Here is a 127,437-nt window from a genome sequence, read left to right on the forward strand (position 1 = left end):
GCGGAGACGCGCTTCATTTAAATTAAACCCGCCCCCTAATCGCCGATTTGAATTCCGCCGCCAGAAATAAACTACGTCGCCGTAACTTACGGCGCAAAATCTTTAAGGAGTTGAAAGAACGCCAGGTAAGGTACGGCGGCGTAGCGTATCTCTGATACGCTGCGTGGATCCAATTCTATGTGGATCTACCCCAAAGTATATAAGATAGCTAGGTTTGTCTCTTGAACTCCTTGCCGAAAAATATTGTCCTTAACAAGGTCATATCTTGAATGACTAGAGTCAGTACAGTCTCTGACACATTGCCCCTGATTCAGAATCTATGTATTTACAGTTGAATAATCCTGTTAAATAATGAAATAAGCTTTTAGAGACACACAGGATCCAAAATTCATGATTGTTAGCATCAATGTTGTGGTAAAGGGAATCATTTAAAGTAAGCATGTCTCATGCTGAAAAGTTAAAGTGTTTCTAAAGCCTCAAAGTTTTTTGTACTAGGCATTGACTCCCACTGCTGTCAATCAAATCCAGTGACACGAGAGTGGGGGGCAGGCGAGTCCTGCTGTCTGTGTCAATGGACGCAGCAGCAGGACTCGGGTGCCCCCATGGAAAGCATCTCTCCGTGGGGGCACCTGATGAAGGGGAGGACCCAGGAGCACCAGCAGGGTGCCCCAGAAGAAGAGGATTGGGGCTGCTCTGTAAAAAACCCTTGCACAGAGCAGGAAAGTATGACATGTTTGTTATTTTTATTTAAAACAATGTGAACCTTTACAACCCCTTTAACATATGGGTAAGAGCAAACACTATTCCACGTGCAGAAATCTAATTAGGAAAGGAGGCCAAAGTTCACTTTCAGTAGGGATTTATGTGATTTCTGATTATTTTTAATGCATATATTGTTGATTATACAGAAACTTTACTGGTCACACTTTATAGAACTATAATAAAACACACAATGGAGTTGATTTACTACAGTCAAATGCACTTTACACCACAAGTGCACTGCAAGTGCACTTGGAAGTGCAGTCGCTTTAGATCCCCCTTGGATCTACAGCGACTGCACCTCCAAGTGCACTTACAGTGCACTTGTAGCGCAAAGTAGATTTGCCTTTAGTAAATAAATCCCAATATGTTCTTAATATAAAAGCAAACTTTAATAACACCAGTTGTACTGTATACAGGTTGATCACCAGGGTTGGACTGGGACAGAAATTTGGCCCTGGACTTCATCCAGACTGGCCCACTTTGACAGGTCTCTCCCATGGTGACCGGACACCCCCTCTCCCCCTTCACTAGCCGTTCTACTTTATTCGAGTAGAACGGCTGGTACTGGTACTCTTATAGGTAGTACCAGTGGGGAAGCTAGACATTATTTCACCCGGGGCAAAGAATCAGTTCGGTGCCCCCCTTATGGGACAAGATTAGGCAGAAGTGAGAAACTCCCAGGCCATAGCTGTTGAGTCAGCTGTCTGTCCCCTCCCCCCATGCTCCTCTGTCGTCGTCCCTGCTCCTCTGGTCCTCCACCTGCTTCTCTGTTCCCCACCAGGTGAGCGCTGCGGGGAGGGAGAGACAGAGGAGCAGAGTGGGGCGGCAGTCCGCTGTCACTGAAGCCGGCCCATTGAGCCATCGGCCCACCGGGAAACTCCCTGTAGTCCCAATGGCCAGTCCATCCCTGTTGTTTATTTCTTTAGTACCAACATAGTCTATTCTATTTATATGGATTTTTAGATCATTCTTTTCACAAAAAAATTACAACCTTTTGATTGCCATGTTTATTCAAACACATTCACCACTTGCCTACTGGACACTTTCACACCCTTTTTGCCCAGGCAAATTTTCAGTTTTTAGCGCTGTCACACTTTAAATGACAATTCCGCGGTCATGCAACACTGTACCCATATAACATTTAAATATTTTTTTTCACATACATAGAGCTTTCTTTTGGTGGTATTTAGTCACCACTGGGGTTAAATTTTTTTTGTTAAACAAACGGAAAAAAAAAAAAATCTGTTATAACATTTTGCAAATAAGTACATTTTCTCTTTCACGCTGATAAGCTGCACTGATGAGGTAGCTCTAATAAGAAGGCATTAATGAGGTTGCACTGATATGTGGCACTGATGGGCACTGATAGGTGGCATTGATAAGGGGCACTGATATGTGCCACTGTGATAGGCAGCACTGATGGCCACTGATGGGGCTGCACCGATAATCAGGGCACTGAAGATCAGTGCTCTGATTATCTGTGTACATGTCCCCTGTGACACTGGTTGGTTACCGACTGCTTTCCTCACGCTGTGACAGCTCGGGAGGAAAGTACTGATGATAACTGGCAAGTCTGTTTACATTGTGATTGGACACTGCTGATCACATATTAAAAGGCCGTTTTAACCTGATCTGTGGTCCTCTGTTTCAAAAGGACACAGCGATCACAGAGCATGCTGGATGTGTCCCCTAGGGGTGTTGTGGGGGGGGGATGTGGTTCCGGGGGGAACCCCCTTCACAAACAACAGTGCCCCGCTGTGGCCGCCTTTCAGCTATAGTGCATTAATGAAGTGGTTAAACAGACAGTTTATGGTTACTTAGTCTTTACTTAGCCTTGACCAGATTGTAAAGCAGAATCTAAGGACTAGAAGGTAGTAAAACTACAGGACATACACGGTAGTGCAAGAAACTGAAGCATGCAGAAGGGAGAGAAGGTATTTGACCTCAGGCAGACAATCTACAGTGGCTGGGGAGAAGCAAAGTGCTGGAGAAAACATGGGTGGCCTGAAAGATGGTGACAGGGTCACTGTAACATTCATCTGAGACCTTAAAAAAGAACTCCAGCTTTTTCTCCCCAAAACAACAGATGCATTGTGCATGTAAATGGATGACAAACCCTGCAGTTTGCAGTTTGTGTGTAACTTACCTCCTTTAGCTGTATACAACAGGTTTCTGTGTTTGTGATGTCACTCCTCCTGACTGCTGTTTCCTTCCTTTTTCAGTCCTGATACTACATGCTCCATGATCTTTTGAGCCTCTGTAATTTCAGGGCGGGCTATGGGAGTCACTTGTCCCAGTTCTGGGAGTTGATGTGGGTGGGTCCTAGGGTTGTTGTGGGTGTTTCTAGGTGTCACGTACCTGGTGGAGATCAAGCCGGAGAGGGGGCTTCTCTTGCACCTCCTGTCTGACACCCCTGGTAGTGATGACAGAATGTGATGGACACAGAGTGGCACGAGGGCCGATGTAATGGATGGCGCTGGCTGAGTCTTGGCAGGAACCAGGTGGCTGGAGTGCGCTGAGCAGACTCTGAGAACGGGAGCTCTGTAACGCTGGGTCAGCAGATGGAGGCGTAGCCGGGACGTAAGCCAGGAGGTCATCAACAGCCGGACAGAACAGGTACCGAGAGGCAGAGACGGGACACAGGCAGGGTTCGGTACACAGTCGGGGAGCAAGGTGCAGCAACATCAGGCAGAAGCGGAGTCAGACACAAGCCGGGATCAGGTAGGCAGGCGGAGATCAAAGAGTAGGTTCAGGTGAAGTCGGGTCAAGACACAGGAAACTTGGTTCAAAACGGGTAAACAGACACTAGCTAAAAGACCACTCAGCAATGTTCATATGTCAGTGTTCAGTTTAAATAAGTTTACTTGGCGCCCATACGTGCACGTGCAAGTCCTTCTTTGTGCACACACTGGTGTGTCCGTGCTTGTGCGCAGGTGTGTGTCTGTTGGCCGGACTTCTGTGTCATTCTTGTCTGCAGCATGCCAAAGGCTTACTGCAAGACTACAGAGGAAGGGTTATGGGAGGGTAATATGAAGGTGTTTCCTTTATACTGTATGTAAATTAATGACTTCACAGAGAGCAGGGCTCTGGGAGGGCTGGATCTGATGGGGGAGGGGGCTCTCCATGTTCACACTGGTCAGCATATTTAACGGGGCAGGATTAAATACTAATTGTGATCCATTAAAATGATGCCCAGCAGCAGCACAGCTGGCTTTCAGAACAGGCTGTGTATGAAGGTGCTTTCTTCTTGAAAAACGCTGTAATCTGTGAGGTGGGACTTGGGAGGTTTAGACTTTTCCTGTAGGTGTGACTGGGCAAGATTGAATGCTAATTAGGTTGTATTCAATCCCACCCGCCATCAGAACTGTGAAGGAAGTTACATCATTTGCAGATTACAAAGGGGAGTGTTACAGACTATAGCTGCTGCAGGAAGTGGCTGTGGACGGGACAGAGTCTATCAACAGGATATACAGTGTCACATGATACAAAGCCACAACTAAATCCATAATATCAGGGGATCTGCAGACAACAGAGCAACATGGTACAGTAAATGCTGGGAATGATCATTCCATGTATTTTTAAGAAAAAGAAAGTTGGAGTTCAGCTTTAAATGCCAAATAATGCAGGTATATATTCATTAGAATCATTAAATGTATTTCATAATGCAGCTGGAATGAATACATGGATTCAAATAGGTATGTCAGCCTATTGTAGGCCCAGCTATAATAAACTTGTAGGGGTCAACAATAGAAGCCAATTAGGTGTGCTGCAGTGCTATTGTGCTGAAGAGAAATTACCTGGCAGTAGAAATGAAAAAATGAAAAGAGGGATGAGCTCATCGCTTTGCTACTTCTCCTTCATTGTCCAGGTAGAGAGATGGCTTAGCTTTATAACCTAGCTGCAGTAGAGGAAAGCCTGTGCAAATGTTAGAAATACATGGAGAGAAATACAAATATTTGTATATTTTATAGTGTTTTAGCTGATGTTCTGGAGTTCTGCTCTAAAGAGAAGAGTGACACTTGAATACTTTTTTGCTTTGCGTTTTATTTTATTTATTAGCCTTACATGGTTCATAAGAATTCAACATTTCAAGTAGGGTCAAATGCTTCTGTCTGGTGGTTCCCCTCCACCACTGTGTCCTGGCTCCTGCTGATATTGCATGCCCTGAAGCTGATGGTGTGGGCCATATACAGATTGTTTGCTGGAATAAAAGTTATTTGTCTCAACTAGCACTTTATGTACTCACATACCGCCATAAATTCTGCTGTGTCCAGATAGTATAGGCACTCTGTGAATCGGCAGAATCCACAGATAGCTTAACTCTCCAATAAGACACAGAAGTTAAATCTAATGCCGCATACACACGATCATTTTTCGGCATAAAAAAAAGGCGTTTTTCGGCATGTAGAAAAAACGAAATTTTTCCAACTTCATCAGTAAAACGACGTTGCCCACACACCATCATTTTTAAAAAATGCTCTAGCAAAGCGTGGTGACGTACAACACGTACGACGACACTATAAAGGGGTAGTTCCATGTGGATGATGCCAACCTTTGGGCTGCTTTAGCTGATTCCGTGTTAGTAAAAGACAATTTGCGCTTTTCTGTCTGTTACAGCGTGATGAATGTGCTTACTCCACTATGAACGGTAGTTTTACCAGAACGAGCGCTCCCGTCTCATAACTTGCTTCTGAGCATGCACATGTTCGAAGGAATTTTTTTTTCAGAACCCGAAAAATGATGTGAAGCCCACACAAGATCATTTTAAATTAAATTTTTTAAAAACAAAGTTTTTTTCATGCCGAAAAATGATCGTGTGTACGCGGCATAATTTTACTTCACAAAGTAAATAAAGAGAATGTATTTCCAGTCTTTAAAGTGAATGAATACATTTACCTTCCTAAGCCCTGTGTCTGTGAGTTACAGTAGGTATACACCACTATATGAACAACACAATACAAACCTTGGTTTACAACTAGTTATGTGGGGAACAAAAGTCATGTCATCATGCTGCCCTCATACCTCTTGACAGACTTTGGAGCTGTTTAGGCTACATAATAAAAAAAAAATATGTATTGCAGAAAACTATGTGCAAGCAGCTCCTGCTGTCAGCATCAGCTCATGCTGACAGCAGGAGACAGTGGAAAACTTTGACAGGAGCTGCAATCACTACCACATGAGACAACTCTCGAGTCTAACTAAAGCTGTGTGCTCTTGCTTGTACTCCAGTTCTGCATTGGTCTGGAAGCTTCTACATATTTTTATTAATATTGTTAATAACTTCTTTGAACATGAATGCTTGTGTTTTCCAGTTAATCACACTTCTAGCAAAAATAGTTTTGAAAAAACATCTTTGATTTTGTGTTGAGAATGTCACAATCTGTGTGTAATATGTTTCTAAGAGTACTATTATGTTATTGTGTTTGATATGTACGGTTTGTCATTTTCACAGTGAAGTATTCAAGGAAAATAATGTCAGTGTTCATATGACATTTAACTTTCTGTCCCATTAAGCACTTGTATTAGATGTAAATGGTACATTTCTTCTGAAAGGTGTATTATGAATTTGAGGAGGTGTCACAAAAGTAACATGAATAGAGACATAAATGAGTGGCTGTAGGAGGTTAAGTATACTGCTACAAAGTCGCATTACATGGCGCCTTTTACATCAATTTGCTTCAAATTGTGTATTTTTCTAACTCTTAAAAATCAAATAAATGAATGTGCACACTTATTCAGATGTTTAAATCTCTTTAGTTGTTAATGCTACCAACAGAAATCATATGTTTTAATGGTCATTTCTTAACCCAATTGCATTTTACATTAAGGTGTTTGTAATTTGTACAATTAATTTATCTTCTTTTGCTGTATTTTAGTCTGTTAAATATATTATTAAAAGTGTTTTTTTATATCTATTAAAAAGGTGCAAAAAATTCTCATTAATCATGTCAAAAATTCTGCCCTATACTGTGCAGATTTACTTTGTTTTGGGGAACATGCCCAGGTAGTACCCTGGAAAATGTACTCTTGGTCTGGAATTCCTCTGAGAAATAGTAGTGCACTTCCTGGTGTGTGATGGTGCCTAGGCACTCAATGGCTACAGTATCATAGCTGTACATCTGTAGTGTGAGATCCAAAGGCTGCTGTCATTGACTACTAGTCTCAAACACAGGCAAATCCCCCACAAGGAGATCTAGGCACTTGCCCAGGGAATGGTGGATGGCTAAGGTGGATGGCTAAGGGCTTGGGTTTTAGATCCCAGTGACTAGCTAAGTGTTCACGTCACCATGAGTATACATTTCTGGGACAGGGAACAATAGTTGTTGGAGGAGGAGTAAGGACAGTCATGCCGCGTCCGACAACAAATGTTTGATGTGAGCTTTTGGCCGGTTATTTCGACCGTGTGTATGCTCCATCGGACATTTGCTGTCGGAATTTCCAACCACAAATGTTCGAGAGCTGGATCTCAATTTTTCTGACAACAAAAGTTCTTGAGAAAGGGAAGTAGCTGCTCCAGGCAGGCGCTACAAGCCACATTAAACTGGATAGCTGACGCGTTTCACACTATTCCTAGTGTTTAATCATAGCTTGCTGTGGCTTGTAGTGCCATTTTTGATTTTAGTTAATAAAGGCAATGATTACTTGAACAAAAGTTCTTTTGGAAATTTCGATTGTCTGTATGCAATTCCGAAACAATGAAAATCCAACGCATTCTCGGAATCATTGAACTTCATTTTCTCAGCTCGTCGTAGTGTTGTACGTCACTGTGTTCTTGACGTTCGGAATTTCAGACAACATTTATGTGACTGTATGTATGCAACACAAGTTTGAGCCAACATTCCGTCGGAAAAAAAATCACGGCTTGTTGTCGGAAATTCCGAACGTGTGTACACGCCATTAGGTTCAACTCTGAAGTTTGCTGGTACACAGTCAGAGAAGGGAAAGGAGTGGAAATTGGGAAGCAGTTTCCCTACACAGTTGTACTGTAGAAATGCAGATGTGGAACTCAGAAAAAAGAGGGACAGGAACAGTGCTGGGTATTTTTAGAGTGGATGTAAACCCGATTCATTAAATTTGAGCAGGGCACATATATCTGCAGTGTTTTATTTATCTATCTTTATAGCACTGTGTCCCGTAGCTTTGTCCTGTGTCGTTCTTCTTTTATCAGTCTGATACGTTTTGACAAGCTCTCCAAGACAGGAGATAGAAGTGTGTGTGTCGGGGCAGTTTGCTATAAATAGATTAGCAGACTGCTAAACTATACACAGGCAACTTATGCATGTGTGGGGAGGAGGTGTGTGCCTTTCTTCCAATTAGCTGTTTCACAGTGTCTATCAATAATCCCCCATACAGGGGAACCAGAAATTGAAAAGTCTAACAGACTGTGCACTTTCAACAGTATATAAAGCTGAAGACACCAGTTTCTATTTCAAAGCAAAATAGAAACTAGCAGAGATGATACAAAACAAACACCCCCTGCGCATGGGTGTGGTATGGTAATAAAGCTCCAGAACTTGTGACACTTAAATTCTTGACTTGGGGTATGAATGCACCACGCCTTGCTGCCCTCTCAGGACTGGGGATGTCCTAATGGTACACAAAAAAGAGAGGGCACACCAGCCTAGTGCATCTCTTGCCAACCGTCATTATACTGTGAGTCGGTTCTCCGGCGCAAACCGCCGGAGGTGTACATTGGTCTGTGTAAAGAGGCTAGTAGGCGTGCACCGCAGGAGCATGCCCACGGACTCGATATCTGCTGGCAACCCGCGATCGCGGTGTACAAAGGCAGAACGGGGAACTCTGTATGTAAGCAAGGAAATTCCCTGTTCTGCCTAGTGACATGTCAGAGAACTTCTGTTCCCAGTCATCGGGAGCAGCGATCTGTCATGTCCAAGGTATCCCATCCCCCCCCTATTATTATTTAGGTACTTATTTAGCTACCCTCAATGAGCTTACAATCTAAGGTCCCTAACTCACATTCATATACTAGGGCCAATTTTAGACAGAAGCCAATTAACCTATCATCATGTCTTTGGAGCGTGGAAGGAAACCGGAGTACTCTATAACTTTTACGCAATATATGCTTATTATGAAGAATACATATTTGCCTAAACTGATGAAGAAAAGTTATTTTTTTAATTTTTGCAGTTAATTCGCTGCAGTGCCGTATCGCAAAAAAGGAACTAGTCATTAAGGGGGCAAATTCTTCCAGGACTGAAGTGGTTAAAAAAGGAACTAAATGTATCTACTCACAAACAAAAACTGTCAAAGGCACCTCAAAATGTAGCAATGTTGCAGTCCACTCCACACGCTCTTAGCCTCTTGGAGAACCATCCATGGATCCAACTGGCTGACACATTTTGAGGGTAAACCCTCTTCTTCAGAGCCAAACAAGGTATTTACCCTTGAAACGCATCAGCCAGTTGCATCCAGGTGTGGTCCTACAAGGGACTAGGAGCACATGGAGTGGACGTCAACATTGCTACATTATAGTGTGTCTTTGACAGTTTTTGTTTGTGAGTAGATACATTCATTTCCTCTTTTAAAAAATGTCAATGGGGTAATGTGCTAGGCTGGTGCGCTCCTTCTCTTTCTTGTGTTTTGTAGAAAGTAGCGCAGGTCTGCTCCTATTTAATAGAGGGAAATCAACAGCTTTCCATATAGAAAACTGCCACAGATTCACACCAGGTGTGATCTTGTCCTACAGAATGAGAACTGTCAGCAGACAGCTCCCATCTCCCTCTTTTTTCATGCAGTGATCGCAGTACATGAGCAGAGCTTTCAGGATTAACAACCCTTCTTCTCCCTCCCACTCTGAGCAAAGTGGGTGAGCTGGGTTGGCAGAGAGCTCTTATGTCTCAGTTCTGCCTGTCAGACACAGGAGAACAGAAAACTCATCGCTCCTTTTGTTAATTATAACGTAGGAGCAGCATCTGGTCCAATTTTTTATGTTTAGAAGAGTTATGCAAGCTTATGCTTGCACAACTCTTTCTAAATTCTCCCATTTATTTGGCATGTTTTAATGCTTTTTTAAGAGTAGTGAGAGACTATCTTTCACCTTTTCTTACTTCCAGTGAAAAAGTCCTGTGATTGTGAAAAACTGTTGTTCTGTTTCATGCATTGATACACCTCCATTGATCTCAATCTGTCCAGATAGTATGGTCACTTGTTGATTATGCACAATCCACATACAGCTTAACTCTCCAGTAAGACACAGAATTTAAATCCAATGTAATTTTATTTTCTCAGAGCAGAGCACAGTCACAGTACAAAATAAGTTTTTTCAGACACTGATCTTCCCAGCCTACTTCCTATTTCAAGGACTTCACAATAACTGAAGGAACGTGGAAGGGGGTCTTCCCAAGAACAGTGAACAGGAAGGGACAACAAAGGGAGATACAAAGTGAACATAACAAGTGCTGTAGCACCACGCTGTCACTAGATGACAGTAGACCACACAACGTAATGACATTCAGTGCAATTCAGAAAATAACATTGTAGGTGGGACACAACAGTTGTCCCAGTATATATTTTTGGTTAAAGTACCTGTCTAGTTCCTTATACCATTACTTGTTTTAAAAAAACAATATTTATGAATGTTGTAACAGATGCCCAAAAGTACTGCCAACCAGGGTAAATTTAGTGCTAGCAGATCTCATCTAATCTCGGCAGGTAACAACATACGAAGGAGCCCCCTAATGCTGCCTTCCTTGGACTTCAAAAAGGCATTACATTTCCCCAACTAAAATTACCTGCAGTTTGCGCTAAGTTTGGCCTGGATCAGGGTTCTACATGGCTCCCGACAGGCCCACATTAGATATTTTGGTTTTCGATCTGACAAGTTGACAAGTTGCATTTTACATACTCAGTGAGCACTTAGATCTTTTTAATATATTTCATATGATATCGTGATGATGGCTGCCCTCTGAGGTATCTGGATCTGGCCACTTTCCATCTACAGCTCTGTCTCCCATTTTGAGTGGGTAAACTGCACTTTTGACCTGTCTGTGAGAACAGAGGTCTGAAGCACTATTTGTGTTGGTGGCGGGCTCATTGTCACAAGAAGATTGGTGTTCTGTCGTTTTTGTTTTGTTGTACACAGAAACTTCCAGGACTTTCCCTTTCATGTCATCTTCTGTTATGGACATTTTTACACTCTCCATCAAGCCAATGATCCCAAACTGTTCATCTATCTAAATTCTTTACTAACTTCCTGGGAAATACACAATATATCCTGATTAGGTAGGTTGACAGCAGTGAAGATAACATCGTTACTCAAATTTCTCTATCATGCCCAAATATTGCCTATACCCATTTAGCTCTACCAACTTTAACTAATGCAGAAGCAAAACCTACAATTTGTGTGGAAGGGTATCCTCCCTCAAATGGCTAAATCAAGCCACAAAGACCCAAACTCCAAGGAGGCTTTGACTTCCCCCTTCTTCATAGAGACGACAAAACAGCCCATAGCCCCCAAGTAGTGCAGTGACAGTCCCAGAAGCGCACCTCCTTGTGGGTCTCCTTAAAAGTGTGCCCCAGTCTCAACAGGCAACCTCCTTTGGTTGCCCTTAAAGGACCAGGGGTGATAACTTGTCCTATTGACAAACATTCCCTAAGGCTTTGGGACAGCTTAAAAGGGTTGTATGGCTTCAGGGTTTAAAAAAAAAATAACAAACATGTCATACTTACCTCCACTGTGAAGTTCGTTTTGCACAGAGTGGCCCCGATCCTGGTCTTCTGGGGTCCCTCAGCGGCTGTCTCGGCTCCTCCCCGCAAGTGCTAACCCCCTTCATGGGAAGCTCTCTTCCAAGGGGGTTAGCTTGCGGGCGCGCTCCCGTGATATAGCCGGCAGCTATAGCTGCCAATTGTATCACTCGGCCCTGGCACACCACGTCATTGGATGTGATTGACAGCAGCATGAGCCAATGGCTGCGCTGCTATCAATCTCCAATGACGAGCCGCCTCAAGCAGGGGGAAACCATCGCAGGAACGAGCCCAGAAGTTTCGTGGCTTAGGTAAGTAAAACAGGGGTTGGGGGACCCGAGATTGCAAGGTGTTTTTTCACCTTAATGCATAGGATGCATTAAGGTGAAAAAACACAAAGCTTTACAACCCCTTTAAACGTAGACATAAATTAATTTCACCATGCATCCCTTTAATGCGATATTAGGTAACCCAATGGCCCCCTCAAGCTATAGCAACTCACAATCATTCATTATCTAACTTTGTCAAAACCTTTATTTAACCACTGACTTCCTGAGGACTTGGGCATTATCCCATTTGAGACTCTCAAGGGAAAACATAAAATTAACTCTAGAAATTTTCATTTAGAAATATTGAACAACATTTCTTGCAATCATGAAAATGCAAGAAAACAGTCCTATCTTGCCATATACCATTTGAAGTAGCCTAATTAAACAAGTCAGGAGGCCATGGACTCAATAAATTGGTATATTTCAGTCTTCTTATGTTTTCAAATGGGAGAGAGGCTGAAATGGAAATGCAGTGGAAGTGGATTGGAACTGTAATTGTATGCATTGTATTTGTCTGTCTCTGTTTATTGTTTCTTTTTTACTTTGATTGGAAAATTAGATTTGTTATAATAAAGGAAAAAAGTGATTATAAAAAAAAGAACTGGATGTTCCTGGAAGTTTTGTCCAGGTAATAGTGGTGGAGACAAGTTAGTAGATACTATTCCCCTGGTACCTAGTCCCTTTGAGAATCTCCAATGCAATCCAAACTTATTTCCCCTTATGTTTCAGAGATTGCCAAACGGGGCACATTTGGTGGGACTGCCCGAAAGTAAAAAGGTTAGTATGTGGCTTGTGTATGGCTAGCTCAAGAAATCCACAACCCTTCCCACTCTGTGCCAGACACCCTCTGATACCTATACTTTTTTTTAGCATCATTTCCACAAAGTCACTGGAAATAATCAATTTTGCCTAGTATCGGTGCCAATTTCACACTCAAAATCAAGCCCTGTGCCTATGCATTGCTTAGGTATGTATAAGCACCAGCAGATGCCAAGTAAAGTGTGAAGGATGACTTGAGTTTTTTTCTCCTTATTTACAGGTTTGCTTTAAGAAAAACATTTTTAGATTTATAGTATCTTTATTACTACATGAGGCAAAACATTGACTCATCCTCCTAAGAAATTTCGTTTCCCTGAACGTTCTCTATAGACACTTCGGTGAACAGAAATTTTAATTATTATAATGTAAATGACCTCTTAAATCTTTTGACATCTTATATTTGCATACGCATGAAAACAAAAAGGCTTGGTCATAGCAGATTTGTTTATGTATGAAATAGTTTGAATCTTATAATGATCTAACAGAAAAAAAAATAATTACAAATGTACAGTATATATCAATGACATTATTCACAGCACCAGCTAATAAATCACAGAGATTCCAAAAAATGTTCAATATATTTCATTTACAATAATCATATAAAAATATTTTCAGTGTAAACTGAAAACTACTATCATATTATTCAAAGTTTTACATAAGCCTTTTTTTTTTGCCACACCACCTTAATCAATATAAAGCATGGAAAGGTGACTTGTAAAGTAAGATATAATATGAAATACATACAACTCCTTTTCACCAAAACAGTCATAAAATCTTACCTAAAAGAATTTTTTTTACAGTTTTTTTAATTACAGCAGCTCAGAATATCACTAGGTAGTCTGTGTCAAAGTATGAAGGTTAGCAATTCCAGAGTGCTAAATGCTTGACAGATAAGAAACCTCTAAGCTTGTTATGTTTTCGTATAGCATGTACTGTATAGAGAGAATACCTTGAGGGACATTTATCAAGAAACCTAACAACAAGATTCATTAGAAAATTAGATTCCAAAGAGAAAAAAGAAAATTAGATTCAGATCAACTTCAAAGTATAAGAGTTAGCAATTTCATAATGCTAAATGCTTCACAGTACAGAAAAAACACAAATAAAGCTTGTTATATGTTATGCATGTTGTATTTGTGGTAAATACCTCGAGGGGCATTTAACAAGAACATTAAACAATTAGATCCAGATCTTTTGCAAATCATGATACCTTCTTATTTGGCAACAATTTTGCAACTTCCCTGCATTAAAGCTGAACTCCAGTCAGCTTAGAAAAAAAGAGTTTGAGTGCCCCTCGTTTTGTAAAGGGTAATATGATTGTTTGGTCTTGGGGGACATAACAGAGAGGAACACTTGGTTTATCCCTTGCTTCTGGAGGGTTCCTCCTCCATCTTTTTGCATTCGGAACTGGTTTCACAAAACCACTCCTCTTCTCCTATCGTGGTGTCACACCTTGCCTGATGTTATCATGTAGGACCAATTAAATGGAAAAGAACATTGGTTGCTTGGGAGGGAATAAGGAAAGTCTTCATTATATCCACCTACCATACTGTATTATTTTTCACCCAATACAGTCTTGCAAACCAAAGTCTGAAGTCTCCAGATTGCCATTAATGAATTCTAGAGGTAAATTTGTCTAAAGCTAGCCAAAGCCTAGTAAACCTGTGGACTAATCACACTACCTGAGTTGACCCCAGGTCAAGAGCTGGTGTCTACTCCCATTTTGTGATTATCTTCATAGTTTCTGAGTATCCTAAAAAAACAAGCACTATATAATACAAATATTAACCACATTCAGCCAGATATCAACCGTGGAAATTGAGCCCAATATTGGCGTAATAGAGTGCCCAGGTTCTGGAAATAGGCTATACAGTAGAAAGACCTTTGGAGCATGCAAGCAAGCACATGAATGTGCAAAATCCTGGAACATGGGCCATCGAATAATGTAAAGTAACCCACAGGCTTACTTTAGGATATCATTAGCAGTGGGGCAATGGCTAGTGGATCTCTCAGCTGCAAGGTGAGCCAAGGTAGTGTGATTAGTGTGGACTAATCACACTACCTGAGTTGACCCCAGGTCAAGAGCTGGTGTCTACTCCCATTTTGTGATTATCTTCATAGTTTCTGAGTATCCTAAAAAAACAAGCACTATATAATACAAATATTAACCACATTCAGCCAGATATCAACCGTGGAAATTGAGCCCAATATTGGCGTAATAGAGTGCCCAGGTTCTGGAAATAGGCTATACAGTAGAAAGACCTTTGGAGCATGCAAGCAAGCACATGAATGTGCAAAATCCTGGAACATGGGCCATCGAATAATGTAAAGTAACCCACAGGCTTACTTTAGGATATCATTAGCAGTGGGGCAATGGCTAGTGGATCTCTCAGCTGCAAGGTGAGCCAACTAACCATGATAGGCACAAATGGCAGTCTGCTTAAACTGCTTCAACATTTTTTGAACCTTTATTGTATAAGGCTACTGTTTAACACGTTGTATATTTATGTCTTCTTGATTTAAATGGGATAATAAAGTGCAAACTTACAAAAGGTACAATAATATTTACAAAATGTATACATTTACACTTTTTAGCATTCAAATAATAATGCATTATTCAGCCAAGTCCACATTTTACCCCAGCATCCTCTGAATGATCACAGTTGTGGACATTCCATCGGATGTAAGAGCATTGAAGTAAGGAACTTTCATTGCCATGACATTTAACATTGTCAATGAAGATAATACCAGTTCCCTGTCCATACCATGCTTCTCCCCAGGCATTAAAAGGTGCTTCACAGCCCAAGGATCGACACACCACCTTTGCAGCCTTCATGTCCCATGCATCGTCACAAACAGTTCCCCACTGCAATAGGAAAAATATTTCCACACGACCTTCACACCGGTGGCTTCCATTCACTAAACGGATAGACCCTGGCAAAATAAAGCTTTTTATTCATAATTTTACTCTGGAATATCCATGTTTAAATTATATTAAGTTATTACTACTAAATTACCACGTATTGTTTTTCATAAACCGTTTCAGAAGTCATTGATGTCAAATCGCATTGCCAAATTGGACCAATGTGAACCTAGGCTTAATGTGGCATTCAGCAAACATTCACTGCAGGTGAAACACATGCACCAAAAATATTTACCTGCAGTGAATGGTGAATGTCACATTCACCGTTGTTTAAATTTACCCCCATTGACTAATTTACATACCTAATGTTTTAATTGTTTTTAAGGACATTTGTAACTTTATTTGGTGCACCATTTTAATAAAAAAAAAATCTGTTACTTTTAAATTACAAGCTGTTAAATGTGCAGAAAAGTGTATGTGTATGTATATGTATATATATATGTGTGTGTATATATGTATGTGTATATATATATATATATATATATATATATATATATATATATATATATATATTTTAATACTGGGTAATTACAGTATTTAACAGATGGCACTGCAGATACCATTGCAACATTAAGATGGCAGTGTTCTTCTGCAAGAAGAAGACTTTTATATTTTCAGTGAAGCTTCCAGCCTGCATGTGATCACTATTATCCACATGATCAAGAGTCAACGTGTTCCCCATTGTCAGTGGAGTTCAAAAACCAAATTGTTGGCTAGTGCCTTACAAAAATGGTGGGGTTTATAAATCCTCAGCATGGGATATCATGGTAGGGAGAGTTTATATACAGACCGCAGACAGGAAGAAGTTATGCAACTAGGCATTTAGATAGAAAGATTATATTTATTTTCTTTTGACTTGACAGGCTAGTGAGCCTAAACTTTAAAGAATGGAGCTTCAAACTTTTCTTAGTTTTGGACAATGTGGTGAAGGGTTAGGCCCCGTACACACGACCGAACATGTCTGCTGAAACTGGTCCGCGGACCAGTTTCAGCAGACATGTCGGTCGTGTGTACGGCCAACCGGACAGGTTTCCAGCAGACATTTGTCCAGCCGACCGGTTCCGGCGGACAAATGTTTCTTAGCATGCTAAGAAACATGTCCGCTGGAAGCCTGTCCGTCGGACATGTTCGGTCGTCTGTACAGACTCACCGTACATGTCCGATCGGCCGCCATCCCTCGCATGCGTCAAAGTGATTCGACGCATGAGCGGAAGCATTGAACTTCCAGGGCCGCGCACGTCGCCGCGGCCACGTCACCGCGTATCGTGTACGCGCGGATTTCTGTCTGATGGTGTGTACAACTATCAGACAGAAATCTCCGGGCGGACATGTCCGCTGAAAACGGTCCGGCGGACCGTTTTCAGCGGACAGTCCGTCCATCTGTACGAGGCCTTAGAACCACTGCCAGATTTTTGCAGAAAGTAGGAAAAGAGAATATCTCTCCCCAAAAGTGGAAATTCTACTTTTGACAACTCACCCTATTAAAAAAAGGAGAGTGAATCTCCCTGATAGAGACACAAATAGTAATAAAAACTCTGACAGAAATTCTAACCCTTTCCCAAAACTAAAGCAAAATTGTTTTGGCTGTAGTTTAATACATTATCTGATTTATACAAGGTGAGGCTAATAAGTTCTTACCCTCGCCATGATATAGATGTGCTAGGGATCTAAAATGTAGCAGGTTTATAGGTGGATATCTTAGTAATATATATGCCAATTTTTGTTTATGTGGGTCGTGGTGAATTAGTTATAATGAGTTAGAGCCAAGAGAAATGGATTAGGTGTCATGTCGCACAAAGTTGAATACTAAGCCATGATTTGGTTACTCCATCTTCAATGGAAATCTGCCCAAATAATCCATGAAGAGATGTCAGCTGTGCATGGAGAGGATTGTCCATCATATGAGACTGTCAAACGATGGAAGAGAGAATTCAAGTACGGTCACACAAATATACAGGATGAACCAATGGAAGGTCGCCCATCAACTGCCACAGAACCAAGTATGGTGGCGAAAGTTGAGCAGCTAGTGCTTGAAGATAGACGAGTGACTATTAATTTCTTAGCTAGGGAGGTGAACATTAGTAGGGGGTCAGTTTACAACATATTACATAACATCTTATATATGAGCAAAGTGGCGGCACATTGGGTTCTCAGGATACTGACACCTTTCCAAAAACAGCAACGAGTAGAATGTGCACAAAGCATATTGGACCTTTACCAACTGTCACTTTTGTTTGCAATTGTGGCTATAAATCTCTGCCCTATCCACCTTACTCACCTGTCCTGGCACCTTTGGACTTCATCCTGTTTCCAAATCTGAAGCGTCATTTAAAGGGGTTGTAAAGGTTTGTTTTCTATTTTCTAAATTGGTTCCTCTAAGCTAGTGCATTTTTGGTTCACTTAACTTTTACTTCGATTTCCCTTCTAAGGGGCAGATCCACAAAGCACTTACGCCGGCGTATCTCGAGATGCACGTCGTAAGTGTAAATATGCGCCGGCGTATCTATGCGCCATATCCACAAAACGAGATACGCCCGAAAACTATTTTTTTCCGACCGACTTAATTTAGAACATTTAGAAGGGAAATCGAAGGAAAAGGGTAAGTGAACCAACAATGCACTAGCTTAAAGGAACCTATTTAGAAAATAAAAAACAAACCTTTACAACCCCTTTAAGGGGAAGACGTTTCCACAATGATGAGGCAGTTATTACTGAAGTCGATAACGGTTTTTCCTTCAAATCAGATGTGAGGAATGTGTAACCATAGGAGGTGGATATGTAGAGAAGGAAGAGTCAGTGGACTAAATTTCAGATCCCTAGCACATCTGGATCTTGGTGAGGGTAAGAACTTATTGGCCTCCCCTCATATGATATGAATGTGCATGATCTTTTATTAATTCAGATTTAGAAGCATAAATAGAAAAACCTTAGCATACATGCAATTTGACAGAATTGAGGTAACCACTTCAGCTCTCTTACTTTGATGCACCTTATGAACAATTTTACATTTCCACTATGAGCTGTTTATTTGAGAATTGTTTTGTTCGGGCCCTTTTCACACATGCGAAATATGTTCGTATTTCATCCATCCGTTTTCGGATGAAATACGGACATATATGTATCCCTATGGTATAGCAGGTGTCAGCGGATAAACATCCGCTGACACCCAATCTCATCAGTCCCCGCTATGGTCCGTTTCTGCAGACGGAGGAAAATCCTATTTTTCCATCCGTCTGCAGATCGGGTGAACACGGACAGACGGTCCATGTTCATCCGATCCCCCCCCATAGAGGAGAGCGGAGATCTGACAGGGCGGTCCCTGCACAGTGTGTGGGGACCGCTTTGTCATCTGCCGGCTCAGCTGGGATAAACGGAGCAATCCCCGCTGAGCAAGCGGATGAGACATGTATGGGATCCGTGAGTGTGAAAGGACCCTAATTACTTAAGATAACAAAATAATACATACATTGTTTTAAGGGACAAACTAGGTTTTCTTTTTTCAATATTGCAAATATTATTTTATTTTCCTAATTTTAACCGGGGTTAGCTTTAAAGTAAGTAGTGTTACTGTAAATAAAAGTATATATTTTATACTATAACTTGTACCATTTAAAACTGACACCAAATTCATGTTTGTGGTACAAAACATGGCAAAGTTATTTACAAATGAAAAATGTGCTTTTTTCGATTTTGCACATTTTTGTTATGTGACACTTAAAAAACAACAACAAAAAAATAAAAATGATGAAAAATGTTAAAGTTTTTATAATAAGAATAAAGAAAAAAACTGTAGAAAAAAGTTAGCAAAGGGAAGAAATGGAGGAAGGAGGTAATCAGCTGATTAAGGCTAACATGAAATTTTGTTTTACCTATAAGGTTTCTTTAACAGATTTCTTTAACAGGTTTCTTTAACAGGTCACACCTTTGAACTACATATGAATAAAATAGTAAATACAATGTAACAATGCAATTGTTACACTGTAATACTCAATGACACTTGCAGACCAAAAAATTATACTCTGTTTTAGAGGTGGAGCCGTAAGGGCTGAATAACCCCTGCCCTCCTATGGGTCATACTGCAACAGCAAGATCTTCCTAAATTCCACCAGTCAGGACCACTCAAAGTTAGGCCCAGCAATCACATCCAAAGCCATACTCTTCACTCGCAATGGCAGGGCAGCCATCAGAAATTTTGGGACCCCTTACACTGCTTTAGGACTAGGTCCCCCGGGCCTGACTTCCAACATTCCCCAGGGTCCATGCATTGGCCAACCCATTGAATCCGCTGTGAATGGAGAAAAATACAATTTACAGCTTACACATACTAGATGTGGTGGCTGCATTACACACCTCTTGTATTAGAGTGCCCTCAATCTGGATGAAGGAGCAACAGAGACATCTTTGGACAGCAGTCTGAGGGGCAGGGAGGGGGGTGTTACTAGCCATCCCTGCATGTTACACCACTGGCTGGGAGTCAGGAGCCAGTGCAGGGGCGAACCCCAGCGGGAGTTGGGACTAGTGTAGGGGGCAGAAAAGAACAAAAGGTAGGTGCCAACTTGTAAGGGGCCAGGAGTCCTGAGGGACTTGATCCCTCTAGAAGCCTGGGCTCCTCAGGACTCCTGGGCCCCTTACATCTGTATGGGCTGTACCCCCCTGATGGCGGCCCTGCACATTGGTGTTCAGAAAGAATATGCCCATTGGTTGGAGGATTTTGGTGGGGTCCATGTTCTGTTTTGGTACAATAAAGTTGCATTGAGATGCTGGAGATCCTGGTGTATGTATTTTAAGTGAAAACAAAACAGAAATTGCCCTACCATAATGTCAGACTATGTTCCTGTCAGCCTGGAAATTTTGAGCTTTTTGGTCAACCTTTATGCGTGCCAGCTTTTCCTAGTCCATTTTCCATAATAAAAAATGAATAACATACATCAGAATGAGTAAGACTCAAAAATAACAGCCACAGTGGCTGTGCAGGCCCAGAAAATCTAGCAAAAAAGAACTCTTCAATACAGTCTCAAAGAGATGTAAGAAATTGTCATGTGATGTTAGCAGCAATGGAATCAGCAGATTTTATAATCACTTTAATAGTAGATCCCAGCACATTATGTAATAACGTTTTATACTAAGCACTGGTGTAAGTGTTTTTTAGAGAAGTGGATCAATAATTTCAGTATGACTATGCACTACTGGATGCAAGATCTGGAAACACATACCATCTTTAGGGGGTGTTACAGATTCAGTTGTCACTTCAAAGCTGCTCCCTTTTGAAAACAGTTCCGATTCCTTTAAACCTATGAAATAAATATGTATTTATACAACTAATATTATTGAAAATATCACAATGTCCATTTGGAATAGCTTTTTTTGTTTTCTGTCATTTTTTTGGAATATTTGAAAAATACTGTAAATAGTAGCAAATAAAACACACAACAAAAATATATTATTTTAGTTTCTGTATGCAAAGGGGGAAATTGAGGCATGTCAGTTTTGCTTTAAATAAAATCTTGCAACTAGGAATGCTAAAGTGAAAACAAATTGCCAGTTTTTATGAAAAGTAAATTTCCAGTGCCTTGTTTGCAGTGGTGTGCCCACCCTTGCATAAGTGTTTACATCGTTATAAACAAGACTGAAGCTCTGTTCAGATTGCATTGCATACATGTTAAATTCATCAGTTAATGTAAAAAAAAAAGTAAAAATTTGAACGTTTGTATGTCCTGTTTGTTTGTGAACCATGTACAGGTATATAGTATATATTGGAAAATGTGGTACATCAAACTAAATATAAAAGTGAAAGTTTTTGTCTAATGTGTTTTCCATTGGAATCAAGACGCACCTGACTGCTTGTCATAACGCATCAACACACATCAATGCATGTCAACTTGCTTTAATGCACACTGATGCAAATTGACTCGTCATGCATTATGATGTGAATTGACATCTAATGTAGAATGCACTACAATTTTCATTGAGGAAAAATACATTAGCAAACCTTGCATCAAAATGTAAAGGTCTCTAAAGGATTTCTTGAGTACCATGGTCAATGATGTTAACAGTAACTCTCAGGAATATTAAAGTTGACCATAGACTTAAATTTGGATTTATTAAGTCTGGAACAGACGGAATCTGGAGCAGCTGTGCGTGGCAACCAATCAGCTTCTAACTTTCATTTTCAAATCTTAACCACTTACGGGCCGCCCGTGGCAGGAATACGTTGCTACTTTGAAGAGGAATACCATTGTTATGGTTGTAGCTAGCTACCATAACCATGGTACCCTTTTCAAGAGCGGGTGGTCCACTAACAGATAAAAGTGGTCTCTGCAGCAGAAACGCCGACAAAATCACTTTTATCGGCGACGGGGCCCCCTCCCTCCCGCCACTCTCCGGAGCCGTCGGTAGCGGCAGAGGCGATCGGATGTTGTCCCTGCCTGGGTATGGAAACGAGTGAGAGGAAGATGGCCCTCACCCGTCTCCATATCATTGCAGGGCGGAAGCAACGTCAAAACGTGACTTCCGCCCATTTCTCCAGATTCTGTCTGCTCCAGACTTAGTAAATCCAAAATGTCACTTGCACCCATTGCTCCTAAAGGGACATTTTTTTTTTTTTTTTAAATGACATAAATCTTTTTTTTTTTATTGCATTTTAGTCTAAATATGAGATCTGAGGTATTTTTGACCCCAGATCTCATATTTAAAAGGATCTGTCATGCTTTTTTTTCTATTACAAGGGATGTTTACATCCCTTGTGATAGGAATAAAAGTGACCCAAAATATAAAAAAATACGCGTTTGGGTGCAGAAGCGAACGCATACGTGAGCAGCACCTGCAAATGAAAACGGTGTTTAAACCACACATGTGAGGTATCGCCGCGATCGTTAGAGCAAGAGCAATAATTCTAGCCCTAGTTTACTCTGTAACTCAAAACATGCAACCTGTAGAATTTTTTAAACTTTGCCTATGGAGATTTTTAAGGGTAAAAGTTTGTCGCCATTCCATAAGCGGGTGCAACTTTGAAGCGTGACATGTTGGGTATCAATTTACTTGGCGTAACATCATATTTCGCAATATAAAAAAAACTGGGCTAACTTTACTGTTGTCTTATTTTTTAATTAAAAAACTTGATTGTTAAAAAAAGAGTGTGCTTGTAAGACCTCTGCGCAAATACGGTGTGACAAAAAGTATTGCAACGACCGCCATTTTATTCTCTAGGGTGTTTGAAAAAATATATATATAATGTTTTCTAGCAAAAAAAGTTTTTAACTTGTAAACACCAAATCTCAGAAAGAGGCTCGGTCCTTAAGTGGTTAAGTAAACAAGCTGAAATTAAAAACAGATTGGTTACTATGCACAGCTGATCCAAATTCTGTCTGTTCCAGTTTTAGCAAATTCCCCTTAAAGTATATGTAAACCCAATCACTAAAATCTCATAAAATATTTAAAGCCCCACTCCAGGCTCTTGTTAAATTTATCTATGCAATCAAAGAAATAAGAAAAACCTTATTCCCCGCTCCCCGGGCAGACAGCACTCTAATATGCTGCCCATAGTGATGAGCTGAATATACCTGGATTTGGTTTGAGGTAGTTCGGGTGCCAAATCTGAATTTTGTTGAAGTTGATGGGAGCCAAATATTAAAAAAAAAAAAAAACATGTTATACTTACCGTCACTGTGCAGCACATTTTGCATTGAGTGTCCCCGAACCTGGTCTTCTGGGGTCCCTCTGCGGCTGTCTCGGCTCCTCCCCGCAAGAACTCAACACCTTCATGCGAGCGAGCACGCAAATCAGACCACTCTCGGACCTTTCTGGTTGGGTAACGTTTGTGTGTGTGAATGTGTTTGTGTTTCCCTTCACGGGTTGGACTGTGTGTAGATATGGAGAATTCTCTGGAGTTCTATGCGTTGACTCCTTGTGGGCGACCTGGGTCAGAGGCGCATGGTAGGGTCAGATAAAACCCAGAGAAGAGAAGAGACGAGGAGGGTCTCTTAATGAGTGTTTTGTCTATTGTCAAATCGCTTCTATCTACGTAGATAAGTGGAGACTATTCTTGTAAATCTGCAGATTTGTTGTACTATTTGTTTTAGAGGCAAGAGGGTATAGGCACAAGTAGAGAAGAATGGCCAGTCATTATGGGCATTAAATTAAATAAATGAATGAAGGGTGATATGCCTTCAGATAATGCCCAAAGTCTATACTGAGCCCCTAGATAAATGGGTAGAATGGACAAACGGAACAGCTAAACCTCTTAAAATATGAAAGGACTTTTGATTTACAAGTATGGCAAACTTTTCTGCACGATTATGGCCCACAATTGTGCAGTGAAGGAACATGGAGAACAGCTTGCACATGGGAGACAGTAGGAAATCAAACTGGCTTGACGGAGATGGTTAATAAAAGTACTGCCCAAATTTACTACGTTTGGCCAAAAGACTCTGTAGAGGAGGATCCCCCACCTTATGTGGCTGCCAGTTTGGCTTTAAGGGGTCCATCCACAAGAATTAGATAAAACACACAAAAGATGAGCTGGGCAATATATTAGAGAGCAGAGGTTTAACAGCCCCATATCAACCTACAAAGAGGGATTTGGCTCGTATCCTAGAAACAGATGATTGTCATAAATCAAAAGGCACATATGCAAAACTAGATCTCTCTAAACTTAAATCTTTGGTCACAGAAACAGAGATAGACTCTGAACTTCCGGAGAAAACCATAATTTCCAAATTGTGGCAGCATGATAAAGAGAGTAGGAAGGGAGATGCCACCTCTTCTGCCCCTGTCATAGAGCAATCTGTTGCAGTTTATCCTGTCAGAACCCAATTTTTTTTTAAGGTAATGCTGTTGACAGTAAGTCTCAAATTAAATGGCATGTACCTTTTAGTTCCCAAGAAATGAGAGCCATATTAGAGGGATTGGGAGACCCTAGAACAGTGGTTCTCAAGCTGGGGGTCGGGACCCCCCTCGGGGGTCGAATGATGATTTGCCAGGGGTCACCGAACCTGGGCTGTTCCTGAAGCCTGCACCACTCTCCCAGCCTTTTTGCAGGCTGCCCAACAGGGCTTTCCCTGGAGCATGTGGCTGCCCAGCCGGGCTATCCCTGGAGCCTGAGGCTGCCCCGCAGGGCTGTCTCTGGAGCCTGTGTCCGCCCAGCAGGGCTATCCCTGGAGCCTGTGGCCACCCAATCAACCTCTTCAGAGCGGCCCATTCAGTTCACGGCATGGCTGGGGGGCAGAGACTAGGGGTCAGCTGATTGGTTAAGAATGTAAAGTGGGAGGGGCTGGAGGAGACCCTATCTCCTGATTTCGGTATTGGTGTCACTGCTACGAGGCACCACAAAGTCGGAGACACAGTGGAGCCGAAGACACAGTGAGTAACACTACCTGTGATTACAGTGGCCCCACTACAGTTCTCAGATCAGCAGATGACCTTGATCAAGAGCACCCAAGCTGGCTAATCAGAACTTCCCCCCAGCACTGCCACTCATCCCATTCCCCCCACCAAGGAGTAAGAGAAGGAAACAAAGAATACATGTAAGGGAGAAGAAAAGAAGGGGAGGAACAAAGAAAAAGGGAGAGAAAACAAGAAAGATGGCTAGAGAGAGGGATGGGGTAAAAAAATAAAAAATTAGGATAGAGACAGATAAAAGGGAACGAAGGGAGAACAAAGAGAGTGGTACATCCTAAAGCGTACCATAAGGGGTTTTAATACGGTACAAGTGGAAGGGACTCAAGGAGCGCTAGATGTCCGTTGGTTAGGAGCGCAAATTACTTGACTTGCCTTGGGTGCTGACAACCCGTGCTACAAAAATGATTTTGCTTTTAGGGGTCCCCACAACTTGGGAAATTTTATCAAGGGGTCACATCACTAGAAAGGTTGAGAACCACTGCCCTAGAAATAATCCAATTGGGTCTGCAAACAAACTTAGTGCTGCACAGGAAGCATATGAGGCTTGTGCTACTGACATTCATCAGCTTCTTATTAAAGCAGTGGGAAGCAACATGTCTGGCTATATACTTAAAGAATGTGATGTAGATGTCAAAAATCTAAATAAGATGGCTAGTGGATGGCATGTTTGTGAAAAATGTAAGGAAAAATTGCCCCAAATATATGGACAAACCAGACATGCAGAATTTATGAATGCTAAGCAAGGGAAAGAGGAAGCAGCAGGTGCTTATTGGAGGCAGTTAAGCTATATGGCTGAGGAAACAGGCCTTAAAAAAGAGGAATTGAAGGCGGGAGAAACTGCAAACCCAAGATTATGTACATGGGGAAGCAGAGAGGAAGAGGCAAAGGCAATTTCAGAAATCATGGCAACCGGGGACCAATCATATGCTACAATTGTAATGGGGAAGGACACATAGCCAAATTCTGCCATCTTCCTGACCGTAGACTGGAAAGGAGCTTACAGGCACCTCATGCTGATCCCAGTTCTCTTCCAGGAGCAGTGGATCAGGCATAGGAAAATGGCATGCCATGCCAGGGGAGACAATGGTCCTGAGGCCAGAGTAAAAGTATTTTTACAAGAACTGCCCTAGCCTGGAGGAGAAACAGAATTAACCTGTTTAATAGATACTGGTGCAAGCCGGACTGTTTTTAATATAGAGGACTTACCTCCAGGATTATTATATACAAATGTTATCTCTGGTGTTGACCTAACCGGGACCTCTACTAATTTGGTTGAGTCCAAGCCACTTAAACTCATGCTAGGACAGCAAACAGAAATTGTCACTAAAGTGTTAGTTTTAGACACAGTTCCTACCAATCTTTTGGGAGCTGACATTTTGAATAAAATGTTAGCAAATATAGACTACACTCATGAATCGTAGCATCGATGCATTGAGATTCGACTACCCACGATGCGGCATCGATGCTACGACTTGCCTTAATCGATTTTATGATGACGTCACCTGCGCGCTGCTATATGCTCTTTGAGTCTGAAAGCAGCCGAAGGAAGTCGTGGGCGTTAGCCGAGCCTCTTTTCCCGCCCCCCGCTAATGCAGCTGAAGGAGCCGTGGGCTTTAGCCGCGCCTCTTTTACCGCCCCCCTGCTGATGCAGCCGAAGAAGCTGTGGGTGTTAGCCGCACCTCCTTTACCGCCCCCTGCTGACGGCATTCCCAGCCGCCCGTCACCATGTGAGAGACACGTGGAGCGAGTGTCCCCCAATTCCTGACAAGTGATGATCCGGTCCCGACTCCCCAGAGCCTTCCTCCTTGGCTCACCTCACACTGTGCACACTGCACAGGCTGCTGTGGGAGACCCGAGACGGCCGAGGACTGCAGGCAGCAGAACACTGACAGGAGTCAGAGACCAGCAGAGATTTCATCATCATCATCATCATCAGGTACTTGGGGGATGCACACTGGCAGCAATTGATGGGCACAGTAGCGGCAACTAATGGGCACACTGGCAGCAATTTATGGGCACACTGGCAGCAATTGATGGCACACTGACAGCAATTGATGGCACACTGACAGCAATTGGTGGCACACTGGCAGCAATTGGTGGCACACTGGCAGCAATTGATGGCACAGTGGCGGCAATTTATGGCATAGTGGCAGCAATTAATGGCACACTGATGGGCAATAATTTAGGCACACTGGCAGCAATTGATGGCACCGTGGTGGCAACTGGTGGCACAGTGGTGGCAATTGATGGCACACTGGCAGCAATTTAAGGCACAGTTGGTGGCAATTTATGGGCACAGTTGAGGCGTTTGATGGACACATTGTATATCATATATCTGATGCACCATTATGTGGATTGCAAATTTGCCAAATTATGAAAACATTAAAGTGACCAATGAGCATGACTATGCCATTTCAACATTAATTATGGTTTATGTATGCCTTATTGTCTTGGTGATTGATTAACATCACAACTTCATTGATTTGAAATCGTTTTTTGTATGATTTTTAGTTTTGCTCATCACTGCCACACACATGCAGCCATGCATTGCATGTGTGGGGCAGTAATGAGCAAAACTAAAAATCATACAAAAAAAAGGTATCAATGAAGTTGTAATGTGAATCAATCACTAAGACAATAAGACATACATAAACGATAATTTATGACATGGCATACATTGTCGTTTGGCAGGACTTTATGGGGACAATGTCCGCAGTCTCTGATCCTCTTTAGTATCATTGTCTGCAGTCTCTGATCCTCTCTAGTATCATTGTCTGCAGTCTCTGATCCTCTCTAGTATCATCGTCTGCAGTCTCTCATCCACTCTAGTATCATTGTCTGCAGTCTCTGTCCATCTCTTGTATCATGTCTGCAGTCTCTGTCCATCTCTTGTAGTATTTTGGGGTTAGTCTGGAGCTCCTCTTTAAGTTGTCTGCTGTGTTTACAGTTTGCTACATGCAAAGAGTTTTTTTTTAATAACAGATGAAAACCGTGCGCAGCAATCATGATGCATCGTGATGCATCGCGGAATAGAATCGAATCGAATCGTGGACATGGTAATCGTATCGATTCATGAGGCTAGTGAAGAGAAGCTGCATTAGCGGGGGGCGGGAAAAGAGGCGCGGCTAACGCCCACGGCTTTCTTCGGCTTCTTTCGACTGCTTTCAGACTCAAAGGGCATATATAGCGGCGCGCAGGTGACGTCATCATAAAACCGATTAATGCAAGTCGTAGCATCGATGTCGCATCGTGGGTGGTCAAATCTCGATGCTACGATTAATTTCAACACCCCTATTAGATTTACAGCGACTGTACTTCCAAGTGCACTGACAGTGCACTTGTACTGAAAAGTGGATTCGCCTTTCATAAATAACCCCCTATGTGTTCATAGACAAATAGGGGTTGAATTACCAAAGGCAAACAGGCTGTACACTTTGCAAAATGCAATTGCACTCTGTAAGTGCAGGTGCTCCAGAGCTTAGTAAATGAGCAGACGCTTTGCTGACTTCCATCATCCAATCATAATAATAACAAAAGTGTTCAGAACATGAGCATAAATGCATTCTGTACACACATCACTTTTTGATGCTCCACCGAGATGGAGAGAACAATTCGGATTCACACTTAGTCCCCATCTCACTGGTGCGATTTGTCTTGTGATTTGACAGTTTCAAAATTGCATGACAAGTTGCACCCTATTGTCGACAATGAAACCGTGCAAACATGCTGTGACCACTTATGTCAATAAAGCTATTGGGTGACTACTATCTGATGTGAAGTCTACCATATGGGATTCTCTCTGCCACTTTGGATTATTGTTGTGGCCATCCCATTGTTCTGTTGCCCACCCAGGGAGATCTTTTTGCAGACATTTTTACATGCCCGGACCAGTGAGACCTGTCTCTATACCCCACAATGTGTGTCCTGAAGAAGCGATCCAGTGAAACACGTAGACGCACATGGGCTCATGCATTCCTTTTATGTCATACTGTTGAACGTCATTTTTCATTCGGGCATATGTAAATTAAATACAAGGAAAATAAGGAAAATACCATTTGAAAAAGTTTTGAAAAATAAAAAATTGAAATTTTTAGAAAAAAGCTGCACACCTAAAAAACATGTGATACTCATGCAAACAAAAGGGGGTAGGTAGCACTAAGAACCACACTACTTGAAAAAAGTGTAGATGTGAATATAAGTTAGACACAAAATGAGTCTGTGCAAACTTGACGTAAATGAATATAGGGTTGATACCCCTCGCCGGGGATAGTTAGTGCGTGGCTCCGCCCTGACATGTTTCGTCATAAATGACGTTCTCAAAGTGCCCTTTGAGAACGTCATTTATGACTAAACATGTCAGGGCGGAGCCACGCACTAACGTCACCGCGTTAATGTGACCCCGGATGCACGGGTGTAAGTTTAATTTTATTTGTTTCTGTCGACAATTTTTATCAAGTTTTTTTATCTATGTACCGCGTTTTTACATACAATAAATTGCCAGTACGGTACTTCACTTTTGTGAGCCTCCCGTTCCCTTTTTTCGGTGGTCCCTTGTGACACCGAGCCTAGGAGCTGATCGTTTGGCGTAAGGTGAATCACCTGCCTAAAGGTTCCTGTCTGGATGAGACGGTCAGAACCTGGAGTCTGGAAAGGATTGGTCGGGAGAGGAGCTACGTACTTCTGCTGGGATTACTTATTACCTGTCAGGGTGGATATCGATGCCCGTATGACCTCATCTAACAGGGGGTCCAACACTTCTGGTAAGGGTGTTTACTTACCACTTTTGGTGTGATTGTGAGGAACAGTCACGTCCATTTAATTCACAAAAATCGGTGGTGGATTATTTTTTGAATATAATTTTTACTTCACAAATTGGACATCTACACACGATCACGTTTGGACATTAAAGTGGAGTTCCACCCATAAATATAACATTACATCAGTAGTTTTAAAAAAATGTCATTAGTCCTTTACGAAAAAAACGTTTTTTTTTAGATGCCTTCAAAGTTTTGTTGCTAGGCAGAATAGTTAATCTTCCCACTTCCTGCACCTAGGTGCTTAATGCTTCCTAACCTACACCGCAGTCTGTGCACTCCCCAGTCTCAAAGAATCATGTGACTTGGACAGCACAGGTGCTGAAACCTGATCTGACACTGCTTGTGCAGCACTGAGCATGTGCGAGATCTGCAAGGCTGAAATCCAGGAAGTCATACAGTCTGGCTTCATGATGCCCACACTTAAGATGGCCCCAGTCAATTTCTATTTTATAAAGTGTCTAAATGCTGTAACAACCTAACAAAACGGACCTTAGTTTACAGACTAACTTTACTAGAATACATTAAGCTTGTGTATTACAGGGGTATTTATATTTAAAAAGTGAAATTGTGTCCGGAACTCCGCTTTAATCATTCAATTTATATTTGAGTGGTATTGGTTGCTATCCACGGCGAGGGGTATCAACCCTATATTCATTTACGTCAAGTTTGCACGGACTCATTTTGTGTCTAACTTATATTCACATTAGGGATGAGCCGAACATACCCGGGTTCGGTTCGCATCAGAACGTTCGAACAGACCGCGGGTTCGCGCGAACATTTAGAACCCCATTGAAGTCTATGGGACTCGAACGTTCGAATTCAAAAACGATCATTTTAAAGACCAATATTCAATTTAATGTTGGTAAACGTCTTTCAGAACCCGGGTCTTGCCCCAGGGAACATGTATCAATCGAAAAAAATATTTTAAAAACGGACGTTTTTGCGGAGCAGCGATTTTAATGATGTTTAAAGTGAAAAAAAAAAATGAAAAATTCCTTCAAATATCACACCTGCTGTGTGTCTCTAGTAGTGGCACATGTTTAGAAATGTCCCTGCACAACATTAAATTATTATAAGAACAAAGTAATTTAATACTGGTTGCGCACGTGCTGTGTGGGAACAATATCTCGATTATTTTAGGGGTGGTGGGGGGGTGGCATTATCTTTTTGGGAAAGCAAAATTGTAGAAAAAAGGGCACCCCTCAAACATACTGTAATTGTAGCGCAACAAAGAGCCACGTGCAAAGTATTGCATCAAAAATTGTTATTAGGCGCCCTTGTTACACAGGGGCATAAAAATGTGTCCGTAGGCGCAACATAACACTGCAACCCCTCCCAATATCTGTAATTGGAGCGCAACAAGGAGCCACGTGCAAAGTATTGCATCAAAAATTGTTATTAGGCGCCCTTGTTACACAGGGGCATAAAAATGTGTCCGTAGGCGCAACATAACACTGCAACCCCTCCCAATATCTGTAATTGGAGCGCAACAAGGAGCCACGTGCAAAGTATTGCATCAAAAATTGTTATTAGGTGCCCCTGTTACACAGGGGCATAAAAATGTGTCCATAGGCGCAACATAACACTGCAACCCCTCCCAATATCTGTAATTGGAGCGCAACAAGGAGCCACGTGCAAAGTATTGCATCAAAAATTGTTATTAGGTGCCCCTGTTACACAGGGGCATAAAAATGTGTCCATAGGCGCAACATAACACTGCAACCCCTGCCAATATCTGTAATTGGAGCACAACAAGGAGCCACGTGCAAAGTATTGCATCAAAAATTGTTATTAGGTGCCCCTGTTACACAGGGGCATAAAAATGTGTCCGTAGGCGCAACATAACACTGCAACCCCTCCCAATATCTGTAATTGGAGCGCAACAAGGAGCCACGTGCAAAGTATTGCATCAAAAATTGTTATTAGGCACCCCTGTTACACAGGGGCACAAAAATTAGGCCTTAGGCCACGTGCAAAGTATTGCATCAAAAATTGTTATTAGACGCCCCTGTTACACAGGGGCACAAAAATTAGGCCTTAGGCCACGTGCAAAGTATTGCATCAAAAATTGTTATTAGACGCCCCTGTTACACAGGGGCACAAAAATTAGGCCTTAGGCCACGTGCAAAGTATTGCATCAAAAATTGTTATTAGACGCCCCTGTTACACAGGGGCACAAAAATTAGGCCTTAGGCCACGTGCAAAGTATTGCATCAAAAATTGTTATTAGACGCCCCTGTTACACAGGGGCACAAAAATTAGGCCTTAGGCCACGTGCAAAGTATTGCATCAAAAATTGTTATTAGACGCCCCTGTTACACAGGGGCACAAAAACTAGGCCTTAGGCCACGTGCAAAGTATTGCATCAAAAATTGTTATTAGACGCCCCTGTTACACAGTGGCACAAAAATTAGGCCTTAGGCCACGTGCAAAGTATTGCATCAAAAATTGTTATTAGACGCCCCTGTTACACAGGGGCACAAAAATTAGGCCTTAGGCCACGTGCAAAGTATTGCATCAAAAATTGTTATTAGACGCCCCTGTTACACAGGGGCACAAAAATTAGGCCTTAGGCCACGTGCAAAGTATTGCATCAAAAATTGTTATTAGACGCCCCTGTTACACAGGGGCACAAAAATTAGGCCTTAGGCCACGTGCAAAGTATTGCATCAAAAATTGTTATTAGACGCCCCTGTTACACAGGGGCACAAAAATTAGGCCTTAGGCCACGTGCAAAGTATTGCATCAAAAATTGTTATTAGACGCCCCTGTTACACAGGGGCACAAAAATTAGGCCTTAGGCACTGGTGGCGGAGCACAGAAAAACAAAATTTCTTACTAGCTAACAGCATGAAAAGTGAGGAGGAGAAGGATATTCCATCAGCAGCACAACAGGACAGTCACTCAGCATCAGCAGTCTCAAAGGGATCTGATATTTCAACACAAAATTCTTATTCAGTAACATCAGCATCAGGTGCTTGGTAGCCGGTGTTGATCCAAGCCTGATTCATTTTGATGAAGGTCAGTCGATCAACAGAGTCGGTGGAGAGGCGTACCCTGTGATCGGTCACAAAGCCTCCAGCAGCACTGAATGTACGTTCTGAAAGAACACTGGATGCAGGGCAAGCCAGTAGCTCAATTGCGTACTGTGCAAGCTCTGGCCAGTGATCCATCCTCAAGACCCAGTAAGCCAGAGGATTTTCCGTGGGGAAGGTGTCCAAGTCGGATCTTGCCGCTAGGTATTCCCGGACCATGTAAACCAGACGCTGGCGATGGTTGCTGGAACCGGTCAGACCTTGGGGCTGCGGACTAAAAAATTGTCTGAACGCATCGGTCAGACGGCCACCTTCTCCACCGCTCCTTCTCTGACTCACCGAAGCCTCAGCAAGACGTTGTCCAGGGCCAGGTTTTGGTAATCCCCCCGGTTCTGGGAACGCATTGCACAGACCCTTCTGCAAGGCCTCCCGCAGTAGTTTCATCTTCTGCTCCCTCTGCGATGGCAACATAAGATCCGTTACCTTACTCTTGTAACGTGGATCAAGGAGAGTTGCCAGCCAGTAATGATACCTCTCCTTGATAGCACGTACACGAGGATCCTTACGCAGGCTTTGCAGAATCAGGGAGGCCATGCAGCGTAGGTTTGCAGAGGCATCCGGGGCACAGTCCTCTGGGTCACTGAGGACGACAGGATCCTCAGCCACCTCATCCCAGCCACGTAAAAGTCCACGTGTTCCTTGGGACTGTAAATGATCCCTTGAAGACTGCTGCTGTTGATGCTGAGTGCTAGGCTCCACCTCCATGCTGCTGATACAATCCTCCTCCTCCTCCTCTTCCTCATCCTCCTCCTCCTCTTCCTGTGTTCCAGGTGGGCAAGCAGGAACAGTGTCTGGATAAAGGGGGCCTTGAGAGGTAAGGAAGTCCTCCTCTTCCTCCCTCTGTTCTGCCTCAAGGGCCCTGTCCATTATTCCACGTAGGGTGTGCTCCAACATGTGAATAAGCGGGACAGTCTCACTGATGCATGCACTGTCACTGCTCACCATCCTCGTGGCCTCCTCAAATGGTGACAGGACAGTGCATGCATCCCTGATCAAGGCCCACTGGCGTGGTGAAAAAAACCCAAGCTCCCCTGAGCCAGTTCTGCTGCCATATTGGCACAGGTACTCATTGATGGCCCTCTGCTGCGTGTGCAGCCGCTGCAGCATGGCCAACGTAGAGTTCCATCTGGTGGGCATGTCACAGATTAGGCGGTTCTTGGGCAGGTTGTATTCCCTCTGGAGGTCTGTCAGCCGAGCAGTGGCATTATATGACCTCCGGAAATGCACAGACTTTCCTGGCCTGCCTCAGGACATCCTGTAAGCCAGGGTACCTGCCCAAGAACCGCTGCACCACCAAATTGAGAACATGCGCAAAACAGGGCACATGGGTGAGTTTTCCACGTCGCAGGGCAGAAAGGAGGTTGGTGCCATTATCGCTGACCACCATTCCAGGCTTCAGCTGGCGTGGCGTCAACCACCTCTGAGCCTGCCCCTGCAGAGCTGAAAGAACCTCTTCCCCAGTGTGGCTCCTGTCTCCCAAGCACACCAGCTCTAGGACCGCATGGCATCTCTTGGCCTGCATTCCTGCGTAGCCCGTCGTACGCCTACGGAGCACGGCTGGTTCTGAGCCAACATCACCACAGGAAGAGGCCACAGAGGAAGAAGAAGAGGAGGGGGTGGAGGAGAGAGGTGTGTCACAAGCAGTTGTAGTGTTTTGGAGGCGTGGTGGTGGAACAACCTCCAAAACTACTGTGCCTTGACCTGCGTCCTTCCCAGCTGCCAGCAGAGTCACCCAATGGGCCGTAAAAGACAGGTAACGTCCCTGTCCATGCCTGCTGGACCATGAGTCAGCGGTAAGATGCACCTTACCACTGACCGCCCTGTCCAGCGAGGTATGGACATTGCCTTCCACATGCCGGTAGAGAGCCGGAATCGCCTTCCGTGAAAAAAAGTGGCGTTTGGGTACTTGCCACTGAGGTACTGCACATTCCACAAACTCACGGAAGGGGGCAGAATCTACCAACTGAAAAGGTAGCAGTTGAAGTGCTAGCAATTTTGCTAAGCTAGCATTCAACCGCTGGGCATGTGGATGGCTGGGAGCGTACTTCTTTCGGCGCTGCAGCAGCTGGGGCAGGGAAATTTGTCTGGTAATATCAGTAGATTGGCCGGATGTACTACCACTACTACGTTGTGACACACCTATTTCTACACCTTCGGTGCAGGCTGCAGAGAGGACTAGGGGTCTAGTGGGGTTTGAGGTCACAGAAGGGCAAGGGGAGGACCGCTTTGGTCTTTGGTGTGGGTCTTTCTGGTATGCCTGCCAACGAGCTGCATGGCAGGTCGACATATGTCTGGACAAGCATGTGGTGCCCAAGCGGGTGATGTTTTGGCCACGCGAGATACGCTTGAGACATATGTTGCAAACAGCAAAGGTAGCATCTGATGGACAGGTTTCAAAAAAGGCCCACACCAAAGAACTTTTGCTGTACCGCTGAGACACAGCAGCGCCACGTAATGCAGTTGGTGTACTGCCCTTAAGCTGACCCCTGGAGGGCTTCCTGCCTCTTTGAAGATGTGCCTGTGCCTCGTCCTCTTCCTCCTCCTCCTCTCTCCTACCAGGCACCCAGGTAGAGTCAATGACCTCATCATCCCCTCCCTCCTCATCATCACTGGCGACAACCTGGCAGTATGCTCCAGCTGGGGGAACATCACTCCCAGATTGTTGTCCCTCTCGGCCACCCCCTCTCCCTGGGCTCACATCAATGCCTTCCTCTATCAGTGTTCCGTCATCGGAGTCTTTAAAACGCTGTGCATCTTCAGCTAGCATGTACCCAACACTGTGTTGAAACAGTTCGGGGGACTCCTCAGGAGGACACGGTGGGACTAGGGAAGGATTGTGTGATCCCATTGTGCAGAGGGTAGAGGACGCCTTGGCAGCTGCTTTGCCAGACAAACTATAATCAGTCTGTGTGAGAGAGGATGAGGAGGATGAGGACGGCTTGGTCATCCACTCAACTAATTTCTCAGCATGTTGAGGCTCAACACGGCCAGCTCCCGAAAAGAAGGACGAGCGGCCACGGCCACGTGCTGAAGAGGATGCATCACATCCATCACCAGCGTTACCTCTAGATGCAGAGCCTGCTTGCCCTCGTGACTCTCTGCCTCTCTTTGTCCTTCCAGCCATAGTTATGCGTTCAGGTGTTATGTAACAAAATAGTCGCTGTCACACCAACTGCGTTCAGATGGTATTAAACAGCAACCACACAGTAAGAGCGACTTGGCTCAAGTGTAAAGTAACAAAATAGTCGCTGTCACACCGACTGCGTTCAGATGGTATTAAACAGCAATCACACAGTAAGAGCGACTTGGTTCAAGTGTAAAGTAACAAAATAGTCGCTGTCACACCAACTGCTTTCAGATGGTATTAAACAGCAACCACACAGTAAGAGCGACTTGGCTCAAGTGTAAAGTAACAAAATAGTCGCTGTCACACCAACTGCGTTCAGATGGTATTAAACAGCAACCACACAGTAAGAGCGACTTGGCTCAAGTGTGAAGTAACAAAATAGTCGCTGTCACACCAACTGCGTTCAGATGGTATTAAACAGCAACCACACAGTAAGAGCGACTTGGCTCAAGTGTAAAGTAACAAAATAGTCGCTGTCACACCGACTGCGTTCAGATGGTATTAAACAGCAACCACACAGTAAGAGCGACTTGGCTCAAGTGTAAAGTAACAAAATAGTCGCTGTCACACCAACTGCGTTCAGATGGTATTAAACAGCAACCACACAGTAAGAGCGACTTGGCTCAAGTGTAAAGTAACAAAATAGTCGCTGTCACACCGGCTGCGTTCAGATGGTATTAAACAGCAATCACACAGTAAGAGCGACTTGGTTCAAGTGTAAAGTAACAAAATAGTCGCTGTCACACCAACTACGTTCAGATGGTATTAAACAGCAACCACACAGTAAGAGCGACTTGGCTCAAGTGTAAAGTAACAAAATAGTCGCTGTCACACCGACTGCGTTCAGATGGTATTAAACAGCAACCACACAGTAAGAGCGACTTGGCTCAAGTGTGAAGTAACAAAATAGTCGCTGTCACACCAACTGCATTCAGATGGTATTAAACAGCAACCACACAGTAAGAGCGACTTGGCTCAAGTGTAAAGTAACAAAATAGTCGCTGTCACACCGACTGCGTTCAGATGGTATTAAACAGCAACCACACAGTAAGAGCGACTTGGCTCAAGTGTAAAGTAACAAAATAGTCGCTGTCACACCAACTGCGTTCAGATGGTATTAAACAGCAACCACACAGTAAGAGCGACTTGGCTCAAGTGTAAAGTAACAAAATAGTCGCTGTCACACCGACTGCGTTCAGATGGTATTAAACAGCAATCACACAGTAAGAGCGACTTGGTTCAAGTGTAAAGTAACAAAATAGTCGCTGTCACACCAACTGCTTTCAGATGGTATTAAACAGCAACCACACAGTAAGAGCGACTTGGCTCAAGTGTAAAGTAACAAAATAGCCGCAGTGACACCAACTGCCTTTAGTTGCTATTAAACAGCACGCACGCAGTAATAGCGACTGCGGTCAAATGCGATTTAACAGCACGCACGCAGTGACACCAACTGCCTTTAGTTGCTATTAAACAGCACGCACGCAGTAATAGCGACTGCGGTCAAATGCGATTTAACAGCACGCACGCAGTGACACCAACTGCCTTTAGTTGCTATTAAACAGCACGCACGCAGTAATAGCGACTGCGGTCAAATGCGATTTAACAGCACGCACGCAGTGACACCAACTGCCTTTAGTTGCTATTAAACAGAACGCACGCAGTAATAGCGACTGCGGTCAAATGCGATTTAACAGCACGCACGCAGTGACACCAACTGCCTTTAGTTGCTATTAAACAGCACGCACGCAGTAATAGCGACTGCGGTCAAATGCGATTTAACAGCACGCACGCAGTGACACCAACTGCCTTTAGTTGCTATTAAACAGCACGCACGCAGTAATAGCGACTGCGGTCAAATGCGATTTAACAGCACGCACGCAGTGACACCAACTGCCTTTAGTTGCTATTAAACAGCACGCACGCAGTAATAGCGACTGCGGTCAAATGCGATTTAACAGCACGCACGCAGTGACACCAACTGCCTTTAGTTGCTATTAAACAGAACGCACGCAGTAATAGCGACTGCGGTCAAATGCGATTTAACAGCATGCACGCAGTGACACCAACTGCCTTTAGTTGCTATTAAACAGCACGCACGCAGTAATAGCGACTGCGGTCAAATGCGATTTAACAGCACGCACGCAGTGACACCAACTGCCTTTAGTTGCTATTAAACAGCACGCACGCAGTAATAGCGACTGCGGTCAAATGCGATTTAACAGCACGCACGCAGTGACACCAACTGCCTTTAGTTGCTATTAAACAGCACGCACGCAGTAATAGCGACTGCGGTCAAATGCGATTTAACAGCACGCAGTGACACCAACTGCCTTTAGTTGCTATTAAACAGCACGCACGCAGTAATAGCGACTGCGTTTCTGTGCAATTCAATAGCCCAGTTGCATTAACAGCGACTGCGCTTCTGTGCAAATAAATTGCACACGTGCAGTAACAGGTAATGCGTCTGTGTGTGCAATTAACTAGCACACGTTAAATAACACAGAATAATTATATTTAAAGTAAATCCCTAATGCAGGCAATACAACACGTTAGAGCGCTGCATGTAGAACAATCTCCTGCCTGATAGATAAACTAGCTGAGCTGTACAGTTTATAAATATATTGACAACGCCTAAGGATGTGAATATATTCTCTACAAACTGTACTTTTAACTATACTGACTACACTTCCTACTCTATCTATCTATCTATCTATCTATCTATCTATCTATCTATCTATCTATCTATCTATCTAGTTAAGACACTGTGTCTCTATCTCTCTATCTCTCTCTGTCTGACTGACTGATCTTCTCTAGAACCGCCAACACACTACACTAGGCAGCCGTGCAGGCTGCCTTTTATAGTGGGGGGCGTGTACTAATCCCCCTGAGCCATAATTGGCCAAAGCCACCCTGGCTTTGGCCAATTATGGCTCTTCGTTTTTTGAGCGCTGTGATTGGCCAAGCATGCGGGACATACAGCATGCTTGGCCAATCATCAGCGCTCAACGCCCCAGTGAATTATGGGACGTTTTGCGTCACTCGAATTTGGCGCGAACGACCCGTTTTGTTCGAGTTTCGACGAACGATCGAACGACCGATGTTCGAGTCGAACATACGTTCGAATCGAACGCGGAGCTCATCCCTAATTCACATCTACACTTTATTCAAGTAGTGTGGTTCTTAGCGCTTCCCCCTTTGTTTTTGATTCGGGCATATGTGACTTCCTCTTTTAATGGCCATCCCCTGGCTGTTAGTGGACACATACCCTTTTTATATGTTATATTTTGTATGTTTATATGTCATTTTTATGTATGAATAAAATATTATTTTTAACCAATATTGTTGATCCAATCTGCCTTTAAAGTCTGACCTAGTGGGTTATATTCTTGTTTTTGTTACTGCACTACTTTTTGCCAATTTAACTGTGACTTGCAAAGACTTCTATTCAGTGGCAGCCCATCCATTAGGGGCGCCACCCCCTACCTCCATGCCACCCCTTAAATGCAATGGATAGATTCATGCATTGCACAACTCTACCCAGGGCCTCCACGGCCACACCCTATTCATGTGTCCAGCCCCTTTCAGGGCACCGGGTGCATGAATTACAGCGGCCGTTTTTTTAAGCACCTGATTAGAGCCAGAGGAGAATGGGAGGCCGAGCAGAGGAAGCCGCTGGTGATGGGGTAAGTGCCCCTGACCAACTAACTGATGAAGTTGCAATGAAATCAGCAGTGTATATTGCACTGATGTGCGGCTTTGAAAGTCTGCTGAAGTAGCATTATTTCAAAGCCGCTCCGGTGTGAACAGGGGGGCTTAAGAATACACCGTCACCATGCCAATGCAGAACAAAGTGTATTTTTTAAAGGGCTTCTCCCCCTGACTCAGATATAATTTGGCAGCACCCCTCTGCTGCTCCTTCCTCAGGTGGTGACAAAACCAAGTGCTTTCAGGTATGGATGATCTCTAGGCCTCCTTCCCTGTGCTAGTGCTTGGATCTAGCAGTCAACTACTGTGTCCAGGCATTGTCACATGACTGGGGGAGTAATATCATTGCTCTCCCTAGTGTCCAAACTAAGTTGACACTAGGGATTTCAGTATAAACTGAGTATAAGTAGGCGGGGGAGGGGAGAGGAAGAGGCTTTGCAAAGACCCCAGATCGGTAAAGTAATAGTGGGGTTGATTTACTAAAACTGGAGAGTGCAAAATCGGGTGCAGCTCTCCATATAAACCACTCAACTTCCAGTTTTCTTTTTTGTCCAAAGCTAATTGAACAAGCTAAGGTTAGAAGCTGATTGGCTACAATGCGCAGCTGCACCAGATTTTGCACTCTCCAGTTTTAATAAATTAACCAGTGTTGCTTTATAGCTTTGCTTAGGCTGCATTCACACCTAGGCGTAGGCGATTTGCGGCGTTTTTTACCGCGACAAATTGCAGAATATTTTACCGTGATTTGCCGCGACAAAACGCTGCATTTTTAACCGCGGTTTTGTATAGGTCATTGTCGGGTATGGAGAACGCCGAAGCCGCCCGATATGCCGCGACAAAAAAGGGTCCGGGACTTGTTTGAGCTTCAGGCGTTCGGCATGGAGATGTGAACCATCTCCATAGAGAATCATGTTATTTCTCCCCTCCAGCGTATTGTAGCGTCGCGCTTTAGGCGTTTTGTCGCCTAGGTGTGAATGCAGCCTTAATGCACCAGTTAGAAAAATAAATCACATTCTACATTATATCTCAAACCAATATCTAAATATCATGATGAAAACCATTATAAGGAGAAGAGGAAATACCAATAGGAACATTCGGGTCAGCTTTTGAATGGCTTAATCAAAAGGCGATAACAAATACAAAATATAAAGTGTTCATAAGGCCATATGTCATTTGTGTTTAAAATGAAATCACCTTTTTCCCTTTACCATTTAAGATATTCTTGTTTGTGTTTCACAAATATATTTACCTTGACATATAACGCCAGCATCTTCATGATGTCCACAATTATGCTGGCCCCAGCCTAAGTGAAAGCAGTCCACAATATCTTTCTCTGTTCCAACACAGTCTACGTTGTCTAGGAGTATAGGTCCACTGCCATAGCCAAAATAACTAAGGGTTGTAGCTACAATGGCTGGACCACAGCCCATCTGCTTACAAACCACCTGTGCATTATTGTAATCCCAGTCATCATCACACACAGTGCCCCAAGTGTTCCAGTACAGAACTTCCACTCTTCCTTGGCAACTGCTGTTTCCATTTACCAGTCTTATACTGCCACCTGGTGGAAAAATATTAACATAACTTGTGAAGTTGAATTACATATTGTGCATTGGCAGGTCCATACTTGCATAAAAAAATAAAATAAAAAATACTTCTATGTAAAATTAAATATATTGCCCTCTCCCTTTTACCCACACATGTGTTGTGCATGACTATTAACCCCCTATTTTCTGAAATTCCACTGTACTTTAAGAATTATTTTATATTATTATTTAGATTTTTTTTTATTATTATAACAGTTTCTGTATTAGCTATTAGACATTTTCATATCATTATAGAAGCAATATAGGGGGCATAAAGAAGTATACGTTTCCAAATGAAGACCGCTTACTTTTGTATCATACATGCTAGACAAAAAGGCTGGTGGCTTTGTTAAAAGAGATCAATAAGTCAAAGAACACAAGATTTCATGCAGTGGTCATGGCTACTCGGCCAGAAACCTGACATGAAAAAAGCATGTATGCTATCATTGTTTACCTCTTTCTGAAAATGCTATTTATCTTGCTCTCTCTGCTTTAGAGCCTACTGAAGTACCAGCGCCATGCAGCAGCATGTGAAGTCAAAATTCCTAATTTGCATACTTGGATCAGTAACTCAAAAAGTATTGAAGTCAGAATTTTTGAATAATAACATTTTCAAACCTGAAATCAGTGGCAGCCCCATTATTCTTTTTATCTTACAAATCTTACAATTACTATGTTATCTTTTCATTGTGCCTTTTACCAACTTGACTTCTTATTTGACTACTTGAGAAAGGACTACTTGCCCTCTAAGGCCAAAGGATTTAAAATTCAGGATCACCGGTCTTGTGGTTTACACACCTAGGTTACACTGCATACCTAGGCAGTTGGCACAATTATCTTCTGGTTCATTAACACAGCTTACTATGTTCCCTTTCTGTTTCTTGCTTGTCTGAAAAGAGCAGTGAGCATATTCGGTATGCAGTGATGTTAAACCAGGAATATCAGACCAAAATTTACAAATTGCAAATTGCACGATTTTTAGAGGGTATTCTTCATATATTTGTACGGGGGATCCACAAAGTTTGCAAAGACAATATAATGTTGATTTAGCTACTCCCTTAGTAGGTTTTCCATCAGAATATATGAAGAACGTACTGCATAGAAATCTAGGGAATAACATACCCTTAATGCCCTGTACACACGATTGGAATTTCAAATGGAAAAAGTCAGTCAGACTTTTTCCATCGGAAATTCTGACCGTGTGTATGCCCCATCTGAGTAATTCCATCAGAAATTCTGATGAATTCCATCGGAGTTTACATAGTGTGACAGGAAGTCAGGTAAATCTGTGGGTGTTGTCACAGACGGAACATACATTTCTGCCTTGTTTAGACAATACACCAATCGTTATCAGGCGTCGGCTGGAAAATGTAGCCAGGAAGGCTAAGGGCCGTTGGAAGACTCCAGCTGTTCAGAGTGAGGCAATTAAGGCCTATATAAGAAGTACAGAGGGTTAATTGCTGCATGCTGAGGCTTTCTGAGTGAGAGAGAGCCAGTAGCTGAATGTCTTCTGAGGAGGAAATTGATTTTTCTGTGTGATAAAAATCAAAAGACTATTATTTTTCTGCTGTATGACCAGCACTGTCTACCCAGCAGTATGCTGTGCTAGACTCCATAGATAGGTTCCTGTTTGGAAGGTAGACGCCCAGAGTGCCTAGGGTTTTTTTTATGTTTGATTTTGTTTATGCTGTTTGGATGCTTGCAATTGTTTTCCAGCAAGATGTAAAAATAAACCAAAAATGTTGTTTTCAACCGTCTTCGACTGCCAGTCTGTATAAATTCAGTGTGTGGTGAACCCATCCAAGGGGTCACACACCCCGCTACCGAGCTAACCCCTCACAATAGAGAACATGTTCTCTTTTCCTCCGATGGAATTCCGTCGGAATTCCGATGTAAATTTGGTCGAACAAAGGTCCAATCGTGTGTACAGGGCATTAGAGGTAAACAGACAGCAGATAAAACTCATTGGGGGGGGGGGGGTCAATCTTTGCCTTACTCCGCTCAGACAATAAAAAAAATACATTTATGAGCTTTACCAACGACTAATATACAATGCTTAACGCATTATTGGGGAAATCCTTCATATAAGGCTTTTCCACCTGCAAAAATCAATATGTTTGCTTCCCAAATGTTGGTCTTATAATGTCATAGGATCAGTGGTAGAGACAACATTGATTACAGTCCCGGTATTTGTAATCAGGTCGATATTTGTTAAGAGGAAAGGGAACAGATAGTAGATTTTACTCTTTACTTAAAGCAACTTACTCTTTCTTCCAGGATGGAAAAACGCAGTTGTAAATAAATCTGTCTCAGGAGAAGGTTGACCTTCACCCCATGTAGCTATAAATGAAAAAGAAAACGCAAATGATAAACTGAGTGCTGTTCATTAAAGTAATAGTGTAACAAGTAGAAAGCGGCTTGTGCTTTACCTGTCGCTGTGTCTGTAATTGACTCTGCAGTATCTTGAACTACAGGAGTGAAGTTTGGGGGTGTTGTTGAAACTCCATGCCCTGGATAAAAATAGAAATAGTACATGATGTGCTGATGTAGGTTGCAGTCTAGTAGCTAAAGGACTTCTCCATTTTAATGAAAGTGAACATGGAACAGCAGCTATGATTTAAAGCCATCAAATGGCAGCCTTTCCCCACTCACCATCTTTAAGGGCTAGTTTACACTTGCTTCAAAACAAGGCTTTGTTAAAGCTCTCTGAATGCCAGTCAAAGCTCCTGGCACTAAATAAAGTGGTCAGCAGTCCTGTTGACCCCTTGCTTTTGCTTTGCTTTGCTTCGGCTTTGCTTCACGAATTATACCCTATGTCGCTTTTGTGGGGCTTCAAAGCATCTTCAAAGCCTCTATAGAACTTTATGGCAAAGCTCACTTGAAGCTTACTTAAAGCACCTGCAGCCTTTGAGAGGCTTTAATTCTGCTTTAGCTTCCCTTTGTTTTGGAGAAATTGCAGGCATGAGATATTGACACACATACGTACAGGGCATCTGCCAAGCTTCAAGAGAGCATCACCGAAGCATCAGTAAAGCCTCACCGAAGCATAACCAAAGCTTCATCGAAGCATCACCGAAGCATCACAAAAGCATGTTGAAGCGGTAGGCTCTTTAATGTGTGTTGAATTCGAAGCAAGTGTAAATAAGTCCAAAGTCAAATGTAGATTCTCTATTGGCTATTGCATTATAGGATGCTGAAGGTGGAGTGTGTCAGAGCACCAAATCCTACATTTGATGTAATGCCAGTAAGCACAGTGTGCTTGCATTTGGAAGCTCCATAAGATAATTAAAATGTTTGATTTACCAAAAAAAAAATCTCTAGAAACCTCAAGCTTATTTGCGCTCTATCGATTCATGTAAATTGCAATGGGAGTTCCACTTAAAAAAAAAAAAAAAAAAAACTCCTTTAATTGAAGACACACTGACATGGACTGAGGCAACACAGCTCGAGATAACAAAGGTTTTGTGGTAAACATCTAAGTGTCTTTTAATGACACTCATGGATCAGTGTTGTTACTCATTGAAATAACTAAGCATAAGATCATAAACTATTAAAATGTGAATGCTTTGTACAAAGTCAACCTTCTATAAGCATTATGAGAATGGGGATATCCACTTCCGATAAAAGCTAATTATCTTAGTGGACTTGCGTATTACATCAGGCGAATAACTGGAGAGACTGCACTTCACTGTTAGAAGAAATGCCCTCTGGTGACGTGTGATGTGCCCATCTCTAGCTTACTCTTCGATGTGATTCTTCAGTACCAGTTAGATCATTGTATACATGATGGAGAGAGAATTTAATGAATTTGACATTGTGTACTAATTGCAGCACATCATGGTTGCTTCCAGAAATAGCATAACAGAAATCACTAGCATGTGATCAGTACTGTAGTTTACCAGCACAGATGATTCCAGCATCTTCATGATGGCCACAGTTGTGGATGCCCCAGCCGAGACTGTAGCAAGCTGATAGATAGGTCTCTGAGCCATCGCAGTTCACATTATCCAGTAATATTAAACCAGTTCCATATCCAAAATAAGCATTGCTTTTATAGTCCAGGGCTTGACCACAGTTAATCTGTCTACAGACAACTATTGCATCCTTCATTCCCCAGTCATCATCGCACACTGTTCCCCAATTTCCCTTATAAAAGACTTCTACTCTTCCTTGACAGGAGTCAGCGCCACTGACCAATCTGATACTGCCATCCCCTAAAATGAATACAAAAAGAGTTATAGTTAATAAAAGCATACATGGTTGCAAAAACTGACAGCTCTAAAACACTTTCCAACACGTTTTCAGTAGCGGGCACAGTTCACCTTAAAACTTAAAAGGGTTGTAAAGCTTTGTGTTTTTTCACCTTAATGCATCCTATGTATTAAGGTGAAAAAACATCCAATGCTTACAGCATTCTTGATTCTTTCATCCCTTTTTTAACCACTTCTCTACTTTGGGTGTTTTTCAGATTTGGTGTTTACAAGACTAAAACATTTTTTTTTGCTAAAAAATTACTTAAAACCCCCAAACATGATATATATTTTTTTCTAACACCCTAGAGAATAAAATGGCGATCATTGCAATACTTTTTGTCACACCATATTTGCGCAGCGGTCTTACAAGCGCACTTTTTTTGGAAAAAATTAACTTTTTTGAATTAAAAAATAAGACAGCAATAAATTTGGCCCAATTTTTTTATATATTGTGAAAGATAATGTTACGCCGAGTAAAATGATACCCAACATGTCACCCTTAGAAATTGTGCCCGCTCGTGGCATGGCGTCTAACTTTTACCCTTAAAAATCTCGATAGGCGACGTTTAAAAAATTCTATAGGTTGCATTTTTTGAGCTACAGAGGAGGTCTAGGGCTATAATTATTGCTCTCGCTCTAACGATCGCGGCGATACCTCACTTGTGTGGTTTGAACACCGTTTTCATATGCGGACGCTACTCACGTATGCATTCGCTTCTGCACGCGAGCTCGTCGGGACAGGGCGCTTTAAAACATTTTTTTTTTCTTATTTATTTTTATTTATTTTATTATTTTTTACACTGAAAAAAAAAATGGATCACTTTTATTCCTATTACAAGGAATGTAAACATCCCTTGTAATAGAAAAAAAGCATGACAGGTCCTCTTAAATATGAGATCTGGGGTCAAAAAGACCTCAGATCTAATATTTAGACTTGAATGCAAAAAAAAAAAATGTAAATTTTGGCATTTGAAAAAATGACAACAAAAAAATGTCTCTTTAAGACGCTGGGCGGGACTGACGTATGGACGTCACTTCCGCCCAGCAATGCTATGGGGACGGTAGGGGGCCATCTTGCCCTCACTAGTATCCCCACAGAGCAGGCTGAAGCACCCGATCGCCTCCGCTGCTACCGACGGCTCCGGTAAGCTGCGGAGGGCGCGGGAGAGCGGCGGGAGGGGGGCCCCCTCCCGCCGCCGATAACGGTGATCTCGCAGTGAATCCGCCGCGGAGACCACCGTTATCTTTTACAGGACCGCTCACACTAAAGATGGATACCTCGGTTGTGGCAGCAGCTGCTGCCGTTACCGAGATATTCATCTTTAAAGTGCCGCTGTATATAGTCGTAAGGCGGTCGGGAAGTGGTTAAATAATAGTAGCATCATTCTCTTAAAGCGGGGGTTCACCCAAAAAAATTTTTTAACATTAGATTCAGGCGAGTTGTTAGAAGCACAATCAGGTTTTTTTTTTTAAATCGTTGCCGTACATACCGTTTTATAGATATATGTTCTCCGCGGCTTCTGGGTATAATCTGCGGGACAGGGTGTTCCTAATTGATTGACAGGCTTCCGACCGTCGCATACAGCGCGTCACGAGTTGCCGAAAGAAGCCGAACGTCGGTGCGCAAGCGCCTTATAGAGCGAACTCGCAGTCCGGGTTCTTTCGGCAACTCGTGGCGCGCTGTATGCGACGGTCGGAAGCCTGTCAATCAATTAGGAACGCCCAGTCCCGCAGATTATACCCGGAAGCCGCGGAGAACATATATCTATAAAACGGTATGTACGGCAACGATTTAAAAAAAAACACCCGATTGTGCGTCTAACAACTCGCCTGAATCTAATGTTACAATTTTTTTTTTGGGTGAACCCCCGCTTTAATATAATAGTAATGCCCAATACATTTACAGAGTAACATGCATTTAATGCAGTGGTTCTCAACTCCTGTCCTTGGGACCCACTAACAGGTCACGTTTTCAAAATAACTGAAATAAATCACAGGTGATATCATTTGCTGCTCAGTGATTGCAGTATTTTTGTCTGCATCTCCAACCAAGGTAATATTTAAAATCTGGCCTGTAAGTGGGTCCTGAGGACCGGAGTTGAGAACCACTGATTTAATGTGTCGAGCCAAAACATTATTTTTTAGTTTCGGATGCGAAGAAGGATTAGAACCCTATCCATTTTATACTTCTATCCAGGGATTCATTACAGAGGTTTACCCTCCCTTACTTCCTTTCAGGATGACAATGTTCCACTAGATAGGAGGTGAGGAAAAATCTGTAACAGGTACAGAGCCAGCAATTAAAAGGTGAAAAGCTGACAGTAGACTTACTACTTTAATAAAAAAAAAAATGTTATTTCGATCAGAGTTACTCTGGAAGATTTTCCCTCATTTACTGTCTAGGGAAACTGTTGTTAACGGGACAGTAAGAAAGAAAAATCAATGTAACACATCCCTGTTTTTTTCCTCAATCTATAAAAAAATAAAAAGTTTTGTGTGCACATACCCCTTCCTACTTCCCTACTGTAAATTAACATAGCTCCCTGTGTCTGGAGGTCATTCATTAAAGTCCCTCCAGGGATCGTTTTTACTAGGGTTGTCCCGATACCACTTTTTTAGGACCGAGTACAAGTACCGATACTTTTTTTCAAGTAGTCGCCGATACCGAATACCGATACTTTTTTTAAATGTGTCCCCATATGCAGCCATGTCCCCCCCATATGCAGCCATGTCCCCCACATATGCAGCCATGTCCCTCTAGCCATGTCCCTCACATATGCAGCCATGTCCCTCTAGCCATGTCCCTCACATATGCAGCCATGTCCCTCACATATGCAGCCATGTCCCTCTAGCCATGTCCCTCACATATGCAGCCATGTCCCTCTAGCCATGTCCCTCACATATGCAGCCATGTCCCTCTAGCCATGTCCCTCACATATGCAGCCATGTCCCTCTAGCCATGTCCCTCACATATGCAGCCATGTCCCTCACATATGCAGCCATGTCCCTCACATATGCAGCAATGTCCCTCTAGCCATGTCCCTCACATATGCAGCAATGTCCCTCTAGCCATGTCCCTCGATGCGGCGGCAGCGGCGGGGGGGGGGGGAAAGGGGGGGGGAGTATTCTATTTAGGTATCGGGGGTATTTGCGCGAGTACGAGTACTCCCGCAAATACTCGGTATCGGTCCTGATACCGATACTGGTATCGGTATCTGGACAACCCTAGTTTTTACCTGCAGTAGTGAGCTGCAACTGCTATGGAGGGGCTGAAACATTCGATCAATAAAAAAATTATACAGAGAGATTTGACAAAGGAGCTCTGAAACCCGTTACGAAAATGGACAGCCAGACGAGTTTACCACATTAGTACTAAATCAGACCCATACTATATATGTAATACAAATGAGTGAGTAATACAACTTACTTAGACCATTCTGCAAAGATGTTGATGGCGTTTTTGCGGACTGTCCCTTGTTACTTGGCGTTGGCAATATTTCTATAAAAAAAGAAATAATAATAATTAAACAGTGCCATAATATCAGTTACTAAACTATGTATGCCAAATTCAAGCAAAGCAATATTTTATGTGTCTTAACGTAGAATCCCCAGCAGATATGAAAATCAGTTTTCTCAGACCATTTTCTAAAGTGCCCCAAACACACATACTGTATATCACACACACACACACACTATAGGGTTGATTTACTAAAACTGGAGAGTGCAAAATCTGGTGCAGTTGTGCTTTGTAGCTAATCAGCTTCTAATTTTAGCTTGTTCAAGTAAGCTATGCCAAAAATAAAACCTGGACGCTGATTGGTTTCTATGCAGAGCTGTACCAGATTTTGCACGCCTGCCTTGGGGCACTACTTTGGGCTGTGGCTACGACCAGGGCGGATCCGTGGACGAGTATGGGGCTGCTCGGTGGAGGGGCAAACGCTGCAGGATCACACAGAGCTGGGATCTCCCACTGTGACACAGCATGGATTGAAATTAATTACCTAACGGCAGCTGTCATACGAAGTCCCGCCTCCTGGACTGGCTCATATGACAGACAGCACACTGGTCTTTGTATGACAGAGGCAGCCAGGTAATTAATTCAAATCCATGCTGTGTCACAGCAGGAGATCCCCGCTCTGTGTGATCCAATGGCTCTCCTCTCTCTAATCCCCATGCACTGATCAGGTTGCATTGATGGACACTGGTGAGGCTGCGCTGATGGGCACTGGTGAGGCTACATTGATAGGCACTGGTGAGGCTGAGCTGATAGACACTGGTGAGGCTGAGCTAATGGGCACTGATGAGACTGCATTGATGGGTGTTGGTGAGGCTGCATTGACAGGCACTGATGAGGCTGCATTGACAGGCACTGTCCTAAACTGACAATGGCAAGATGTAGGTATCCACCTATTTCAAAATCAGTCCCAATATATGCTGTTCCCCTAACACAACTGATACACATTGGTATTATTCATGTCTTATCATATATAAATACCATAATAAAACATATATTATAACATTTTATCCAATCATTTCTATGACAGACTGGAACCAAACCTTTTTACCATTACAGGTGACAGCGACATCCTCGTAGTGATAACAGTTATGAACTCCCCATCCAAGGCTTCTGCACTGGCTTAGTGCTGTTTCTCTTCCTTTGCAGTCCACATTATCTAGGTAAATTGGGCCTGTGCCTTGACCAAAAAGGAGTCGGTTTGGTACAGATATAGCATGGCCACAACCCAGCTGTCGACAAACCACATTTGCATCTACAATGTCCCAATCGTCATCACACACTGTTCCCCAGGTTTCATTGTATAGAACTTCAACTCTTCCCTGGCAACGGCTCGCTCCATTCACCAAACGTATTTCTGCAGGAAAAATATTAAGGAAAATGCTTGAATTTGCATCACTACATACATTTTTTCAGAAACATTGCCCAGAGATGGGGCTCAGGTAAGTATTAGGGGGAGGGGGGGCTGCTACACACAGAAGGCTTTTTATCTTAATGCATAGAACGCATTAGGATAGAAAAACCTTCTGCTTTTACAACCCCTTTACTATTATCTCTCTTTGAGACAACACAGGAAGTCTGCAGAGGTCACTGCACAGCTCTGAATTTCTGACAAGATTAATAGTTTGTTTTGCAGATATCAAGACGTAAAAAAATGATATATAAAAAGAAGGGAGCAAATAGGAGAAGTTCATTGTTAGGGTTTACATACACTTTAAGGGCCAGATTCACGTAGCTCAGCGGATCTATAGATCCGTTCGATCTACGTGAATTAAGATCCGCTCCCGCAAGTTTAGGAGGCAAGTGGCTAATTCACAAACCACTTACCTCCAAACTTGCGACGGCGGATCCTAAATCCCCCAGCGGAATTCAAATTCCGCGGCTAGGGGAGTGTCAAATTTAAATCAGGCGCGTTCCGGCGCCGATTTAAATGCGCAGGCGCCGTCCGCGAAATTTCCCGGCGTGCATTGCTCCCACTGACGTCGCTAGGACGTCAGTGGTTGCGACGCGTACGTAAACTACGTAGTTCCGTATTCGAGAACGACTTACGGAAACTACGTAAAAAAATTCAAATTCGACGCGGGAACGACGGCCATACTTAACATTGGCTGCGCCTGCTTTTAGAAAGGGTAAGTATACGACGGGTACCGCGCTACGGAAACAACGTAAGAACACAGCGTCGGGTCCGTGTACGTTCGTGAATTTGCGTATCTCGCTGATTTACATATTATTCAGTGTAAATCAGCGGGAACGCCCCCGGCGCCATTTTTAATTAAAAAAAAAGATCCGACAGTGTAACACAGTTACACCTGTCAGATCTTCGCCCTATCTATGCGTATCTGATTCTATGAATCAGGCGCATAGATAGGACCTGTCTAAGTCAGAGATACGATGGTGTATCTGTAGATACACCGTCGTATCTCTTTGTGAATCTGGCCCTAAACATGCAAATCTCTCCATGGACATTTGACTGCAAGGGCATTCAGACCATATAAAAAATATGATTTTCCTTTAAATATAGCAGTTCATCACTTTTTAGAAATAACTTTGGAGCTATGTTATACAATCATTCAAAGCACGTTTAGATTTCCTTGACTGATGTAACGGAGCTGTGAAGTTGTGGAATTAGCTGTGGGCACTCTAAATGCTTCTGTTTCATTATAGAAACCAAGGTCAATAGTAAAGGTAATATACAGCTGCAGTGTACCAGACCACATCACGTATTTACTACACAACTTTATAAAAGTCTACAGGTGCAAAGTCGTGTCATACATAAGGATGTGGGCTGGTATAATGTGGCTATAGCCCTTGGGTCTATCCTTGTGAATCCCAACGAACCATAATGATTTGCAGCATTGAGCCTTGCAGATTTATTTAAATGTGTGCTGCTGAGCAGCAAAAAAATAGAATATTTTAGTTTTCAAACATTATAGGATGTACTAGCTCTTTTGGCCATTGCAGTGGTACAGATCTACAGATCTAGTGTAATTTTCAAAATGTCAAAGTCCTCTATTATCACCTAAACATGTACCCCTGTAAAATACAGAGCATGTGTTAATGTAGACATAAATCTAATAAAGTGTTACTAAACCCAGGACCCTGCATTAATATATCTGGTCTCCCACAGTACACAGAACATGGAAATGCAATCGTTTTAGTAAATATAAACTGCCAAATACCTTTTTTTCATCAGCAGTTAGAGCAGTCTTGTGACTTCTATCAGTGTCTAGTTAAAGCTTGTAGGAGGAGTTTTTATTCTCCCATGATCAGTGGCGAACCTACAGGGGGGAGCACTCCACCCTGGGTGCCACGCATTGTGGGGGTGTCAGGCCAGCTATCAGAGCCGGGACAAGGCAGTGGCGGGTGCAAGAGATTCTCTCTGCTCAGTCTGTGGCTGTGCTGGCTCTCTGTGTTCATGCGAGTCGGCTGCTCTGGCATTGAGCTCTATACTGCCACCTCTGGCTGCTTCATGTATGTGCATCCCTTGTGTTACTGCCTGTAATATTTTCATAGGGACTCAAGTGGAATCAAGACCTGGGACAAGGAAGACCAGGGGCCGTGAGTACAGGTGAAGGGAGGTGGCTGTGTACGGGGGGGGGGGGGGCAAAGCTGTGTGTGTGTGTTTACAGATGTGTGTGTGTGGGCAGCTGAGTGTGTACAGGTATGAAGGGGGCTGAGTGTGTACAGGTATGAGGGACCTGAGTGCGTACAGATATGAGGGGGTTGAGTGCGTACAGGTGTAAGGAGGCTAAGTGCGTACAGGTGTGAGGGGGCTGAGTGCGTACAGGTGTAAGGAGGCTAAGTGCGTAAAGGTGTAAGGAGGCTAAGTGCGTACAGGTGTGAGGGGGCTGAGTGCGTACAGGTGTAAGGAGGCTAAGTGCGTAAAGGTGTAAGGAGGCTAAGTGCGTACAGGTGTGAGGGGGCTGAGTGCGTACAGGTGTAAGGAGGCTGAGTGCGTACAGGTGTGAGGGGGCTGAGTGCGTACAGGTGTGAGGGGGCTGAGTGCGTACAGGTGTGAGGAGGCTAAGTGCGTACAGGTGTGAGGGGGCTGAGTGCGTACAGGTGTGAGGGGGCTAAGTGCGTACAGGTGTGAGGGGGCTGAGTGCGTACAGGTGTAAGGAGGCTAAGTGCGTAAAGGTGTAAGGAGGCTAAGTGCGTACAGGTGTGAGGGGGCTGAGTGCGTACAGGTGTAAGGAGGCTGAGTGCGTACAGGTGTGAGGGGGCTGAGTGCGTACAGGTGTGAGGGGGCTGAGTGCGTACAGGTGTGAGGAGGCTAAGTGCGTACAGGTGTGAGGGGGCTGAGTGCGTACAGGTGTAAGGAGGCTAAGTGCGTACAGGTGTGAGGGGGCTGAGTGCGTACAGGTGTAAGGAGGCTAAGTGCGTAAAGGTGTAAGGAGGCTAAGTGCGTACAGGTGTGAGGGGGCTGAGTGCGTACAGGTGTAAGGAGGCTGAGTGCGTACAGGTGTGAGGGGGCTGAGTGCGTACAGGTGTGAGGGGGCTGAGTGCGTACAGGTGTGAGGAGGCTAAGTGCGTACAGGTGTGAGGGGGCTGAGTGCGTACAGGTGTAAGGAGGCTAAGTGCGTACAGGTGTGAGGGGGCTGAGTGCGTACAGGTGTAAGGAGGCTGAGTGCGTACAGGTGTGAGGGGGCTGAGTGCGTACAGGTGTAAGGAGGCTAAGTGCGTACAGGTGTGAGGGGGCTGAGTGCGTACAGGTGTAAGGAGGCTAAGTGCGTACAGGTGTGAGGGGGCTGAGTGCGTACAGGTGTGAGGGGGCTGAGTGCGTACAGGTGTAAGGAGGCTAAAAGCGTACAGGTGTGAGGGGGCTGAGTGCGTACAGGTGTAAGGAGGCTAAGTGCGTACAGGTGTGAGGGGGCTGAGTGCGTACAGGTGTGAGGGGGCTGAGTGCGTACAGGTGTGAGGGGGCTGAGTGTGTACAGGTGTGAGGTGGCTGAGAGCGTACAGGTGTGAGGGGGCTGAGTGCGTACAGGTGTGAGGTGGCTGAGAGCGTACAGGTGTGAGGGGGGCTGAGTGCATACAGGTGTGAGGGGGGCTGAGTGCATACAGGTGTAAGGGGGGCTGAGTGCGTACAGGTGTGAGGGGGCTGAGAGTGTACAGGTGTGAGGGGGGCTGAGTGCATACAGGTGTAAGGGGGGCTGAGTGCGTACAGGTGTGAGGGGGCTGAGAGCGTACAGGTGTGAGGGGGGCTGAGTGCATACAGGTGTAAGGGGGCTGAGTGCGTACAGGTGTGAGGTGGCTGAGAGCATACAGGTGTGAGGGGGGCTGAGTGCATACAGGTGTGAGGGGGGCTGAGTGCATACAGGTGTGAGGGGGCTGAGTGCGTAAAGGTGTGAGAGGGCTGAGTGCGTAAAGGTGTGAGGGGGCTGAGTGCGTAAAGGTGTGAGGGGGCTGAGTGCGTACAGGTGTGAGGGGGCTGAGTGCGTACAGGTGTGAGGGGGCTGAGTGCGTAAAGGTGTGAGGGGGCTGAGTGCGTAAAGGTGTGAGGGGGCTGAGTGCGTACAGGTGTGAGGGGGCTGAGTGCGTACAGGTGTGAGGGGGCTGAGTGCGTACAGGTGTGAGGGGGCTGAGTGTGTACAGGTGTGAGGGGGGCTAAGTGCGTAGAGGTGTGAGGGGGGCTGAGTGCGTAGAGGTGTGAGGGGGGCTGAGTGCATACAGGTGTGAGGGGGGGCTAAATACAAACAGGTGTGAGGGGGGCTGAATGCATACAGGTGTGAGGGGGGCTGAGTGCGCACAGGTGTGTGGGGGTGGCTGAATGCGTACAGGCGTGAGGGGGCTGAGTGCGAACAGGTGTGAAGGGGGCTAAGTGCGTAGAGACATGATCAGTGAGGGGGGTGTCAGATGATATAGGATACCCTAGTGCTCTGTCTGGACAGTGCTAATTGGCCCTGTGCTGATCACATGCACTCTCCCAAAAAAAAAAGAAAAACTCTTTTGCAATACACACTGAGCATTTGCAGCTTGTCCCTAGCCTCTGTGCTATCAGGAGATATATTGGGGACAGTGGAAGAAGGGGAGGATCAGAGAAGACATGATCAACCAGCCTTTTTACACAATGCAGAGGATTAACCCCTTAGGTTCTACAGTGAGTATAACCAGCATGCTTTACTGCATATACACACTGATTTTACTGTTGTGGGTTTAGTAACACTTAAGTCCAGTCAGCACTTCTATTCATGTTTAATAGTAAAATATTATCCAGACAACTTTAGTAGTAATATAATCTCACCCGCCTCTTCTCTTCTCATCACAGATATCGTTTCTAAAAAAAAATAAGGGTGTGTTAGTAATAGTATAATTTCTTTCTGAAATAATTTCTAACCCTATATTTTAAATGGCACTCCTTTATTTGTCTTTACAGTATCTATAAAATCATACTACAGATAGAAAAAAAAATGTCTAAAAACGAAATATATTTAATGCAGTTTGAATAAATGAAACATCCACATAGGCTCTGTTTTCTTTTCTGCTTGGCTCCTAGTGCGTTGTGTGTTGATGCACGTCACTCCCTGCACACAGAAAGAGTAACTCTTATTTTTTTTTATTTTTTTTAGAGTGGAAAGTAGGAAAATGTTTTTTTTTTACAAGTCCTTTGCAGACTCCACCGGGGTCCTCTTGTCCTTAGGCTCCATAGCATCCACATAGGCTCACAGTTATAATTATAGCCTACAACACACACAACAACTTCAAGGAAAGCTGCAGGTGTTCTTGAAATCATGAGACAAGTGCCATAGGGTACTTGGCAAAATGCTTTTGTAAATGTAATAATAGTGCAATGCATTACATGATAGAAGTTCCACTGTTGAATATAAACAATACAGTTATGAAAAAAGGCCTCAAAAGAATGCAAGCTGCAAATAAATGGAAAGATGACTCCTTTATTGTTACTAGTATGATACAACTAGTCTAGTGTTGCCAAATTGTATTACTTAGGCCTCGTACACACGACAGAGTTTCTCGGCAGAATTCACCGAGAAACTCGGTCAAAACCCGGATTCTGCCGAGAATCTCTGTCGTCTGTACAGTTTTGGCTCGATGGAGCCGCCGAGGAACTCGACGAGAAAATAGAGAACATGTTCTCTATTTTCTCGTTGTCCTCGTTGTTCTATAGGAGAAGCCGGCCCGCCGAGCTCCTCGGCGGCTTCATCCCAAAACTCGACGAGGAACTCGACGTGCCAAGCACGTCGAGTTCCTCTGTCGTGTGTACGGGGCCTCACAGTTATCCATTACCTTTGGTCATCGATGAATAATTATGTAGCAAGGTCTCTAGGCCTGTCCAGTCTAATGAGGACCTTGTGACAGACTCATCTGGGGCATTCCTGGACTCTCTTATGTCTAAAATCATCCTATGTCCACTAGCGGCATAGGATGACTGAGAAATTATATCTTGGACTACCTGAGATGGGATTATTATGTAAGTATTATCCACAATATATTCCAGGATATCTGTAAAGAACTATTTACTGTTTGTTGATTCTGAACTCAACGGGTTAATTGTAAGAGTGACTCATTCACAATGTTGGGACACATACTGTTAGATGCTAATGCCATCACCTCCAGCTATCTGTCTGTTCTCTGTGCTAATTGACCCTGCTATTGTGTGAAGGTGTCCTGTGTTTACACTTATGATAATGTGTATTGTATAGCAGGTGAGTGAGGAGACCTATGAGTTGCCTAGTCTGGGTAAATGATTAGTTAATTAGCTCATGTTAATTTATGTTCTGGTTACCTCCTCTTTAAACTGTATATACGGTTGTATTCTTGGTTCTATTAAACACTCCATGTTCAGCAGACACACAAGTATCATCTCGCGTGTGCTTGAGAGCAGCTGAAATATCTGATATCTATATCCAGACTAATAGGAAGCGGTATATGACGGAAGCACTCAAGCGGAGTGTGGGATGTTCCGTTACAGACCTCCAAGGCAAAAGATAGCTGACATCCTTCAATATGTGATGGGTTGTGAGGCATAGTGGGTGCAAAGATGGTGACACTCATTGGGCGCCAGACACTTCTTGGATGTAAAAGAGGTTCTATTTATTTTGACAGTCCTTGTTGTATTTTTGGGGGAAAGAGGGTTAGGGCAAGGACACCCTTAAAGAAGAGGTCCGCCCACCGCTGAAAAACTAACATTACCTGTCATGGAGTCCAGCAATGACGGCAATCAGCTGTCGATTGCTGCCGCTGCCATTGTGGGTAAGGGAACCCGGCAGTGTAGCCTTACGGCTTTGCGCTGGGAACCCTACTGCACATGCGCGAGGCTCCACTCCTCTCTCCCACTGGCCTGGCGACAGGGGGAGCAAAGCCGCGACGTCAATATCTGCAGCTGTGGCTCCCGGAAGTGGGAACAGGAACTCCACTTTAGGTAGTTGTAGATTCAATTGGCAGACTCCGAAACTTCAATAGGAAGACAGCTGTGCAGGGAAAGGCCCCAGCAAGGCGCCATATCTGCACATGCAGGAATGCTGTCTCTTATGTTAACAATCTTTAACAGTTCCTAACTCAAATGTAACAGTTCCTTCAGCTTCGCTACAACTGCCTCTAGTAGATCTTCAACACTGAGCTCCCAGTCTCTCACTAGACCCTCTGATTCACTGACTCTGAATCCCTTAACCTCCTCAACGGTTTGCGGTGGTATCCCCTCAATAATCAACCACGCTTCCCTGCTGGGTCCCTAGCTTGGCACTCCAGATACTTCTTAAGCTTCACCCAAGCTAAACGACGAGGTCCCTGACTTGACTCACAAGGCTGCTCTGCAAGCGTCTCCTCCGCGGGTTGGGTCCCTGAATTCATCACCGCCTGAAGTTTCCTGTTTTCTCCACTGTGCCCATTCGGTGAGAATGTGGTTGTGGTACTTGCTTCAGTTACTCACTGTGGTCCCTTGTAAAGGGGGTTGGTCCCTTTGTGGCAATAGCTTCCCTTCTACCTCTAACCACTGACAGATTCTCTGGCTGGCAGAACCGTCACTTTTGGTTGGACTGCAAGCCGCAATCCCAACCCTGCGCTGCTCTCTTTACTTCTGGATAGGCTCTCACACAGCCTAGCAGCCAAGTGCCCCCCAGAATAGGCCCAATCTCTGGTCTATCAGCCCGGGGCGTACAAAACATACATCCACCCAGACAGCCGTCCAGGTGGCACAGAACAGGGAGCACCGTCAGGTTGACTACCTATTACACTTTTGTGAGGCACTGTAGTGGCACTGATGGGCACTGTAGTGGCATGGATTTGACACAGATGAACACTGATGTGGCATGGATGTGGCATGAATGTGGCACAGATGAGAACTGATGTGGCATGGATGAGCACTGATGTGGCATGGATGTGGCATGGATGAGAACTGATGTGACATGGATGAGCACTGATGTGGCATGGATGGGGCACGAATGAGCACTGATGTGGCATGGATGTGGCATGGATGAGAACTGATGTGACATGGATGAGCACTGATGTGGCATGGATGGGGTACGAATGAGCACTGATGTGGCATGGATGTGGCACGAATGAGTACTGATGTGGCATGGATGTGGCATTCATGAATACTGATGTAGCATGGATGTGGCATGGATATGGCACGGATGAGCACTAATGTGGCATGGACATGGCACGAATGATCACTGATGTGGCACAGATGAGCACTGATGTGGCACGGATGGGCACAGGTGATCACTGGTGTGGCACAGATGAGCACTGGTGTGGCATGTATGAGCACTGATGTGGCATGGATGAGCACTGGTGTGGCATGGATAAGCACTGGTGTGGCATGGATGTGGCACAGATGAGTATTGATGTTGCATGGATGTGGCACGGATGAGCACTGATGTGGCATGGATGTGGCAAAGATGAGCACTGGTGTGGCATGGATGAGCACTGGTGTGGCATGGATGTGGCACAGATGAGTATTGATGTTGCATGGATGTGGCACGGATGAGCACTGATGTGGCATGGATGTGGCAAAGATGATCACTGATTTGGCATGGATGAGCACTAATTTGGCACAAATGATCACTGATGTGGCACATATGAGCACTGATGTGGCATGGATGAGCACTGATTTGGCATGGATGTGGCACAGATGATCACTGATGTGGCACGGATGAGGCATGGGTGAGCATGAATGAGCCATTAGTGGGGATGGATGAGGCATGGATGGGGATGGATGAGCATGAATGAACCATGTATGGGGATGGATGAGGCATGGATGGGGATGGATGAGCCATGGATGGGAATGAATGAGCATGAATGAACCATGGATGGGGATAGATGAGCCATGGATGGGGATGAATTAGCCATGAATGGGGATGGATGAGCCATGCATGAGGATGGATGAGCCATGGATGAGGATGGATTAGCTATGAATGAGGATAAATGAGCTATAAATGGGCACAGACCAGTGCTGTAGGCACTTCAGATTCAGCCCACAAGCGCTGCTGCACTTGCTCCCTCCTCTTCTCACACACTATACTGATTGGTACGAGGAGAGGGGTGGAGCTGTACCGGACATGCTCTGGTTTGTTGACAACTGATTGCTCTGTCATTGTACGGAGCGATCACGTGGTAAAGGGCCGGTGTCATTGGCCCTTTACTGCGATCCAGGAATTGTCAAAAACTTTCTCTGTGTTTTTATTTCTTTTCGACACTTTGTTTGTGAATACTCATTTACATGCCCCCTGCCCGCAGACCCCCACAACCACCGGCCAGGTTAGTGGGGAAGAGTCCCCTTTTCCCCATCAACATGAGGACAAGGTGCTTTGAGGGGGCATAGCCCCCCTTCCCCGAAGAACACCTCCATTTTGAGGGCATGTGGCCTGGTATGGTTCAGGAGGGGGGCACTCGCTCTTCTGCATGCTCAGATAAGGTTCTGTTATGGATTTTGAGGAAACCCCCCACACAATTTTTGTTGTTAAATTTGACGTGCAGTTCCCTAACGGTACCTAAGGGTCTGGTATTGATTTGGGGAGCTCCATGCCACTTTTTTCCTTCATTTTGGCATGGCGTTCCCCTTAAAAAAATGAACTGCTGAACAGCTGCTTTGGAAATTCACAATGAAAACATATGGGGAATTCACACAGGACACATGTAAACCTGAAGACTTCTGGAGATCCATCCGCCAGCCAATAAGGAGTGACGTTGCATCCGCACACATCATCCCTCCTATCCACTGCATGAGGATCTCAATCTGGGAAGGCCTGTTACGTAGCTGATGGAGGAACGGACAGACGGATGATAGGTATAGTTCATAGGATTTAAGGCTCTTAATATATGCAATTTATATAGATAATTCTTATCGCTTGAATTATATTTTCCATTATAGGAAAGTGGGGCCTCATGTCTAAGTTTTGCCCAAGGCCTCACAAAGCATAGAGCCACTGCTGTACTGACTATTTAACAGCATCCCAGTCATCAACTGGGTACACCTCCCCGGGGACTGGCTAGGCCCTGCTCAATATTCAGACTGGTCATTTGAGTTCTTCCTAAACTCAAAAAACTTCTTTCTTGAGGCAGGGGGAAGCAAACAAACTCCCAGCCTGTGAAGCCCTGAACAGACCAAACCAAACAATTATTGCTCCTCTGGCTACAGCAGGAGCCAAAAACTAAATTTACCTAGCAGCCTAACTATAGGGCGCTACACATGCTACAAACATAAAGGAACAGAGCTGACCAGATTGGCTTCCAAGACACCAGATAAAAAATAAAAGTTCAGTCCTTGGAAAGTAAGTACTTTCTATATCATTACTGCTTAATTTAGTTAAAATATATATACTGTACTGTGTATATATGGTATAACAATATGACAATTTTTCCACTACATATTGCTTAAAAGCAAAATAATATAAGTAAGAATTCCCCTTTACAGAGAATAAATTGGAAGTAGACAGAGGTATACTGTATGCTTCCAAATAAACAAAGCATATGACATACATGAGTCTGATGGAAGGAATACAATCACAGGCAACTGATGCACACTAGGCACATATCTAAAAATACAGCAGAGGAGCAGGGACATAAGAAAGTGTCTAGCAAATTTCCTGGTGAATAAAACTAAATGAAAAAATGGAAAATGCTTTCTTTTCTGTCAGTGGGAAGAAAAGAATTCAAGAGGAGGTTGTATACTTCAACGTTTGACGTTTCATTAACCTTCTTTTCCAATGACAAATCATCCACCTCTCTGATCTTATCATAAATTGAAATCAGTTATCACATTGCTCTCAAGGGTGAGAAAGAAAATTACATTTTTTATCCACTTCCTTATCTCCTTATACTTGTTAAAAACTAGTCACATTTGGATAGGTGCACACAAGGTTTAGTTTGAACTATCGACATTGTTAATCATAATATATTCCATGGCCCAGATTCAGGTAGATTTGCCCATTACTTACACATGAGCTGCTCAGCTGAATTTCTCTGCGCTGGGGCAATTTTGCCAAATTGCCACCTGATTCAGGAATCGTTTGTTCATTTAATTTGCTCCTGTTTAAGGCAAAGCTGAGGGCGCAAGGCCGCGCAAGTCAAAGTGGGTGTGCCCCTATGTAAATGAGGATTTTTCGGCTCAGCAGAGGTTTGCGCCAGGCGCGCGCATGCGCAGTTAGAGCGCTGCCGTCTGCGCATGCGTCAAAATGCGCCTAGCATACTTTCAGGGCAAATCCTGCTCAGCTGCTTGCACTGAGCAAATAAATAGGAGCAGACTTGCGCAGGTTCTTTGCTGAATTTCATCCTGCTTTTTCCAACCCCCCCTGAGCAAGGAAATTCAGCCCATTTTGAAGAGATGGCACCTCCCAAAGGAACTAAAAAAAGGAAGGCAAACTTCGTGGCTGCGGAGATGGACATCTTAATTGCTGCACTCCAGCAACATAAAGAACTTCTATATGGTGCCCAGCGGGCAAACACCACCGTTGCCCAAAGGAGGGCTATCTTTGAAGCCATAGCCCTGGACATCAATGCCCTGGGTAATGAAGATCGTTCCTGGGATGACATTAAAAAAAAACTGAATGATATGAGGCGCAGGGTCCGGGATAAACTGGCTCTTATCCGAAAACATACCGGTGGCACGGGAGGTGGACCGCGATGTAAGATCCGCCTAAATCATGAGGAGGAGCTTATTGCCCAAACTTTTGTGCATGAGCAGGTGGAGGGACTTGCAGGGTACGACTCCACTGTTGGGAACTTGGGGACTGGTAAGTTATTTTTGTTTCATATCTGCTGTGCATCATGGGAGGGGGTAGAAGTGAACATATTTGTGGGTAGAAGTGAAGATGGAACTATTATTTTTGTTTCATATCTGCTGTGCATCATGGGAGGGGGTAGAAGTGAACATGTGAGCAGTGTGTTGCACCAGCAAAATATTTCGTTTTGGTGTCATCCACAGGTGGTGATGATGATGATGAAGCTGGGCCGTCTTCGGCTGCGGGTCGACCCACGCCATCCATACCAGAGCCAGGGGTCCAGTCAGGCCCCATGGACATTATGGCAATGCTGGTCCAGGAGGAGATCCTACCGGGGCCAAGTATGGTGGAGGAACTTGTTTTGGAGGAGGATTCCTTTTTCCTCATCCAGGAGGACTCTGGCTCCCTCCAGGAGGATACCACCATCCCTGAGCAACCCACCACCCCCCCGCCCAGCACGTCATCCCCCTCCAGGGCAAGCCCCTCCATTGTGGACCCCTCCCCTTCTCCCTCTGTCCGTGCCCGAGCCTCTCCTCCCAGGAAGGCTCTGTCCAAAACGAGGCATATATCCTCCAGCCTCCGTGACGGTCTGCTGGAGGAGCAGGCCCTGCAGACCCGCCATATAGGGGCCATGGTGGGAGATGTTCGACGTCTGGCGGACAGCATGGCATCCACCTCCACCTCTGTGCAGCATGCCCTCACCCTGCATGCAGACCGGGACAAACATGTCTCACAGAGCCTGGCGGAAATAAGTGGCAACTCCAAGGCCATAGTCACCTGCTTGGTGGCTCAGGAGAACGCCCCCGCTTTATTAAGCAGGATGGCAGCTGCGGTGGAGGCCAACACCGCTGCTGTGCAGGCCAACACCACTGCAGTGCGGGAGGAGGGGAGAGTTACCCGCCGTCATCAGCGGGATACCACCACCCGCCAAATGCGGATGTTGGCCCAGACCAACACCATCCTCGCCCGCCTGGCCAACGCCATGGAGGGCATGCAGCCACCACCTGCGAGGAGTCTGGAAGTAGGGGTTGATGCTCCTCCCCCCCCCCTCAATCCCCACCCCATGCCTCCTCCGCACCACGGAGATTGAGGAGCCAGAGCCGGGGCACCCTTGGCCCAAAGAAGAAATCCAAAAAATGATCTAATTTCTACAATTATTATATGCTCAGAATATGAGTTTATTTTATTTTTTATATATGCTCAGAATATGAGTTTTTATATTTATTTGTAGTCCCTACACACGGTGAGGAGTGTATACTACAGTGTGACTGGTGTGTGAATGGGGGGGGGGTGGCACTCCTGCTGGAAAAGGGGTGTCACCCTCTGCCATGTGAAAGGTGTATGAATGGACAGCAACATAATTGGAGCCTTGACGCGGCGTTGCTGCTCCCTAATACCATGGGGTATTGTTGGGTCTAATCCAATTTGGGGTGCATGTGTCGTGTGTGTGCTAGGGACTACAGTGGTGTGCATACATGCATTATACTTGTGACAAGATCAGGGTGTGTTTAATGTGCAAAGAGACGTTCCACAAGACCATTCCGGATTGCTCTTCCCTCAGAAGATCCGGTGGTGTTTCTTGGGGGGGGGGGGTTGCGTGGTTCGGGGGTAAGGTCATTGCGTAGCTCAATGTGCATGCCCCTTCTCTCAGCAAAATTGTGGAGAATACAACATGCCCTGACGATTTGGCACACAAAGTTGGGTGAATACAACAGGGTCCCCCCTGATTTATCCAGACATCTGAATCGAGATTTAAGGATGCCAAATGTGCGCTCCACCACCGCACGGGTACGTGCATGGGCTTCGTTAAATCTTTCCTCTCCTGGTGTTTGAGGGTTACGAAATGGGGTCATCATGTGAGGTCCCAGGGCATATGCAGAGTCACCTGGAAGGGAAAAGACAGGAGGATGTTAGTCGTGCATGTGCCCCTTGTGATGTCTGCATCATGGGGGGGGGGCAGTCATACCTGACACCCATGTCACTCACCAATCAGCCAGCTGTCTCCATACATGTTCTGGTCAAACTCGGTTGGGATGGGGCTGTGTCGGTAAATAAAACTGTCATGGCTTGACCCTGGGTGTTTGGCACGGACATGCCATATGAGGCCATGTGCATCCACAATCACCTGCACATTTATCGAATGCCAATGCTTCCTGTTGCAGTAGATATGCTCGAGGAGCCGGGGGGGGGCGTAGTGCCACATGGGTACAATCTATTGCACCCACAGTGCGTGGAAATCTGGCTATTTCATAAAAATCACTGATTGCCTTCTGCCGTAGGTCAGCCGTGGTTGGTTTGATAAATTGTGTGCCCATGCGTCTGAGTATTGCAGGGATCACTTGGTGCACACACCTGCTCATGCTGGATTGGGACATCCCCGCCACCACTCCACCTGTGCGCTGAAATGAGCCACTTGCCAAAAAATGAAGGGTTGCCACTACCTTCACCAGTGGCTGCACTGCCTGTCCCCGATGGGTCGGGCTGCTGATGTCATCCTGCAGGATTGTTACCAACTCAAGGATGACTTAAGGGCTGAAGCGAAACATGCGATACACCTCAGTATCACTCATCTCAAAAAGGTTGTAGCGCCCTCTGTAAATCCTCTCCCGTGCCCTCCTACGAGTCGGCTCAGTCAATAGAATATCAAGAACCATAGCTGCCCCTGGCATGTTGGTGCACAGATGTGAGGTCCCGAAAATGTGGGTGCTCTGCTTGTTCAGCTCGTCTGTCTAGGTGCTGCTGAAGTTGCGCGCTCCTTCAGATGACATTTGGCCATCTTTTGCTAACTTGCCCCTGCTTTTAGCAGGAGCAAGTTTGCCCGGGGAAAAAAGCTTGCGCGCTTCCAGCGCAAGATGCGCATCACACGCGCATGTTTCTGAATCATCGGCAGTACCTAATTTGCATATTCGCTGAGGGAATTCCATGAAGGCGCAACTTACACCCCGCGCAAAATTGCGCTATAATTGCGCCGGAGCAGCTAGGCTGCGTGCACGGGAAAATGGCCGCATTTCAAGCTTAACTGGTTTACAGAATCAGCCGCAAATTTGCCTGGGAGCAAATCAGTACTTGCGCGGCGCAAATCACACTTGCTCCCGCGCAAGTGCTTCTTGAATCTGGGCCCATGTCTTTTTTTTGTCTATATCCAATGAAAAATAAATATTTGTTTTACACCCTACTTATTTTTCCTACAGTTTTAAAGGGAATCTGTCATGAGGGAAACAGGGTCTGCTGATCTTCTTCTGAAAATGTTTGATGCTTCAATGTCATGTAGGTCCAATTAATTGTATGGTAATAATAAGTAAAGGATTAAGGAGACATGTGTCAGTCTTATATGGATTCAGCCTGAACACTTAAGCCTGGCACACACTAGTAGTTTTTTTTTTTGTTCAACCCAGCACGGCTAAATGAAAAAATAGGATTTTTAATAACAGCTTACCTGTAAAATCCCTTTCTTGGAGTACACCACGGAACACAGAGCCTCTATTCATTACATAGTGGGTTGTATGGTCACCAGAGGTGATTGGACACTGGCACAACCAATGAAGACAAGTTCCCCTCCATATAACCCCTCCCCTAAGGGAAGTACCTCAGTTTTGTAGCAAAGCAGTAAGGTTCCCATAAGAAGGGGGGGGACCTCTGTGTTCCATGGTGTACTCCAAGAAAAGGAGTGTACAGGTAAGCTGTTATTAAAAATCCTATTTTCTTTGTCGTACACCACGGGACACAGAGCCTCTGTTCATTACATAGTGGTCCCAGAGCAATGCTCAATGAAGGGTGGGAGACACAGATCCAAGCAGGCCGCTAACGGACAAGAAGCCCTATACTGCTGCCTGCAGCACACTACACCCGAAGGTAGAATCCTCATGTCCTCTTACATCTATTTGATAGAATTTGGTAAATGTATGGACTGAAGACCAAGAATCAGCTTTATGTATAAATGGAACATCTTAGGTATATGATCTTTTTTTTTTGGTTGCCAACACTCCTGGTGAACAAGGAAAAGCGAGGAGTTCCCCGGTGTGGGGCTTTAAAGGCAACAGTAATTAAAGTAAAAATAATGTATGCAAAATAATTTTATTTATCAAATAGAAAAAGGGGTTTACACAGCATAATGAATTTAAAAACAAATGACATAGGTAAAAAAGTTGAAACTGATCCACAGAGTAAGTACAGAACCCTACGCGTTTTGGGTATTCCCTTCTTCAGGGGCCGAAGTCTATGTGGAGCCGGAATATATCTAATAAATTTACAAAGAGAAACAAACATATTGTGGGTAATGACTTACAGTACAAAGATAAATGGCAGCGTGCATATAAAAGTGCAATTTGACAGCATCATACCGGTCACAGCGTTTTCAACTTTGCAAAACGGTAAAAGGACATCCACAACATGGCGCAGAAATTCCTCAAGAATCAGCTTTAGAGATCTGAGCCATCGAAGTCTGGTGATGCACTGCCCATGAAGCACTTATTGCCCTGGTCAAGTGGTAACAGAAAAGGGAGGAATCTTGTTCCTTAAACCATAATTACTTGTCGAATCCACCTGGAAATGGTGGATTTTGATGCCGCTTGGCCCTTCCTGGTACCATCTGGCACAATAAACAAAACATCTGTTTTGCGTATCTGGGCAGTTGCCTGCAGATAAACTTTTACTGCTCTCATTAGAGTGCAATAACTTTTCCCTCGCTGACCACGGCTCCAGGAAAAACTATGTCTTGATTTAAATGAAACACTGATACTACCTTTGGAAGAAAGGTAGGCTGGGGGCGTATGTAAAATGATGTCCTTTTGACAAACTTAATAAGACTCTTTATAAGAAAGAGCTGCTAACTCTGATACTAATTTCCTGTTTAAAAGAATCAAAGGAATATGGCGGATAGGTTCAAAAGGCTGCTTTTGCAAGACTGACAATACAAAGTTTAAATCCCAGGGACATAAGGGAGACTTGACTGGTGGATTTATCCGCAGTACTCCCTGAATGAATGCCTGGACTAGGGAATGAGATGCCAACGGTCTCTGAAAAAAGACTGATAGAGCCGATATTTGACCCTTGATGGTACTCAGGGCTAATTTCATATCAGCTCCTAATTGGCAAATGGCGAGAATCCTACTTATGGCATACTTTTGAGGATTCCACCCTCTTGATTCACACCAGGAAACATACGCCTTCCAGACTCTGTAGTAGATAAGCCTGGAGGCTGGCTTTTTAGCGTTAATGAGTGTAGCAAGAATTGGACCCGAGAGGCTTAGTTTCTTTAAAATGTAGGTCTCAGCAGCCAGACCGTCAAATTTAGCTTCTGTAAAGAAGGGTGGAACACTGGACCCTGTGATAGCAGGTTGTGACGTAGTGGAAGCACCCAAAGTCTTCCTTCCGCCATCTTTATGGTCTCGGTGTACCAGGGTCTCCTGGGCCAATTCGGGGCCACTAGGAGTACTGGTATTCCTTCCTTCTTGATCTTGCACAGCAATCTCTGTAAGAGAGGGATCGGGGGGAATGCATAGATATCAGTGAAAACTGATTCCAAGGAATTATCATAGCATCTGTTCCGTAGGCCAACAGATCTCTCGTCCTACTTCCTGTTGAGTCTGGAAGCTAACAGATCTACATCTGTGGTCCCCCATCTCTGGCATATTGCCTGAAAGACATTGGGGTGGAGAGACCACTCTCCTGGTGACAGTTGCTGGCGACTTAGATAGTCCGCTAGCCAGTTCTCTACCCCTGGAATGAAGATTGCAGAAAGACAAGGAACATGTTCTTCTGCCCATGTCAAAATCCGATTCACCTCCTTCTGGGCATCCCTACTCCAGGTACCTCCTTAGTGATTGATATAAGCTACTGCAGTAGCATTGTCGGATTTAATATGAACAGGGTGACCCTGTAACCTGTGTGTCCAGGTTCTGAGGGCCAAGTATACTGCCCAAATCTCCAGTTTGTTGATGGGCAGGCTCTCTTTGGTTTTGGCCCAGGTACCCTGGGCTAAAGCTTCTTTTAACACTGCTCCCCAGCCTAACAGTCTGGCACATGTAGACACCACCTTTCAGGTGACTGGGAGAAAGGATCTTCCTTTCCGCAGGTTCTCGGTCTTTAACCACCAACTGAAGCTCTGGCGCACCTGTGAAGATAGGCGCATGGGTAAATCCAGAGGTTGACTTTTCCTGTTCCATGCCGCTAAAATATTGCCTTGCATTAGTCTCAAATGAAACTGGGCATAGGAAACAGCCTTGAAGGAGGCCACCATCTTCCCTAGTAGCCTCATACAGAGGCGAATCGATGGTTCCCTGTCCGCCCTGACTTTGTGGATTAATTCTCTTAAAGACTTGATCTTTGGCTCTGGCAGGAATACCCTGCTTTGGGCTGTGTCTATGATCATGCCCAAATACTCCACCCTTCTTAGGGCTTGCAGGGAGGATTTCTGTAAGTTTTTATGATCCATCCTAAATGCTCCAAGTATTTTACTGTATAGAGCACTGCGTGATCTAATCCTGCCACTGACTGATCTATCACAAGTAGATCGTCTAAGTAGGCCATCAGCGCTATGCCCTGGGCCCTCAGCTTTGAAAAACAGAGGGGCCAGAACTTTTGTAAATACCCTGGGCACGGTTGCCGAACCAAAGGGCAGAGCCACAAACTGCAAGTGGCGATGTTCTACCCCAAACCTTAGGAACTTTTGATGAGCAGGATGAATAGGTACATGCCAATATGCTTCTTTTAAGAATTCTCCACCTTGTAGGGTAGTGACCACGGATCAAATTTTTTCCATTCGGAAATGGCGAATGTTCAGAAACTGATTCAGAGATCTTAGATCCAGGATGAATCTGACGTCTCCATTTGGTTTTGGAACCACAAAGAGGTTTGAGTAAAAACCTAAACCTTCAATGATTACCCCTTTGAAGAAGGATTTTCTTTTTAACGGACCTTTGGAGAGCCTTGAACTTTGGAACCGGTAAGGTGGGATCTCTCGAAATTCCAGCTTGTACCCTAGGGATACTGCGGAAATTACCCACTTGTCCTGAATCTCTGTCTGCCATGTTGCTGAAAACTGCCGAAGCCGTCCCCCCACTCGGCCGAGCCAGGGAGCCTCTTCATAAAGAGGCTTTGGAGTTTTGCTTGTTAGCTTTTGATCCGCACAGCTTCTTGATCTTCTGGACCTGGTTTTCTTTAGCCTTTGTGGCAGGCTGAAAATGCAGTCGCCACTGGCTGGAGGCAGATCTTCCAAGAGTCGGGGAGAGAGAACGTTTAAAACAAGGACGCTTGTTCTTCTTCTTGTCTGACAAAAGAGTTGTCTTACCGCTCGATATTTTTTGAATATACTTTTCCAAATCATCCCCAGCTTTTTGCATGTGGCTTCCGCTAACCAATGCTTTAGCCAAAGAATCCTGCGAATATGCACCAGCTGGAGCGTAAGGCGAGATGCCTGTTGAATAGAATATTGGCATCCACTGTGAAACATAAGGCCCTAGGCATATTCTCCCAAAATTTGACCTGCTCTGGAGGCAGATCTTTCAGCCCCTGTTTCAACTGATCCTTTAAAACCTGACACATACCAACTGATTGGGTTACTGCGCCCGCCAGGAAAAAGGAAGACCTTAATAAAGATTCCAACTTCTTCTCAGACGGATCTTTAAATACTTGGGCATTGTCCACTGGACAAGTTAAGCTTTTATTTACACAGAAGATAGCTGCACCCACAGCAGGCAGACTCCATTTCTTGGTAAACTTCTCCTCAATAGGATAAAGAACTTCAAACTTCCTAGGAGGAGAAAAATGCTTATCTGGCCAGTCCGCGTAAATCAGATTCTCCAATAAAGGACGGATCAGAAAGGCACAAGCAGCCTGTGGGGATTTTAATGAACCCAGAGAGGAGACAGGTAATTTGGTTCATTCAGAAGAGGGGAATCTGAATTTAGAGCGTTCAGCTTAACATTGCACCTGTAACTTCAGAACCTGGGAAGCAGAAAAAGGTTCCTCTGATATTATTGATCCCTCCGAGTCCTCATCCCCTGATTGGGCCTCATCCTCCTCAGATTTCTCTGAAAGGAGATGCAAAACAACAGAAGGAGATCTGCTTAGCTTTTTGTCCTTTTCTGAGGACTTTGTGATTGACGCAGCGAATCTCCCTTCTAAGTTGTTCAGGGCTGTCGCCAAAGTGTCCTCAGTGACATATGCAGGCACCACAGGAGACGCTGCTACTCCTTATAGAGGTAATGGCTCATCCTGTATTGGTGCATCAGGTGTTACAGGAGACAAAGGTATCGAGCAGGCGCGGCTAGAGCCTCCTGTCTTAGGTGGCCGTGCTTTTTTGTCTTTCTTATGCCGCGTACACACAATCATTTTTCGGTATGAAAAAACGTAGTTTTAAAAAAATGTCATTTTAACCAGTTCCCGACCCCCGCATGTACATGTACGTCCACAATATGGCACGTACAGGCACATGGGCGTACACGTACGTCCTCGCCTATTAGCGGGTGGGGGGTCCGATCGGGACCCCCCCCGCTACATGCGGAGGTCGGGTCCGCTCGGGGAGCGATCCGGGACCATGGCGCGGCTATTTGTTTATAGCCGCTCCGTCGCGATCGCTCCCCGGAGCTGAAGAACGGGGTGAGCCGTGTGTAAACACGGCTTCCCCGTCCTTCACTATGGCGGCGCATCGATCGCGTCATTCCCTTTATAGGGAAGACACGATCGATGACGTCATTCCTACAGCCACACCCCCAAACAGTTGTAAACACATACTAGGTGCACCCTAACTCCTACAGCGCCACCTGTGGTTAACTCCCAAACTGCAACTGTCATTTTCACAATAAAGAATGCAATTTAAATGCATTTTTTGCTGTGAAAATGACAATGGTCCCAAAAATGTGTCAAAATTGTCCGAAGTGTCCGCCATAATGTCGCAGTCACGAAAAAAATTGCTGATCGCCGCCATTAGTAGTAAAAAAAATAAAATAATAAAAATGCAATAAAACTATCCCCTATTTTGTAAACACTATAAATTTTGCGCAAACCAATCGATAAACGCTTATTGCGATTTTTTTTACTAAAAATAGGTAGAAGAATACGTATCGGCCTAAACTGAGGAAAAAAAATGTTTTTATATATGTTTTTGGGGGATATTTATTACAGCAAAAAGTAAAAAATATTGCTTTTTTTTCAAAATTGTCGCTCTATTTTTGTTTATAGCGCAAAAACTAAAAACCGCAGATGTGATCAAATACCACCAAAAGAAAGCTCTATTTGTGGGGAAAAAAGGACGCCAATTTTGTTTGGGAGCCACGTCGCACGACCGCGCAATTGTCTGTTAAAGCGACGCAGTCCCGAACTGTAAAAACACCTTGGGTCTTTAGGCTGCATATTGGTCCGGGGCTTAAGTGGTTAAATAATCGTGTGTGGGCTTCACATAATTTTTCAGGTTCTGAAAAACGACAACATTTTTTTTCGAACATGCTGCATTTTTTAACGACGTTTTTCGGGTTGTAAAAAATGATCGTGTGTGGTCTAAACCGATGTTAAAAACCTGCGCATGCTCAGAAGCAAGTTATGAGACGGGAGCGCTCGTTCTGGTAAAACTACCATTCATAATGGAGTAAGCACATTCAAAAAAGCGCAAATCGTCTTTTCCTAACACGGAATCAGCTAAAGCAGCTCAAAGGCGAATGGAACTTCCCCTTTATATTGCCCTCGTACGTGTTGTACGTCACCGCGCTTTGCTAGATAATTTTTTTTTTTTTAATGGTGTGTGGGCAACATCGTTTTAATGATGAAGTTGGAAAAACTTCGTTTTTTCAACATGCTGAAAAACTATGTTTTTTTTCATGCTGAAAAATGATCGTGTGTACGCGGCATTAGTCTCTGAATTTCTTCTCTGGGTAAACATTTTACTAAGCAAAGCCGAGGTACCACAAAAATGCATATACTACTGTGCTAGTTTAGCAATCTACATATAAGTATGCAACTAATAACACACAGCTTCATGCTAGTCTTATCTTTGGGAGTGCTCAGCCAACCACATGGAGATCTACGTGCCCTTACGCTGCTGTGTCCCTTCAAGGAAAGCTCCAGGCTTGTGAGGCTCCTTTTATCACTTCCTGCATGATCTGCCATAGGAAAAAGTGTGCCCGTGCACGCTCACGGGCCCGCCCCCCTCATAGCTCATTAGCATAAAGTGCGCCCCACCTAGGGGTGATGGCTGTGATCCAAACGTGAGGATGATCCCCCTGCCACCTGCCTAAGAGGAGGAAAAAGCAGCTGTCCATGGCAGAGCTTCAGCAGTGGAAGGAGTTTGCTTGTCTGGAAGAACTGACACTGTTCTGGAGCATGCTAAGTGGAACTCAGCTATTTACTCCCTCCAGTGGTGGCCAAAAAAAAGACACCTACTCCAAAATAGGAAAGGTCTTTAAGTTTAAAACTTAGGACTCTTTCCTAGCTTACCTTCTGCACGCCGCAGGTTTTCTGCAAGAATCTTCCCCCATCACGGCGGGGTAAGTGTGCCAACCTTCAGGGATATGGGTTCCTACTTAAAGGAGGCCTCTTCACTGGGCCTTGTAAAAGACTCTGCCAGGACTTTTAGCGTATAGAGGGAAAGTGCTGGACCCTGGAGCCCAGTACTCCGAAGAGAGACATTACAGGCGACACCTCGTCCATGAGGCTCGGATACCATCCAGTTTTGGCGTACCATTTTAGGCGATTTTGGATGGACCCGAAAGTGTAGCTCTTTTACCCCCCCAAGGGTTTCTTTGGCAGAGCTTCCTTCAGCACATCCTACTCGCGTCCAACACCTTAGGCACTGGCGAAAAAACTGAGGTACTTCCCTTAGGGGAGGGGTTATATGGAGGGGAACTTGTCTTCATTGGTTGTGCCAGTGTCCAATCACCTCTGGTGACCATACAACCCACTATGTAATGAATAGAGGCTCTGTGTCCCGTGGTGTACGATAAAGAAAAACCTGAAAGCTCAAGAGGAACCGATGTACTAACTATCTAACGTTAGTACAGTGATCTCCCCCTGCTGTTGTATTGTGTTCTGACAGGGGGATGGCTGATTTCTATTGAACCCGGATGATGCAACCCAACATTCTGCCGGTATGTACTAGGCTTTAAAGTCATGATGATGTTTACAATTTTTTTTGCACGTTGCTTTACCTTTGTCCCACTCATGCATCAGTGATAAATGGGCTACCTCCAAGAAAGCTGGACATTGCCCATTTATTCCTATGGTATATACTAGTACATGCATGGGCCAATAGGGAAGAGAAACACCATAAAGATGCATACATTACCAAGACTTTGAGCAGGCAATGGACATCAGCCAAGAGAATATGTGCATTTGGAATCAATAAGCTGAAGTAAATGTGTCATAAGGAGGGGGAGGCTAGTCTACTTTTTGGGAAAGTAAACCCAATTTTTAGGAAAAATATGCCCTTCATCTTTTTTTTTATCATGCAAGGAAGTCCACAACTGTTACTTTTTCTTTTGTTTGGACTTTGAGTATGCAATGTACATTGTAAAGAACCTTGCGTGTGAGTTGTATGTCCAGTTTATTTTTCCCCACACCATGTCTGTTATGTTGCTACAATAAGTGACACCCAGCTTTTTAAAATGACTCTGTGAGTATTAACAAAATTAATTGATTTTATATTAATTTGAACTATTCAATCACGTGCAGATGAAATAAGTAAAGACCAGTCAAATGACTGGATAAAGTAGATGTTCACACGTTTTATTGTGTGAACGTTATCAATTCATTTGGTAAATCAGCCCTGCAGTAGCTTACGAGTTAATTATCTCTGCAAACTTGGGGGGGGGGGGTTATTTACTAAAACTGAGGCACACAGAATCTGGTGCAGCTGGTAACCAATCAGCTTCTAACTTTAGCTTGTTCAATTAAGCTTTGACAATAAGCCCAGATTCACACTGCAGGAATGAAATTGTGCGAGTTCAGTTGAACTTGTACTATTTCATTCCCACATGTCAGTCCCGGTTTTCGGGGACGATTTCAGAGACATCTGTGCGGGTTTCTGCACAGATATATTACATAGTAACATAGTTACATAGTAGGTGAGGTTGAAAAAAGACACAAGTGCATCAAGTCCAACCTATGTGTATGATTATATGTCAGTATTACATTGTATATCACTGTATGTTGCAGTCAATCAGGTGCTTAGCTAATCGTTTTTTGGAACTGTCGATGAGACCACCCCTTTTGGAAGGGAATTCCACATCCTTGTTGCTCTTACAGTAAAGAAACCTCTATGCAATTTAAGGTTAAACCTCTTTTCTTAATTTTAGTGAGTGACCACGTGTCTTATTAAACTCCCTTCCGCAAAAAAGTTTTATCCCTATTGTGGGGTCACCGATTTGGCATTTGTAAATTTAAATCATATCCCCTCTCAAGCGTCTCTTCTCCAGAGAGAATAAGTTCAGAGCTCACAACGTTTATTCATAACTAATATCCTCCAGACTCCAGACCAGATGTCAATGGAAGTTGCACCCCAAAATCACCAAAAGTAGTACAGAAACTACTTTTGGAAATCAGTGCGGCGCCGCAGATGCGGTGTCGCACCGGTTAGGACGATGCCATTGCCGGCAATCGCCACCGATATGGCATGCAATTTAACATGTCAAATCGGATGCCAAATCGCACCAAAGGGAACCAGGCCTAAAACCTAGAAGCTGATTGGTTACTATGCACAGCTGCACCAGATTCTGTGTGCACCAGCTTTAGTAAATCTCCCCTGGTGTTTGCAGACATTAATAGCTACTTAGTTACAATATTAGTTTTTTTCAATTAATTTAAAAATATTTTTTTTTTGTACTGATAAAAGCAGTGTCCTATCATATGCACATGATGATAGTTAAAAGAAAAACTAACAAGAAAAAAAATGTGTTCCTATTTACCCCTTTTACCCTTTAGTTAACCCTTATAAACCCTAAATGACTCTTCCAATAAGTATTATTTAAGCTGATTTTTTTTATATTACTTTTTTAATCATTTAACCAAATTTTACATTTCTGTTTTTGTTTGTTACTAAAGATTACTTTAGCAGCAATTCCAGAAAATGATCAGACTACTGTTAATAAAAATCTGCTTACAAAATAAATCTATGACAGGTCTTTTAGCGCTTGCATTAGGCAGCTCTTGTTCCTGTGCTTCTTCTAAACCATTTATGACTTTAACATTTGTCTTTTCATCTTCTCCCTGTCATCATTTTCCATTTTTGGCAAAGTGTTCAGATCCTCTGTTACACTGCTGTAACTTACGCTGCTAATGGCTTGTTATTTGGCAGTATAGAAATTGCGTGCTATTTTATTAGCATATTTCTACATAACTATTATAATTATGCAGTCTCACTCTGATTTTTTGGCTTTGGTATTGCACTTAAAATGGGTACTGCACCAGTTTCCCTATTTCCCTATCCTCGCATTCTTTGTTAAATCTAAATTATTTACTTAGAAAACTCTGTCAACTGTGCTTAAATAACTTTTAGAATGTCATGGTTATAGTTCTTGAAATATTCCTAAGAACCACTGTGAGGAAATGTAAGCTTGGGTGGTACAAAGTATCAGAAAGTATAGAAGGAAAATGGATCTTTGCCAGCGCCTGTGAATGCCGAACAATTATGTTTGCTGTGTCATCACATGGAAATTGCACATCCATCCCTCTTCCTGAACTGATCCTAGACTGCAAGATATAATATCATGCTGCTTGCCAGTAATAAATAATATTGAACCTGTTTCTGACAGAGGCGGCTGATTTACTTGAATGTTAAATGTTTACTAAGCTTAGTAAATGATATAAAGCTGCATATACATATGCAACATATGCTTCTTAATTACTTAAAGCAGTTTTTTTTTTTTGTAGGGGGGCTGCTATGTATTGGTGCTTGCTTTTGGGAGATTTCTACGTATTTTATGTTCAAATGACACGTAAAAAAGGATAAGCCCTGTTATATTTGTCAGTGGGCTGTGTTTTCTCAGTGAGAGATTTCCTACTTTCTGCTCTGCTGAATATTGTAGTATTTTAAAAGTGGGAACACAGATAGCTATACCTAAAACTACAAAAAAATGTCCTGAGTTCCACTCGTATGATTAATTAATAACTATGAACTTTTACAGAATGTTTTACATTAATTCATGAGTGTATCTAAAAATATTAAAAAAAATATTTGAATATATACCTGTATTATATTACCAAAAGTATTGGGAGGCCTGCCTATACACGCACATAAACTTTACTGACATCCCAGTCTCTGTTCGTATGGTGCAATACTGATTTGGCCCACCCTTTGCAGCTATAACAGCTTCAACTTTTTTTGGGTTGACTGTCCACAAGGTTTAGGAGTGTGTCTATGGAAATGTTTGACCATTCTTCCAGAAGTGCATTTGTGAGGTCAGGCACTGATGTGGATGAGTAGGCCTGGTTCACAGTCTGCGCTCTAATTCATCCCAAAGGTGTTCTATTGGGTTGAGATCAGGACTCTGTGCAGGACAATCCAGTTCCTCTACCCCAAACTAGCTCATCCATGTCTTTATGGACCTTGCTCTGTGCATGGTCCAAATCATTTGGTGGAGGGGAGATTATGGTGTGGTGTTGTTTTTCAGGGGTTGGGCTTGGCCCCTTAGTTCCAATGAAGGGAACTCTTAAGGCATGGGTGCTCAACCTGTGGCCCTCCAGCTGTTGCAAAATTTCAAGTCCCATGAGACATTTCAAGCAGGACAAGCATGACTTCCAAAGGCAGAGGCATGATGGGACTTGCAGTTTTGCAACCGCTGGAGCGCCACAGGTTGAGCACCCATGTTTTAAGGTGTCAGCATACCAAGACGTTTTGGACAATTTCATTAACTAAACTTTGTGGGAACAGTTTGGGGATGACCCCTTCTGTTCTGCATGAAATTGTCCAAAATGTCTTGGTATGCTGACACCCTAAGACAGGTGTGTCCAACCTTTTGAAGCACGAGGGACACTTAAGGGACTTGGTAGCTGGGCACGGGCCACAATGAGCTGAGTAAAAGTATGGCAGATCCATGTCCACTCTGCAGACACAGCCAGATCGGATTGGAGTTGAGACACAAGTCTGCCACTCCTTAGAGGTGAATGGAGGGTCCAATTGGGTCGGACTGACCATGTAAAAGGGGCTCAAGGCTGCTTTCACACTGATGCGCTACGGTTTACCCTCACTGCAGGTTTACCCTCACTGCCTTGCACCATAGGTGCAAGGCAGTGTACCTTTTGGCTTTTCTGCACTTTGCAATAGACTTCTATTATATTCTGCAGGTTTCAGAAAGCTCACCAAACTTGCAGGTAATAACAGAAGTCTATGGCTCAGTGCAGGTAAACCGCAGGTGCGCTGCTCTGCATCTGCGGATTTGTTTGAAAGCAATCCAGTAACCCCTGCAGAACAGATATGCCCATATATACTCTGTGATTTTAGTTATAAACAGATCTTTGGTAACAGTATTCTATTCTATTCCATCCCAGAGCAGGAGGTTGCGGGCCACATCAGAGGTCTCTGTGGGCCACTGGTTGGGCACCCCTGCCTTAAGAGTTCCCTTCACTGGAACTAAGGCATTTAGCACAGAGAGGCACCCCCTCTCTGTACTTTGGATATCACAATGAGACTTGGTTCGGGCAGAGGAAGATAAAAATATGGCCAATCGAGGTTTGGCCATCTGTGCGATGTATAAAGTGTGCCGCACGTTCCCCTAGACGATGTCAACCTATGGCGAAACATGTAGGGTGGAGCGACGTGCTCACGTCACCAATCCTACACGTGTCCTAGAAGGATGGATTCTGTTTGTTTGTGTTCCGGCCAACACACTAAACCTAAGACGCATTTAATCAGCTGATGCTGTAAGGCCAATATTTTATATTCTAATACATTTTAAAAAGATTTTTCTCTATCTGAAGCATTTTATTTTTTTGGAGAAATCCTTACATGTAACACAGTGCCAAGGTGTGATCCTGTATAGGAGAGTAACCGGATCTGGAGAAAGGCCTTGGCTGGGCTAAAGCCACAAGTACAAACGACCCCTTGTAATGAGGGGTCCAGAGGAGATGGAAAGCGAATTTTCAGCTGTTGGTGGAGGCACTGATGTTTAGGATCACTATAAGGTGGTAAATGGCGGAGATCGACACTTGTGAACTGTTCATTATTTTTAATCAGAATTTATTACATTTGTTTGATTACAAAGGTTTGCTGCTAACACTTTTTTACTCATAGCTACTTACTCTTTTTTACTTATGAGGTTATTAATTAGCGCAGATTTTTTCACTTTTTTATTCCCATAGACACACTCCTAAACCTTGTAGACAGCCTTCCTAGAACAGTTGAAGCTGTTATAACTGCAAAGGGTGGGCCAACTCAATATTGAACCCTACGAACTAAGACTGGGATGCCATTAAAGTTCATGTGCGTGTAAAGGCAGGTGTCCCAATACTTTTGGTAATATACTGTATCTGCTACGTTTGATCTCAGTAGAATTTCAGAATAATCACAGACAGATTTATGACATAAAGAAAACTCTCACCTGATGGGTTGGCTAATAGTAGAACGGATGCAGATGGAACAAGATAGACTGTGAGCATCCAAAGTACTGGCCTCAGTAGTCGATTTTCCCACAAGTAAAAAGGACTCCCTTTCATTTCTGCTGTCAGACTATAACACCAGGAATCATACATCTCCCTTACTCTGGGAGATAACCCCAGACCTGAAGAGAACAGAAAATACATTTTCCTAAAAAAGTTTCTATTTTAGAATTAAAAGAAAAATTCACTCACGTTATGATTTATATTTGGGTAGAAAATAAATATACTTACCCATAATATCATTATTCCTCTCTGCTTATATTGCTTCTGACTAATACTGCATCAGACGTCAGAAGCCACCATAAGCACAAATGATGAGGACATTTGCAGTACAGCAGACCTTTAGATTAGACTGTAGAAAAAGATATATAATTGTATACGCATCTTAGAAATCAGTAATGGCCATTTTCTAGGCTAATTGGCAAGAAATAGTCAAACAGCTGGTATAGGGGGCTGGACACTACTCTGGGGCAATGTAACAAAGCAAAAAATTAAAAACCCATTGGGTAGGGTGCAGTGATTTAAAAAATGTGAAATGTGAAAAGCCTTTAACTGCTTCAATACCAGGCACTTTTACTCCCTTCCTGCCCAGGGCAATTTTCAGTTTTCAGCACAGTTACACTTTGAATTAAAAAAAACATGGTCATGCATGTACTGTTTTTATATTTATTTTGGTGTTTTTTATTTTTTTGCAAAATAAACGAAAAAAAACCTGAAAAGTTTGAAAAATTACACGTTTCCTTTGTTTCTGTTATAACATTTTGCAAATAAATAATCTTTCTTCATAAATTTAGATCAAAATGTATTCTGCTACATTTTCTAGGTGAAAATAACCCAAATCAATGTTTATTATGTAGTCTGTAGAAAAGTTATAGAGTCCAACAACTATAGTATATACAGGCAGTCCCAGAGTTACGAACACAATAAGGACTGTTCGTAAGTGGAATTTGTTTGTAAGTTGGAACACTGCTTGTAAGTGTAACTTCCAACTGTGCAGGGATGTGGGATGTTCCGGCGTCCGCCTGTGCAGGGATGTGGGATGTTCCGGCGTCCGCCTGTGCAGGGATGTGGGATGTTCCGTGGGCTTCTGGGGCTCTTCTGACCATGCAGTACATGTTGTACTGCAGTGTGGAATGTGGCAAGATAGCTGCTCGGAGGTAGCACAAGCAGCCGGCATTGAGGCCGTTCGTAAGTAGGAGTCGTTCGTAAGTCGGTCGCTCGTAAGTCGGGGACTGCCTGTACAGTATATCTGGAAATTGATCAATCAAATTTCTTGAGACCTGAAAACACCAGAACAGTACAAATACCCTAAAATAACAATTTTTTTAAAAAGTAGACAGTCCATTCTGTTACCAGTGCAGTACAGCATTATCATATAACTGGTGTGGTGGTGATCAGGGACACTGACTGGTAACAGTATTTAGAAAAAATAAATAAAACATGTAATAATTTTTTCTTTTTTATTACATTTTTTTTATTATTTTTTTTTTAACACACAGGGACCAGAGCAATACCATAGTACCACAGTAACACTGTACTACCCTGGGGAAGTGATCAGGACATTATGATTGTTTATACCAGTGAATTTTATTGGTATAAGCAACAATTTTTACTGAATGAAACTGATTCATTCAGTGTCTTTTGCTGGGATTGGCCAAAGCTAATCATATGGTACAGATGGGCTGTGATTGGTCCTGTCTGTGACATGTGATCAATGTGACCAATCACAGCTAGCAACAACTGTATACAATGGATAGCATGAAGGAAAGCCAACCATTGTATAAAATTGTCATCTGATCCGCTGTGGTTGGTCACAGCAAACACATGGTACTGGCAGTGGGTCAGAGTAGGGATCAGACATCATCCACCGGACACAGCTGGTGACAGATCGTGCTTATAAGTTTATATAACCTGGCAGAATTTATGATTTTTTGGCCATTTTTCAGAGAATGATAATACAAAAACTTTTCTTTCACTCATGGTTAGTTTTTGGCTGAAACCATTTATTATCAATCAACTGTGTTTACTCTTTTTAAATCATTATCACAACAGAAACTACCCAAATGACCCTGATCAAAAGTTTACACACCCTGGTGATTTTGGCCTGATAACATGCACACAAGTTGACACAAAGGAGTTTTAATGGCTATTAAAAGGTAACCATCCTCATCTGTAATCTGTTTGCTTGTAATTAGTGTGTGTGTATAAAAGGTACATTTTCAAAGTTTCTGGACTCCTGGCAGACCCCTGCGTCTTTCATCCAGGGCTGCACTGACCTTTCTGGATTCTGAGTCACGGGCAAAGCAAAATAATTTTCAAAGGATCTGTGGGAAAAGGTAGTTGGACTGTATAAAACAGGATAGGAATATAAAAAGATATCTAGGGAATTGAGAATGCCAATCAGCAGTGTTCAAACTCTAATCAAGAAGTGGAAAATGAGGGGTTCTGTTGAAACCAAACCACAGTCAGGTAGACCAACTAACATTTCAGCCACAAATTTCAGCCTCTGCCGCTTGCCATTGTCTAAAAGCTGGGAAGATAATCAAGAGACAAACACAACCAACAAGAATGAACTTTGGGAAATGTTTCTAAAGATGAAATATGGACCCTCTATAATCCAATGCAAGGAGGTAGATACGGGGGACACACGCCTCATTGAAGATCCGACACATGACATAAACATCATCCATCATCAGACATCTTGGGACACACATCTTCCATCTTAGCTAGATGCTATTTTGGTAAGACAGACTCCACATTTAGCTCAGTCTATCTCCACCCATTGGTTGGCAGCCATCTTTGATGATTTGGTCAGGAAGCATTTTAAGGCCTACCTGTTTTACTTAGCGATTCACTACATTAGCTTTTGAAGGGTAACTATAGTTTTAGTTTTTCCTGATGTTTTTATTTGTTATTTGTTTACAATAGTTTGGTGTTGGTCAATTCGCTATCCCCTTCCAATCTAGACATGTGCATTTGTTTTTCTCCGAATGCATTTTTGTCCAAATTCCTGGGAATGTTGTGTTCGTTTTAACTAATAATGTGCCTAACCTAACTCTATTAGTCCAAGAATATTCGACATAGAGAGAAAAGATTCTACATTATAGAGACATGAAGATTCGACGAAGCAGCTAAAAACATACGATCGCCGCAAGCGGACCCATAGGTTATAGGAGAATTCTAATGCTGGTTGACTAGTAATAATAATTAATAAATATAATTATTACTATTCATACAACATTAGAATTCTACTATAGCTTGTGGGCGGTACAGTTTAGCTGCTTTGTCTAATCTTCTTAGAACATCCGACAGACACTATAAGCCTTCAATTGACAGATTCAACCTTAATTTGGATTTTCGGACAAGTGCATTTTTTAATGAAACAAAATAAATAAAAACACATTTTGGGAGTAACTAAATAAATGTATTTTTCAGACTTAACCTGAAATTCCAAAACAAAAAATATTTCAGTGTGCACATGTCTACTCCTAACATCTTGTAATTAGATTATTATATTTAATTTGGCACAATTTACAGATGACCCTTTGATCTGGCTGAAATGGACCAAAGAATATAGTTGGTAAAACACAGATTATTGTTTGGCAATTTTTATAAAAAATATAAAAAATATATAAAAAATAGTTAGGATATCTAGGCGGGAAACAGTTGTTTGATATAATATAGAAATCTGCTATACCAGGGAGCTGATCAGTTTGGTTTTGGTACGGTACGCTATTTTGAATGTTTCCATTATGAAAGCGGCCCATACAACCGAAACATACCGCACCATTCTGGGACCTGCTTCAGATGTGGGGAAGGTACGGTTCGGTTAGGATGGAGCTACAATACATTCCACTGATTGGCGGACACGCTAGGCATTTTTTCTAAACACTGTATGACCCCTAAAGGTCCGATTTGCAGTGGAAACGCTCACCTGAATAGGCTGGGCCATTCTAACCCTTCCAAACTGTACTGACCCGAACCGTTCCTCTCAGTGGAAATAGCTGGCAAAACATTGGCTACAAGAAGTTTTATTAAAATTACCTAAATCTAGAATTTTTGTAATTAAATGATGCAAAACTTTAAAGAGGACCTCAAAAGGTTACAGGGAGTATACTCCCAAAGAATGTGTTGTATAGTTTTCTCTCTCTTTCCTTCCTGTATCTCCAGTCACATTTACTCTTCAGACAGGTCTAAAGCCACTTAGTAGCGATCTCTGTGATCTATCCAAGGCTGTATTTAGATGTCAAGATTTCCTAGTTACACTTCACAGATGCCCCTTTGTACAGGCACCACTGTCCTTGTTAAGAGTGGCATATAGTGGACAATATTTGAATTACAAGTCCAGAAGATATTACTGTATTTCCTTGTAGGCCAAAGGCATGACACCTACTCATTCAAAAAAAAAATTCACCTAAAAATAGACATCCAAGCACCCACTGCTTCCTAAACAATCATTGACAGCTGATTGCCCTAGAAACCCTAAAACATGGAAACAACTTTACATTTAAAATGCTAAAAATTAAGCAATAACAGTTATGATTTTCTGTTCCAAAACTCCAAATAACTATAACACTACATAATCCAAGAATCATTAAAAAAAGGTAACTATTGTTTGTTTGTTTTTCTAAATTGAGCATAAGAAAGATTTACCTTCATTAAAAAACACGTGTACTGAATCAATAGATCAAGAGATATAGATAGGTAAAATTATATGAAAATGTTCACTTTTTTTATTTCTGTAACAGTCAATCTTACCCCTCCCTCCCAGCCACCACAAGCATCTTAAAGTGGAGGTTCCATCAAAAAAACAATTTTGCTTTAAACTGTAGCTTACGACTAAAAAAAAAAAAAAAATAAGAAAATTTTTTTTTTACTCTTTTGGAAATGCCTGTTGCTATGCGGTCCCACGAAATCTGCCTTTGAAACCACCTAGGATTCTGACATCATCTCCCTCTAATGCTCCTGGGAAATGTGTGTCATCATTTCCCAGGATGCAGTGCGCTGTCCAATTATCACTCCCCATCCAAGACTTCCAGGAAGTAAATGCCTGTAGGCTTCACAATGCCCACAAGCAAAATGACAACGGTGTAGATATAGTTTTATAAACTATCTTTTTTGAATAACTATGCGGATCGGCGGCGGATTGTAAAATAGTAAGTGACCGGATTTATATTATAAAAACGCAGGATGAAAGGACATACATTTAAAAAATGCTAATTGTGGTTGGAACTCCGCTTTAATAAGGTCAATTATAATTTTTACTGATATCTCAACTTTCATCTATCTGCAGTGACTTTTTTCCAATCTGGAATACTGAAATGACATTTATGTCCATAGAAAATTATTTGAATATTCAAAGACTCCAGTCAGCTTCCAGATTTATTTTTGCCAAAGCTTAATTGAACAGACTGAAGTTAGAAGCTTCTTGGCTACTATTCACAGCTGTACCCGATTTTGCATTCTGCAGTTTTAGTAAATCAACCCCTTGGTGTTACTAAACTGAAAGTGAAAGCAATAAAATAAACAGTTGTGAACAGGCAGGTTCTTTGCAATGTCTTTTCTGCAAAAAAAATATAAATTACCTGCCTGTTTGTAATCCTTTGCAGAATGTACAGTGCTAGTGTGTTGGGATGAATGGCTGCGTACAAGAAGTAATAGGTTGATGTAATTACTGATCCTAATAAGACTTCTTTCAAGTTTCAACAGTGGCTCGCCATGTGACCTCATCTGCAGGTAGTAGCAGAGTGAAATTGATTGGCTGACTGTGGATGAATACTACTCCCAGTGGCCCTTTAGCTGAGATCATGTGACCAAATGCATGTGCAGTTACTCCAGAGCTTAATAAATAAGCAGAAGCTTTGCTGACTTTGTCCATCCAAACATGTGCAAGCAAAAATTCTTTTTTTGTTTTCACTTTTCCTTGCATGTGATTGGGTATTCTTTGCAAAGTGAACCTTTACCTCATTTACTGAGCTCTGGACCAAAGTGCACAGTCGATTTGCCTTTAGTAAATCAACCCCTCTGTGTTACTGTCATTTTGTGAAAAGTGATAATTTGTGGGCTGAGCTAGGGTTAGAAAAGGAGCTAGGACTGGAGCAAGGTGTAGTCACCCTGGTGGTATGATTATGTCTGATTTTTGCGAATACAAGTGGTACAATTGTTTTGCATAGAAATTTAGCGTATTATATTGCAGGCCTGTAATTACTAGTAATAACACACTTAAATATGTTCAAACACGAGTCTAGTAGATATCCCTGATATGATAAAGTTTGAAACACGAAATCATAAATTATATTATAATAAATAACTATAAATAATTATAAAAAATAATAATACAATAATAATAATAAAATTAATTTTCGCCACGATTTACTATTGCTCAATTCTGCAAGTGTTTTAATTTACTATTGCTATTTTCTAGCTGGTCTAAAACCACTTTTGACATAAAGGGACACTTTGTGGTTGCCATGGACAATCTCAAGTTTCCAGGCGGAAAGAACAGTGTATGCAATATAAAACTGCATGCAGGGCATTGGACAAAGCACTAGGGACAAAAGGGATGTGAAATTATTTCATACAGTATGAATTTTCTGCCAGGCTCCGCCCTCATGCATCGCTCGCAGAGAACGGAGCCTGGCATACAGAGGCATTGTGCGGAGGACACAGCCCGCGGACTAGACTTGTGCACAACGGAATTTTTTTTTAGTTTCGTTTCTTTTCGGTCCTGTTGATTCGTAATCATTCGTAACTTTGCTAAATGGGATTTTCGTGTTCGGAATAATTCGTATTTTCGTAAGTGACATTTTTCATTGAATCGGAATAATTCGTATTAATCAGGGGTCAAGTTCTGGGGAAAAAAGTGTGGGAACTCCCACCCAAGATCCACTCCCCAACCAAAAAAATAAAAATAAATGATACGCTCATATGCATAATTACTAAACCGCATGTTTGGTTTTTTTTCGATCCACTGTACCTTAGTAATCCTTGATGTTACTGGCCGCTTCCTGTATATGGATTCATCCGTCACTTCCTCGATGCCGCAATGTCTCCTGGGAGCTTTTGTCATTGTTCCCAGGAGACATTGCGGAGGTCTGCCGCGAGTTATCGTGGGACTTAAAGAGAACTTTAAGCAAGTTCTTTCTAAATCCCGCGATAACTCGCGGCATCGAGGAAGTGACGGAATAGCGGCTAGTAACATAAAGGATTACTAAGGTTCGCCTGCCCCTGACAGTGACTCGAGCTGGGCATCGCCGCTTAGTAAAGGATTGGCTCGGGCGGCTCGGCTGCTCTAGTCCTGCAAAGGGAATTGCGTTCCTGCTGTGAACAAAAGTGCAGGGACTCCATTCCCACACGTTCCCGCAGGACTTGAGCCCTGGTATTAATGTAAGCCTAATTTTTAGTTTATTTATAATTCGTACTTTCGGTAGAGTACATTGTGGTTGGTCGACTCGTAATTTTCCATGTCTCTGACTCTGTCACAATGGCGCTGCCTAACGTGCTTCAAATGGATTTGTACTTTTCTAAATACAGCACGGTTATTTGTAACGATTCAAAATATCGTGTTTTACTTTCGTTGTTGACATGCGGCTATAGCCTCCGCCCCTGTACACCATTTTGAGAGGAAGTTCAGCACAGTGAGGGAGGAGCAGAGAGCAGAGCAGAGCAGAGAGTGTTATTGTTGGATGTGTGGATGTGTGTAAGCTCACTAGGAAATAAAACAAATCAATTCGAATTAACGCAACAACTAATTATGCCGAATGCATTCGGGCATTCGCTATTTGCAATATCATTTATTTCGGATTCGGTTTTATTCATAATTGCTTTGTTCGGAAATTTGAATGCTTCCGAATGTCCGAAAGTTGCTAAATTCTTACGAATTTTGATTTGTTACAAAACAAATTGCACAAGCCTACCGCGGACACAGCGGGGGGACATCGCAGGATCCTGGGGACAAGGTAAGTAACCTGCACCAGGATCCTCCAATGCAATCCAGAGTGTGGCTTGGGGTTACCGCTAATGGTACTGAAATTTAACCCTGAACCACACTCAGGAAAACCACCAGGGAGGTTAAATAGTTAAAGTCAACCTCCAGCTACATTGTTTATTGTTTCAGGTTAGAGTGGGAGGGGATTTATCCTTACTTCCTTTCATCGTCACACCATGTCACTTCCTGACACACTAACATTGTTACATAAAGTGCATCTTCCCTTTTACTGACTGATGTATATAGATTTGTCTCTCAATTTCCGTTTCAACCCTCATGCATAAGACTTTTAGACTTTAACATGAAGTTGATGACTGACAGCTCTTATCCACTGATTAATGGATAGATAACAAATTATCTTTGCCTATTTTTTAAATACTACATTTTATGTTTTTATTTAGGCCATTATTATTGTCATGTATTTCACATTTCGTATGTTTTAGGTTACCTTACTTCAAAACGTGTTCTGTTCTTTCCAGTACATTGATTCTGCCTCTTTTCCACAACAGGCTCATCTATGATAGTATTAAATATTTTAAACTTGCCCCGAAAAAATCCTGTAAAATGAGCAAAGGTTTGAATGTTTGAGGAATGTATATGGCAGTATAAAGCCATAATATATCATGCACACATATACACATACACACAAATACTATAAATACAAAGGCTCAGGCTCGCAAGCACAAGTCCAAGAACAAACACATCTGTTTCTCACTGCAGAGCCAAAATCCAGTTATAATTCATAAATCCTGGTATGAATAAGCTACAATAATAACCACAATATAATCAAATGTATCAGAAAATCCTGGTCACATGGGTACTAGATACCCCGATATTATGAAAGTTAGAAAATGAATGGTGCACATTAATCCTTTCAAGGAAGTTACACATAAGCAATACATCATGATTAGTGTCTATCAACTTGTTCAGAAATATTGCTAAATTTATAAAAGCAACATTAAAGGAGTGGTTGATGAAGTATAATCAAACATTTCCTACTTTTTACCCCTTAGCTCTTTTAATTGGGTGGGGGAAGCCTGAGAGATGCCCTCTAGAAGAGCCCCAAAAAGTGGTGCACCTGCAGTCTAACAATTCTTTGTTTCCGTCATCACTATCCAGGCATGTTAAGAGTCATTCTGAAGGCCAATAATTATGTATTAACTTTTAATGTAAATATATTTTGCATGTGCCATTTGTTTTCCTTTTCTTTCATCAAACAATATTTTAAAGTTGTTAAGCTTTATCTCTAAAACTCTAAACCAGAACTTAAAGAACTCCTGTCTTTTTAAAGAGCGTTACTATATTTTAACCCCTATTATATTCCTGTCTGGTGTGACAGCGTGTATTACAGACATTTCTTAAAAGTCAGAAATGTTACAGCACAGATACTCTAAATGGCCTGTTTCCTTTAACCTGTTGCCAGCAACGCTATAGCTGAAAGATGGCTACAGTATGGGCTTTCTTTGCCAGGAGGGCATCCATAGGCACCCTCCTGTGATCTCGCTGCCACCGAACCTCCTGCAGCACACAGGCAGCCTGCTCTGTGATCTCTGCATCCTTAGGATGCAGCTGATCACAGATCGGGGTAAAGGATAATTCACAGCAGCCCTTTACCATGTGATCAGTTGTGTCCAATGACAGCTGATCACGATGTAAACACAAGCTGAATATTGTCATTCCTTTCCTTACACTGACAAGGTGAGGAGAGCCAATAACCAGCTTGTGTTAAAGGGACATATACGCTGAAATTAGGGCACTATTATCAGTGTCCTAATTATCAGTGTAGTCCCAACAGTGCCCACCAGTTCTGCCTAACAGTGCCCATAAGTGCCCACTGGTGCTGCCAATCAGTGCACAGCAGTGCTGCCAATTAGTGCTCATCAGTGCTGCCAATCAATGTTCACCAGTGTCACCTATTAGTGCTACCTATCAGTGCTGCCTATTAGTGCCCATCAGTGCCACCTACAGTATGCCGCCTCATCAGTGCCCATCAATGCAGCTTATCACTGTCTATCAGTGCTGCCTCATCAGTGCACATCAGGGAGGCAAAGAAAGAACTGTTCAAGTACCAGAAAAAGTGAAGGCAAAATGTAGATTCATGGATGAGAGAAAGAGAAAGGAAGCAAACCATGAGTAGATAAGAGACCCAGGGAATTGAAAGTGTGGAGTCACAGAGGAGATAATCATGGGATTGCAGGAAGAGAAATAACAGTGGGATTTAATTTTGGATAGGGGGAAGGGGAGCCTAACCTAATCATAGGCCATTAGTTGAATAGGTAGAGTGGGTGGGAGTGTCAATGCAAAGCAGAGGGAAAGAAAGGAAGATCATTGTGGCAGGAGGAAGATAAGCAGAGCTAAAGGTGTTTGTAGACAAGGAAAAAAAGGGGCAGAACAAGGATTTTGTCTTGCTATGGGGTGGAGAAAGGAGCTGATCAAGTGCCACTGAGAGAGAAAACAGCACAGGACCTGGTTATAACCTGGAGGGCAAGGAAAGAGGAGGGTAGAGAGAAGGAAATTGTCAAGAAATAGGGGAAGGTGTCATGAACTATAATTTATTTTTCCCGGGTAGGTAATACACTTTCTCTGATCTATGAAGTCATTGTGCAGCTGTTTGGACAAGCCATGACATAACTCTAACAAGGGGTAGGACTTAGTCAAAGGGTGGGTAGTACTGGAAAGGAGCAGGACTTGGCACATGCAAAAGTCTTGCATATTTTGACTCCGCTGTGATCGCCAGAAGAGAGTGAGGAAAATGTCTGAATACAACATACTACAACAAGGATAGCATTGTGGAGAACTGGGAGTACAGAATGCCAGAGACTATGGAACACAAAACCACTGCAAATCAGGACATGGTGCAGACAGCAAAGGGAAACCTGTAGTAAGATTTAATCTGTTGTTGAGGGGAGAGCTGCCAGAGAACATGAAGTACATGAAGAAGAGAACTGGCAGAGAATGTACTGTACACATTGGGGGTAGGGCTGGATAAACCATAAGGTAAAATAAGCATGGACTTAGGGGACCAAGGCAAGGGTTCATATCAGAGTTTTCCCCCCTAGCTATCATACCCTAAAAGATAACTGCTCTTTAAAACTAAGTGCACTCATCATTTTACCCCTTTTCCCTGAGCTAACTGATCCCACAGATGTATACTTATCAAAATCTGACTGGCGTGGCCTCCATTATTTATTTACACCCATCGTTGCAAGTACCATGACTCCTGGCTGCGCAGTACATTATAGCCCCATAGACGTATATGGGACTCATTTACCTTCATCTCTCTCCTAGTCAAAAGACACTTAAAGGGGTTGTAAAGGAAAAAAAATGTTTTCCCTAAATAGCTTCCTTTACCTTAGTGCAGTCCTCCTTCACTTACCTCATCCTTCGATTTTGCTTTTAAATGTCCTTATTTCTTATGAGAAGTCCTCACTTCCTGTTCTTCTGTCTGTAACTACACACCGTAAGGCAAGGCTTTCTTCCTGGTGTGGAGAAAGCCTCTTGAGGGGGGAGGGGGCGAGCAGGAGTGTCAGAACGCCCATTAACACACAGTTCCTTTCTCTATCTGCAAAGTAGAGAGTGTCCTGACTTGCCTGCTCGCTCCCTCCCCCCTAAAGATGCTTTATCCACACCAGTGAGAAAGCCTTGCATTACGGTGTGTAGTTACAGACAGAAGAACAGGAAGTGAGCATTTCTCAGAAGAAATAAGGACATTTAAAAGCAAAATCGAAGGATGAGGTAAGTAAAGGAGGACTGCACTAAGGTAAAAGAAAGCTATTTAGGGAAAAAAATATTTCATTTACAATCCCTTTAAAGGTAGTAAGACCCATGGATTTTTATGGAGCTGTAATGTGGACTTGCAGACAGGATGTAAATAAACAACAAAGGCTGAGGCAGTTGGAGTAAGTATGTATCTGAGGAGTGAGGGGGTTCAAGGGGAGCACCATTGTTGGGCTGTACTTAGGGCATCAGTTGCGCCTAATGTGGCCATACATAATGTGAACTCAACAGAGAGAAGGGTGGGAGTGTAAAAAATTATAATTTAAACTGCAAGGAGGGGAGAGGGGAAGTTGACAGAAAATGTGCAGCAAACACTGGCTATCAGCGAGAGTGTCAGAGAACATAGCGTGGGAGTACAAGAAAGCACACCATAGGTCCATTTTAAAGTCTATAATATTTATTAAAGCTATCACAACACATCAAGTGCAAGTGCACAGTGTGGTTGTAGGGCAATGTCAGAAAGTGTAATACAGAGATTGGAGGGGCGTTGCCTGGGTTAGGCCACTCTGATTGATCAAATGTGTGCTGGGATTGGTGGGAAAGGAGTCAGAGCTAAAAGTAAGAACATGGGTGTTCCTTTTAATACATTAATAACTGGTTTTAGAATCCTTTGGCAGTGAAAGCAAATGTTACATACGGTATACCAGACAAGAGGAAAGATTGAACAGCTGCTCAGTGCTTAGCAATAGGATTTGTGCTCTGCTCTATGACCTGAACAAGAAATGGTGGCAGAATCTATATAAAAAAACACCCCATTCGCTTGAATCCATTTTAATATGTTAAAATATAGGAAAGGGAGTAAATCTAAGATATATACAGCCTCTTCTAACAACAATAATCAGATATCTTCCTAATAAAGGATATATGTAAAAGGATAAAACATCAACAACAATATTGTAATACTCTGAGAACTATTATACAAATACATATGCTAAGGCCAATTTTAGTGGTTAGTCAGTTAACCTACAAATACGTTCTTAATAATTGCAACAAACTGCAACACATTTCAATGAAGAGACTGCAAGAGAACCCAAAAGAACCACTATCTGTATGTGAATTATATCAGTAAAGAAGCCCTGCAATCTCCATTCACATACTGGTACTGTGCAGCAAATCTGTCTGAATTAGAAATGGAAATGAAACCAATTTACAGCATAGTTGTGTGTGTTTTCAATGCTTCATTCATTTTCCATGTACAGTGATTCAAGTGGAATAATGTTGTCTTTTGTTTGGAGGGGATCTTCCCTCCCTCCTTATTTGTGAAACATTGAAATACGGCTGAATAATGGCAGTTAAAACTGTGCAAGGTAACAATCTGAAGACAAACTGGAGTGAAAAACATGAGTATTTCAATGAATAGAATGAAAATGTGCTCCATCTGCAAAATCAAACATTGAGGTTTTTCTCCATACTCATGTTGCGGACAGTTTCCTTTTGAGAGCTTTGTACTGTATATTTCAGAAGTTGGTTTATTATCTTTTGTAGACTATATCAAATGACAAGCATTTTTTGGCATTCGTAGGAACTTCCTTTCATAACTGAAGGTAGAATGATTTTACAGCATCATGGAGAGAAAGCTAGATATTAGATACATGGGGCTTGCTGATTAATAAGCTTGGGACTTGCTTAGCTCTGCTTGCAAAACGATGTGCCCTTGCACAAATTTGGTGCTTGCCTATTTTTACCTCACATTCTCACGGCCAGTCACCTTCAACTGCAGTGAGCCAACTCTTGAATGTTGCATATGTAGGCAGCCAGTTGTTGCAAACCACTGAGGTGGTTTCATAGTTTTAAACTAGGAAAGTCATGTGATTTCAGAATCTTTTTTGATATTTAGTTTACCCTACTAATATGTTTTAATCCAAAAAAAAATTACATTATTAGAAAAATGTCTAGCATAAACATTTTTTAAAAGCAGTCAGTTATGTCAGGATTTATTAGGCAAGAGCATGCAAGCTTGGAACTGGAAATATTTCCCTGTGAAGTAAGGTGCCAGACATTAGCTCATTCATGTATGTGCTGGCATGCATATTTGCAAGTTTTAGTTTTTTTTATTTCTTTCTAAATCTCTTGAAGGGCATTTTTGCACGTTCGAAAGTCGGATTAATAGAACTTTTAACTTTGGAAAATTAGTTCTTCGGACACTGTAGTAATACCATACCATGACCCCATTATGGTAATGGAGTAGCAGTTGTGTTTTGCCGAGAAACTACAAGCTGTAATTATGGCAACTCCATTCTGTATTTAACCGACATGCAAATGAGATAGCATTTGTGTTTAGAAGATAGACAAAGCAGTGATGGATTACAATAAGGAAAAACTGGATGGTAGCCCAGGCTCGCATATTTATTGGAGCATAACTTTCTCACTAAACCTTAATAAGAAAAAAACATTTAATGGTGCATCTCTTGTATATATCATAGAATAATATAATAATGTACAATATATACTGTTTTAGTGGCTTGAAAGATAGAATTAGAAAATACTTTCCGCTATTTAAACCATGATTATTGGCAGCCCTTTAATCATTTTCTGCTGCATTATGCATAGGGGAAGAAAGGCAGAAGGCAGCAATGTCCCAGATGCAACTGGAAGGCAGTGAGTTACCTATGCTTCTTGTGATCTGTAAGTGCTGAGGATTTATGCTGTGGGCTTAAAGCGGGGGTTCACTCCCAAAAAATGTTTTAATATGACATTCAGCCAAGTTGTCAGAATCGGCTGTTTTTTTTTATTTCATTGCCGTACATACCGTATTTTCAACCGCTGCTTCCGGGTATGTAATCTGCGGGACTGGGAGTTCCTAATTGATTGACATCTTTCCGACCGGCGCATACAGCGCGTCACGAGTTGCCGAAAGAAGCCGGACTGCGAGTCGGCTCTATACGGCGCCTTCGCACCGACGTTCGGCTTCTTTCGGCAACTCATGACGCGCTGTATGCGCCGGTCGGAAGGATGTCAATCAATTAGGAACGGCCAGTCCCACAGATTACATACCCGGAAGCGGCGGTGAAAATACGGTATGTACGGCAATGAAATAAAAAAAAACAGCTGATTGTCATTCTGACAACTCGGCTGAATGTCATGTTAAAAAAAAAAAAAATTTGGGTGAACCCCTGCTTTAAGTTAACAAAAACTTAAATTAAGGATGAACACCATTTGTTCTAAAAAAGTTAAAATATGTTAGGTTCTGAAGAAGACACTTGTCTGATTTTTTTCCTTAATTTTATTGACTGTAAAGCCCCATACACACGGTCAGACTTTTGACAGGCCAAAATCACATCGGAATTCCGACAGAATTCCATCGGAGTAAAAGAGAACATATTCTCTATCTAAACTCCGACGGAATTCCTCAGAATTTCCGATGGAAAAAATCCGATGGGGCATACACACGGACGGACTTTTTCCATCGGAAGTTACGATCGTGTGTACGGGGCTTAAGAATACACATTACACAGGGAACTGGCAAGTCATTCATCACAGTTGCAATCACTCGTCTGCAAGTCGTTCAAAATACGGCCGCTCGACTTGTGACTGGGAAAAAAACCATGGGAATCAATCTCACCTTCACTGAGATCCCTTCATTGGCTGTCAGTAAAAGACAGAATCACTTTCAAGGCACTCTGTCTAACGCATAAGTGTATTCTGGGAAATGCCCCCCAATATGTATGCGAAAAACTAAAAGCTCACCAACCGATCCACCAACCAAAATCTACTCAAGATACCCAAAGCCAGATACAAGTCCAAAGGAGAACGAAGATTTGCGGTCCAAGGACTCAGACTATGGAACGCGCTCCCAACCAGCATACGGTTGGAGGAGAACCACTTGGCCTTCGGGAGAAAGATCAAAACCCATCTCTTCTGAGGGCCCAGAGAATGAATACCAAGCGCCCAGAGGTGATTTAGTTTGCATGTGTTGTGCTATATAAGTTTCTCACTCACTCACTCACAGTTATGCATCACACTCAGTAGTGTATTTAGGTTTTGTGCTGCCCTAGGCCTGACTAAACTCATGAACCCCCTAAATTAAATATGACACACCCCTTTCTGTCAAGGCCCCACCCCTTGCTGTTTAAGGCCCGCTCTGAAATTTTTGGGTGGTGACACTAGTTCTGAGGGCCTGGGGGCAATGAATTCCCTTAATTTGCATAGATTTCCTCTCACTTCCTGTTTGGCTATGGGGCAGGAAGTGAAGGGAAATATCTGCAATGGGACAGGGATGGAAAAAAATTAACTGACAGGGGCTATAACACCCCCTTACTCTATCCAAAATGAAAAAAAAAGTGTTGCCTATATACACAGATTTCTGAGAATTTTACGAAGAGGACTAAGAAGATATAACCATGCCTATGGTGCAGAAGAAAACATATAGCACAGTGAGGAAGTTTTGTGGTCCAGGATGAGAGAACAGTCAAAATTAGAAGCAGAGCCCCCCGCACCCACAGTTGCAGAATGACGGCCACCCGCATACTAGAAGGAGTGCGGCTGCTTTATGGGGACACTAGACTAATTTGACTCTCAGCCCAGTTCGCCCCATAAGACTGGTGCTACACTAACAGTGTAGCGCATGACAGCGGGGACTCTTTCCATGCTACCCCCCTGCAAAGTGCCACCCTAGGCCTGGGCCTTGTTGGCCTAGGCCAGAATACAGCGTTGATCACACTATAAAATTTACAAAAAAGTATTTCTTCCTGCCCTTAGCATCTGTAAAATCTTTAAAGGGTAAGTTCACCTTTACAGGAAATTTTTTAAGGTGAACGTACACAGTATGCCCTCCTCAACCCCCCCTCAGTCCCACTGACCTTGAGCGCAGCAATATTCTGCTATGAGCCCTGGTATAGCCGCCTCACCGGTCTGGGGCTTAGAAATCCCTTGCAGCTTAAGCTCCAAAACATATCTCATCAGGAGGTACGTTTAGGAGCACTATAGAGAAGGGATACCCCCCAATGTGCAAAGAAAAAGTCCCTTGTGCACATTGGGGGAGGGGTATCCCTTCTCTATGGTTCTCAAAACTGGGATGTTGGCAACACCTGGGTCTCTCTGGGTGGGTTTTCATTAACTCTCTATGTTTAGGAGCATTCTCACATGGGCGGCACCGACCAATTAGAACCCGTGTAGCCCATTTTGTCAGCAGGGGAGAAGTGGAGAGGAAACCGAGGGGATTTCTAAGCACCAAACCGGTGACACAGCTATACTAGAGCTTATAGTGGGATATCGCCGTGCTCCAGGTCAGCGGAACTGGAGGGGGGGGGGAGAAGGGGGTCCTGTGTAAGTTCACCCTACAGATTATTCTGTAACGGTGAACTTACACTTTAATTAATCAAACAATATAATCTTAAAGTGATAATAAAGTCTTGTTATATTTGTTTAAAAATAACAAACATTTTATACTTACCTGCCCTATGTAGTGGTTTTGCACAGAGCAGCCCAGATCCTCCTCTTCTCCCAGGTCCCTCACCAGCGCTTCTGGCCCCTCCCTCCTGCCAAGTGCCCTCACAGCAAGCAGCTTCCTATTGGGGCACCCGAGCCGAGCAGCTGCTCTATGTGTCCATTTGGACATGGAGCTGTGGCTGAGCCCCACCCCTCTCTCTCCTTATTGGCTCACTGACTTTGACAGTAGCAGGAGCCAATGGTGCCAATCAGGAGGGAGAGTCCAGAACAGCAGAGGCTCTCATTCAACGTTGCTGGATCGAGATGGGCCTCAGGTAAGTATTAGGGGGGCTGCTGCACACTGAGGGTTTTTATTTTAATGCATTAGGATCAAAAACCTTCTGCCTTTAGAATCATTTCAAGGACATTGCTCTGGGCAGCCAGTAGGCACAGAGAACTTAGTCTTTCATGGGTGATCATGGTTCTCAGATAATTCTTTATCAGTGCCAAGTTGCCGAACAAGCTTTTTCCTGAACAACTAGTGATCATCATGCTCAAATATATTCTAAGAGCTACATTAACACCTGTAAAGGTATTCATTATGTAAAAATACTGCCTGTTGAGATGGAGTGAGACATAAACAGAGCTTGGGCTGCAAACTAGACATTTTCTTCAAAGAACACACAACTGTCTTGAGAAAAAATAAATTTCATTTTTATTATAAAGGAAGTCTTGGGCCCCCTCTGGCAGGGGAGCCCAGGAAAAATGCCCCTTTTGCCCCCTTATAAATACAGCACTGGTAATCCTAAATAATTCTTACATGCAGGGGTGTGTGTTTTCTTCAGTAGGTGAAAGGCTCCAATAGAGTATTTGGAATGCAGACTTCTGGCTTCAATAGTGATAAATACAATTTACCAGTGACTGTACATAATTACTCTGGTCCTGTTATATATTTTATTAATATGCAAATGTAAAGCAACTGCAATTTAGGACTCATTATACAAGCAGGAATTTGTTACAGCTGTATTCTGTATTTAACCCTATGCTTGTGAACACAATACACATAGGCCTCGTACACACAACCATTTTCCTCGACAAAATCCATCAAGAAAAATTCTGGCAGAGCTTTTTTGCCGAGGAAAACGGTCGTGTGTATGTTTTTCGTTGAGAAAACTGTTGTGGATCTCGACGGGTTGGTTTACAACGAGAAACACGTTTGTGTGTATGCTTAGAAACGCGCGCATGCTCAGAATAAAGTATGAGACAGGAGCGCACCTTTGGTAAAAGTAGTGTTTGTAATGGAGATAGCACATTCGTCACGCTGTAAAATCGCGTATCGTCTCTCACCAAACTTTTACTTAACACGCGGTAACATGAGATTAGTAAAAGCAGCCCCAAGGTTGCCGCCAGTGGAATCAAACTTCTCCTTTATAGTGCCGTCGTACGTGTTGTACGTCACCGCGTATGAGAACGACAAGATTTTGTCTTGAGTGTGTATGCAAAGAAAGCTTGACAAGATTCTCGACAAGCCTGACAAGGAACTCCTCAAGGAAAACAACGTTTCATTTACGACGAGATTCTCGGTCGTGTACGAGGATTTCTGTGTTAGTATTGAGAGCATGGGCAATAAATGTCAATGTTTTAAATACTACAGTATTTACTACTTTTTTTCCTCTGCATGCTTTGTATTTACCATGTGTCCCCAAAAATAAGACCGGGTCTTATATTAATTTTGGCTACAAAAATCACACTAGGGCTTGTAACGGCTACCCACTGGTGAGAGGGTCTCAGCCGTTGGAGACGTACTTTTCCCTGGCAAGCTGCGATATGCAAGTACCGCCGGTATATCCCATCGAACGCCCTTTCAAGAAACGAGACGGGCTACGTTTGCAGAGTCAAGCAGGACTGAACTTTAATGCCACATTTTTCCTCCTTATATCTGGTTACAAACTGTACAGGAGCAAATGACACTCCCCCCCCACCCAGGGGGGGCTTCAATACACATACTTTGAAATAATGACATTCCCTTGAGCCAATCAGCCGCTAGACGTTTTGGCTCCTAAACTTGGCTTGATCAGACAATAGAATTCAATTAACCTTTAAAACAATTATCACTCACACATAATCCCCATCAGCATACACCTCACAGGAGGCTGTTACCTACACGAAAGAGAGTTCATTAGCTATGCGAAGGGAACATTAGCATTCAGCAGTGAAAGAGACCATTGTCCAATTAACCCTTTGAGCTCAGAATACAATGTGCTACATCCAATTGTGACAAGCCATGCAGTTCCTTGTAGTCCTCCCTGCATGAAGATTATCGATGTCCCGGCAGCATGCATAGGTCCGTTACACTACTCCCCTTTTGTGGAACACTCCGGCAGACCCGGATTGATCCTTTTCGGATCAACTTGGGGATGTCCGGTCTGCTGTTAGGGTAAAAGTTCCGTTTGCCTGGACAGTCCCGTCGGCCTTCCCATTGGCTTACCAGGTCGGTAGCTGATGGTGACGGTGAATAATAGAATTCAATTCTGGAACAGTCACTTGCTTTGCTCTCCCAATGGCTCCCAAAACCTGTTGCTGATGCTCTTGGGACAGATACGGCACCACCTGGATGCAAATCCCATTTAATCTTTTGACAATTTCCGCCTGTTTGTGCATTTCAATGTTCAAGCCACGGGACATCTCATAATACATGACATAGTGTCGTTGCATCTCTGATTTCTCACTGGCCAACTTGTCACATTCCCATTTTAGACTGTGATATTGTGCCGGATCTACAGTACATGTCGGGGAAGGTAGTCTTACCTGGTTCTCAGCAGCAAGCGGGTTGATTCCAGCAACGCGGGTGGTCACGGGACAAGCAGCAGCAGGTGTAGGTAAATAAGCCAAAGTCAGAGGGCCAATGTCGTTGCCCAGCACCACCTCGGCAGGTAGGTTGTCCATGATACCAACTGTGGTCTTTCCTGACCCGGCTCCCCAGTCTAAGTGCACCCGGGCGGTGGGTACGCGAAATACAGCACCCCCTGCGACCCGGACGGCAACTGTGCGAGTGGACACGTTCTCTGGCTTTACCAGATGTTTTTGAATCAGAGTGATAGTAGTCCCGGAATCTCTTAGGCCTTGTGCTACTTGTCCATTCACTCGTACCTCCTGACGGTGATGCTGGCGGTTATCCGGAGAGGCCGCTTGTATTGGGTCTGCCTCATACCAAATTCCCAGACATTCCTCAGGGCCCCCCCCGGTCTCCAGGCAGTGGGCCGCAGAGGGACGTGATGGAGTGACCTCTGTGTTGGGTGTTGTGCGCCTCCAATTGTTATTTGTAGCTCTCAAAGGGCAATAACGAGCAATATGTCCCATGTCGCTGCAGTGATGGCACGTCACCCTAGGCGAATCCCGGGGGTAGTTGCTAGGCCCCTGAGGACGTGGTGGGACTGGAGCCTGAAACTCTGGGCGTGGGGTGACGGTTGGAGTACGCGGTTCTACCTTCTGAGCCAGCCGCATAGTACCCTGGCTTACTTTCCTTGTCTCCGCATACTCATCTGCTAGCCGAGCCGCCTTGTTTAAGTTAACGGGACGGCGATCTCGTACCCAGTCTTGTATGTCTGCGGCCAGGTCTTGGAAGAAATGTTCCATTAGGAACAGCTGCAATACTTCCTCCCCGGGGTTGGCCTTGCACCCTTGGACCCAAAGGGATGCCACCCTTTGTAACTGGTTGGCCCATTCCATGTGGGAGTCCACAGCCATCTTCTTGGACTCCCGGAAGCGCCGGCGGTAGGCTTCTGGAGTTACGGCGTATCGGGTTAGCAGCGCCTTTTTAACTTGCTGGTATTGTAAAATATCCTCTGGAGCGAGAGCCCGAAAGGCTTCATTGGCTTTGCCCGACAATTTCCCTGACAAAATAGTGACCCATTGGTCTGGTGGTACCTGGTGTAGTGAGCACTGCCTCTCAAAGTCCGCCAAATATCCATCTATTTCCTCCTCACTTTCTACAAAAGCTTTAAATGCAGTGAACGGTATTTTCTTTCCTGTAGCAGCAGGTGGGGGGGTAGGAACTGCAGGTGTAATGGGCTGTCTCGCTCTAACCAGTTCCAGTTCTTGTCCCCTCTTTGTTTGTATCTCCTCCCTTGCTTCCCGGAACAGCTGGTTTATTAGTTCCACGGACGTTTCTGGATACAAGGATAATCTCCGCTGTACAATCCCAGTAATTACATCTTCTTTGCTGACAGGTGCAAGGGGCTCAGTTCCTTCCATGGATCCATCCATTTCGTCCAGCCCCAGCAGTTCAGCTATCAGCTCCCTCCGTGGTCTGTTGCTGGCGCTCCTACCACGACTCTCCAATAGATCTTTTAGTGTGGATCTTTTCAGCCTGGCGTACTGCGACTCCATTCAGCACTTGCTCTTTGGATAAAAGGACCATCCCACCGCTGCCAACCAATGTAACGGCTACCCACTGGTGAGAGGGTCTCAGCCATTGGAGACGTCCTTTTCCCTGGCAAGCTGCGATATGCAAATACCGCTGGTATATCCCATCGAACGCCCTTTCAAGAAACGAGACGGGCTACGTTTGCAGAGTCAAGCAGGACTGAACTTTAATGCCACATTTTTCCTCCTTATATCTGGTTACAAACTGTACAGGAGCAAATGACACTCCCCCCCCCACCCAGGGGGGGCTTCAATACACATACTTTGAAATAATGACATTCCCTTGAGCCAATCAGCCGCTAGACGTTTTGGCTCCTAAACTTGGCTTGATCAGACAATAGAATTCAATTAACCTTTAAAACAATTATCACTCACACATAATCCCCATCGGCATACACCTCACAGGAGGCTGTTACCTACACAAAAGAGAGTTCATTAGCTATGCGAAGGGAACATTAGCATTCAGCAGTGAAAGAGACCATTGTCCAATTATCCCTTTGAGCTCAGAATACAATGTGGTACATCCAATTGTGACAAGCCATGCAGTTCCTTGTAGTCCTCCCTGCATGAACATTATCGATGTCCCGGCAGCATGCATAGGTCCGTTACAGGGCTTATTTTCAGGGGATGTCTTATTTATTTACGGTATGTACAATAATCTACATTTATTCAAATACAGTCAGGTCATCATTACAATCTTAGAGTGGTTGTAACCCCAAAAAGAAAAAAATATATCCTGATCCTTTAAAGCATGATAGCCAGCACAGTGACCCGCCGTAGCTCTTCTTCTCCACTCTGAGCACTGCAGAGGAAGGGACCGTTGACGTTGGGGAGGAGAAGATCTCCAGCCGGTCACGTGAGCGCCCAAAACAAAGTTACAAAAAGGAGACACACTGCACATTATATAATCTTTTTACAAAACGGATTACATGTTTTTACAACGACTTTAACTAGGGTTTATTTTCGGGGTAGGGCTTATATTGCAGCCATCCCCAAAAATAACGCTAGGTCTTATTTTTGGGGTAGGGCTTATTTTTGGGGAAACAGGGTATTTTAAATGTACAGTTACCAGTGCTAGATTAAACAGTGGATCATAAACCATTTCCCAAAAAAGCATGAGACATACTCATAGTTGATACAGAGCTAAAATGTATATCTGGGCTTACAGTAGCTGTTAATACTGACTAATAATAATCCAGATACAGATTGTGTAATTGAAGAACTGAGCATGCACATTTTCCATAGCTTTCATAAACCATGCCATAACAGATAACTTGATTTTAAACTATGTATCTAATTCATATGTCATTCCACAACATACCAGATCACACAACAACAATGGGCAGTACTTTGAATTTAATACAAAAAAGGGTAAAGGGACTTCACTAGACATTGATCGTAACTGAACCCACAGTCATTGACTCATGATAGGCATTATATAGCTACCCCCCCCATTCAGACCTGTGATTATAGCTTCTGGTAGGAGAAGGTCTTTTAGCATTGACTTCTATTATGACTTTTTGATACCACAAAATACCAAGAGTGGCAACAGGGAGTAAAAACAGCATAATGTAAAAAAGTGTGTAGCGCTCACCCATTAAAGAGAACGCTGAATGGCCCCAAGGTTCTAATGTATCTGCAACAAGGCACTCAGTCTCAGTCACTCTTCTGGCTCAGTAAATAGTCTAGGTGTGTCCTTTCTTTTTGATCCTTTATTAAAACGTGGACTTGGATGTAGGGTAACTGTAGGATACTTTCTTCTTTCTCAAAGCTTTCTTGCTTTCTTTCTTGCTTAGTCCTTGCAGCAGCAAATAATGAACTGAGCCACCCAAGGACACCATAAGAAATGTCCACCTTTAGTTGGAGCTGACACTGATGCAAGAGGGATGTTAACAGCACGCAGTCACTGGAATTGCACATGCTGGTCTGTACTCACAAATGTCCCTGGATATTTGGATGCCTCCTTCCAATACCAGCCAGACTTGTGTACTGTGGACTCTTTAGAACATATCCTCATTTAAATACCTTGATCAGCACCAGCAAAGTTCAGTAGAATAGGCCCCCCTAGCTAACACAGCTGGGATCTTGATGATCAGATGAAAAAAAGGAACAGCCAGACTGCCCAAAAGGAGGACAGCAACCCTTCAGGCTGGCAACTTCTACTCCTGGACGAGAACCCCTCTGCTCTAGGCCTCAAATTATTTATGCACTCTCCCAGCCACTTACTGGGCACCCTCCGGGATTGGCTGGGACCACATACATATTCAGGCTGTAAGATTTTACTCCCCCAGCCCACTACATTCCAGAACCATCCAGAAGGCAGGGGGAAGCAGTTAAACACCACAACCAGTAAAAATCTGAGCAGCCAAAAGCAATCACAAGCTGATTCACTGATTAACCTAACAAGCAGTTATCTAGGAGGGTGCTACAGGTATGTCACAATAAAGACAATAAACTAAACTTAAAATAAAACATATGTGGCTCATGGCCAAAGTTAAACATGCTATAAACAATAAGAAAAGAGCCTTTAAAAAATATAAAAATGGAGGAACACTAGTGTCGTTTTAATGTTACAAAAAATATAATAGGATATCTAAACAGGAAATCAAGGATGCAAAAACTCAAAATGAACGACAGATTGCAAAAGATAGTAGGACAAACCCCAAAAAATCTTCAAATATTTTAACAGTAAAAAGGCCAGGTCTGAGCATGTAGGCCCTTTACAAAATAATCTACAGTGGGTGACTGGCTAAAAGGAAAAGGCTAATTTATTAAATACCGTATTTTCCGGCGTATAAGACGACTTTCTGGATGCAAAAACATGCATCCAAAGTCGGGGGTCGTCTTATACGCCGGGTACAGTCTCAGTACTCACTTTTTTTCCCCAGCGCTGACAGTCTAACATGCTACGATCGCGAGCCTGAATGATTTCAAAGCCGCGCCTTCACTGCAGAGTGTTCTGTGATAGGAGGAACAAAAATCTTCCCAGCAGCGCCTCTGTTCTTTGTTCCTCCTATCACAGATGCCTTCTCATCCTCGGACGAGATGAGAAGACGTCCGTGATAGGCGGAAAACATAACAGAGGCGCTGCTGGGAAGATTTTTGTTCCTCCTATCACAGAACACTCTGCAGTGAAAGCGCGGCTTTGAAATCATTCACGCTCACGATCGCAGCATGTTAGACTGTCAGCGCTGGGGAAAAAATTTGAGTGTTATTGCACTGGGGGGGGGGCAACAAGTTCAGGCACAGTGGGGGCAAGTGATGGCAATGTGGGGGCATGTAATGGCACAATGGCAATGTGGGGGCATGTAATGGCACAGTGGCAATGTGGTGGCATGTAATGGCACAGTGGCAATGTGGGGGCATGTAATGGCACAATGGCAATGTGGGGGCATGTAATGGCGCAATGTGGGGGCATGTAATGGCACAGTGGCAATGTGGGGGCATGTAATGGCACAATGGCAATGTGGGGGCATGTAATGGCACAGTGGCACAGTCTGGGCATGTAATGTAATGGCACAGTGAGTAATGTAATGGCACAGTGAGTAATGTAATGGCACAGTGAGGAATGTAATGGCACAGTGAGGAATGTAATGTAATGGCACAGTGAGTAATGTAATGGCACAGTGAGATTTGAAAAAGCCTGTTTCTGTCAGCGGTTCTGGCTCCCCCTCAGCTTCCAGAAAGACAGTAAGAAGGGGGTAGTCTTATACAGCGAGTATATCCCAAAATCAAAATTTTTCCTGGAAAATTAGGGGGTCGTCTTATACGCCGGGTCGTCTTATACGCCGGTAAATACGGTACTTTCTTCAGCTCTGTGTATACAAAGGAGCATGGGGAAGCTTGTGTCCATAATGGGAGTGATATTGACACAGCCCAAAATGATCCACAATGGCTCAAAAGTGATCTGGTCCAGAAATATTTAGACAGAATAAAGGTGGATAAAGTACCTGGACCAGATGGCATCCACCCACAGATCCTAAAATAATTGAGCTCTGTAATTTCAAAGCCATTGTATCTAATTTTTAGGGACTCATTAATGACGGGAATAGTACCACTGTATTGGCGCAGGGCCAATGTGGTGCCTATATTTAAAAAGGGAACAAAGTCTTTACCAAGTAACTATAGACCTGTTAGTTTAACGTCTATAGTTGGGAAGATACTGGAGAGTTTAAAGCGGGGGTTCACCCTTAGAGGGCACTTTTCCCCCTTCGCTTCCTGCTCGTTATTACTAGGGGAATCGGCAATTTATTTAAAAATATGTGCAGTACTTACCCGTTTACGAGACGCATCCTCTCCGTCGCTTCCGGGTATGGGCTTCGGGAATGGGCGGTCCTTCTTGATTGACAGGTTTCCGAGAGGCTTCCGACGGTCGCATCCATCGCGTCACGATTTTCCGAAAGAAGCCGAACGTCGGTGCGCAGGCGCAGTATAGAGCCGCACCGACGTTCGGCTTCTTTCGGCTACGAGTGACGCGATGGATGCGACCGTCGGAAGCCTCTCGGAAGGCTGTCACTCAAGAAGGAACGCCGGCTCCCGAAGACCCATACCCGGAAGCGACGGAAGAAGATGCAGCTCGAAAACGGGTAAGTACTGCACCTATTTTAATATAAATAGCCGATTCCCCTAGACCGAACGAGCAGGAAGCTAAGGGGAGATTTTTTTTTTTTTTTTAAATGGGTGAACTCCCGCTTTAATAAGAGACCACATAGATGAGTTCTTGTTGGAAAAACATTTTTAAAGCAACACAGCATGGATTCATGAAAGACAGAAGTTGTCAGACAAACCTGATTTTTTTTTATGAAGAGGTAAGTGAAACCTTGGACAGAGGGGTGGCGGTGGACGTGCTATACTTGCATTTTGCAAAAGCGTTTGATACAAGTTCCCCACACACGGCTTATGTGTAAGGTAAAGTCTACAGGATTGGAAATATCAGTGTGTAAATGGATAGAAAACTGGCTAAAATACAGAATTTAGAGAGTAGTGGTTAATGATTCTTACTCTGAATGGTCTAAGGCACAGGTGTCAAACACAAGGCCCGCGGGCCAAATCTGGCCCTCCAGGCCATTTCATGTGGCCCTCGCACCTCTACTGCAGCTGAAGGAGAGCTCCAGCCCTCCTCTGGTCCTACTCCAGACCCTTACTTTCTGCTTTCAAGCAGTGCATCCATCTTCTTCCAAGCAGCAGTATAAGGAAAGGGGGTGCACTGTAAAGTAAGGGAGGGTGGGGGGCTCAACTTCTGATGGTGGGGTGGCTCTTGACATCTAATGTAAGGGGAGGGGATGTGCTAGACATCTAATCTTACAGATACAACTGGCCCTTTTGTGAAATCATAATGCTGATGCGGCCCACGATGAAATTTAGTTTGACACCCCTGGTCTAAGGTCATCAGTGGTGTACCCCAAGGTTCAGTGCTGGGACTCTTACTTTTTAATATCTTTATAAATGATATTGGATCTGGGATCAAAAGTAACATTTCAGTCTTTGCAGATGACATCAAACTATGCAGTGGAATAACGTCCTTACAGGATGTCTCCAATTTACAAGCCAACCTCAATGCACTAATTGGGCAACTATGTGGCAGATGAGGTTTAATGATGATAAATGTAAAGTTATGCACTTGGGGGCTAAGAATATGCATGCAACATACATACTAGGGGGGGTACAACTGGGGGGATCTGTAGTGTAGAAGGATCTAGGGGTTTTGGTAGATCATAAGCTCAATAATGACATGCAATGCCAAGCTGCGGTTTCCAAAGCGGCCAAAGTAATTTCTTGTATTAAGAGAGGTATGGACTCCAGAGAGATATATATAATTGTACCCCTGTACAAATCATTAGTAAGACCTCATCTGGAATATGCAGTTCAGTTTTGGGCACCAGTTCTCAAAAAGGATATCGGGGGAACTGGAGAAAGTGCAGAGAAGGGCAACCAAACTGATAAGAGGCATGGAGGAGCTCAGATATGAGGAAATATTAGAGGAACCAAATGTATTCACTCTTGAGAAGAGGAGATTAAGGGGGGATATGATTAAAATGTACAAATATATAAGGGGTCCATATAGTGAAGAGAGATTTCATCTCAAAATACGGAAAGGTTTCTTCACAGTAAGAGCTCTGAATGTGGAATAGACTCCCTGCAGAGGTGGTTCTGTCCAGCTCAGTAGATTGCTTTAGGAAAGGCCTGGGTTCTTTCCTAAATGTACATAATATAACTGACTACTAACATTTATAGGTTAAGTTGATCCAGGGAATATCTGATTGCCTCTCTGGGATCAGGAAGGAATTTTCTCCCCTACTGTAGCAAATTGGCGCATGCTCTGCTGTTTTTTTTTGCCTTCCTCTGGATCAACTGTGGGTATAGAATTGGGTACACGGGATTGTATGATATTTTTTATTTTTATGGTTGAACTAGATGGACTTGTGTCTTTTTTCAACCTGACTAACTATGTAACTATGTAATAAACCATGTCCATGATGAACACCCACGTTTTGCTATGCTCGTTTAGTGGCACACTTTTCTTAGCACCTTTTCTGTAGCCCACAAAAAACAATATCTATCTCTACCATGTAAGGACCACATCATTATCTTTTGTTCTTAGGCCAAAAGTTCCAAGCCCTCTCCTGACTCAAGGAAATATATTACATTTATTTTTACATACAACTAATATAAATCCAGAATTCTTTGAGCTTCCTGTAATACTAGAAAATATGCAGTCATCAACCATTTGGAGCTCTATGTTTCACATAGCACTGTCAGTCTTACACTGTGAACATGCTTACAGAATGAGAAAGCACGCATATAACATCATCAGTGTGTTGTTTCTATATTAATGTTCACTCAGAATACTTGGGACACATCTATACAACATTGTGCACATACTAGGCTGTTGTAAGCATTTATTGCTACCTTTCTCATGACAGCCCTCTAAATAGCAGCTGTGAAAACTCTGTGTGAACACTGATCTCACCTTCAGAAGGCGAATATAGTGCATGCCTGAGTAGTTTGTCTGTCTGGATACAATGATATACAGTATTTCCTTTCCCAATTGTCTTAATTCATCTATTTTCTTTGGTTTACAGTTCACTATCCTAGAACAGCACAATAGAATATCATTGTAGCAGGCACACTTCTAAAGGTAAAGTCTATTTTTACACAGAGTTTACTATCTAGGTGTTGCAAGAGAGCAGTGACATGCATGAGGGATCAGTAACAATGAGCTACAGCAGTCTCTTTGCATAGGTACTGTTAGATAGGATAGCAAAACATAGCAAGGATCATTTTAAAGCTGCAAATGAACATCAGCACAATACCTGCCTGGAGTTCTGTTTCTCCTGTAATGCCCTGTACACACGATCAGAGTTTCTGTCGGAATAAACTCTGCCGGGTTTTTCCGACGGAATTCGTTCAAGCTGTCTTGCATACACACGGACACACCAAATTCCGACCATCAAAGACAGGGTGACGTACAACACTACGACGAGCCCAGAAAAATGAAGTTCAATGCTTCCGAGCATGCGTCGAATTGTTTCCGAGCATGCATGGTTTTTTCTCCGTCGGAGTTCCATACAGACGAACGGAATTTCAAGTTCTCTTTCTAACTCCGTCTGAATTTCCAATGGAAAATGTCAGATGGGGCATACACCCGGTCGGAATATCAGATGAAAAAATTACGTCTGAAATTCCGATCGTGTGTACGAGGCATCAGTCCATCTAAATACCTCCTTCTCCTGCCCAAAAGCTTACAGAGCAGACAATCCCACTGCAAGCTTTTTTTCAACTTTATTTGTTACATGGTAAGTTCAGCTGGATATTAAAGCAGATTTCACATTATTATCTTAGGCAAACTAAATCATCATTTTATAATGTTTTACCTATTTTCATTTTTTATTCCGTTTTTCTTTAAAGGAGAAGTCCAGCCTGAGCTTTTTAGGCTGAGCGTCTCCTATGGGTCACAGGAATGCTATTCGCTTTGCACTTCTGTGACCCGTTTTCAGCGGAGATTGGTCTGAAGTCCACTCTCCGCTGATGCCACTGGAATCAGTCCAGGCAACGCTTCATCCCGACTTAGGAAGTCTGGGTCAACCAGTTGCCTGGACTGATGGCAGTCTAAGCCTCTCAGTGAGCCTCTGAGACTGCCGCTCCCCGCCCAGCTTAGCACTCCAATGAGCGTGGAGGAGTAGAGCAGGAGAGCTGCTGACTGACAGGCAGCAGCTCTCTGCTCAGGCAGGTGAGAGAACCAAGCCATCAGTGATGTTTGGTGGCTCGGTCCTCAGTGAAGAGGCGGCGGGGGACAGATGCAGCATGGGTGTGATGCTGCATCTACCTAGGTAAGTATGAATAGGCAAAAAAGACAAAAACAAAAACACACAACAAAGTGCATAGTGCATACACAGTGAACACAGAACAAAATAATGAGGACATCAATGTTATGGTTCATGAGCAGCACTGGTATAATGAGCAGGGCTCTAATATCAGTGCACTGCAAAGTAATAAATTGGCCTAATGGTCAAAATTATGAAGCCCTTTCTTTATTAACATTTCTGCACAAGTATTCATGACAATCCATATATTTTATGGTAATAGCATGCTGATCAATGTAATATTAAACTGATGAGTCAGAATCCCAATATGACAGTATTCATAATAAATAAATCCCTGAAATTTATAATAGTTCTACAGTTTTAAAGAGAAAGTTGCAGCTAAAATACAGGTATCCCTTTTGGTAAAAAGCAAGTAAAAAATCATCCCAAAGTGTGTGTGTGTCTATATAGAGTACATATACCTATAGATATAGGTATATGTACTCTATATATATACTGAATTAGCAAAAGTATTGCAAAGCTTGCCTTTACACGCACATGAACTTTAATGGCATCCCAGTCTTAGTCCGTAGGGTTCAATATTGAGTTGCCCCCCCCCTTTTGCAGCTATAACAGCTTAAATTTTTCTGGGAAGGCTGTCCACAAGGTTTAGAAAAAGTGTCTATGGGAATATTTGACCATTCCTCCATAAGCGCATTTGTGAGGTCAGGCACTGATGTGGACCAGAAGGCTTGGCTTGCAGTCTCAGCTCTAATTCATCCCAAAGGTGTTCTATTGGGGTTGAGGTTAGGACTCTGTGCAGGCCAGTCAAGTTCCTCCACCCCAAACTCACTCATCCATGTCTTTATGGATCTTGTTTTGTGCACTGGTCCAAATCATTTGGTGGAGGGGGGATTATGGTGTGGGGTTGTTTTTTAGGGGTTGGGCTTGGCCCCTTAGTTCCAGTGAAGGGAACTCTTAAGACATCAGCATACCAGACATTTTGGACAAGTTCATGCTCCCAACTTCCTGTTCCAACATAACTGTGCACCAAAACAACATCCATAAAGATGCGGATGAGCTAGTTTGGGGTTGAGTCCTGACGGAACACCTTTGGGATAAATTAGGTCGGAGACTGCGAGCCAGGCCATCTTGTCCACATCAGTGCCTGACTTCACAAATGCGCTTCTGGAAGATCGGTCAAACATTCCCATAGACACACTCCTAAACCTTGTGGACAGCCTTCCCAGAAGAGTTGAAGCTGTTATAAAGGGTGGACCAACTCAATATTGAACCCTACGGACTAAGACTGGGATGCCATTAAAGTTCATGTGCATGTAAAGGCAGGTGTCCCATTACATTTGGTAATATAGTGTATGTATATACATTATATATATATATATATATATATATATATATATATATATATATATATATATATGTACACACACACACACACAGTATATACCAACGCATAGAAGGACCTTGCAGTACTTGGTTCTAGGCTTCAGTAACCGTCAGCAGCCATGTCTACCTATATTTTTGTGCGTTTTCCTGTTTGAGTATTTTTCTTAGCCACTCTTACAACCCAACAATTTAGTTCTGAGTTAATTGTCTTTTGGCCAAACTGTCACTGGAGTGTTTGCTTTTGTACTTGTTGTGGGTGTATTACCTTGGAACTCCTCTGGAGTAGGGACTGAGAGCAAAAGCAAACTGCTAAAAAGGCAAACAAATAATTATATGCTGTAACTGCTACTATGCTGCTCTGTACTATCAGCCATGGTTGACCAAGGTAGGCATATCAGATGTTGCCTACATCAGCTATTCTGTTTGTTTGTGAGGAGCTGCTGTTAGCAGACCGCAAGGGATGACACAAGCCTTAATGTCTTGTAGCAGCAGTGCCAGTCAGCAAAACCAAGATTGCTGGGGAAGAGGCAAGTCATTGCATGGTTTCATGGGGCTTCAAAAGGAAGGGCCTAGGTTGGACATCAAGTGGAAGGCTTCCAGTACTGGATGTGTGTGAACACGTTGTGCGTTTTTTTTTAACCAGTTTCCATAGAAGCAGTCATAACCTCTTAAAAAACAAACTGTAATTTAGGAATATTTTCTCTTTGAAGGATAACCACAAAAGAAAAAAAAAACGTTAGTACCCCCTTTTCTTCCAAAAGGGACTGCTAATAAATTTCAATTTTCCAGGCTTCAGATTTTTTAAGTCAGCAGCTAAGTACCATGCAGTAAATGGTGACTTGGCTCAAACTAAAAGTTATGGTACCCTCTTTTGAAGAATTGCAAAATTACATTTATCAATTATATTCATTATGTGTTACATTTTGAATGGTAATCAAAGAAATTGAAAAACTGCTGATATCATTAGCCTATTGGCTACATTTTATTGCTACTAGTATAAGGACCCTAAAATAAGAGCTGATTTACCTATACCTTAGGCTTTTACTTTTTGTTCCTGAGACCAAATATTGGCAGCCATTCCTTATAGGCTAAACATATTTTCTCATCGAATCAATATACAATATAGGTTGAAATAAACAAAGGAAACTTTCCTTTGGTTTCGTTTTAAGTTAATGCACAATTGAAAGAAGCTAACACATCCCTTGAACTATGTAATTGTGTTTTCATTCAGCTTTTGACCCAAATTATATAATGATTTTTAACAGGACAAGCATTTTAAGTCATTATAATTAAACTAGTTATTTAATTAGTTAATAAGTAAGTTAATTAAATTAGTTATGTATGTGTGATGAATAGTATTAAAGGTAGAAATTAATAAAAAAAATTCAATTTACTAGTATACCGGTAATTGCATTATTTTATAATTGTCAAAGGTATAACAAAGTTATAATATAAATACCTCATTCTCTTCAGTGTTTGTCCAAACAGCAATTCAGCATCACTTTTTAAAACCAGCTTCGTTGCTCTTGGTAAAATCATGGAAGTGGCAAAAACAACCCAGTTAATCATTCGTCAAGCAGGCAGTAGGACTTTGTCATTGAGGATTGTCATGAATTATTCTTCACCTTACAGAATTAAGGGTTTTTTACCAAAGTCTTGCTGGTGGTGGGAAAATATAAAGAAACATACAGGAGACTGAGTCTTGGAAAAAGAGTTTGAGGTGGGCTGAGGGAAAGTGTGGCTCAGGTTTCAGGAAGGCAGCAGCAGATAGTGCCTAAAATTACGGATCTCTGGTTGATGATGGAAAGTGGAGACTGATGGGGCATTCAGGAGGAGTCTCAGAAATATACAGATGATAAATTAGCGCACAAAACATTACTGTAGATACAGAGAAACACTATACCAAATGTGAACTTATTACACCATAATCCTTTATAAAAAACAATCGAAAAAAAAAGGAAAAAAGTATAAGTCTATACCAAAAGTTGCTTAGGGAATGACAGTACATTGTATTTATGTATCTTTAAATATGTTTGATCCCCCCCTTTTGAAACTAGTCTCACTGTTTGACCTACGCTATATGTATACATATGATGTGTCTGGTCATAAATCAACCTCTTTTAATAAACTTTGATTGTGATAAAAAAAAAGAAGAATCAACCTCAGCGCTAAAGAATTTATTAATTTATTAAAAATGTTAATGTGCATATTGTACTGTTTTTCCTGTGCCCATATTACCATAGTGAAAGCTGCATCATTTATGACAGCTATTATATTATTTTTACAGGTACTCAATGGCAACATGTCTCAAAGGAGGACTGTGATATGGCCCTGCCTCTACACAATCTACCTCACCTATGGCCCTGCCTCTACACAATCTACCTCACCAATCTACCTAATGGGTAAGTCGTCTGTTTCAGTTGCCTGCTCATGGGTTATCACGTCTGGGGCAAAGCATGGGCCAAGATTGAGAAAACAAACAAATGGCCACTGCCTCCAGCTATAAGTGGCCTTTACAGTAATGTCAAACAACACAAAATACATTTTTAAGCTCAACTTACTGACTTAGTCTGCACACATTTGAAAATAAATGCGTAAGCTGCAGGCCACATCATTGCACCCCATTGTCTGTAGTCCTAGCTCTAAATTTTGAGAGTCTCCATTATGGAAGCACATGCATTATAATGAATAGGCAGAGCGCAGGTGAGCCTGAAGGGAGCCCATCCCTCTCTAATGGCACAGGGACACACTGAACAACCAGCACATAGCACTATGGCAGCAAAGGTGTCCAGTGTGTTGCCTCACCAAAATATTAACAATACAAACAAATGGCCACTGCCCACACCTATAGCTGGCCTCTACAGTAAAGAGCACTGGAAGGGTAAAGCATATCAAACAACACTAAATACATTTCCAAACTGAACTTACCTACCAGCCTGTGACCAACCAAATTGTCCTGTCTAACAATATGTGTTAAAACAGGGGTTTAGTCTGCATACATTTGAAAATACATGTGTAAGCTACAGGCCCCATCAAGGCGCCCCATTTTCTGTAGTTCTAACTCTAAATTTTGAGAGTCGCCACAATGGAAGCACATGCATTATAATAATTAGGCAGAGGGCAGGTGCCACTGCCCCACGTTTAACTGACCTTTACAGTAGGGAGCACTGGAAGAGCGACACATGTCAAACAACACAAAAGAAATTTCCAAGCTGAACTTACTAACCAGCCTGCGACCAACAGCAGCAGTGCATACCTGGGTAAAGAATAAGAAAGAAGAGATATGGCAACAATGCGTAAGCTACAGGCCCCGTCACCTGCCCTCTGCTTATTCATTATAATGCATGTGCTTCCATTGTGGAGACTTCTTTTGTGTTGTTTGACAAGATTGTGGAAGTACTGACTCTAAACTTAAACTTTTGTGGATGTCTTTGACAAAGACAAGGAAAGTACTGGATTCCATACCATGGAGGAAGCCAAATTTTCAACATTTAGTGCATCAATGACAAATGCTCCAAAAAATCCAGAGAATAAAGCCTTCGTACACACGCTTAGTTTGTCGGACGACTGAACGTAAATTTTTTGCGGCATGCTAGTCTCATGTCAAAAGTGAAGATGTTACTCACAATACGAAAATTTTCGTACGACAGAATATAACGTCAGAAGTGACGTAATGTGTTGAATAGTTTTGTATGCATTCCTTTGTTTCTGAGCATGCATAGAAATCGGACGTTGAGTTCATATCCGACAAAAACGTTATAGTCTGCATATCCAGCTTTTGTCTGACGAAAAAGCTAAATCGGCTGTCGAAAGCACCATACTAACGATTTGAAAACTGGCAGACAGCTCGTCATATGAATTTTTCCATTCGATTTTCGTATCGTGTGTACAGGCCTTTACAGTACAATACAAATTACTATGGCCAGTTTGCGCTTGGAACCATATAATGGATAATATTAGACTGGGGTCTTGGTCTTGGTTATTGTGTACTAAACTAATTAAGTATGTAAGCTAAAGACATGTTTCTAAAGGGATCGATGACAGAAGTGCTTCCATTATAGTTACTGGATCCTAGAAATCTTTGGCATACTGACTATAGTGAGATGGAGATACTGTTATTAATCATCAGAGGGATGACAAGAGCACAGTGAACACACAAATTCAGCAATGTAAATAGCAAAGCCTAAAGTTTACTCCCTCTATCAACCAATCAGAATCCACCTTCATGGCTTTGGTAAAGGTAATTTTAATTGGCCATTGTATTTAACTCAACTTTGCTCTCTGCGGTCCTTTTCCTGCATGTGAACATGGTGTGTATGCATGTATAGAAGTCATTTGTACAAACTGTAAACATCATAAATAAACTTAAGTGCACAAAAAATCAAATAAAAAAATATATAATAAAATGTGTAATGCAAGAAATTAAAACTGTGGACTACTGCTGTTTGGAATGAACATGGAAATAAAAAATAAGAGTAAATATAATGTTACATATTTAAAAAAAAAGGGGATAAGGATAAGTATTTGAAAATATTCTAACTATGTCTAGAATTAAACAAAAGGACTCTTTTTGCATACAGTACAACAGCTCGCTCAATGAGAACTGCAGTCTGAAGTGTCTTAAGTGAAGTTTTCCTTTTTCTGAACAACACACCCATTGTGTGTGTCTGCTAATCTGGTCAAGTCAGGAATGTGCTGTTGATGCTGCCCTGGTCAGCTAAAGGGAATAAGGTGAGAAAGAGCATTTCAAGGACACTTTGATGAAAAGGATGGCCTAATGGAACTTTTAAGGTGCGAAGTGATCTCTGCAATTCTGTTAACCATCCCAACTGCACAGCAGCAGTGCATACCTGGGTAAAGAATGAGAAAGAAGAGATATGGCAGCAATTCAAGGAACTGGATTAGGAGACATCTGGCTGTACATCAGAAAAGTACATTTGGTAATACTGATACACCAGTAATGTTAGGCAGAAATGGCATGTAATAGATGTTACCCTAAATGAACAACAGTGGTACTATTATGTTTGTAGCCCTCTTTGAAGGGGGGTATGAGAAATAAAAATCTGAGCATGTGCAGAGTGACTCCAAAAGCACTGTTTTATCAGGAGGTTGATTGGGGACAGTGGAAGTAAGGGAGGATCAGAGAAGCTAGGATCAAACAACCTTTTTACACAATGCAGAGGATTAACCTCTTAGGTTCCACAGTGAGTATAACAAGCATGCTTTGCTGCAAATACAGACTGATTTTACTTTTGTGGGTTTAGTAACACTTTAGCTTCCAGTGCCAGCTTTACTCAGCATGAGAGTGAAGATCAGCAGCAAGGAAGGCAGCACTGGTAAGTTTTATAGGCTTATTTTAATAGGCTACATTTAGTTAAATTTTTGTAGATTTTTTTTTTTTTTGAAAACTTACATTTTATTGATTTCAACATTTTCCAGGCAAAAAAAAAGAGAAAGGGGACAAAAGAACATAAAAGGACATAAAACATTGTAGAGAGTCAGCACTTGGCAGGACAAACAATATTGCCGGCTATAAAACTGAAGCAAAATATGCAGGACAAACCACTAAAGACAGTTCAAAGCAAGATCCAATCAGGTAAACATAGGGCCAAATGTCTATATCATCACATTGTCCTGCCTGCCAGAGTGTGCTTTAGCGAACAAAGGAGAATGGGGTATAGTGTAGAAGTTAGAAGAAGTCAGTAAAAGTGAAGGGGAGTAAAGAAAGAGAGGTAAAGAGTAGAGAGGAGGAAGAGAAAAGAGAGGACAACCACCCGCCCTAAAACGCCCCCCCCCCCCCGCAGCCCAGGGATCCCAACCATGCCGTGCCACCCCAAAACGGGGGTTAATCATGTGATCGGGGCCTCCAGAACATTCCATAGTTCCCATACCCGGTTGTGAGTATCGAGAGTGTTATTCAGGGAGGCTGTCATATACTACATCCTCTTGACGTCCCTGATTCTAGAGTGTAGTTCAAACAGGGAGGGAGGTTCCTTCTTTTTCCATTTCAAGGCTACCAAACACTGTGCGGCCGTAAGGACCTGTGCCAAGAGTTTTTTTTAGAAAATTTAGAAAACGAAGGAGGTGGGAGGTCCAGGAGGAAAAGTTTAGGGCAAAACGGCACCCAGGAACTGAAGATGGAGTGGAGTAGGGAGTGCACTGTCCGCCAATAGGGAACAATCAAAGAGCAGGTCCAATAGGTATGATATAGCGTTCCCACCCCGTCAGAACAGTGCCAGCAGCAGCGATCAGCTGAAGGGTAAGTGGAGTGGAGCAGGTCTGGAGTTTGGTACCATTGAAACAAAATTTTGTATTGATTCTTTTTATAGAGCATACAGATGGAGCTCTTAGAGGCCTGTGACCATATAAGCTTCCATGCCTGCAGAGGTATATCCTCACCCAAGGCCTGCTCCCACTTGCGCATGTAGACATGCCGGGGCCCAGTTAGCAAAATGCTCATAATCAGGAGCTGGTAGGTGCGCGAGATCATACCTTTAGAGGATGAGCCTTCTAAACAGATTTTCTCAAACTCGGTTAGAGGGGAGAATTGGAGGTTCGTTACTAGAGATTGTGCAAAATTACGGATTTGTAAGTAACTAAAAAAAGCCTGTCTGGGTAAATCAAAAGCGTATTTGTAGTTGTGGTTCTGGTATCCACCAATTGACCTTAGCGAAATAAGGCCCTATCCATCCAGAAGTGGGACATCTGCGAGGTCAAGCTGTCTGGGATATTAGGCGTAAACAAAAATGAGGTGACCAAAGAGGCAGTGGAGGTGAGGGGATATTGCATTTTAGCGCGCTGCCACAACGTTCGCAACAGCGTCATCTTGCAGTTGTGATGGACTGAGCGATATGTCAGAACTCCACAGCATGGAGTTAGGGTGGGTAGGGGCCAGCCACAATTTCTCAATTTGTGTCCATCGATTATAGGCATAGAGGGTACATCAATAGGCTACAGAGCACAGCTGGGCGGCTAAGTAATATTTGGCAACGTTGGGGAAAGTAAGGCCGCCCTGATCGCGAGGGGCGTATAGGACTGATCTAGCTTTCTGGAGCCTCTTATAGTTCCAGAATTTTTTTTATCAAATCGCACTGAATGGCTCTAAAGTGCGTGGCTGGGATAGGGATGGGGAGCGTTTCAAAAAGATAGAGAAGCTTAAGTAGGATCGCCATCTTGATGGTCGCTAAGCGACCATTGTAGATTTTTTAATCACAGTGTTGCTTTAAAGTATATGTAAACTCTAATGATGGTCACACACTCTTTGATTTTTTTTTTTTATCTCAGAATTTCCCTTCCAATCGTTTTACACTCAATTTAGATCAGATTATAAAACTGAGTTGATCAGCAAGGGCAGGAAATTGTCAATTGTTTTGCATCAATTTGCAGCACTGTGAAACTTTGTTCATGAATACAATTGTATTTTGATCATTCGTATTATGAGATTCCATGGATGGAAACAGAGATGTTAAGATCATATCTTAACAACTGATCAAAATTCACTTCTCCACAAGTGGCAAATTGACTGAAAGGGTCAACTCTAGGTTTATTATTTATTTTGGAAAATTTTGATCAGAAAATAAATTGACTGTTTATCAAAGTATTTATGGCCACAATAACAATAAATGTCTCTTATTTGCTCCCTTTTGATCTGTTAAATATACATACCGCCCAACTGTCCTGGATTCACCAGGACTGTCCCAGAATTTGATGTAAGTTCCGGCGAATCAAGGCTGAGTCCCGGAGTGGAGCCCAGTGCTGGCGGTGCTGGAATAAGTTCCAGCACTTGGTTCCAGAGACTTGTCCGGCAGGGGCGTGCTAGCTTGGGCACTGGTTGCCTCTGCCCAGCAGCTTGTGTATGGGGTACTACACACCACAACTCTGTCTCTGTTTTGCAGCCGACATTTCCCCACCGGCTGCCTGTCACAGTAACTGTAACAGGCAGCAGGTGGGGATATGTCAGCTGCAATACAGAGACAGCATCACAGTGTGTGCTATCATCAGGGGTGGGACTGGGCGGGGCGGGAGTGTCAGCACTCACTAGCGCCAAGCATTTGCCCATGTCTCCTGTGGGTTGTCCCTGGGTCTCCAGCATGGTAATCATCAACACTATAGCAGCCTATATCTCTCCCAGCCGTCTGCATGTTTACGGCAGCCATAGTGTCAGAACGCCAAGGCAAGTTTCCCATAGGTTCCTCCTCAACTCTGATGTGTGTTCTGACAGGGCAGGAGGAGGAACCTGGGAAGGAGATCCCCGGCGCTGAGGAATTGTGTGGTATGGAAGTCAGTGCTTGGGGCAGAAAAAAGAGGAATTGAGAGATTGAGGATTTTTGTGCTGCATAAGAAATACGAAGGTGAGTGCATTTGTATTGGGGGGGTTGTGCTTGAGGGTGATTTGGTGGGGAGGGGTTAAATAAGACATTTGTGCTCGGGGGGAGGGGGATAAGATAATTTGTGTAAGAGGAGAGGTTTATAGGGAATGTATACTGGAATGGGTTTATGGGGGTAAGGATTTGTGCTCAGAGGAGAGATTGGGGGGTAAGATCATTTGTGCAAGAAGGTTTGGGGAAGATATGGGGGAATGATTTTTATCGAGAGGGGGTATCTATGCTGGGAGCAGGGGGAAATATGGGAATGATTTGTGCCGAGAGGGGGGTATCTGTGCAGGGAGGGGGGGATGTGGGGGATGATTTGTGCTGAGAGGGGGTATCGGTACTGGGAGTGGGAGAGAGGATTTGTGCCAAGAGGGGGTATCTGTGCTGGAAGGAGGGGGAGGTGTGGGGGATGATATGTGCTGAGAGGGGGAGATGTAGGGGGTTATTTGTGCTGAGAGGGGGTACCTGTGCTGGTAGGGGGGGTTTGGTGGACTTGGTGGGATATCTGTGCTAGGAGAGGGGAGATGAGGTTGATGATTAGTGCCGAGAGGGGGTATTTGTGCTGAGAGGGAAGGGATATGGGGGCATTTTGTGCTGAGAGGGAAGGGATATGGGGGCATTTTGTGCTGAGAGGGAAGGGATATGGGGGCATTTTGTGCTGAGAGGGGGAATTTGTGCTATAAGGGGATGAAGATTTGTGCTGAGAGGGGGTAAGAGGATTTGTTCTATATGGAGATTTTTGAGGGGGAGGAGGATTTATACTGGAAGGAGGGAGAATTTAGGTGAGAAGGGGGATAAAAGAAATTGTGCTAGAAGGAGAGATTGAGGGAGGGGGAGATTATGGGATGGTAAAATCATTTATGCTGGGGGGATTGGGATGGAGAGGGTGGGAGAGGATTTTGCTAGGAGGGGGGATTTGTGAGGATGAGGAAGGATAAGTGAGCATATTAGTGCTAGATTTCACTGGGGGGCGGGGGGTGTACATATTTTTGCTGAAAGGGTAAACTGGGGGAGAGTATTGCTTTCATTAGCACAAGTCCTCTCCCCTCCCAAAAGCACCCCCCACCCAGTATATATCCGTCCTCAACTCTACATTCTGAGCTCTCCGCCGGCTTCTCCCTCCCTCAAGTGTCCCTCATTCACAAGTTTCAATGTTTTATGAGGTATGAATATACTACTGAAAGCATCTTAAATATTTATATTCAACAAGTGTAAAAAGAATAGCTGTTCATCCAGCCATAACACTTTTTAGCTGATAACTTCCCATGCTCTCTTCCTATGGACTTTTATCAGATAGCATTGCTTCCTGATATCTCAGTGGATTACAGAACACCTCCCCCGGTTGTGAAGAAGAGGGAAAGGTCTTGTGTAGTCCTAACACAGTGTTATGTGTGTGTTAGTCCTAAAACACTCCCTGCCCTAGGGTGACATTTCTGCTCAGTATAGTTGTCACCTTAGGACAGGATTACCAGTGGAAAATAGGGGGAAAAAGAAAAAAAAAGCATAAAAAAGAAAAAAAAAACGAATACAAGGATCACATTTAGGCTCCATGCACACACAGGCTAAAAAACACTGGAAATAACACTGGAAATTTGTGTTTTTTCAGTTCCTTAAAAAAAGGAGAAAGAAATAAAAAAGTTTTAAGAACGGTCGTTTTTTTCAGGACTCCTGAGACAGGAGCAGTGATTTTAACCCCTTCCCTACCGACGCATTGTCAAATGACGTCAGCAGGAACCCTCCCTCGATCCGGGTGGACGTCATATGACGTCCTGTATTCCCGGCGTTCGTGAAGCGGCGCGTGTGCCCGGCGGCCGCGATTGCCGGTGATTACGGCAGGAATGTGGATCTGGGTGTGAAACACCCAGATCCACCTCCTGTCAGAGGTGAGGAGACCAATGCTGTGTTCCCAGTACAGAGGAACACACATCGGTCTCCTCCCCTTGTGAGTCCCCTCCCCCCTACAGTTAGAACACACTATAGGGAACATTTTAAGCCCTTCAGCGCCCCCTAGTGGTTAACCCCCGTCCCTGCCAGTCACATTTACACAGTAATCAGTGCATATTTATAGCACTAATCATTGTATAAATGTGAATGTCCCAAAAACATGTCAAAAGTGTCCGATGTGTTCGCTGCAATGTCACGGTCATAATAAAAAATCGCAGATCGCCGCCATTACTAGTAAAAAAAAAAAAAAATTCATTAATCTATCACCTATTTTGTAGACGCTATAACTTTTGCGCAAACCAATCAATATATACGTTTATTGCGATTTTTTTTTTTACCAAAAATATGTAGAAGAATACGTATCGGCCTAAGCTGAGGAAAAAAATGTTTTTTTTTTTTAAATTGTGATATTTATTAAATAAAAAAATTGAGTTTTTTTTTTTAAAAATCGCTCTTCTTTTGTTTATAGCAGAGATGATCATATCCCACCAAACGAAAGTTCTATTTGTGGGGGAAAAAAAACCATAAAGATTTTGTTTGGGTACAGTGTTGCATGACCACGCAATTGTCATTCAAAGTGCAACAGCGCTGAAAACTAAAAATTGGTCTGGGCAGGAAGGGGGTGAAAATGCCCTGTATGGAAGGGGTTAATGATGCTTAACCACTTGGTAACCGCCCCATAGACAATATACGTCTACAGGGCGGGTGGTAAACTCTCGGAGGGCGTCAATGTACGTCCTCCCAGAGTCTCTCTCCCGCACGTCCCCTGGGGCGCGCACACGGGAACATCCGTGACCGCCGGGTCCAGAGGACCCGGCCGATCACGAATCGCGGTAAACGGCCGCTGATAGCGGCCGTTTACCACGTGATCGCTCCGTCCAATGACGGAGCGATCACATGTAAACAAACCGGCGTCTTTTGATGACGCCGGTTCCTCCCTCCTCTCTCTGTACCGAGCGGTACAGTGTGAGAGGGGGGAGCGCGGGTGTCAGCAGCGCTGTGGATGGATCTGTGACTATTGCAGTCACAGATCCATCCATCCCTGCTCAGCCATCCCTGAAACCCCCTGCAATACTGTGCATTACCCCCTACAATACTCTGCAATACCCCCCCTGCGCAATACTCTGCATACCCCCGGCAATACTCTGCATACCCCCTGCGCAATACTCTGCATACCCCCCTGCGCAATACTCTGCATACCCCCCTGCGCAATACTCTGCATATCCCCCTGCAAAATACTCTGCATACCCCCCCTGCGAAATACTCTGCATACCCCCCCCTGCGAAATACTCTGCATACCCCCCCCTGCGAAATACTCTGCATACCCCCCCTGCGCAATACTCTGCATACCCCCCTGCGCAATACTCTGCATACCCCCCTGCGCAATACTCTGCATACCCCCCTGCGAAATACTCTGCATACCTCCCCTGCGCAATACTCTGCATACCCCCCTTCGCAATACTCTGCATACCCCCCTGCGCAATACTCTGCATACCCCCCTGCGAAATACTCTGCATACCCCCCTGCGAAATACTCTGCATACCCCCTGCGAAATACTCTGCATACCCCCCCCCTGCGAAATACTCTGCATACCCCCCCTGCGAAATACTCTGCATACCCCCCCTGCGCAATACTCTGCATACCCCCCTGCGCAATACTCTGCATACCCCCCTGCGCAATACTCTGCATACCCCCCTGCGAAATACTCTGCATACCTCCCCTGTGCAATACTCTGCATACCCCCCTTCGCAATACTCTGCATACCCCCCTGCGAAATACTCTGCATACCCCCCTGCGAAATACTCTGCATACCCCCCTGCGCAATACTCTGCATACCCCCCTGCGCAATACTCTGCATACCACCCCCTGTGCAATACTCTGCATACCCCCCCTGCTCAATACTCTGCATACCCCCCTGCGCAATACTCTGCATTACTCCCCGGCAATACTCTGCATTACTCCCCGGCAATACTCTGCATTACTCCCCGGCAATGCTCTGCATTACTCCCCGGCAATACTCTGCAATACCCCTGCGCAATTACTCTGCAATACCCCCGCACCAATACTCTGCAATACCCCCGCACCAATACTCTGCAATACCCCCGCACCAATACTCTGCAATTCCCCAACACCAATACTCTGCAATACCCCAACACCAATACTCTGCAATACCCCGGCTAATACTCTGCAGTACCCAGAAAATACTCTGGGAAAAAAATGCGTTTTAACCACTTCCCGCCCACCGGCCGTCATGACGTCCTTGACTTTGTGCAGGGATATCTGAATGATGCCTGCAGCTACAGGACTGCGCAGGCGCAAGGCTTGCCTTTTAACATCCTCCAATCCATGGTGATGTTAAGGAATGAGCCTGGATGCCGGCCGAGGTTCGGAGATTTCCGTCGGCAAGGATTGCGTCTGCGCAGTCCTTACAGGAACCATCTCGATAGGGGAACCATACTGACAAGTCACCAGCAATGATTTACAAACTAAAAGGCATCAAAAACCCTTTGTTTGGATGCACCCCAACCAGAGTTCATTTTACCGCAATAGATCAGTAAAAGATGGACTTCACTTTCCTGCACCTTAAGCCCATGGAGCTCTCTCAGTTTTGCCAGCACTGGTGTTTGCACCTACAGACAGCTCAGAAACTTCAAATTACCGTACTTGCCGGCGTATAAGATGACTGGGCGTATAAGACGACCCCCTAATTTTCCAGGAAAAATGTTGGTTTTGGGATATACTCGCAATATAAGACTACCCCCTTCCTACTAGTCTTTCTGGAAGCTGCGGGGTAGCCAGAACCGCTGACAGAAACAGGCTTTTTTCAAATCTCACTGTGCCATTACATTACATGCCCCCACTGTGCCATCACTTGCCCCCACTGTGCCATCACTTGCCCCCACTGTGCCATCACTAGCACCCACTGTGCCATCACTTGCCCCCACTGTGCATTCACTTGCCCCCACTGTGCATTCACTTGCCCCCACTGTGCCATCACTTGCCTCCACTGTGCCATCACTTGCCTCCACTGTGCCATCACTTGCCCCCACTGTGCCATCACTTTCCCCCACTGTGCCAACAGTGCCACCACTCACGTTTTGCTGATTCTGACTTCCAGGCCGGTGACAGTCTCCGTTTGCTGCGAGCGTCCATGATTTGAAAGCCGCGCCTTCTTCTCAGACTGTCCTGTGATAGGCGGAACACAAATTTTCCCAGCAGCGCCTCTGTTCTGTGTTCCGCCTATCACGGAGGTCCTCTCGTCCGAGGATGAGAAGGCATCTGTGATAGGAGGAACACAGAACAGAGGCGCTGCTAGGAAGATTTGTGTTCCGCCTATCACAGGACACTCTGAGGAGAAGGAGCGGCTTTTAAATCATGGACGCTCGCAGCAGACGGAGACTGTCACCGGCGTATAAGATGACCCCCGACTTTGGATGCGTATTTCTTATACGCCGGAAAATACAGTATCTTTTTTACAGCATTCATTCTATAGAGCAGCAGTCTTTCAAACTGTGTGCCGTGTGAGATTTGCAGGTGTGCCGTGGGAATTTTTTTTTTTAATAACTAGCGTTTTGAAACCTTGAGCATATCAAAAAATTAAATGGTAAATCAATGTCACAAAAGTAAAAAAAAAGTTACATATATAAAAACGCAATCTCTGTCAGTCTGTCATTCATTGGTTCCTTTCGTAACACAAGACTTGTGCGAGATCTCAGGAGATCACTCTAGTTATATTACACTATAAAAAATAGACACAGTTCCATTCCAACTTTGATGCTTGTAAATAAAGTATGTTCATTGTTTAGCGATGGAGAAATACTTAATGCCGCGTACACACCATCACTTTATGTGATGAAAAAAAACGACACTTTCTGTGAAGTAAAAAATGACGTTTTTGAAACTTCAATTTTCAAAGACGAAGTTGCCTACACACCATCGTTTTTCTCACAATGTTCTAGCAAAGTGAGGTTACGTTCCACCACGTTTTACCATTGAAGCTTGCTTCATAAGTAGCTTCTGGGCATGCGTGGATGAAAAAAACGTCTTAGAAAACGACGTTTTTTGCTACACACGGTCAATTTCTGTGAAGTAAAAAGTGCACTTTTGAAAAACGACACATAAAATTGAAGCATGCTTCAATTTTTTTTGGTCGTTTTTTACAAGACATAAAACGACGTTTTCCCCCACACACAGTCAATTAAAGTGACGTTTTTAAAAACGTCATTTTTTTTCATCACATAAAGTGATGGTGTGTACGCGGCATTAGTCTGGAACTCTGAAAGACAAACTGTTAAAGGAAAAGCAAGGAAGCAAGTGAAAGTACAAAGAAGATTACAATCACTTCAATCTGATTTGCTCTCGAAAGCAGGCACATCCTTCACATAAAATTTAAAATGAAATATATATGTAAATAGATTCTTCACCACAAAAATTGCTAAATCTTTTCAGGTGTGCCGTGAAACTTTTGAGATCTTTTTGGTGCGCCACAAGACAAAACAGTTTGAGAAACACTGCTATAATGCCGCGTACACACGGTCAGAATTTCCGACAAGAAAAGTTCCATGTGAGCTTTTGGTTGGAAATTCCGACCGAGTGTAGGCCCCATCTGACTTTTTCTGTCAGAATATCTGACAGTAAAAATTTGAGAGCTGGTTCTCAAATTTTGTTAGGGGAAAAGTTCCTGTAGGAAATTCCAATCGTCTGTATGCAATTCGGACGTGCAAAAAAACATGCATGCTCGGAATCAATTTGACGCATGCTCGGAATCATTGAACTTAATTTTTCTCGGCTCATTGTAGTGTTGTACATCACCGCGTTCTTGACGGTCGGAATTTTGTGTGACCCAATTCCATCGGGAAAAAATCCACGGTTTTCTTGTCGGAATTTCTAATCGTGTGTACGTGGCATAAGGAGAGAACAATGCTGGAAAGAAGACTTATTGTTTTCTTACCCAATACATGTTCAGAGTATGCAGCCAGGGGAGGTTGTCGGGACTGCCAAATACTATTGCTATGCTAGAAAGGAGCAATGGTTTGCAAGGTAATGGGAGGGATGGTCCAGCTTCTCTGAATAGATATAGAAACCTGGGATGGTTGTTTCTCAATGGGGATGGTTATCTTTCTGCATATATGAGAAATATCACTATAGTTATACATCCTTGTGGAGTCTCCCAGGGAAACAAGTGTATAAAGTGCTCAGTTCCATTCTCATCTGTGCTCTGGTCACTGAGCTTGCATGATCCACACTGTCGTGTAGCGCTCACATAGGAATGCCCCTAAATTGGGCTTCAGCATGGGGTGGAAACAACAGCCAACACAAAAGAAATAAACATTTGCTTTTATTGCACAACCCCAGGACAGATCAGAACACGAGCAAGTGTTAAATGCATTTGGTTTCCTGGGAGAGTCAAAAATAAATTTCATATTTTGGTGATGCTACTTAACCACTTAAGGACCGCCTCCTGCACATATACGTTGGCAGAATGGCACGGCTGGGCACATGTCCGACCCGGTCCGAAGCTCCGGGACCCATTCGCCTCTGAAGTCCCCGGAGGTGAAGAATGGGGAGAGCCGTGTGTAAACACAGCTTCCCCGTTCTTCACTGTGGCGGCTGCATCGATCGTGTCATCCCTTTTATAGGGGGACACAATCGATGATGTCACTCATACAGCCACACCCCCTACAGTTGTAAACACACTTCAGGGAACACATAACCCCAACAGCGCCCCCTAGTGGTTAACTCCCAAATGGCAACTGTCATTTTCACAATAAACAATGCAATTTAAATGCATTTTTTGCTGTGAAAATGACAATGGTCCCAAAAATGTGTCAAAATTGTCCGAAGTGTCCGCCATAATGTCGCAGTCATGTAAAAAACACTGATCGCCGCCATTAGTAGTAAAAAAAAAAAATTAATAAAAATGCAATAAAACTATCCCCTATTTTGTAAACGCTATAAATTTTGCGCAAACCAACCGATAAATGCTTATTGCGATTTTTTTTACCAAAAATAGGTAGAAGAATACGTATCAGCCTAAACTGAGGAAAACATTTTTTTATATATATTTTTGGGGGATATTTATTATAGCAAAAATCAAAAAATATTGATTTTTTTTCAAAATTGTCGCTCTATTTTTGTTTATAGCGCAAAAAAAAACAAAAAACGCAGAGGTGATCAAATACCACCAAAAGAAAGCTCTATTTGTGGGAAAAAAAGGACGCCAATTTTGTTTGGGAGCCACATCGCACAACTGCGCAATTGTCAGTTAAAGCGACGCAGTGCCGAATCGCAAAAAGGAGCAAGGTCCTTTAGCTGCATTTTGGTCCGGGTCTTAAGTGGTTAAAGTGGTTGTAAACCTCAGATATGGATTATGAACAAAGCATATCCCTCTATAGTGTGTACTTGTGTCAACTAAGAGCACTAAGTATCATTTCTGTTCGCTGCTTTGTTCCTCGGCTATCGGCATGAATCATTTCAGACAAGTCTTCCTAACACCAAGAGAAAACAGATGACAGGGGAACATCTCCAACACACAGCCTGTGGTTGACAGCCTCAGCTTTGTTCCTGTGTGCTGTGTAAAGGGGGTTGTGTCCCTTCCCTCAAATCATCTTTCAGGGCTTCTCACATTGAGCTCTGCAAAGTGTAATTTCAGCTCTCCGTCCCCCTTTTTCTGACAGCTCAAACAACAAGCTATATAAATTCTTGACTTTGAATGGCTGTAGAGAAGACTGTAGCTAAACAGGTACAACTTATGTAGGTGGATTTGTTTTATCTTTGTGCATCACCTGAGGCAGTGGTTGTACACCCTGTTTACCTACAGGTAAGCCTAGATTAAGGGTTACTTGTAGGTGCTGGAAATATCTCCTACACGGTTTAGGAGATATTTACAATTCCCCGTACGAAGATTTCTCCTTAGGGCATGTACCGATGTATTTGGCGCATGCCCCCTTTTGAAAGGGCATGCTGTGCCGTTTCTAGGTGGGGTCATGCCGTGACTTGCGTCTCCCGCACGGATGCATAGTAGCCCATTATGCTTTACCTTTGCAGGGAAATAAAAAGGAAGTAA

At 43.4% G+C, this 127,437-nt stretch overlaps 1 protein-coding gene across 1 annotated transcript; it reads right to left on the bottom strand.

Annotated features, from left to right (window-relative positions):
* Positions 1–11,549: 11,549 nt before the first annotated feature.
* Positions 11,550–78,896, bottom strand: SSC4D (scavenger receptor cysteine rich family member with 4 domains). Its single transcript, XM_040336863.1, has 11 exons — positions 78,732–78,896; positions 55,278–55,310; positions 50,085–50,390; positions 48,947–49,018; positions 45,166–45,480; positions 43,696–43,776; positions 43,532–43,606; positions 40,930–41,241; positions 20,751–20,828; positions 14,677–15,548; positions 11,550–14,296 (listed from the first exon to the last, which is right to left on the bottom strand). Exons 1-10 carry the CDS (start codon positions 78,880–78,882, stop codon positions 15,232–15,234), a joined length of 1,740 nt encoding a protein of 579 aa, XP_040192797.1. The 5' UTR covers positions 78,883–78,896; the 3' UTR covers positions 11,550–14,296; positions 14,677–15,231.
* Between the last annotated feature and the right edge of the window lie 48,541 nt (positions 78,897–127,437).

This window comes from Rana temporaria, chromosome 2 (genome assembly GCF_905171775.1).
Source record: "Rana temporaria chromosome 2, aRanTem1.1, whole genome shotgun sequence".
Lineage (NCBI taxonomy): Eukaryota > Metazoa > Chordata > Amphibia > Anura > Ranidae > Rana > Rana temporaria.

Bases quoted from the DNA above. Each gene is read 5' to 3' on its own strand.
- SSC4D (XM_040336863.1), bottom strand. From the start codon at position 78,882: ATGTATGATTCCTGGTGTTATAGTCTGACAGCAGAAATGAAAGGGAGT. The intron at 49,019-50,084 runs GTAAAAAGGTTT...CTTTTTTTATAG, and splicing joins TGTCGCTGTCACCTGTAATG to AAATATTGCCAACGCCAAGT. The intron at 41,242-43,531 runs GTAAGTTGCTTT...TTTTTCCACCAG, and splicing joins TTTCCATCCTGGAAGAAAGA to GTGGCAGTATAAGACTGGTA.